The following is a 110128-nucleotide window of genomic DNA, read 5'->3' as shown; positions in this document are numbered from 1 at the left end:
AGGTCATTTGGTCATTTGTAGAGAAGATATAGTACATATTTTGGTCATAAAAGTTGTTGGATGTATTTTATTAATCCGATTCTTATCACTGAATAGAAAGTATATGTCTTTGTGTTGAACCCAGACAAGAAATAATAAAAACATCACTTGGGTTTCCGGCTGATAAAAAAAAAAAGTATGAATTATGTGATGTAGACAGGCAGTCTGTCGAGTAACCGGCTCATTACAGCTTCTTGAAACTGAGGGATGGAAAACCCTCACTGGTAATAGTGGTTTTTCCACCAGTGGCAACCCAGCAAGTGACACAATGGTCAGGTTTATACCTTAAACAGACTTTTTGTTTTCTTCTTTTCTTCCTAAAGGAAAAAAAAATTAATTGATCGGGATTAACGGGTTAGTGTGGGTTCAATAAAGAACTACAAAGCAATTTCCCAGTGCTTCACTATGCTTGTCAGAAAATATTAGGTTTTCTAATATTTATGATCTGCTGACCACTCCTTAATTTTATGGCGCTCCATTTTGCAGTTGAAACCCAAACATAATCCATTATATAATATATAAAAGGTTAAAAGAATCCTCACCAATTAATTTATCAGTAAACCGAGTACTTGTTTCAGCTCGCTAAGCGTGCTAGAAATTCCACAGGGACCTGAAATAAAGAAACTGTATTTAGTTCTTGACACATGGTTGAAAGGGTTTATTGTTTTATTTGGGTTCAAATCTTAAAAACAAAAATTAAAAAAAAAAACAAAAAAAACAAAGTACAACACTCAGGAACAACAGTGGCGGAGATTTCATCGGGAAATGAACAGCGGCGGGCGAAGGAGGAGCGTGGGTGCTGAGGTCTGATGTGAGTGGTTACTGAATCACGTCTGTCAACAGGAAACAGGGCTGACAAGAATAAAGTGACAAACAGAAGAAGATAAGGGTGTAAACTGTGAAACGGATAAGTCTGGTGACGCCCGGCGTGAATCATTCCACCTGAAGGCAGACAGAAAATATGTCACACAGATTCGTTATCGCCATGAATGCAGAAAAACCTCTTTTCCACACGAATGACTGAATAACCGTAAACATGATAACAGGAAAACGGGGAATGACTTTGACAGGACTAATTATTTTAAGGCTGCTGGTTATCTGTGAGACATTGCTGCTACGATGTGTTTGCATACGGTACTGCATGTATATTTTTACACATAGTGAGGGCAGACAGAAAACTGTCACTCTCCGTGGACAACACAGTATAAAAAGCTATTAGTTTAACATCACAGTGACTGGTTGAACTGCATCCACCACTTGTGTTTTACAGCTTCTTTCTCCTTGTTTGTGTCTGTGTCTCGCTCTCCGTGTCCCCTCCAGCTCTTCTTCTTTAAAAGGTGTACGGCCCGACGTAGATGGAGAGTCTGAGGGCGGAGCTTGTCTGATAGTTGTTCTGGTAGTTGACCAGGGGGTTAATGGACACCATCTCCAGGTCCAACGTGTACTCTCTGGGCCCTGACACGGCACGGGCCAGCACCAGCATGGCACTGATGTTATTGATTTGCTGGGGAAGACAAAAAATAATGGAGTGTTAAAGCAGAGTGGCATTTACACTGGTGCTCTTCTCACTGTCACATGTCAAAGTGTCTTCTTTTAAAACGTCTCATCACCTCTATATGAGGTGAGCTTCTTCTTCTTTCTTTTTTTTCAAGAATCTGCACATCCACACAGATGTTTTTCATTTATTCCAGCTGATTAAAATTCTCCTCAGGTTGACACTGGGCTGCGCTTACCAAAGTACATGTACCAATAAAAATGGTAATAGAGTCAGTTTTGCCCTAAACAGGAGCTAGAAAACTAGACGAGTGAGGTGAAAAGTAGAACACAGGCGGCACATTAAGAAGTCCAAGCGAAAAAATAAAGAAGAAATACGTGTAATGAACCACGTGTGCTTATGAAAGTCGAAACAACGTGAGATGAGGTTACTTATCGTACCTTTGTTTTGTGTGTCTGTGGAGGAGGTTTCAGTGATTTTAGTGGGTGTGTGGGCATTGCACCCAAAACACCCAACATTACATGTCTTATCAAGTTTTACTGGGGGTCAACTATGAAAAGGACAGTTTAAAAGATGGTTTGGAGATGGTGGCACTGACAAAAATACATGAGGAAGAGATGAAGATGTTGAGGTTTTCAATGGACAGGATTAGAAATGAGCTCATCAGAGGGAAAGCTCAGGTTGAGGCGAGGCTCAGATGATGGACATGTGCAGGGGAAAACAAATACTCAATGCCAAACACATAGTAGATTTAAAATAAGTGAGTCTTGCCTTTTAAAATTGTACTAATAGCATATAAAATCTACATGTCCAGGCTCCTGGGTATATAACTCAGTTATTGAGGTCAGCCTCTCCTATCATGTGATCAGGGTCTTAACTGTTTCACGCTCTTAGGTCAGCTGATTCAGTTTGATTTGTTTTAAACACTTATTTTTATAGGATAGGTTTTCTTTAACCATTATTTTTGGTCCTGGATGAAAGTGTGTATATGGGAATAAATATAAGACCATATGTTTCCTCTGTGTCTGTATGCTGGAACATGTATACTTATTTTTCAAGTGTGGTTTTATTCAAACTGTGAAGTGCAATGCAACTGTTATTGTTATTATTATTATTACCAGTCTAAAGTTAGTATTTAGACCTAAAGACATCTGGTGTTGTGATTACAGGATCCCACTCTCCTCACCCTGATGTAAAAGTCTCCGTTTTCGTCACCGGAGCGGATGCGGAAGGTGTTGTAAGCCCTCGCAGAGACGCTGGTAGCCTGGATCTGGAAGATGTCCGAGGGGACGGAGCGCTCGGAGGTGATGCTCATGTAGCGGTGCACGATGGAGAAAGGCAGCTCTCGACAGGCGGGGTTGTTGACGGGGCACACGCAGCGGCTGGATGTACAAATGCACACAGAGAGGAGCAAACAGTTACAGTTAAGAGAACAGTTGTGCGTTAGTAGTAGGAAAACATCATGAGCAGTTAGAAAATGAGCCAGCAGAGGGAGTAGTATGACTGAGAGCAAAGGGCTAAAACCTAAACAAATATTGAACAGTGGCCATTTTTTTCCTTCATGTTTTTCTAAAAATCATCTTATACTACTAAATCTTCAGGGATATGTTAATAGTGACCCACACCTGTTCCTGAGCCAGCACTTGTTCACAGATGTAATGGTTTTCTTATTGCATTGGAACACATTCAAACGAAAAGGTTGAAAAGCTGGACTCATACGTGGAAAAAGTAATTGGGGTAATCTTAGAGTTTGAGCCAAACTCAGCACAGGGGCTGATTATACTCGGAGCCGATGGCCAGCACATATTTGAGTAATTGAGAAAAGGTGTGTGGAGTTGCGTGTTCGCGTACGCACACAGAAGCTTTCACGAAGTGTCACTCACTTGTCAGACACTTGGATGTAAGGTTCCTGGCAGCTGTTCTTGTCCACACACTGGTATCGTCCGTGGATGTTCACGCAGTTCTGCGTCTCCGTGCACTCGTGTTCTCCCGTTTCACATTCGTTTATATCTAAAGCGAGCAAACAGCTTGTGATGTTTCGCTGAACAGCAGACAGGGGCTCGAGAACAAGGATGAATAGGCATTGACTCAGTGCACCATTTGTGACTCTGAGAGCACAGAGGGGAAGGTGTTAGTTTCAGGAGGAAATGGAGGCGGGCGCACTCACCCTGACACATTCTGGTGCCCAGCAGTCGGTATCCCTCTGGGCACACGCACGAGAACTTCCCTGGTTCGTTGACACACTGGTACTGGCACAGGTAACTGGAGTAGCTGCACTCATCGATGTCTAACAATTCACAAGGTTGGGTTTTATTAATTGTCGATCACTAAGTAGCAAAAAAATCTGAGAGGGATAAGCGTGCACTATCACTGTCGCTCCTTTTGTCCTTCATTACCTTTACATTCAAAGCCATCGGGCCCGAGCTCGTAGCCCTGATCACAGCGACAGAGGAAAGTGCCGTATGTGTTGTAGCATCTCTGCGAGCAGGGGGCACCCATCTCACATTCATTCACATCTGAAAAGAGGAAAAGCAGAGAATCTGAGGTCTGTTGTAGGCTCTGGATCAAAGGATTTTAATAAAGTTAAAAACCCCAAACTCTGTGTTCATGTCAGTGTGATGAACATGCAGTTTTCCAGTTTTATTTTTAACGTAAGACTGGATCTGGTGGAAAAAGGTGATGTCATGAACTTCTGGAAATCAAAGCACCGATTAAACTTGAACAACGTGATTTATTATGTAGTGACAGTTGTGGAGTTATAAGCTAATGATGTAATCCAAATCCCATCAAACTTAACTCACATGGATTTGATGAAGAAGAAGGAGATCAGCTGAGTTTTTCCGAGGTCAAAGCCTCAATAAACAATTATACTTTTGACAGTAGCTGTGACAACTGTACTCACATACAGTTTGGGGGCAATTCAGTATTGCCATTTGCTTCTATTTTGCATTTGGAAAGTTTTTTTTAGCCTTTGTTTTACAGAATAGGCAACTTATTGGACTATCTGGCAAAAACTATGCAACTAATGTAATTAACTGTTTTATTGAAGCGCTAATTATTTTTTTTAAAAATAGCTTAAACTACCAAACAAATATAAAGAAGTTTAAATTAACTACAGCATTAACAAGAAGTAATAGGGGAGTGATACTGAGAGAGGGAGGCAGCAGTATACATTTGCAAGCAAAACATCCAAAAAACTGGCATCATTACACATCAACTATTACAATTCTTGATGTTAACCTAACATACTTTTACTTTAAATTGTTATTATTTCAGAGTTTTTTTTAGTCAATATTAGAAATGCAGGACTGTTACTCACACTGCTGTACTCTTAAAACTCACCAATGCAAGATCGATTGTTTCCTGCCAGCTGGAAACCTGGTTCACACTGACAAGAGAAGGAGCCGGGCACGTTGACACAGCGATGCTGGCAGTACCTGTACCTGCACTCATCGATATCTGCGAGACAAACGAGAGTTATTAAGAACAAGATTTAAATTTCTAAAGATTTTTGGGCATATTGCCACAGAGGGGGGGGGGGCTATGATGCTCTTTTCTAGCTTCATATTTTTACTCTGTAGCTTTGAATGATTCACAGTTCAAACAAATTGTTATTTATTTCTGTCTGTTTCAAAGGGCCATGGGCTGTTAACAGAGTGCTTGTAAGCCTCGCCTTATTTCCATATAAGGAGGTCTTTGCTGAGCTGCCATTTGCTCCCACAAGAGGAGAAAAAACAGTTGGAAACTGGGCATTTAGAGCAGTCTGAAGTCTGACTTCTTGGCTCACACTTTTATGTATGCAGACTTCATTATGTGAGACTCAAATCCACCATTGTATATAGGAGAGAAAATAAAGAAACGCATAATAACCCAGTTAAGTTTAATTACACCAATTAAAGGTGAAATTCAAAATATCTCACCAACGCACTCTGTGCCGACTTTCCGGTATCCATCCGGACACTGGCAGGTGAAGGCGCCCACCGAGTTGATGCACTCCTGGCTGGGTTGGCAGTCGTGCTCGTGTCTCTCGCACTCATCGATGTCTGTGTTTGTGGGTGTGGTGATACAAACGTTTAAAACGCTGTTATTGTGAGCGAACACACCATCATGCAGCATGACTGACATATACAGTGTGAGTGTTACATGCCACTGGCCACTACGTTCCCCTCACTTGCACCCAGCGGCTGAGAACATCATGTTGAGTCATGTTTGCTGTGTCATGCAGGCCACTTTCTCGCTACAAGTCTTAAAACACAGCAGCTGTCCTCGTGTGAAATCTTCCAAATTCCTGCACTGTCTGCCCGCCTCCCGTGGACTCATGCTCACTCACGCCCTCACAGATTGCACCCACATGCTGCCTCCAGTCCTAACACCTGTTGCAGCCACCTGTCCCTCACAATCTGTGGCCGCCAACAATGAGCTTACACAACCACACACACACACACACACAAACATGCTTAACAATCGCTATTCCTGCGGCCACCTGTCCACCTCCAACCCCCAGACCAACAAACCAGACACCCACCCACACAGCTGTTTCCCTGAGGCTCGTAGCCTAGAGGGCATGGGTTTAAGGGCTCAGCGGGTGTAATAGAAGGCTCTGGAGCAGGGATGAGTGACGCAGAGCGGGGAAGGCACAGGTAGCCTCCATAGTGATTGAAGCACTTCATTTCCCCCTTGCAGGCATCAGGAATGGTCTCACACTCGTTTATGTCTGATGGGAGATTGAAATGTAAAACACAGGGCAAGATTATAGAAGCAAGAGGAGAATCAAGGTGTTACTTGATTCAACATAGCCTTACCTTTGCAGTGCTCAGTCTGAGGGTCCCAATGATACCCATCTGTGCATTCCTGCAAAACGCAGCAGACACAGTGTGTGTGTGAGAAAATGATGGAAAGAAAGATGTGAACAGCCCCCCTGTGCCAAGTAGTTGCATAATGTATTCATAATACATAATAAATTTCCCAGTAGTGAGACGTGTAAAAAAATTAAAACGAAAAGAAAAAGGGGAGGATAGAGAAACTTGTTTCCTCTGCTAAGCCAAAAAGACAAGAAGCCTGCTTCTGTTAGAGGATTTGTGACATGTAAACTACTTTCCTAAAGCAAAATGTCACCCTAAAAAACAAAAAAAAGTATTTAAGGCCACTGTTTGGAAAAAGGGTCATTATCATTCAAGGGAAAAATGCTGCTGTAACCTGCATGGAAAGAGAAACCAGAGGCCTGAAGAAACATGGTATTAAAACCAAATTTAACCCCAGCAATGAACACTGTAAAGTCCTGAGAAGGAAACATTTATGTGGAACTTTGAACAAGAAGATGATGAGGCAATGAGAAAGAGCACAAAGAAAGAACAGAGAGAGGATTGGAGGCCAGCATTTCAACACAAAACCTGTAATGTGAAGTGACAGGTGTGGAAAAGAGATGCTAATAAAAAAGAAAGGAGTAGGAGAGGGAGAGAGATTCATCCATCCTTACCGTGTAGGTGTCACTTTCTGAACGTGGCTGTGAAATCGCACTGCGGAGGAGCACAGTCACACATATGCACACACACAAGATTGGCACACAAATACCCTGCATACTAATGCACTATTTGATGGGAGATTGGGAGATCGGACTGGAGCATGCACACAAGCGCACACACACAACAATCAGGCAGGTAGCGGTGCCCTGAAGACGAGCCTTTGTGATGTGCAGAGCAGTGGTATCTGTGTTCACGGAGAGAGACAGAGGGAAATGAGGAGTGGGGGGGAAAGAAAAAAAAAAACATCAAAAGACAAGATTCGAAACTCAAAAATCACAAAAACGGTTTGATTCTGTCTCAAAACTCTCCTGTGCTGTTAGCTGTTCCCACAGCTGAGATGGATAAATCAACTGGAAGCAAAGGCACCAGAGCCAAGTTTTAAGAAGTCAGTCAGAATGCAAACAGTTCGTTTCTTGGACTCGGTTCACCGTTTGACAACCAAACAGTTCCCCCTTGATCGCAGCGAGAATAAATGGAGTGAATCACTGTGCCAGGTAAGAACATAAACGCTGTGACGTCCTCCAACTTTCTGCTGAAAATAACAAAGTCAACATCCCAGAAATACTTTCATATTAGCTTCTCACAGAAAGCTCTCTATGTCTGCACGCTGGCAGCCGGCAGGGTGACAGTCCTGCTGAGCGCTGCCTCCAGAGGTTCGGTTTACAGTGTATCAGCGCTGCATCGGTGGGCCCGCATCAATCCAGGTCAAAACATCAATTTTTTTTTTTTTTACAGAAGCCTCTCCTGCTCAGCTGTTTCAGTCTCACAGATTACATTAGTTTGCACCTACCAAACTCATTTTATGTAGAATCAGAGTCATGCTTGTTTAACGAACGGGGGAATCTGTCTTTGCCAAAATAACCAAACACATTAAATGCTCCACTTAAGTAGAATTTCTGGTTCTTTACTTGCGTAACTTCCAATTTTATGCCACTTTTAGCTAAACTGCATTTCACAGGGAACATTTGTACTCAGTAAATGAATCTTTATTTAACAAAAACATTGCTTATAAAACGTTATGGATTTTTATGGATTATAGGACATGTCGTGTCGTCATATGTCTAAGTGAGCTTGTTTCGGTTTATATGCAAAGCTGTGCAGAGAAAGCAACTGAACATCTTTTAAAAAGTATGTGCAATCACACTTTTATTATTTAAGAAATATTTAAAGCTCTGTGAAAGCTTTCACGGAACTTTATAAAACACCTTTACTGCTTCTATCAGAATTAAAAGTTTAAGTAGCAGCCAGGAGCTGATAATGAAATGGACTGAATTAGGTGATCATGAGCAGCTGTGACCACCTCTATAAAAGCAGATGTTTTGGCAGTTTGCTGGTCTGAAGCGTTTAGGTGTGTTAACCCGGTTTGACAAGCAAATTCGATCTGTGCAATGGTCACAGAAACTTAAAATTTTCAGGCTTCAGTTAAATGTTAAAGTTCATGGCAGTCCAGTAAGAAAAAGACTGAACAAGTATGGCTTGTTTGGAAGGGAAAGAAAAAAAAAGTTTGTAGCTTACGTTTGTAGCTTTGTAGCTTAAGTTTGTTGCTTTTGAACAAACCGCAAGATTTCTGGAATAATGTCCTTTGGACAGGTCAGCCCAAAGTGGCGATGTTTGGCAAAAGACAGAATATCAGCACAAATGCCTCATATAGTAACTGTCTCTCACTGTGGTGGAGGGGTAATTATTTGGACTTGGGCACCCTGCTGTCACTGAGTGGACCATGAATTCCCCTGTATACCAAGTTATTCCACAGTCAGATGTAAGGCAGTCTGCCCGCTAGAGCTGGGCTGAAACTGGATCATGGGAGAGGACAATGAAATCAAGCAAAGCAGCACATCTTCAACACAATGGCTGAAAAAGAAAATAATCGCTGGGCCTTTCATACATGACTGAAATCCTGCGGTGGGCCTTTAATAGTCTTTATGCATTACTGTGAAAAACTGTTTGACAATCAAACAGAGAGCCGTGCATGAATGAAAGAAGAGTTGGACAGATTACCTCCAGAATGATGCGAGAGACTGATAGATGATGACTACTTCAGAGTCGTGCAATTAAACAGGGTTACAGGGTTCAATCAAACCAATGGACCAGTGCAGGGTAAAAAGAGCTGCACAACATTTACTACATTTATTTTAAAGCTTCAGTTACTATGGCTATTTTCTGATATAGATTTAAAATCTAAAATATATTTGTCCTGCAGCAACTTGAGTACCTGTCTATGGTGTACCCTGCCTGGATGTATGTAAAACATAAATCTTGGTTACTTTTAGATTAAGTAATTCAACTGGCTTTTTTGTTGTTCAGTAAAATTAGACAATATACAAAACATAAATCAGTCCATTATAAACACTTTTATTTTATCTGCCTGGATTATTGTAGAACAAATTAACCAAAACACTATTAATCAACATGAGAATGTAAAGAACTAAAAGCATGACCATTTAACTACCATATTAGCCTCTTTAAATCAACTTCCAGTATGCTTTAGACTAAATGTTTATAATATATTATCAAAATATAAGGGTCTCTGTGGCCACTATTTAAGAGCCCTATCTTTGATGTCTTAGTACTGTATGCACAGGGGTCTTTTACCCACACCTCTTGCAAGACTTTTTCATGTATTTCTAAGGTAAATATATATTGCATGGTTCATTAGTGATGGATTGGGCCTCTCTGGCAGCAATGACACAACCATCCTTCAGTTAATGTTCCTGAAAGAAGCTATAAGTGTTTAAGCTGAGCCTAAACATAAACAAGTTGCCCGTTCCATCTCCGCCAGACCAAAAAGACACGCAGAAAAAAACAGACAAATTGAAATAATAAAAAAATCCTAAGCAAGTCTTGTTTGCAAAGTGAGTGAGCTCCAGTTAAAATACAGGGAGGAAGGTCATAATCACTGCCTGTCTACGTGCATACACTCACGCTCTGATATAAACTCCCGAGGCCACATTTGCAGGCATTGCTTATTGCTTTATTTCAGGCTGAGACAAACAGAAGGCTGCAGGGTGACTTGGACACCCCGAAATACTCGAGGAATGACATCACCGTGACCTTTGAGTGGTGAAAAGCAGAAAAATATGCTCTCACACTGTAAGCTCAGACGGTAGCGCATACCAACGCGCAATCAGACAGCCGCAGTGCGTGATCTCTCTGAATTGGCCCAACAGTGACTTACAACCAGCAAGAATTTGACCCGAAACCACCCAAAAACAAACTGACCATCAGACTGGGGTCCAGTCACTCACTGGCTACTGAGTGTGGGCAGCAAGGATGCATGGGTGTTTCCCTCCTGCTGCTGGAGATCAAGTGGCGGCAGATCTCTGGAATGCCCGTGGCAAGGATGTGGGCACCAGTTCTCAGCTGGGATGCCCTGCCACTGCAGTGGTTCCCAGAGTATCGGGTTCTGGGAAACCCCCCACAGTTCACATAAGAGGACAGCTGGTGCCAGACCTCCAGCCACTCTTCCCTAACCTCCCATCCCTTTGGAGGATGTGTAGGAGGATGTCAGAGAATGCGGCTCTGATACAGAACTTCATTGTCTGCATTCGACCACCACTGACAGGGAAAATACACGATTTGAATAACTGATGAGTCAATCCATAGAAAATGAATCAGGAAGAATTTTCATGACTCGTTTTCCAGCAAAACAGTGAAAGCAACTACACAAATATGCAGTTTCCCCTGCTTTTTCTGTCAATACGAAAGTAACCCAGATATGCAGCAGGGTTTGATTATTAGTGAGGCAAAATGAGACATCTGAAAATGACATCTTGGACTCTGGGAACTTGTGGTGGGCTTCTTTTTTATACAAGTCTACCATTTACTAGCCCACAAAAATAAAAAATACAAATCATCGATACTTAATGAAGTATTTGGAACTTGGCTCAGCTTCAGGACTGCCAGGTGACCCATTTTTAAATTCACACATTCAGAACAGCTTAACAAGCAAAATGTCAGGCGGCTTATATCAGTGACCACATGGAAACCAAAAAAAGACCAACAGCTGGAACACACACACACAGAGTTTAGACTCCAGGATGGTCACTTGTTGTAGTGTATACACAAAGTTTGCGTTGATGTGCTTGGCTGTGCGTGGAGCAGCCTGAGAACACGGTGACCCAGCGCGCTCCACCAGCTGTGCTCAGTTACATTTGTGGCAGTGAACCTGCATATCCACAATCAGGGAGTCTCCATCTCACACTCGGCCTGACTTCTGTTCCGGGAAGCTCCACAGGTAAAGACAGAAATAACGCCCTGTCGGAGAAACTCACTCACAAGGCAAAACATGTTCCTCCTGAACTCCAACATGTGATGCTTTTGTGTTAGAGTTCAGAAAACTTTGACATGCTTGCTTTTTCTAATCCCCACCTTAAAGTGGAAACATCTGCTTTTACCTGCAGGAAATTGATTACACAAAAAGTGAAACAGCAGTTGTGCACTGTGAGGTCATCCAGGTTTAGAGAACTCGTCTACATGTTGACACCTGTTTGTGTTTCAGATTTTGAACTTCCCCCACCTAGAGACTAAACTGATCTTGTGACACTGACGTTAAAAGTTGTACAAGAGGGATGAGGCGGAAGGATTTTGCAATATTACAGTACGATAACATGTGCCCTGTGACTCACTGCCTCTCTTCCTGTCTAACCCCATATTACAGTCAGAGCCAAGAAGTAAACTACTCAGACACAGTTAGCCACGTTATCTTGGCTCTCATAAGGAGCCAAGTGCAGCTGGGAGAGCAGAGCAGAGAGCAGGGCAGTGGTGCAAGTGTGACGTGTATGGCCTGTACTAGAAAAAGTGGGTAAGAGGTACATCTCACCTCCCTTACTTCTCCCTAAAATGCTCGCAAAACGTAGTAAGTCATCCAGCAAGTCTCTCTTTAACAAACAGCCATTCTTTGATATGTGTAAGAGGCTAAAGAAGCACAGGAAAACTCACAGAGGAATCTTCTGTCTCTCAGTCGCCGTCTGACCAGTGTGTCCCTCCTGCCGGCTGCGGTCGTCCCAGCCGAGTTGGCGTACAGAAGTGGTCCCTTAAACTCCTGCCTGTATGACCCTGAGAGAGAGAGTGAGTGGGGAGACCGACAGCTGGAGCAGCTGAGCACATGGAAAGGGAGGGAGAGAGAAAGAGAGAGGGAGAGAGAGGGAGCGAGCAAGACAGGCAGAGGCGAGAGAGAGAGAGAAAGGGAGGAGAGGAACAGCCCCCTTACCCCCCCTCTGGCCCCCTGCACTGCCATCCTCCACTCCCCAAACCCCCTCTCCCTGACCCCCCAGGATGCAAATTCCTGGTCTGCGGCCCAAATACCGAAATTCCAAACCCGTCCAAATCGCAGGCACAACTCGCAGATTCACACACGCACATGCCCCCACATCTTTTCACCCTCTCACTGGTCCCACAACACACCTGGTTTCATTTAAACCAAACCCCCGCAAAATCCCGAAGCTCTCCCACCCATTCTTCCCTCCCTTTTCCCATTTACCCCCCATCTATCTATACTTACCTCCCCCATCTCTCACTCCCCTTTTTTCTTTTCCATAAAGCCACTAAAGCCCTCGCTCTCGTCCAATCTGACATGCAGGGATATTTATAGCCAGAGAGAGAGGGAAGTTAATGGAATGTGGACAAAAATTAGAGAGTGGAAGAGAGCGACAGTCTGTGTGTGTGTGTGTGTGTGTGTGTGTGTGTGTGTGTGTGTGTGTGTGTGTGTGTATGTGTGTGTGTACGTGTTTGGAAAATTTTTATTTTACAGAATAAACCAGCGGTGCTTTCTGGGACAAAAGACAAAAAAATAAAGAAGTATCATGAGTCTTGACCCACGCACCAACTTTTGCTCTTCTCGTGTTTGTGCGTGACTAATGCGTTACTGCGCTTGGAATCATTTCCAGCAGCATGTTGTCTTGCAAAATTTGTAGTCTGTCATGATGCAAACGGGTTAAGATGTTGCTTAACTCACATTAATCCTCATTAGTTTCAGTCTCATTCAACTCTAATGGACACAAATTCAGACTATCCTCAAATTGGGATCAACAGCAGCGGCAGCGCTAGTCTTAATTTTCCTTAAAAATATCTCATCACTTGCAAAATAGCTCCCTGCATTTTATTTTTAGATGGGAGGCGGTTTCTCCAGCTACCCTCCAGTGTTTGGTTTAAAAACCTTCACTCGGCCTCAGCTTATTTGTCTGCCTTTTGTTTTTGTCGGGTGGCAGAGATGGCAGCTGTCACTACAGGGGATGTTGTTAAAAATCACAGTCCCAGCTGGACTAACTGTGCCCCCACCCCTCATCCAGTTGGTCCCTATTCCCATAAACACACAGAGACACCCCACACACTGACTGGAGTCACAGCCTGTCGTGCATGTGATCCGCTGGTCCTCTTAAAGTGAATTAGTGAATAAAACGCTAATTCAGTTGGAGTCAATATCAAATTCGCTGCTTTCACTTCTTAAGTATGGTTCACCCAACCCCCAACCCCCGGTGAAAGATCCTGGGGGGGGGGGTTAATCACAACATCTCTTCCTTCCAGAATAAACATGAAACATTACATAGGAAATAAAACAGAAGGGCATTTTTTATGTAAAATCTTAATTTTATTTACAAACCAAATTTACAGACAACGTTGGGGGACGCTAGGAGCAAAGCAGGCAGACAAACATACAGCGATGACGGAAGAAGCAGAGAAAGCACATCCGAAGGAGCGAAGTAACGCCATAGCAAACTGAAAGGAGACGTGAACCGCTAGGAGAACTCTTCAGTCGTGATACATTTTGAAGATGCAGCTTTTGACGACGCCCATGTATCTGTCCCACACAACTTGATGTCTGAGGGCAGAAAAGAGAAAGAAAACGAGAGCAAACGGTGAGTAAAAGGAGTGAAAAGAGGTGCTCCAAATTTCATGTCAGACTGTAATTGTGAAATCAGAGTGAAGAGAGTAAATGAGGCAATCTGTGTCCCCCCTGCGTATACTGGTGGGGGAGTGGGGGGTCTATGTTTCTTTTTATGAATATGTCTTTGTTAAGCTTGTAGTGGTTCAGGGCTGTGTAAACCCTTAACTACATTCCTGAGTGTTTGCACGAGAAACAAGGTAACTACAGTTTAAGAAGTCATGAGCAAGATAGGGAGACACCCACTGGCAGAACAAGGGCGTCAATTTTTGGGAGGGTTTTAACATACAGCTTCACGCTTCAGCAGCGTCTAACACCGCCATGCATATCCTTATTCGGTTATTTGAAGTTTTCCCCAAAAGCTCTCTATGAAAATCACAGCTCTATTTTTAGCACAGGATACCCCGGGGGAATTGATAACCTGGGTCGGTGCCAGGCTCTGACTGATAAGCTTCGGAGAATAAAAGCACATTAACTCACTTGAATGTGTCGAGTATGTGTGCAGAGTTGGTGTAATGAGTGAGGTAGAGTTTCATGTCCGCAGCTGACCACCGGTCTGAACGGCACGGCTCAATAAACTGTGGGATAAAAGGAGGTGAGAAGGTTACAGCATAAAGCCTCAAAGGCAGACTGATGCTGGGACAGACATTAAAGTATTCGGGCTGGGTGAGCCGTCTTTACTTATATATATATATTTATTTATTTATTTTTTAAAGAAAATCTCACCTTCTCTACAAGATCAATAAAGAAATCTCTGACATCTTTTGTGTTGGTCAGCTTTGCAGCTATGTTGATGAGGCCTCTGGAAAGATTCTGCAGAAACAAAATTACATTCGAAACTGTTATTTCCTTTTCACAGTTATTCTCACGGAATATCATAAAGATACTTATCATCTCTCACCTTGAAACTACCCTCCATCTCAATGAAAACTTTCGTCTTTCCTCTCAGGGCTGTGCAGACCAAACTGAGCAGAAATAAGAGAAGAAAGGAAAAGAAAACAGATTAAAAAAATTCAGAAGCTTTTTCAGGAGTCAGCAAAACATGGAAGTGTCTGGAAAGCGTGTTCCTGTTACCTTTTGTGTTGATCGAGCAGATCTTTGTCAGTGATTAAAATCTTCAGCTCTTTCAGTTCTTGTAAAAACTCTTTGTCGAGATCGACGTCCATGTCTTCCACCATGTTGTCTACAGGAAAATTCAGACACTGTCAAGTTAGTTTAATGGGAAATTTTTCTAGAAATTATATTTTAAATATTTGTGTTCTTATAACTGCTTGGTTATTAAGTATAATGACTCAGATGCTACCTAATATTATTCCCTCTTTCACTCTCCTAATTGTTAACCTGGGAATTTAAAATTCATCCTCTTACTGATGAAGTAAAGCCTGAAGGACCTCTGGTGGTCAGTAAACCTCACTGACAGAGCCACTGATCTAAACTTTATTTAGTAAACACAATCAACATATAGTTACCGGCTTTGTTAAGGTACACCTTGCTAATAGCAGGTTTGACCAGCTTTTTACCTTCAGAACTGCCTTAATCCTTCATAGGGTCAACAAAGTGCTAAAAACATTCCTCAGGTTTGACATGACAGCATCACACAGTTGCTGTAGATTTGTTACTAGTGAGAAGATGGGTACAATATCTTCATAAAGGGATGGACATGGTCAGCAATAGTACTCAGGAATGCTGTGGTATTTAAACGATGCTGAGCTGGCGCTAAGGGGCCCAAAAAGTACCAAGAAAATATTCCCACACCATCACACAACCACTACAAGCCAGAACCATTTATGCAAGGCAGGATGGATCTATGCTGGCTTTACCTCAGAACATCACAACAGGAGTCGAGACTCATCAGACCAGGCAACATTTTTCCAATATTCTATTGTTCAATTTTGTTGAGCCTGTGTGAATTTGAGCCTCAGTTTCTTAGCTAAAGGGAGAGGTACCCAGTGCGGTCTTCAGCTGCTGTAGCCTATCTCCTTCAAGGTTTGATACTATGTGTGTTTAGAGATACTTTGGTTCTAATCAAGTGGTTATTTGAGTCAAAACTAAGCACTCACCAACAGCCCCAACTGTCCAGTTGCTGATAAGCTGACCGGCACAGAAAGCAAAATCCTGGAAACTGAGGTATTGCAGCTTTCTTTTTCCCGTCTCAAACCGATTGTTGGCAAAGAAAACGATGGCAGCGTAATCCCTGTGATAAAGACAATAAACACACGGCATTTAAAAAAACACAAAATAAAACCAAGCAATCAGAGCACCCAATCTTTTCATGTGGTGTTTCGTTAGAATTTGTTGCAAAATAACATATTAATTCATCACAACACTACAACATAACAGATTTTAAGTTATACAACTGCTGTAAAACACAAGCCTGAGGCAGAAGGCTTGTGCTCTGTGCCTGTCGCTGATTACCTTGCAAGTTTGTCAGACAGAAGAAAATGCTGACGTATGTTCTCCACCAGGGGTCCCTTCAGCTCTTCGACAACTTTGAAAACACGTTTGAAGTTGTCGAACTGAAATTACACACACAATGCAAGAGGTTTACTAATACTGAAAGAATCTGCTCCACAATCAGAAATCCCACCACAACTAATAAAATGTACCCAGAGCTATAAAACCAAATTAATTGTTGAAACCGGCAGACAACAGGAGCTCTGGCATGGTTTGTTGTTTGTTTCAACACTCAGCTGTATCCTACCATTCAATAACACACTGCCGGAGCTTTAAAATATCAATCTTTACAATGCACAGTGAAGACTTACCTGTCGTCTGCAGCTTTTTAGTGTCACACTTGTCTTGGCACTGATGTCGTCCAAGTCTTTCTTTGTTCCCTTGGAGAGCTTCTTTCCCAGGACCTCACGAACAAATGTATCATCAAAGGCATAGTATCTAAACAAGGAAAGAGACACAAAAACTAAATTGCCATGAGAAGAAACGTAGCATAAAGGAGGAGGTTTGGCAAATAAATACAGGAATAGAGAGTTGTGACTCCTCTGAAATAAATGGGTTAATTAAATTAGAGCGTCATGGCCGCACCTCTCTATGAGCATGATTTGCCGATGAGGAGGGATCTGGAACAGCAGCTGGTTGGCTAGTTTGGCCGGACTGTGCAGCAGGCGCTCACACATCTGGAAAGTCCTGTACTGGTCCATGGTGTCACTCAGCAGGACATCTTTACTTGCCTCACACTCGTCCATCACTCCTCCCTCCATGCGTACCTTCACTGCATCGTTCACTGTTGGATAAATCACACAAGCGCAGTTCAAATGGTTGATGAACCGATGATGCCTGAAGTTACTTGTGATAACATGAATGAACAATCACTGCTGTGCTGTGAATAATCAGCAGCCTGAAACAGCTGCTGCACCATATTTGGCCATTAAACCCTGTATTTCCAATTTCTTTACCATATTTGATTCTTAAAGTTTACTTGTTCCTTAAATGAGTCTTATGATACTTAGAAGCCACACGTGCGTGTGTTTAAACACTTTACCTGACCTGAAATCACCACACCTAACATGTGATCCTGCTAGGCGCACCCAGTAAACCCCGTTCCAAAGAGAGAACACCTACTCCTATGTTTAATACTGATGAGAATGGAAACAGTGGATGGATTCATGAGGAGGGTTTGGTGCATATTTTTATTTATAATGGGATGTCTACATGACTGTATGTCACATGTATTTTTTAACACCTGTTCTCCACTTACTTGATGAAATTATTTAGAGATAACACACTTTTTCACCTTCACATGGGGTGGCAGTTACACCAAGAGAGAGTTATTCATTGTGTTACTTATCCTAAATTAATTTAACCAGTAATTAGCTTTAGTAAATCCTGCCTGGCAGCTTCATCTTCATTAATCTTTGTTCAATATATCCACCGTACCTCCTCTGCACATGTCCAGACTATCTCAGCCTCGCCTCTCTAACTTTGTCTTCAAGAATTTGAAGCAATCTAAACTTTTTTGTTCGTTTTCTTTACAGACAGAGCAGCGTGTGTTTGTTTGCTTTGTTCAGATTCATTACTGCAATTACTTTGAAGTTGAAAAATTAAGCCTTTAAGCATCATTTGTGCTTTCTGACTGGGTCCCAATGAGGATATCAAGCCTCATCTCTGTATCTCCTAATTAACACACCCCATATTATGACTAAAAATTAATAACAAAACTAATAAAAACTTTAACTGGAAGGAGTAAACACAGCCTGGAAATAAACTAAATTGAAACACTCAACAGCACTGTCAGAAACAGTGAGCAGATCACAGGAGACAGAAAACGATCTGCCTGACTGAAGTATTTCTGTGTTCTCAGAGAATGATCGACCTCTGTATGCAGAGCTCTGCCTTCAAGCTCAAACTATGGATTAGGTGGAATCATTACAAATGCTCAATAGCTCCTATTGCAATCAAACTATTACAGTCTGATTATGTTTTTATGTTTGTTTTTTATTTCTTATGTGTATTTGCTTTGGTGTAATGCTGCAGCCTAACTGCCAAGTCTGAGCTTAAATATTACACTAAATCGTCTTCACTGTAGTTTTTTTCCCTTGCCTTCTCAGATGCTTCATTTGAACATTTTTAGACGCCTAAGATGTGAAACCATTATGTATTTCACAAAAGTATCTTATTTTCTGTAAAAACAAGAACATTAATTAGTTTTAAATACTGAGGTCCTTCACTGATCCCCTCTCGACTGTTTGGTTTCAACACTTTAATTTATTTTATATAATTAAAGGAAGCCAGTCACTCTGTAATTATACGTTTTCAACAGGCTGTGTAGCAAAATCATGGCCCAGTCATTTACAAATGTGTTAAGAGGTGTGATCAGTATTTCCTCCAGTTAAATGTGGCTCAGACCAAAGAACGCTTATTGATTTTTGGAGGAGGCCAAGTCCCCCTGTTCCTGCACCATTTCTCAATAAAGGTGACCCATTGGGAGAAGTGCAGCCATAAAAATACCTGGAAGAGAAATTAAATGCTGTTTCAAATACAGATGCATTGTTCAGAAAGGGAAATCATGGCTGTTTTTTAAAGTATCTTGGAAATGCTTTATTCTCTTTTTTACTGAGTCTGTGCTTTTATTTTCTGTGACTTGCTTATTTGGCAAAGCCTTAATCTTTAAAACCGGTGAAAAGTAGAGAAAACGGTTAAGTTGTCCTGTAAGATTACCGGGCACCACCTTTAGTGAATTTCAGTATCTGTGTGAAATCAAGAGTCCTCTCAAAGGGACAGACTGTCGTTTTAGAATCTCAGCATCCTTTACATATTAACAACCACACGTTTCTATCAGAGAGAAGGTTAAGTCGCCCCACAGTTAGCACTAATAGACTCAGGCAGTCATTTGTTCCATCTCCTGCTGTATGTTTTAAACTTTTAACTTTTAACCATTTCCCTCAGTTCACTGTAGGATTTTGCATTCTATGTCTGTACTGAGTTGGATCACTGTCTGCAAAACAAAGTGTCACATGGTGATGTTGAAGCTTTATTACATGTTATTACTATTTTTGGACTGCTTTATTATTCTGAACCACCCCTTAAAATATACTTTGATACTTGAGGTGGATGACCTTCAGGCTGGGCACCTCTGCTTTGACTGTGTTAGCCGCCAACTCCAGGTAATCACACACTCTTTATATAAAAACGCATCTATTAATAGGATCGTTGTGACCCAGACTCTCACATGTGTTTAGCGTTACCCCTACCTGTGTATCCGTCCAACCACAGCTGGTAAACCTCCTCATCCATGATGGTGGTGTTACCCACGAACACATCCAGCTCTACAGACATCTGCTTAAAACAAACAAGAAAAACATGTTTATTGTTTAGCTCAGGTATCACCGACATATAGCTGATTAGCTCGGGTGATATTATACCTTGTTCTCAGTGTTCTCTCAGGTAGCTGGCGGCAATAAAATCGTGTCTGCAAAGTGAACTATTTAATTCTATTAGCTGGGCTTAAATTTGCTCTCCATGGCTTACTGATTAGCTAACTTCCTCCATAAAATGTTAGCCTCCGGAGCTAGCCGAGCTGCACAGTTATCGACGGCCAATAAACGGGCAGCACTGCGGCGAATTAAGACCACGTTAATGTGACGATATGACACGATTATTAAGCAGCTTTTGAATTTACAGCAACAACGTCTATGAAATATTACAGCCCGTGAGAGACACGAGTGCGTAATGTCAACAACAGCAGTCACGTAGCAGATACTTCCGGTTCTATGATGTCACAGGAAAAGCTCCCGAATTAAAAATATGTTTTTGTTTTTTGGTTAATTTAAGTTAATTTAAGTTTATTTTAATTTAATTGCAATTTTAATTTCTTTCCCATGTTTTTTTTCTATTAATCAGTATTTCGGTCGCATCTTTTTTTGTATCGTGTGAAATTCCTTTGATCGTTTATGTCCGCTATGTTCATTACCTTCCTTGCAATAAAGCTATTGTTTTAGATACCTATTATGTCATCGTCTTATCACAAAACTCAGGCACTGAAAACATTCAATGTACACGTGACTGCTTTTTATATTAAATAAATAAATAAATGTGTTTTTTTATAGTATATATATAGTATATATATATTCATATTAATACAGAAACATACTTCTTTGCAACTCATTCACACCTCTATCAACACACTCAAGGCAAATAATAATAATAATAATAATAATACCCCTGCTCCCCCGGAAGATCATACAGTGGCCACAAATGACTGAAAGAGAATACTTTTGCTGCACATATTGAAGGATATCTCCTTTCTCAGGAGCCCGGCACGCCTTTTTGTTTACAGCCTCTGTGTTGGTCTTCCAGTTCAGCCTGTTGTAGACGTGGACACCCAGGTACTGGTACTCCTCCACCACATAAACACCCCGTCCCAGGATAGAAACGGGTCGTATAATAGACGTCCTCTTCCTTGTGAAGTCCATCACCAACTCTCTAGATTATGGTGATTCTATTTTATTTATTTATTTTTGCAGGATTTTGCTATATCTACATATAGCACAGCCCTTCCCGTGTTTTTTTTTTTTCTTTTTCAATTATCTTTCATTGGCTTAAACATCAGTTTTCTCGGTGTGTGGGGGGGGGGGGGGGTCTTGCTCTTTTTCCCATTAACAGTTACTGCAGACGTCTCACATGACTGTGGCCAGCATGTGACACAACTATGAGACGCCCCTGAGGATTACCAATATGAATAACACACCATTCATCTGTAGTGTTTTAGGAGCTGATTATGTGCTTTTAAGGTGTGGCTCTGACAAGTGAATACGTAATAATAGGTAATGTTAGTGCAGACAAAACGGTAACTTCTGTGATATTAGAGTGTTTAGATACATAGAAAATCATTATCATTGAAAGCTTGACAAATGGCCTTCAGGATAAGCAGTTTTCTTTTATTTCTTCAATGTTTGGCCTCTCTTCTAAGCCAACGTCTACTTTGATTGACCATCCAAGGGTTGGATTAGAGGTGAATTACCCTACAGTAACTCAACAGGCAACATTCATATAAAGAAAGAAAGACTTCAGTGACCAGACAAGAAAATCCGAAAGATAATGAACGATTATGTGAAGACTCAAATTACAGCACTGCGCCTGGCAGCCACACAGTACCCTATTGTTGATCATTTGTTCCCTAAGTTATTATAAAATGTGTCAGATCACAGATAGGCTTCTTTGTGAGCACCGGGCCCCACAGTGCTGTGCGTTTTGCTTGCTGCCTGCGTTTACACAATCTGCTCTTTTCCTCCGACGATTAATCTAAATAAATCCCCGTAAATCCCTCTCCTCGCCCTCCCTTTCTGTGTTTCTGCATGTGTCCTTCAAAAAAGAAAAATCACAACACGGGAGGGTGAAAACGAATCAGCCAAACACGCCTTTTTTGTCGACTCTCCTGCTGCGCATCAACACTCTCATTTCTAACCTCACATGACACCCTGATTCCATCCCCAGATCCCCCTTGCGCGGTTAACACCCTACATTGTTGTGGCCTCAGTGAAACAATGGAGGTGGGACAGAGGGCGGAAGGATGTGGCTGAATGCCTCAGCATAAACCCATGGAAAAAAAGGGTCTGCAGTCACACTTTCCGCCAATGTTCTTTGAAAAGTAACAAGTACAACCAGGAGTCACTCATGCACTCCACTGTCATAGACATGTATCTGGTTTTTGAGGATGAGATCATTCTAATGAACAGGAAAAACCGAAGGAAGTGGGTTTACACAGGCTTTTCCTATCAATTTCCTTCATACATTTCCAACTTGTTTTGGTTTCATAGCATGAAAAGGATAAGAAAAAAGAAAAATACAATAAAATAAAGAAATAAAAAAAATGGGTTTGAATCCAAATGGGGGCGCACACGTTCCTCATTGAGGGAGCGCGTGGAGAGAGGATCTTCCATGTCAAATCTCGTTATTTAGAGTGGAATTAGATGAACCACAGAGCTTTAGATTATTAAATGTTGCCATTTACGGCTACAAAACAGGCTCAAATAACGCAATGTGGAATTGCCACACTGCGAACATCAGAGAAAACCACAAACAGTTCTGATTACTAGCTTATCTAAGGAAATTTGCCAAGTTACAAATCCTGATAAAGCAGTAAAGTTTCCTTTAAAACCTCTACAAAATAAAAGCATCTCTGCTGAGCATCGCGGCTTCACTGAAACGCGACCAAAACTAAAAGGCGTCACTCGTTACAAATATATAATCTAGTTCAGCGGTGCTCTCAAAGCAACATTTGTGACAGTTCTTTTCTTAAAAACAACAATCTGAAGCTTTTATTTTGAAGGCTGCTTGTACTGGTCTCCGTCAGAGCTCCAGCTTCACACGCAGCTCGCTGCTTAGCGGAGTCACAGCCGTGAAAGTGGCGGAGGCGGACATTGTTGTGGTAACAGTCCATCTCCGGAGGATGAGCACAGATGATGATGTACATATTTTGAGCGGTGAGCTTTGTTTGTTATTTATTTTTTTAATCTAAACAATGAATCTTTTTTAAAGAAAAGGGGGGTAAAGCTGCTGCGCCGTGCGGACTCCTGCAGCCACCGGAGTTCATTCAGCTGAGGCGAGACAAGCACAGCCCGATGAGACGATGCCAGCGGTGTAGAAATCACAACATCTGCAGGGTGTGCTTGGTCAAGCCTCCGTGGACTCACCGGGCCTTTGTCCAGAAAAGCCCACGGAGCGGCTGTTGCCTTCAAAAAAAAAACTGCGCGGGGAGGAGAAATAAGGGCTGCTGTGCTCCCGGAGGCCTTTGGAGAAAGCAGCCTGCTGCTGAGAGGATGACAGATTGACGTTAATAGGGGCTTGCGGTGCGTTTTTCACACACGACCTCATTAAGGCGTTATCCACGGAGAACAGCACAAAAAGGGACTGAAGTCACAGCCTTGGAGATAAAGACAATCTAAATAAAGACACCACATGTTTCTGCCTTGATTTTACCTCCGGTGATCAAATACATTACATCTGGATTACAGCGGATGCATGTGTTGAGCATTAAATATAGCCACATCTCAGCGCTTTTAATAGATTCTCAGGTACCCATAGGTGTCGTTTTTTACTGAAAGAAGAAAAAATGGGTAGCGAAGGTGAGATAATAAACAGAGAACTGTCAAAGATGTCTGACGAGGACTTGCTGGCGTGCTCCAAAGAGGAGCTGGTGAGCCGGTTGCGTAAAGAGGAGTCAGAGAAAATATCGGCTCTGATCCAGCGCGGTCGGCTTATCAAAGAGGTAAATAAACAGCTGCAGGGACACCTCCTCGAAATCAGGGAACTGAAAGTCATCAATCAGCGCCTGCAGGAGGAGAACACGGAGCTGCGGGACCTGTGCTGCTTCCTAGACGACGACCGGCTCAAAGTGAAGAAGCTGGCCCGGGAATGGCAGCTGTTCGGGCATCACGCAGCCAAAGTGATGCGGGAGGACCTGGGCGGGTACTTGAAAAAGCTCGCTGACCTGGAGCGCATGCAGGACGGGCTGGTGAAGGAGAATCTGGACCTGAAGGAGCTGTGCCTGGTCCTGGAAGAGGAGTGTGTGAGCAGGAGTGACTCCAGTCCAGGAGGTTCCACCGAGCTGAATCTGCCCTGCATGGTGGCCCGGGACCTGGGAGATGGGAGCTCAAGCACAGGCAGCGTGGGAAGCCCAGACCAGCTTCACCTGGTGTGCTCACCTGATGACTGATGGCAGGTGTGTGTCAGCAGCTGAGGACTGGAGGGAGACAAAGGTGCTCTGTCAGATAGTACAAATTAATCTGGAGGATTAAAAAAAAAAGCATTAGGGCTTTCTGAATGCTGCAAAGATTTGTGTGCCACTAGACTTGAGACTCTTTCCACATTTCAGGACTTTACAAAGACATTTATTAGATGTTTGCCAGATGATAACATGTCTAAATTTTACAGTGTTTTTTCTAAAGATTCTCCTGAAAATTCTCCTTTTTCAGTGGTCTGTTGTTGAGAAAAAAATGGGACCAAAAAAGTGGGTCACATATATAAATTTATCTCATGCACTGGATTAGCCTACACTGGTAGAAGCCTTTTTCTCAATTGCACTGGACAGCGTTATCTTGGATCTTGAAAACACAGATCTAAAGATTCATTTCAATCCAGTTTCGAGCCATATTTAGTCCTCTGAATTCCAATAGCACTGAAACAAAGGAAACTATTTGATAATTGCTTTTTTTGCTAATGATGTGTAATATTTTATGCACTCTCGCTTCCTCAGGACAGGATTGGAGTGCCATGTGTGCATGATGATTGTCACCATTTGTAACAAAGCCTGTGAAGCAGCCTGACGTGAAGGCCCTTTAGGTTTCCTGAGGGGTGGGGCTGCTGAGAATAATGTAACACGTGCAGACCTACACACTCACTTTGGATCAGGCATGGTAGATGTTGTTGGACCTCACGCAGAGCTGAACTGAAAAATAAGTTCTGTCACTATTTTTAAAATTCAACTGGAAAACTCTTTGTATCAAACTGGAAGGTCTACAAGTTTTGGTTGATTTTTATTCTGTTTAAGCCGAGCTGTTTAAATTCTTTTTTTTCTTCTTGTCTTTGTTTTTTTTAAATGAAGTTGTTGCTGAATTATCATAAGATTTGTTAGCTTCTTCTTCTGTAACTCATGCTTTGTATTTAATCTGTAACATTAGGAGCAAACTTAACTTCAGCCCTTCTTTAATCTTGATTTGTCTGTATTAACTAGCTTTACTAACCAGTTTCAGTTTAAACCATAGCACCTGGATTACAAGAGGTTTATTTTGTTGTTAGCTGTTTATTGGTGGGCTATGCTCGTAGTGCACTGAAAAGCTTTAAATACAGTGGCTATGACACTCGGGGCTGTTCTGACCTTTCTTTGTGTATTTGCCTTGCAGAAAACATGCATTTAACATGACACACACGACAAATTGATTTCTGCATTTGTTCTGACCTTCGTGTCTGAACCAACTGCGCTTGATTGATGCTGCCTTCATGCCACACTGACTGACGTTATGGATATTCATCAGTTTTATTTTTGGAGCCCTATTTGCACAGTCTGGAGAGCTGATGGGGGTGGAGGGGGGTGATGCTTTTACCCACTTAGTGATGCACAGACGTCCTTTGACAGCAGCGTACATACAGATTTTTTTCTCCCTCGTGCTCTCCAGCTCTCAATCTGACTCTTGTTCCATCTCCGCCTCTCTGCCTCGCTCATCCCATTTTAGCAATTCAATGCTCTCTGAGCCGTGTATGTATTAGCAAGAGATTCACTTCATTTTAGGTTAACAGAGGCCACAGTGTTGAGAGAGGAGGGTCAGAGAGTGGCCAGCAGAGTTTGTCAGCGCATGGTGCAGTAATCAAACTCTCTTACTCGCTGCCACTAATGATTAATTCAGTATTTATTACTGTGTCAGGTATTTTTTTCAATTAACTGATATGAAGTATGGCCTTAACACCCAGAGTCAAAGGGTAATGTCTTGAAAGTATTGGATTGTTTCTGATCAACAGTCTGAAGATGTTAAGATCAAAGACCACAGAAACCTGGAGAAGCTACAGTCCAGGGGCGGAGCCAGGCAGGGGTCTGGGGTGGCACTGCCCCCAGAACCAATAATGAAGCTTATTGGGGGGTTCATCATAGGAGTTAAGAAGTAATCAGACACAGCTGGGTATAATTTTAACAATCAATTAATGTTTATCAACAGTTAAAAAATAATTAAATTAACAACCGTTGCATATTTCTTTTAAAATGATTTAAAATGTGACTGTATACGAGTCTTCACAGTGTACATGTCTACATGTGTGAAAACCTATTTCTGCCACTTAAAAAAATAATAAATAAATGAACAATTTTTTCATCTATAAGTAAAAATGCTGTGTTATTACCAAAAATTTTGAGTTGATATTTTGAGATAAACCAAAATTTTGTCTTCGGATGGCAGAAAAATGTCGATGGTGGAAAGAAGCAACTCAAAAATTTTAGTTTTGACCTAAAGAGAACTTTCCATCAATTTGTGTTTCGTCCCAGTCTAAGTAAAAAAAAAAGTGTATAAAAACTGTCTGACTCCACCACTGCTGCGCCTGGAGAATATTCAGCATTACTGCTCAATTAAAAAAAAATTACTAGAACATTAAACTTCAATCAGGCAACTGATCAATGAATCGAATCCTCGTTTCAGTCGCGTTGTCACGTCTCATTTACATTTCTGAATCTCTTTCACACATTTCGAATGATCCAGACAATCGACTCTGAGTAATCTGCTGTTTTTCAGATGATTTTCAGTCACAGTCTCTTGCTTATTTTGCCAATAACTGTACACCGTTTCTTTTTGCACACACCTTTGTTCTTTATTATCTGGGGTTTTTTTAAACAAAGACAAATTTAAGGCACTGCCCTCCAAACAGTTCATTTTAACAGAAAACATAAACAGTACCAAAAATATATATTATATTCTCCATAATAAATATGTGATTATATCACTTATAATAACTCCTATGGCCCAGCCTTAGTGGTCAGTAATTTGTATAAAGATAATATTAGGGTTCTGAAAGGGTCCACGCATAAATATGGACCTGTTAGTTTAAGCACTCCGTTTCCCTTTTTGAGGACTTTCACAACACACTGTAACAATGTAGTAACTTATCAAAGGGAACATTATAATGTATTATATCTAATAATATATGATTAAATGGAGTTATCACAGTTATGTGTACAACGTTTGTATAATTAGAGAATATAGTCTGCATGCAGTGTTTTCGCAATAAACCTCAAACACACTCATTCTTATTTTATAACTCTGAAAATTAGAAATATAAAGACTTTATATTCTTATAAAAACTAAAAAAAGTGTAACATTCATCTTCTAATAATGCCACAGATTTGCATATTATCTAAGAAAAGCGTCAACTTTCTAAAGAAATCGAGCAGCTGCACGTTGCTCGTTTCGAAATGATAAGAGCCGTTGTTTTCACTTCCATCACATTTCCTTGACATCCTTTATCGCGTGCACTGTGACTGCGCTGAAATCAAACTTAGTGTATTGCCAGGAAGGCAGGGCCGTCGATTACAGTGAGAGGATGGTTGGTGAGTGCAGGGAGTGATCCGACTGGTCACCGCTGCTGCTGCTGCGGCGATGAGCTATCCCACAGGGCTGTGGGGCCTGAGACTGCTGGACACTTCCCTGGTGTGATGTAACGTGGGATGTGCTGGAGGCACTGGTGTCTAAAGAGGCAGAGGGGTAGGTGAAAACTGTGCCAGCTGTGAAGGACATGATAGAGGGCGTGGAGAGAACTGGGGTGTGGAGTGACTCTGATTCAGTAGCAACAGCAGAGGCGGTTGATGTTACAGGCTTTGTGGGGATAGTTATCCTTGGTCTGGGCTTCTCCAGCTTTATGGGTGGTTTGATTGAGGGTCCAGGACTGCAGGAGTCCGCTGGCTCTAGTTTGATGGCTGCCAAAGAGGAAATGGATGGACCTGAGTCAGAATCCGAATCAGAGTCCTCTATTTTGCAAATGGGTCGGTGAGCTTCCAAGACCAGTTCAAGCTTCTCTTTCTCCTTTTGTAGTTCAGCTATTTCCTTCTGCAAGCGGGACTTTTCATCCTCCAGCATGTCTGTCTCCTACAGCAGGAGAAAGACAGAGTTTGATTCATTCATGCCTGACTGAGACCAACACCTTACATATTAACATATTACATATTACATATAATATTATATTAAAGATCACTCACAGTTTGCAGGGAATCTGTCAGCTCCCGTCTCCGATTGCGACACTTTGCTGCTGCCAGTTTATTCCTCTCCCTTCTTACTCTGCGCCTTTCGACTTCTTCCTGAGATAACTGAAGAGGAGAAGAAAAATTACTACAAAACATGAAGGCGGCCTAAACTCCTGAACTGGATTAATCCGGCTTGTTTTAGGCAAACAGCTAATTTCAAAACATCACATGCACAGTGAAATTCCACCACAGGCAGCATGACACAGGTGAAATACTCCCACCATGTGTGCACACTGACTCATCACAGCCATGGCAGCTGCAGGGTTGAAAAGCGTCTGGGCTTTTGTGCCTTTGTAACACCCGAATTCTGACTTCATCCAACATTCTACTGAATAATTGCAGTTAATCCAACATTTCCCGCCCTTTCGGGGTGATGAGTCACGCTCAGACCCCTAAAGTGACTCAGGTGTGAGTCACAGAACATGACTTGCCCCTATGAGTCACATGACAGTCCACTTCCTGTTCAATGAATTTACAACTTTATGACGAGGATGTGTGCCAACGCGTGCCTGGGGAAACGTACAGAATTATACTGTGTGTTGGAAGTCAAATGTAAAGTTACTTTGAATGGAGTGATGTTTCTATAGTAAGAAAAAACTGATAATCACCTGTTAATTTTACTGTCAACAAAAACTCAGTAAAAAAACAAAGGAGAATACAACAGTGTGTGTTTAACTCCAGAGCTGGGAAAAAGATTTAAAAAACATATCTTTAGATTTTCTTCCTATTTCTCCATACATCTAGAGGAAGTGGCACTATTGTGTCACAGAGAATTACAGGACATTACGCACTGATTACACAAAAGTGATTGAGCCACACTCCACACCTCAGCATCCACACCACATTCCCTCGAGGGAGAATGCAACTTCCAAGAGGGCTCATTCACTTGTTTCTTAGTGGAAAAACAAAAAACCCACAATCATTTGTGAGCTATGTGCTTACATGTTCATCATTCCTGCGCCTTGTTGAAGATGGGCTGTTTGCAGAAGTTCTTATGACCCCTGTCCTGAGAAGGTGAGACTGGGAAGGTGGTGGAACCAGTGGCCTCGCCCCTGGGTGGACTGGGTAAGGAGGTACTGGTGATCGCGAAGGGCCTGGTGGATGCATGAGCGAGGGCTGGACCAGCCACTGGAGGTCCTGGTTGCTTGTGATGGCATTGAGGCTGGGGATAAACTGACTGGCCCCTGCCATTGTAAACTTCTAGGGAAAAAAGAAAAATAAACAGTTTGAAAGAAGAAGATTTTATATAATGAAATATTCACGATAAGTAACAAGTGCAGGATTAAAAGTGTAAACTAATATTATTGCGTAACTATTATATAACCATTATTATAAATATTATTATTTTTTATCTATTACTTGTACAACTAAACTAAATTACAGTGTGATGATTTAACAGCTTTAAATTTGTATTCCTTAATGTTAGCTAGAACATTTTTAGTTATTTCTCAAAACTTTAACCGTATTGTTCTTATTTGACCCCTAACCTTCTACCCAGTTCAGTCAGTGACAGCACACCTACCTGCTCCTGTTGTGTGGCTGAAGTGCTGGTGTTTCCAAGGGAAGCAGGGTTTGTCCCAGAGGTGCCTGTGTACGGTGGGTTGCCTCTTTCTTGACTCCCAAAGTTTCGATACATCCTCTCTTTCTCAGTGAAAAGAAAACTGAATCCAGCTGTGGCTATATAGTCTTCCGTTCTCACGAAACTAAGTGGTTGAGTCTTGTGTTTTAATTCAAATAGGGGGCAAGCCCACCGACTTGCGTATTCGGTAGAGTCCAAAGAAGTCTTCAAGGGGGAGCGAGGAAAGAAATATCTCCTTGTTTTTTCCCCAGTCGTCCAAAAACCTTCGAAAACAACTTTCAGCGCTCACGGTAGTCCTCAGTCGTACATCCAGGATCGGAAGTCTGGGAATGATCGTGAGGTTGTAAACTCTTTAAGCAGCAGTATATGCGCACCACGCCCCTCTGTACTTACGGGAAATAGTGTTGTCTGGAACCTCTCACGAAATTCTCCACGTGTCGTGACGTCATTTACCATATTTGGTGAGAGTTTCCTCCAGAGACTAGTACAGGGATTCCTCTCAAAGACGGCCCACACCTCGTGCTCTGAAACTGGCGCTGTAGTGATTTCTCTTATCTGGAGGAGGCTTAAAGCACTGGGTACACTTTATAACTGAAAGCCAAAGCACGGAGACTCTTTGTTTATACTGCAGTGAAATTTGTACATGTTATCAGTACAAGGGTAACCAGTTAAGGGTTGAAGTTTGAAAAAAAAAAAACACACACACGCAAACAGATTGCTCAGTGAGAAACCCTGAGCAATCTGTTTTTTCACACTTAAAAAAAACACTGATCTATTTTTATTGATGTGCACCTCTATTTCCAGGGATTATGGAAAGTTTAAGACATTTCTGTTTAGAAACAAACATGAAACAGTGACTAAAAGTATCAGTGTGACATAACTCCCCGCCTTATCTCCATTAGAGATAGGCTAAGGAGCAGGTGGTTCTTGTATACCTCTTGGTAATTTTCTTGGGCTAGGAAATCATGTCTTGTTCCATGTTCCCATGGGCTTGGGAACACCTCACTGTTCCCCCAGAAGAGCTAGAGGTGGCTGTGGAGAGGTCTAGGCATCTCTGCTTAGACTGCTGACCCAGTGACATGGACAACCAGGAGAACACTAATGGATAGGTGGATTAAATCAGTCCAGCCTGCTGCTACTGATACTGGTGCAATGATGTGGGTGATATTTTCTAACTGAACATCATATAAACACCACAGTATAGTAGTGAGTGTTGTTGCTGACCAAGTCCATCCCATCCCTGACCAGCGTACTCATCTTCTGATGGCTTCTTCAAGCAGAATAATGCACCTCGTCACAAAGCTCAAATCACCACAAACTATTCTTCTGAACATGAGTTCACTGTATTCAAATGGTTTCCCCAGTCAGCAGATCTGAATCCAATAGAGCACCTTTGGGATGTGGTGGAACAGGAGATTAATAAAACTGTTTTATCATTAAACTCAATGTAAATTAATACTTGCACTTTATTTTTTCTGTAATGATCTCTCAGATTCCTTTTGTTTAAGATAATTTAACTTGATTTTACACTTTTTTGGTTGATGTTTTTTTTTGTTTTTATATGTTATGTACTACTCTATTTCCACTTGTATAAACTGAGTTCTTACACCTCACAGGGGATTCAAACAGCACATTTTTCAACTGAAATTATCCTTGAAGATAGATTAGACAAGTTTCTAGAAGTTATTTGAACATAATTTAAGCATATTCAGTAACAGTTTAAGGATGCTACCTAAAAAATAACCCTAACAACAACAAAATAAAAACTCTACGACAGAAACCTTTACACAACAGGGGTAAACCCTACTGCTGTCATCTTAATAACACACAACTGTAAGCTATAAATTTTCTGATAAGTGAAACACATTTTTATATCTCATATATAAATATATTTGAAATGTGTCACGTATCCTATGGGGTTAGTTGGCGGCACTTTTTTGGCTGCCACTCTCACTTTTCTAACCACATCAGTGTGCATGCATGCTTGTGGATATGAGTCAGTCAAACGGCAAAAAACTGCTTGCTTACTTACTTCACCACACATTTGAACTTCTGTTTTTTTACTTAAAAGGATAATATAGTAGGAAACAGCTTAACAGACTGGCATAGAGGGTCTGGACAGTCTCCTAGATGCCTTAGAGGAGGTGGGTAAGAGGAGGACGTTAGCCAAGTTACCCTCCCCCTGCATCGCATGGCACTGTGGATGCCCTGAGCAGCTCCTTTAGCAGCAGACTGTTACAGCCCCCATTTTATGCACAAATTTGAAAAAAAAATAATTCACTTTCAATTAATTTACTTTTTCTTCCTTGCCCTTGTACTGCTGTCACAAATGAACTTCTCCAGTGTGCGATCAAATAAAGTCTATGTCTATCTCTAGCTAGTAAAGATTTTAAAAAGAAATACATGGTGTAGAGCTGGTAAACGTAGCATGTCCCAGCAGCTGCTGACCTTGCAGTCCCTGGGGACAGAGTTCCCGGCTGCTGACTGTTGCATCAGTTTCTCATATTACCAGTGCTTGCTCCAGGATCAGTATTTTTCGAGGTTAATTACAAAGACAGATAGCTGTCTACTTGAAAAGGTGTGTTTTGGGGAGAAAAAAGAAAAAGTATGCATGTGTTTCTGTGACCAAGAGAAAAGAGTGAGAGAAAGACACTGAACATTGAAGTTTGGATTCAAATTTCATTTTACCAACAGTCTGTGAACAAAAGCTGAAACAGCCCCGGGGCAAGACATTTTACAGATTCAATACCTGTTGCTCAATGACACATTTCAATGAGCGTAATGTTTCAGATTTTTGAAACTACACCCTGTAATAATAAAGACAGAAATCACTGTTTATGGTGTCATATGCGACAGTAGGATAAAGGTGAGCATCACATGACTAAAGCTTCAGGAATGCAGTGATGACACACCTGCAGTAACTCTGCTGGGACATGCCACAACTTGTCTGAACTTCTTTTTTTCTGGCTGATTACACCTTCATTCATCAGCTGGAAGTTGTTTGTTTTGTTTGTTTGTTTTTTGTTATTTGATCAAGACAAGTCTGGTTTATTTATGAAATAGATAAACAGTGTAAAGAATGGAAGTAGTGCTTTAATGTAACATTTTTTATTCTTAGTGTGAGTGAAGCCTGTTGGTTTCAGTTTTACTCAACTTTTCCCCTCTAAAAGTTAGGGGCAAGGGGGGGGGGGGGGGGGGAAGTGTAGATTCCATTTCAATTTACTCATCCTGAAAAAAAACAATATCCACACCCACCCACCCACACACACATCCCACACACGTGCTTCACAAAGTATAACGCTACTGTCATGCAACTTCAATTTATTTGATTCAAAAGGTGTTGCATTTCACACCCATTTAATTTATGATCACGCAGTATGAAGCAGATTATCTTACAGTAATCGTGCCATGCGTGCGCCAGGACAGTATTGACAGTGCCAGCCACTGTCTCAGGTCTCAAATAAAGATGTAAGTGGATATAAATATAACACCAAAGCAAATTTCTTGCTGTGAAAATAGTTAGGAATATTCTTTTTTTCTGTGTTGCAAGCCTGAAATTTTAAATAGAAAATCAAAAGATTAATATTTAAAGTACAAAGTAAGTGGTAAGAAAGCTGATAAGCGGTATGAAATTGATGGCTATGTAGCAAATATAATTAACTATTAAAAGATTAAGGACTACTGGCAAAAAAAAAAAAAATCTGTTAGTGAAAATAAAAGTATGTTGGTGCAGCTGATCCAAGTGGAAAAATATCTAACTCCTTAACCTGGTTATGCTGCCCTGGAACAGAAGGAGGGCTTTTGGACTTTTGTTTTTATGTCCTTAGGAATGGATTACATGACAGAAGAGTTCCTGTCATGTAACTGAGATGAGATGAAGACATTTCATTCTGTTCATTTTCCATTTTCTATGACTCAACAGTTTATTAGAAATTCATGATACACTTAAACCTTCCTGCACAAAAAGTAAGACAAACAATTTGGAGTTTGTTTGGGTTTTTTTTAAGCCAATTAGGAGATCAAACCCATTTAGGATCAAATTAGGCTATATGCTGCCCAGGAACTAAGTAGTTTGATGCGCCTAGTTTTGGGTGAAGGGTATCACACCTCTGGCCTGCCAAGGGATCTAAAGTAGGCCACTTAGTGTTTTCAGAAAATGAGAAAACTGCAGATGAGGAAGGCTTAAAATTTGGGACTTTACATTGTATTTTGTCCTTAAGCAAATGGTTCAAATAATTCATGTTCAAACCTCTCGATGATGAATGATTTGGAGTTATTTTTGAAAAAGAAAAGAGGTTATTAAGTGATAGTTTTAGTGATGCAGCCCACTTAGGATCAAAGTGGGTTGTAAAAAAGGAGCAAGGCTAACAGAAAAAGTAACGCACATATTTTGTTAGCAGCAGCTGTTAGACTAAAAGTTAAAAACAAATAACTTTGAAGAATCTAAAATACAATGAATCACAGTTTTCTTAATATCAGCCCAAGTGCAATTTGAAAAACCCCAACAAATGTTTGGCTTGCATTTAATGAGATCATCTTAATAAGTGAGTAACTAATAGCCATGAAGCAATGACTCAATTTATAGCAGTGATGCTATTGAAACTGCTCCAAAAATTCCCAACAACCAAACAACCACATCTGACACATCAGAAATGAAGTATAACAAATACCTGTACATACATTTTAGTCATAGTAGTCAGTGGCTTCTTCAGTGAATATACCAGGCTTGGTAACATTCTGAATTAAAATAATTGTTTATAACAAATATGTCTTGGAAAGGCGGCTCTGGGGTACATTAAACACATTATATAGGCTAGTGTTTATTTATTTATTTAAAAAATATTTCAGGCTATTTGCATTTAATATCTCCATGAATTGGGATTTGATAGTTTTACCTATTTTGCATATCTCTTACTGAAGCGTAGATGAAACAAATACAACCAACATTTTCTAAACACATAAAAATACCTGGCCTAATAAACCCTGATGAATTAGGTTAACCCTTTACTTGGTTTATTTATGCTGAATTGTGTTTATTACACTATTTCAACAGATAGCAGGACAAAAGTGAATACATCTTCAAATGAATAAAAATGTGTAGGTGGCTGGCAATCCATTAAGTCATTAGTATCACATATTTTGATGGAAAGATTTTATTTGGCTTTCAGAGGAAAAGTGATGAGATTAAATGCAAATAGAAAGTGGGTGATACAGTTTCTCCCTTAGTTACCCAGTCTCTTTCGTTCATCCTGTACCAGCATGTGTAGTTTTGAGTGTGGTTTTCTTTGCATTTCCATCATGCAAAGGTCTTAAGTCACCCCTTATTTTATCATATTTTGTTAGGAAAGTATAAAATAGGTGCAGCGATTTATTTTCAACACCAAAAACATAGATGGAATTACAGAATAAAAGGCAAAAATAGAGTTTGTACAAATCTAATGAGCTTGAAAGTCAATATTTTGTATGACAACCTGTATTCTTCAACGCAGCTTCTTGAAGGAAATTCAAAGCTCTACTTTAGATATCGGTTGACTTTTGTTCTTTTCTCTATCAAGATGATCCCAAACGGCTTCAATAATGCTGAGTTCTGATTTGGATCCAGAACTCCATAGGAAATGCTCGTACCAATTTTCAGTCCAGTTCTTGTATAATTAGGCATATTTCAGCTTTTTCTCTCTGTTTCATTTCCTCCTAACAGCCACCCTTTGACTGAGACCATTTGCTTTCGTGATGACTCAACTGAAAATGTATCTCTCAGGTCCTGTATCAGGTCTTCGCTGGATTTTATTTTCTATTTCTCAAAGACATTACTTTTGGATACTGTTCATCTACTCTAGATATTTATTTATTTATTTATTTTGCTTCTTCTTTTGTCCTCCACTCCAGTTTCCTCAGATTATTTTAAGGACGGCACTGCACACCATACAGAGATATGACACATTTTCAGCTAATAGTTTTTTGGGAATCACTTTGCTGCATCTATGATTGTATTTATTTATTTTGCTGTGTTTTGCTTGCATCTTTTTGAAAGAGCGAGTGTAAACACAAAACATGCAGAAAATAGGTTTAAATGTTAAAAAAAAATTTCAAGACAAAGACAGTTGCATATAATCTATTTTTTGCTTAATGTGTTCAAAATTAAAAGGTTAAAACTAATAAAACAAAAAGAGGCTTTCCATTTGATTCAATTTTATATGATGGATTATGCATAAAAAATAGAATTGGGCTGAAAGGTCTACTGCTTTATTACGTATTCAGGTTGTGTATCATGTTTTTAAAAAGTAACTAAGAAACTAATTACCTTTGAAAATTAGTAATCAGTAACGGGATTACTTTTTGGAGAAGCAATCGGTAATTAGTAACTATTTACTTTTTTCAAGTAACTTGAACAACACTGCTTACATATATGTGTCTGTGTCTCTCTGTGTGTGTGTGTGTGTGTAAAGGACGGATGGCTCAAGACTTTTGCACAGTATTGTACTTTTTACTCCACTGCACGTTCCGTTTGCTAGCTATTTTACATTATTCCGATTTTTAAGTTGTTGCTTCCTGAAAGTAACTCAACATAAGGAAAAGAAACACTCAACTACTCCTATTATGAACTGTGTGCTGTGTTGTGTACTCTGCCTTGTACTTACACCGTTTCTGCCACGCAGGCACACTGAGGTCCACCAACCGCAGTGGATGGGTGGGATCTACAGTCTCTGATAGCCACGTAGCTAGCTACCAACGTTAGCTGTGTAGGTAAGTGCTCTTATCCTCACAATTTTCTTTAAAAATTGAAACAATATATTTTTCCCCAGACCAGACAGACTATTTGGACATGTTTAACGCTACTGCTAGAGCTTCTTATATCGGTTCCCTTGTTCTGCCTAGTTTGAGCTAAAAAGAGGATGATGTTAACTTAGCTAGTTTGGCTAGGTAGCAGCTGGTTAACATTAACTGGAAGCAACAGTAAGTATGTGTTAGCAGCGTACCTAGCAGGTGTTAGAGAAACGCTAGTCCCTTGTAAGATTTAGGGTGTTAACCCAATGTCAGCATTAACGTTAGCGTAGTGCACAGAGATTTAATGCTAAGTAAGCAGAACTGTTGCTAACGTGTCATTGTCTTTATTTCAAGCTAACGTCAGCGAGTGTTACAATGGACTTGCCACATCATGGGTACCGAGAAAGTAAGTGAATCACCATGTATTGTTGTATTTGCAAAATTTTCTCAAATATCCTCACTTCCTGTTTTTTTTCTGGTCACACAGGGTTCACCAAACTCAGCTGGTTGCTGTCACGTAATCAAACATGCCAGTTTATTTGGTACACTTACGTGTCTTGATGTAGGTTATAACTGTTATATGATCGCATAGTGCTACATACGATTACCGTATACGCTCACCAGCCACTGTTTTTTTAGGTCTGCTTTGCTAGTGCAGTTTGCTGGCTGAACTGGCTCAATTCTGCGTGGCACAGATTAAACAAGGTGCTGGAAATGGTCCTCACAGAGTTTTCTCCATGTTGATATGATATCACCACACAGTTAGTGCAGATTTGTTGAGTGCACGTCCAGGACACTCTGTTTGTAAAAAGATGGCTATGGTCAGGAACAATGCTTACTTTAAACAATGTTGAGTTGGCACCAAGGAGCCCAAAGTGTACTCAGAAAATATAATCACCACCAGCATGAACCATTAATACAATATAGGATGGAGCCATGGTTCATTTTATTTACACTATATTCAGATACTACCATGAGAATAGCACATCTTATTGTGCACTTCTAGATGGAGGGTTGTTTATCTTGGTAAGTGGTGTTTTGAGTTACTGTTGCCTTCCTTTCAGCATGAAGCCATTCGGCCAGTCATGTCTGACATCAACAAAGCAATTTCACCCAGACAATTGCTGCTAACTGGATATTTACCCTTTTTTCAGACCATTCTTTGTCAACCCTAGACATAAGCAGCTTCTGAAATAGCCAGATGAGCCCAACTGACACAAACAGCCATGACATGGTCAAAGTCACTTAAATCCCCCTTCTTCCTCATTCTTCTGCTAATTTGAACTTTAACAGGTTTTCTTGACCATGTGTACCTGCCTAAATGTTCTTAGTTTCTGCTACTTGATAAACTGATTAAATATTTCAGTTAACGAGCAGTTGAACAGATGTACCTAACAAAATGGCTGGTATAATTGCTTTGACGTAAGAGTATCATGCAAGGCAAATTAAACCCAAAACAGGAAATTGCTGTAGGTGGGATTTTCTATTGAAAAATGATGAGGAACACTGGTGTGTCTTGAAGCAATCCTGCTGTATCTCAGGAGATTTGCATCAACAAATCATTATTACTGGAGCTGCAGAAAAAGTAATGAAGGACATTTATGTTTATTAGTGTACGTCAAAGGTCGGGTAAAGCAAAAAGGATCACTTTGTTGTGTGGGCATAACCACACAAAACCAACTCAAGACATTGAAAATTACTGAAAGACTTACCTGTCTCTACCTGTCAGGCTCCAGGCATGTCAATGGGCCTCAGCCCAAGTGCGTCATTTGTTGTGGGAAGTTAATTACTACTTAGAAAAAACACTTCCTTCTGAAAAAGAGCAGAGGATCTTAACAATATACAGAAAGGACATTTTTTGGATTGTGTGAAAATGTCTAATGAGGTTGTGGATCTAGGTTGGATACTAGTGGAGTTTAACACAAAGCAAAAAATAACTAAAGGTGTCATGCCCAGAAGTGCTTTTGGCTTGTTCTTTAATGTTGCTTAGGGAAAAGATGTTCCCAATTCCTCTTGTGTACTTTACTACTAACTAGGTGTAAATATTGGAGGACTTTGAGGGTCACTGGGAAATTAATATTAATATTTTAAACAGGCACTTGTATTTTTTTTTTTTTTATAGATTTTCGCTTATTAAGCTCCTTGTTATATTTAGATACTCTTTTACTGTATTTCATTTCCATTCTTTCTATTAAATTTGACTCTAATTTTTATCTTATTGGGCTGTTTTTTTTGCCACATATGACTTTTTATTTTATTAAGCCCTTCTTATTTTAAGCTATTTTCTTATAGGTTGTGTTTTAATGTTTTGGCTGCTGTAAAACAATCCTCTTTTTTTTAAATGAGGAAAGGATATCTTTTCTTATTATTTAATCACGTGTTATCTTGCCCTCCACTAAAACGCCTCTCTTGCTTTGAGAAGTACTAAATTGTGATCTCATTAACATATTATAGTGGATTTCACTGTCAGTGGTTAATAAGTGGCATGCCTGAATGTTTCAGTCAGTTAAATATTAATGTTGTCACACTCTCCGTTTACCCTCCTGTGTCCATTTTTCCACAGCTAAGCCGAGAGCTCGTGCAGCCCCCACCGCAGGTGACTCCGTCCTGTTTGAAGACACTAGCTCAGCAGCTCCTGCAATGAACAGTCAGGGGTATTACACTTCTGGGTACAATATGGGAGGACCCTCAAATGACATGCAAGGAGGTGGTGGGATGAACAACCTCTTTGCTGACCCTATGGCCAATGCTGCGATGATGTACGGCTCCTCCTTAGCCAACCAGGGGAAGGATATGGTAAACAAAGAGGTGAGTCTCCTATTTGGGGCCGTTTGAGACTTGATACGTAGCACCAAATGTGACTGAATGGAAGATAGGGTGCTAAGCAAGGGACTTGTAATTAAGATCAAGATCTGGACTGGTAAATGGTCCAGCTTTAAAGCTGCCACACATTTTTCTCTGTAGTTTTTATTTTTTTGCTATTTATTAATTTGATCTTCTGTCTTTTGTACCTCTGCTGAGTTATTTGTTTTGCCATATTTTATTTAATTTTATTCAATTACTGTACTTTATTTAAGCTCTTCTGGTATAGGTTGTGTTCAGTGTTTTGGCATCTATAACACAGTAACCTCCCAACGTCTGGGATTTTTTAGGATATTGGTTCTAAGTAGGACTAGAGTATCTTAAATACAGCACTTTCGTTTTCAGCAGGGACAGAACTAATGCACTCTCCCGTGTAGATGGTTATTTTTGTTCTGTTTTGTTTATTTGTTCCCTAAAGTGTTCCTGCTGTTGTTCATAAGTTCATAATGTATTTCCCACCAACCCACACGAGCACAGAGATGAGTTATTTTCGTTGACACAGGGGTAATGTTTCCTGCTTTCCAGCTACTCTCCTGTACTCTGAAACATTCTGGTGTTAGTCATATCCAAAGCCATTTCACGGTTGAAACTTTAATGTGTTGGGGTTGCCATTTTAAATGACACGTTTTCCATCAACTACACTATTTTCTGCTCTGCTTTTTAATATTAAATAAGAGTTGATGATTGTCTTAACAATTTGGGGGGAAAGAGCAATTTAAAAACATGCAGCATATCAATAATGAAGATGTTGTTTTACTGGTTTGGCAGCTTTGATGCACAACATGCCAGAATGATGCATAATGCTGAGAAAAGGAACAACCTGTTGTAAAAATGATTATGACTCAACTGTATTTATTAGTTTTGGCAGCCGTTCATGTCTGTTTTTGTTAATATTTGCATTTCCTCTGGCTTTCAGATCAGCAGATTCATGTCTGTGAACAAGCTGAAATACTTCTTTGCTGTCGACACCAGATATGTACTGAAGAAACTTATGATCCTCATGTTCCCTTATACACATCAGGTAAGCTCTGAGCCTTCTCAGAGTCAACATAAGGGAGACTACATGACATTTATCAAACTTAAGACTGCATGATAATTTTCTCTGATATGTTTTGAAACACACATCAGACACTTTATCACTTCTGCAGCTTCATTTTTGAACATTATTATGCTCTGACTACTTGTTTGGGTATAAAGACACACTGAGCTCATTCAGTTCCTGCACAGTGTAACTTACTCAGATTGTAAATGTGACACCACTCCAAACAATATGTGCCTTGATAATATGCAGCCTACGCAGGATGCAGATGTTCCTTAAAAGACCAGGATCACATTGTATTTACAGTTAACTGCTATGTAGTGATTATAAGCTGCTCAAAATCAACAATAGGGACAAAATGGGACACCACTGCTTTGAGTCTCACAAACATCCAACACCCGAGACACAAGAACTGTAGCTCATTTTCAGGTTATTCCATATAGAGTGCCCTCTAAAAACATATGTACACAGACTGGCAATTCCATTTGTTTGTGTTCACAGACACACATCTGTTTGTTTTTCACGATGGTCAACATGAATTGAAATTGCTATACTTTGGTAAGAAGCTTGTGTCTTCAATACGTATATCAGCTTTTATGTGTCACCCTGACAACCACAAAAAGTTTTAAAAGATATGGCAACCACTGTATTTGGACCCAGAGCTTTTTATGAACCTAACCAAGTTGTCCATGAACAAACATAATTGAATTGTTTATAATCCTAAACATAAAATCGTCATTTTGAATTAAGAATGTGCTAAAAATAATCCTAAGGAAACATAAAATGCCATCATGTCTATTGCTGGAAATGAACTTTTTGTTTAGAGAGGGCAAAATGATGCACTCCATCAGTCCATCCAATGCAAATATGGGCATGAGTCAGTACATGTGAAACTGGACAGATGAAAAAGGTATTTAAGAGCACAAATGCAAGGGTGGGAAAACGCTATTCATGTGCATGAATCGGTAGATTAGAAGTCTTTACTATGATAAAGAATAGAAGTCTCTTGCACAGTTAGAACCTTTTTGGGAGGTGTTTCACTGCAACAACACAAAGGTGTCTCAATTTGGCTGTTATAAACCAAAAGATTTGGCTTTTGAGGTTAAGGCATTCCCATAAAAATTTCCATTCAGGAGTCTTTGAGTGTGTTGTCTCTACTTTTTAATGTCTGTGGTTAACAGCGGATTAAAGTTCACTTTGGACATCATCCTGCTGCTGCAAATGCTGAGCTAAAACTGGCCTACTACTGCTCGATTGTCAATTTTAAAAAGCTGCAGTGCTCTGCTTTCCTTGTAATTAAAACAAGCTGACTTGGACCTAAATTTTTTTGTTCTCTGGGGGTGATTCATGTCATATTTGTGTTTTGTATTTGTGTTTCTTGGCAGGATTGGGAAGTTCGTTATCATCGCGACACTCCACTGACTCCAAGACAGGATGTGAATGCATCAGACCTTTACATACCAAGTCAGTTTCATGTACACACAAAATCATTCCAGGCATAATGTTTTGGGATGTTTGTGTAACATATTAAGTGGTGTTTTTTTTTTTTGTTTGTTTGTTTGTTATTCAAATCTTTTAGCGATGGCTTTTATCACCTACATTTTACTTGCTGGAATGGCTCTTGGCATTCAAAAAAGGTGACTAATCTTTCTTCCACTCATTTGTTTTATGACTCACAGAGAATCTGTGTATGTGAGATAAGCCAAATGTTGACTTTGTGTGCAGGTTCAGTCCAGAGGTCCTCGGCCTGTGTGCCAGCACTGCCCTCGTGTGGGTCATCATCGAGGTCTTGGTGATGTTGCTGAGTTTATATCTGCTGACAGTACACACCGACCTCTCCACCTTTGATCTCATCGCCTACAGTGGATACAAATATGTTGGGTAAATAAATCACAGATGCACATATATTTGCAAAATGATTCTTTATTATTTAGAAATTATTTGCGAAAGCTTCTTCCAGTCATGTATTGTTTTTAAATAAATCATGCTGAATTTACTGAGGGAATGTGTCTGTTTATGTCTTCGTCCAGGATGATCTTCACAGTGTTGTGTGGCTTGCTGTTTGGCAGTGATGGCTATTTTGTGGCGTTTGCCTGGTCCTCCTTTGCGCTCATGTTCTTCATTGTGAGTATTTTCAGTCTGTATTGACGGCATCCTTCAAATCTAAAGTTTATAAGTTTGATGGACTGGAGTATTTACATTTCGTCAGTCTAAATGAGTTGTGTTTAATTGATTTCCTGGCCCAGACTGTAAAGTGAGTCACACTGCTACACCTATTGTCTGCTAATCTTTTTTTTTTTTTTAAAGAAAAAAATGCCTTTATTTTATTTCTTGTTCCTTTTTCCTGTGTTATTTAATTGTCTCTTACTTCACCGATACTTAGGCACAAAAGACAGTACAAAGTTCAAATTTTGTGCGCTCCCCTGCCGTTTTCTCTTTTTGCAAAGCCGTGCAGTGGGCTGAATAAAATTCCAGGCGGACTGCCTAACAAGCAGAAGAGCCCCGGTTCAATCCCAGGAGGAGACAAAAATCCCATTGGGTTGCATCAGGAAGGGCATCCGGCATAAAAACTGCCAAATTAAACATGCAGTGCTTACCCGCTATTGTGACCGCTGTGAATAAGAAACCAGCTATGTAGAAGGAGTAGCTTCTTTTTCTCACACTTTTAAAAAGAGAATGATAAATGGTAACGAATCATACCCCTTTTAAAAAATATTTTCAAAGTTATGTTTTTATCATTTAACTCACTAAAACTACAATTAATGGAAAAAAGGAAACAATACCCAAAAAAGGCAAGAAAAAGCAGATTAGTAACCAACATTTACATTCATGCAGCATGCGTACACATCCATACATTTTTCAGATATTTGTTGTTTTTCCAGTTTATCATGTGATGGGGTGTTTACTTTAGTGGCACACTGATTGTAAAGCTCTGGGTCTGTATTGATGTTTGAATTAATAATAGCTGGTGCCAGTTTAGCCTTATTGAGTTGAGCAGGTGACTGCATGCTGCGAGGCTCAATACAGCAGGCCGCCTTCAAGTCTAATCCGGGACCTTTTGCTGCATGTCATTCCCTACTCATGTCAAAAGTTGAATGAGTAATAGTAGTAGCAAAGACTTAAAGTATGGGAACAGCTGATGCAGAGAATTAGTCAGCAGAAACTCATTAAAGATACTATCAGTTTGCATAAAGGTTAAAGCTGCTATCACACATTGGTAAGTATTGTCTTTGACGTGCTGTTAGACACAGACTGAATCTGCTTTCAATCTATGTACTTCTAAAGATTTTCCTTCTTCCACAGGTTCGCTCTCTGAAAATGAAGATCCTCCCCTCGCTGTCCTCGGACTCTATGGGAATGGGATCGAATGCCAAACCTCAGCTCCGTCTTTATATCACTGTCGCATCTGCGCTCTTTCAACCAATCATTATTTACTGGTTAACCTCTCACTTGGTCAGGTGACTGTGAGGTGTTCAATAGCCTATAGTCCAGGAGTAGTGGACCCCAAAAAAAATGTGGTTGTGAGTGTTTGTATACCTGCCTTTATACGCTCTTTTGTCATTAAACTCAAAGCATACATAGATGGTGTTGAGTGCAGCGTGCACTGAGCTTGTTGTTGATTTAACAAGAAAGTGTGAAACGGAAATTGTCTCATCCACCATAACTGTACAGAACTCTGACAGACGCTTATTTTTTGCCACCTAACCTTGAACAAAAGGGCTTTCACTGAGAGATTTGCTTGATCAGAACCGATATGGTTCAGATCTACTTTTGTATGAAGGCTCGCAACATGCTTTTCAGTATTGACGTTGCACACATGATTCCAGTAACATATTTTGTTTCAACGGTAATGCTGCTGCATTATCTCCCTTTCTTCTGAATCCTCTATTTTATTTATCTACATTTGACAAAGCACGACAATGTTTGGATTTTTCTAGAAAAAATAAATATATTTAGCTTTGTGTACTGAATTCAGACTGCTTCTTTTTGCTTTTTGCTTCAGGTCATAACAGCATAAATGGCAATGTAAGGTGTAATAGCCTACATTTAGAATTCATTAATTTTACTAGAGGTTAAATTAACCTTCATTAACTCAATTATGCACTTGACTATAATGGTGTTACTTGAATTGTACTCAAGTATTTTGTATCAGCTGCGGTGGCGTCCACTCAGTAAAGAAGTGAGCAGCTGAAGGAAATTGCCTTCTCTTTCCATTTAGTGCTAATTGAACCATGCAGCAGTTAGTTTTACCTTAAACCGGGTGTTTGGTTGACATTTGCAGATGCAAAACATCCAAACCTGCAATTGGGAAAATTGCTGCTAAGACATTAATGCATAAATTAATAATTACACATGATTTAGCATGTTCTATAACAGTAAACCTAACTAATGTTGTTTGAACCACAAATTCCTGAGATATCCTCAGTATATTAAAATTCCAGAGCACTGTTATTCTGCCCGTGCAGAACATGGAGACAAGTAGTGTAATATAATGTAATTGTTGGCATTAGATTCAGATTTATTTGTCCTTTTGGAAATTCCATTTGTGCCTTTTATCAAATGTAATCACAACAGTAGAGACCTCACAGTTACCAACAATAAAGACATAAATGGCAAGAAAGTTCTGGTGTAACATCACCAAAAAGCAAACGACGATGTGTAAGTGACACCCATATCACACTACATCATATACTCTCACCTGGATTTGTTTTACAGTTATACTACAAGTCCCCTGGCCACAAGATGTTGGCAGAGGTTGGGCCATGTACCTCCATGCTAATGGTAGTAAAGTGAATCCACCATGAACAGGCTGTGATGGATCTCTGAGGATGTCTCACCTGTTTTTCAGTACTCATGACTTCCAAAGTTGCTAACATCCAATCTTACAGCCCGTGTTTACAATCTTATTGAGTTTGTAATTATTAACTATGAAAAATGAAAAATACCAGTCAATAAAACATAAAGCTAGAATGATTTCTACAAATGAATAATAAAAAAGAACCAGTGTACCCCGCCTCTCACCCTAAGACAGCTGGGATGGGCTCCAGCGCCCCCTGGGACCCTGAAAAGGATAAGCGGAAGCGAATGGATGGATGGATTTCCTGTTTAATGTGTTATATATTGGTGTAGTATGGTAGGCTATAAGGGATGGTTTTGTCAGTAAGAGACCTGTAAAACAACCACTTTTCAGACTCTTGGCTCCTGATGTTCAGACTCTTATTATATGACTCATCTGTAGCCGCAAAATACAGTCAGGAGTTTAAAATGTATGTCCTTCTGCTCTGTAATTTTCACGTGTTTCAAAGCCATCCTGTGGGCCGGACTGAACACTTTGGCGAGCGGTTTCTGGCCCCAGGACCGTATGTTTAATATCCCTTGTCTGCCGCCTGTGGCTGGTGTCAGACCAAATGTTGTGGGAACGCGCCCGGATACGCGCACCCTGCACAGCGTCCTTATGGTGTCCATGGAAACCACGGACCGCCACAGAGAGCGGAGTGAAAGGTGTCCGAATGAAAGTCTACTTCTGAACATCAGGATTTCACCTTTAACTTTTTTTTTAACGACATCGACATTTAAGAGGAGGCAATTCCCACCATAGTCCCTGCTTTGGTGATTTGGTGAGTAACCAGTTTATATTATACGTTTGAAAGACTAGCTAACAGCGCCGAGCGGGTCACCTGTGAGGGGGGGAAAGGCGGCTTTCTACAATAGCTAAATGAAACTTTATATTGTTCCGCCATTTCCCCGCTGAACTGCTTTGTAGAACCATGTGGCTTCACACACAAACCTCCAGAGCCTTATAAGAGTAGATTAGACATGCTATACGTGTATTATTGGCCTTCGTTTTGTTTTTGTTTTTTTAAATGTTTAATAATCCTGGTCATGGTCAGTAGACTACGATGAGCAGTAACTTTCTCTGGGACCTGCACTTGTTCTCTGACTTCGTTTGCCTTTATTAAACTGGAGCAGTAGGAGTGGACTTTGGACGTTTAGTGGATGCTCATCAGAGGGGAACGGGTGGCAAACATTTACCTGCTATGGAGCTCTTATTTTCCAGCATTTTCAATATTTTTGTTTGTGTGTATGGTGATCTAGTATGTTTGGCTTTTTTTTTTTCCATCTATGAAGAGGTAGCAGTTAAAGTCAGGTATATTATACCTGAAAAGAATAAACAACAACTCACAAATACAGGTACAGTCCTTGCTGTTCCTGCCTGTCCTGGAAGCAATTTGTATCTTGATGACTTCATCTTTCCTCTCTCTGATTCATTTCAACCTCATCTTTCAGCTGCATGACCCTGGAAGCTTCGCCCTGAGAGTGAGATGGAAAACAGCTCTCATACACTGCCACTCTCGTGCCCCTCTCCCGCCACTATCAGAGGGCCTCTGCCGTTGTCCTCCTCACCCCAGCATACCTCCTCAAATGGTCGCATTTCACTGCCACTTTCGCCTATCTCTTTCCCGCCATCCCCAGCCTCATTTTCCCCAGCAACAGCAGAGTCTGTTCACTCCTGCTCCCCTCTTTCACACTTTACAGTGTCTCATTGCCTCGAAGGACAAAGCCTAGCTGACCAAGATGACCTCACCTGTCTCAACTGGCTGCATCAAAGAGGGGATCTGCTGCCACTGCAGCCCCTCACCAAAATGACACCGCTGCCTCAGCAGGAGCCCTCCGTGGCTTCCCAGCTTCTTCCCGCTGCTTCGTCCAAGCCGCCGTACTCCTTTAGCAGTCTGATTTTCATGGCAATAGAAGATTCGCCACAAAAGAGGCTTCCAGTGAAGGACATCTACGAATGGATTGTGAACAATTTCCCCTACTACAGGACGGCAACGGGTGGCTGGAGGAACTCTGTCAGACACAATCTGTCTCTGAGCAAGAGCTTCAGACGCATTCAGAGGGACAAGAGCCAGGTGGGTGCTTAAATAACAGAACAGCACCAAACTCATTGATCTAAGTGAACTCTTCATTGAATCCAGATGGTCTGAATTCAAAACATTGGTTACAACTCCCAAAAATGACTTGTGCAGGGTTTTTGAAGACTAACATCTGTTACATGGATTTGTTTCTTTGTTGCAGTCAGTGGGGAAGGGATCACTGTGGTGTGTGTGTCCAGAGTACCGGCCAGCGCTCCTAGAAGTGCTCAGGAAGACCCACAGTTATCACAGCAATAACAGCAACCTGTTACACAAGCCTGCACTGTGAGTATCTGCAATATGGATTTGTAAAAATTAGCTTTAGTGCCCCATACTGAGGAACGGCCAGAAAATCCAAAGTGTTCAACAAGAAATGAGTCACATTTCTTTTCTTTATATTTTACTCTGAAAATGGGGAAATACAGACAGAGATATATTGAAATATGTGCAGACATACATGGAAATATGGGTACTTTTTAAGGCTTGAATGATTCATAGGTCAACGTAAAAATTCTTCTGAAAATGGTCAGGTACAAAACCTGGAGTGTGAGTGACTGAAAAGGCAGCCAGTGTCCAAAGAAAAACTTTGAAAGACGTTCAGAGAGCTGCGAGAACTTTTGGACAAGACTAATTTTAAAAATTAAAGTAAATTCGGCTACATGGAAGCAAAATAACAATTTGAGGGTGGCTCAATATTTTTGCACGATACGGTAGTTGATGTGTAAAGGATCTTCGATTTTAAAAAGAAAAATATGCAAACATTTACAGGCATCGACCTCTCTTAAGGATTTGCTGCCTTTCTAATGAGCTTTTAACACGGTGCTGGTGAAACATTAAGGGGCTTCCACACAGGAAGTGACTCGCAGCAATGTGGTTTTCAGAGAAGTCATGACATTCAGTGACTTCGAGTGACAATGGTCCCAGGTTAAACCTTTCTCAACTCCTCTGGTCTCCATGTCATTGCTGATGCAGTCTTTTTGCACCTGTAAATGAATCATTGCACTGGAGTCTCCTCTGACTGGAACTGAAGGTGATGCAAAACGCTGACTTTATTAAACTAAATATTTGGGTATTCCTTCACTATCTTTTGCCTTTTTTTAAAAATTGGCAAATATATTCACTGATATATTGCAGAAGTAGGATGAAATATCATCTACAGCTGTCGGCGTACATGCTATTTTTCTTTTAACACAGTATATTTCTCTCCTTAACCACCACATCAGTAAAATCTAATATGCGTCTAGTGGAGGAGTGTTTCTAAATAATTTTACATTTTAATGGCTCTCTTGCTGTGATGTGTGTTGTGCGCAGGTTGGAGGGAGAAAGCTACAAGATGCCTGCTGCGTGTGATTCGATGGAAATATCAGGTCAGGACCTACATACTGGACCCGGTATGAAATTGTTTCAGTCGTTTTATCTGCAGAGTAACAGCCCTCTGTGACACTTTTATCACCTGCAGCTTGTCTGTAGCTTTGCAGCTTTCCCAGCATGCATCATTGTTCCTGTGTTTGTGTTCTGTTCTCATGGAAACTGCCTTCCATTACCTTGGCAACCCAGCAATAGCCTGGCTTTTTATGAGTGCCCCCACCCCACCCCTCCGTTTTATTTCCGAGCCTCTTTGCCATACGGGCCCACGTCCTTGCTAAAGAATCCCGCAAGTGGTTGTTCGGCCAAGCTGCTGGACGATGGGTTATTAATGTTAACGTTGTCTTTCTCATGCAGATCCTCTTTCTCACTCCCTCCTCCTGTCTACCGCCGATAGTCCGATTTTAGCCGAAAACCCGCTGTGCCTTCTGACCCCGGATCACGAGGAGCTCGTCACCATGGAGTCTGTGGAATACCAGCAGGAGGAGGTGTGCGAAGACATGGAGAAGGACCCCCTGTCTGACAGCGGCTACATCGAGCTGCACTATTACGAGTCTCAGCAGTACCAGTACCTTGTGCTGCCGGACGACACCGAGCTCGACCTGGAGACTGTGGAGATCCTGCAGCTTGATGCCGAGGCCCAGGAGGCCGCCGGGTCACTGCTGGACCTCGCAGGCGGTGGATATTAGTTCAGATCCTCAAAGAAACCGTCCTGGGATGACAACACTGCCCTATAGCCTGTTTACTGCCCTGTAGTGATATTACAGTATAGATCGAATTAACTGATGGAGTATCGTTCCACATAATTTCAGGCTTCCAGTACACAAGCTGAATATATCACCATAGCATCCCATCCAGCCTGAACAGAGCCTTCAGGGTGTAGAACTGAGACAAAAGTATTAAAACTGAAGTGATTCCACAGTGATTTTTTGACATGTTAACATCGTTCTCAGGGGTGGAAGGAGTGCTTCGAGCTCAATACAGAGTGCTGCTTCTCGACTGAGAGGTTTCCCAAGTTCAGGTGTGACTAACACGCTGTTGAAATCTTCACGTTTAATGTACAGCGAACAGCACATTGACTCACTTCCACATCGTTACCAGTAAAATATGAGTATGTGTTACCCTCTTTCAGTTGTTCTAAGCAGTGACCATCTTTTCTTTCTAAGAAAGTTTCTGTAGGACATTCAAAGTAAACTGTAGTTGACAGTCTTTGTTGTTTTCAGCAACACTGTTGCTTTGATAGTTGAAGACAATAGATAAAAAATAATTTATAATGTAGCTGTGATTTTAGATTGTACTTAAGAAGTACAGGGAAGCACTTCTATTCAATTCAATTCAATTTAATTCAATTTTATTTATATAGCCCCAAATCACAACAAAAGTCGCCTCAAGGCGCTTCATAGATACATTACCTTGGCAACCCGGCAATAGCCTGGCTTTTTATGAGTGCCCCCACCTCACCCCTCCGTTATAATAAGTACTTCGAATTTTATTTCTAATGGTTTTTAATGTCCATTATTTTCAAGATTATCTTTGCTTGAGTTTATTTTATTTGCACGATGTCTTCAATCAGGAAAGGTTTGATTGACTCACTGCCATTTTAACCACTTTACATGTCGGTTACACTGAAATTCTTTTCATAAATTGTATGTATTTACAACAGCTTTGGGTTTTATAATCTAATAAATAAAATCTGTGATGCCCTTCTTCTGAGCTGTGCATCGGTTGTTATAGTTTTGTTTTTATTTTGTTTTTAATGTTTGTTTTCCGCTTCAGTGAATTTGCTTGGTTTGGTTTAGTTGGACTTGGTTAAAATAAGTCTTTAGTATTAATGATAATGTCAAAGTTATGATTTAAGAAATTCAGAATAGATTTGTACAGGACAAATAAAACATTTTGTGCAGCCAGTGTATTCACAGTTTTAATATGTGCAACAGTGCCTCTGTGTACCGCACTGGACCCCTACATGTGAGTGGTGGGCATGTAGCTCTGTGGGCTAACGCCTAAACATCAGGCACTTGCCCCAAAACAGCTTAAGAGCTATTCTACAATTATGGGACATTTTCTTTTCCAGCCATGAATTTGAAAATAGTCCATGCACAAAATACTAAACATACATTTGTTGTGTGCACCTGAGACAAAATGCAGACCCAGTTGTTGAAAAAGTGGTTCCAAAATATTATTTCAACACCTCAAAAAAGGACATTTATCTTTTGGCCCAACTTCTTGATAACCAAATTACTTGTCGTATATAATTGTTTCAATATTTTGTTTACACTTATAATTATTTTGCTGATTTCTTTAAGATCAACATATTTTAAAGATCAGTAATTATGAACTGCAAGTTATGTCCCACAACATATGTGCCACCCTGTGACCGAAACTTATGTAGCCTGGAAGGGGAAGAGATAAAACAGTGAGCCAGCATGGCAAAGAGGAAGTGGCATAAACATCATGGGTAGACCAAAGGTCACTTCTCTTTGACATTTTTGCATTTTTCTTGACTTTTCTGATTAGATTGAATGTGTCACTGTAACTAATGCAACCATGTTACCCAATTTACCAGAAGAGGACAAATGAAAGGTTCCTTTATTTTTAAAAACTACGTTTATCCTTGACTTTCAGTCCATTACATCCCATCTGGGTTTTTTTTTCTGAGAAAACACTAATACTACCACTATTGCCTTTGTAATAGCTTGAATTATTATATAAAAGATTGTATTTGAGCAAAGATTTTAAAATAAATACAGAAATTACTGACGAAAACGTGCGACTCTTGAAAAGTTAGATTTCAAAATTTTCTTAAATTGATATAAATTACGTTTTATCGGAAACTGAATAAGTATTTAGTAATGAAGTATGCTATCATTTATTAAATTGTCTACTTCGGGTATTGGTGAGATGCACAAGCATCCACGACTGAAACACTTTTGATGCCTGAACTGTACAAATCGAATTTTTTTAAAGTTCAATATTTGTTTTTAACTGAAAATTATAACATAAAGGGTCCAGTAGTCCATATTTTAAAGCCCAAATGGGCTATGGGTTAATAGCTAGAAAAATCCATAAATAGAATAAACAGGAGAATTAAAATAAAAGAGCCCAGTGAATACAAATGTGATTATAAATCAGTAGGCAGCTTGGCAAGTAAAAAACAAAGTAACTACAGGTATGAGGAAGGAACGATTCCCTCTGTATGTCGTTGTGGTTGGTTTTTGTTTCTTTTCTAGTTAGTTTGACTGTTTGTTTAAAAATAATAATCTTGTTATCTCTAAATGTTAATTTTCTGAGTCTATCGGCTTCAGGTTTGCTTTAAAATGCTGCTGGATAAGTTTCGGTGTCTCTGTGTGATGAGCTTTATCTGGTGGCTTTAGAAACAGTGATCGGCTGCACCGTGAGAGGGCGCAAAAGCCACGGCTTACTTAACGCAGACACACATATATGACAATGAAAAACAACGCAAACAAAACAAACCCCTTTGGAAACCTGCTATGTATGTTCGGTTTCCTCTGCGCAAATCCTTAGGCTATAATTTGTATAAACGCAAAACACCCGGCACTGTTTTACATTACCTGTCTGGTAGTTCCGTATTCGTAACTTGACGGTAAAAACTACATTTCCCAGAGCTGTTGGATATTTGGCTGATTGGGACGTGTAGTTCACAGAGACACTGGAGCGCCGGCAGGGAAACCTGTTTTAAAACTACATTTCCCGTGTGGCGTTTCGCAGGCTGGAGGCAGGAAGTGTGTGGAAGTTTGTTGATGGAAAAAAGTTCTCATGGTTATTTTCATGCCAGTGTAAAAAGTTACGTTTCTCTGGTTTGGCGACTCTCAGAAGACTGTGCTGAAGCTGTTTGGAGACACCAAAGGTAACATTAAATCACTAAACAGGAGCTAAAGATCGCAGAAGCGTTTTTAAAAGCTAGTTTCAGATGTTTTAACACTTTTTTAGCTAACAACGGTAACGTATGTCATCGTTTTGCTGGTGTTTGAAAGCTTGTAGCCACACAAGAATTTAGCTGCATCCGTTAACTTGTATGTTAGCTCAGTGGTTGTGAGCTGTAGTTTGTTATTTAGCTTTTCGGTGAAGTTCACGTCGATGTCAGTACAGTTCGGCTTAGCTGTGCTCTTCGCAGTGCTGTCAGTTTAGCGCTAATATCATGTAGCGTCATCATAGATCAGTCTCGTAAACTTAGTTTATCTCGTGTTTAGATTGCAAAGTGCAAGCAGATTTTGTCTGAACTGCATATTTTTTTCTGCTTGTTAGCATCGAGGCGTATGAACAAAGTCACTGCTGAGAAATGGTTGGTATGCTGCTCCTCACCGCCACACCTTTGAGGTAGTGAGCTTTAACCGAAAGCAGCCTGCTTTCTGGGCATTATGAACTTGTATCCAGACACCTCCCTGTCTTACTCATCGCGGGAGAAGACATCCACCCCGCAAAATCAGCGACAGTGGAGTGTATTGAAAGCATGCTTCAGGCAAAGCAACGTGACACCCATAAGAGGAGCCCCCCGTCAGCTTCACACAGAGCCTGATATTGTCCCTGATGGAGGGACCAGTGCATGCCTGATTTCTGTCAGCAAGCCCGGGAAGCATAAGTAAAGTCTTAGTGAAGCTGGAGAAGTCTGTTGTCATCATAATTATATCTATTTCCTAATAGTTTTCTCGTGACCAACTTGAACACATTTTTGAATGATTTCTTTTCTGGTGATAGGCAGACATAGGAGATATTTTCTCGTTAGCTTCTCTAGCTTGTTAGCACAAATGTCATAGGATTGTATCAGCATTGCACAAATATGTTGGCTGATTTTGTAACTCGGTATATCAGGTTTTTGTGGGCAAAATCTACAAAACGAGTGCAACAAAGAACTGAAAGGCTTTAATACAGTTGAGTTATTATTTATTTGTAAAGACAATTGAACCACTTTCCTGTCAAAAAGGAGAAGATTAAAAAACAAAACAAAAAACATACAGAGGCCCAGAATTTAAAAATCAGTTTATTACTACCCTCACTGACCATTTTATTACTGAGTTGGACATACTTTTTGGTCTCAGAGCTGTCTTAAATCTTCGTGGCATATCAAGGTACTCGAAACATTCCTCAGAGATTTTGGTCCATGTTGACATGATGGCATCACACGGTTACTGCAGATTTGTTGGCTGCACATCCATAATGCGAATCTCCTGTTTCATCCTAAAGGTGCTCTGTTGGCTTCAATATGGTGTAGAGGCCAAATATGGACTCATTGTCATGTTCAGAAAACTTCTTTGAGATCATTTGAGCATTGTGACATGCTGCATTATCCTGCTGGAGGTGGCCATCAGACGATGCACTGCACTGTGGTCATAAAGGGAGGGACATAGTCAGCAACAACACTCAGGAAGGCTGTGGCATTTAAACAGTGCTCAGCTGGCCCTAAGGAGGGGAGACTATGCCAAGAAGATATCCCCCACAACATTACATCACTGCCACTAGCTGGAACTGTTAATGGATCTGTGCTTTATTGGTGTTTATGCCAAATTCTGATCCTTCCATCCAAATTTTGCTGCAGAAACCGAGACTCGTCATCAGCCCCGGCAAGATTCTTGAGCCTCTGTGAATTGTAGCCCCTGTTTCCTATTTATCTGCCGCAACCGGTTGGGGTGATGGCAGGATGACAAGATAAATTTATAGATGCTCCTCTGCATACCTTTGTCGTAACAAATGCCTATTACTAATGTCTTCCTGTCATCTCCAGACAGTCTTGTTTTTCTGCTCCAGCCTCACCAAGCACATTGCTGCTTACTGAATAGTTTCTCTTTTTCCTGAAGATCCTTCATATCATCTTCTGCAAACCCTACAGATGGTTATGTGGGAAAATCCCAGTAGATCAGCAGTTTCTGAAATACCAAGAACAATTTAATGTTCCAAGTAGTATGATTGTTGCTATATAATAATGTTCAGCTAAGATGCACCAATCTATTGCCCAATATGTTGGAGTATATCGTGTCATATTGCATGTGGCAGTGTCACAGGTGAATTTCATCTGTTGCTTCATGAGTTTTTCTCTGATTTACTGTTCAAGAATGGCATAGTATAAACTTGTTTTTTTCTTTTTTTCAAGAAAAAAAGAAAAACATTCAATTATAAAAAAAATTAATAATTAGTGTTGATTTTGTTTTGGTGTTTCTTTGTTTGTGATCTCGCACAGGGACCAGAACATCAAGAATAATGGGGAGCGAACCAGGCCCAGTTCAGATTGTCAATGTCTGTAAGGACAATCACTCTTTCACCTTGGAGATCAATGCTTTGAGTCAGATCCTGCTGAACCCCAAGGTCCGGGACAAACGTGTGGTGGTGGTGTCAGTGGCCGGAGCCTTCAGGAAGGGGAAGAGCTTTGTGCTCGACTTCATGCTTCGATACATGCACAGACAGGTGAGTTGTGCTGTAACCTGATCCTTCAGCGTGTCTCATCACCATATCTCTGTAAGATCAGCTGAAGTGCACTTCAGAGATCAGCTGAAGTGCACTTACAGTATCAGATGCTGGACTCTCACTGTGTGAAGCTAAGCTTCAGAGCAGGATGCTAGAGACCGATTTTTGTCCTCAAGGTGTGATAACCTGCAGAATTAGTCCTGGTGTGTGGATTGCATGAGGACTAACTAACATGTGAACTAACTAGTTTACTGACTAGGAGTAAATGAGAATTTTGCCATGACCACTAAGGAGTAGAGTCTGTGAATGCCCTCTCTTAACTTTATTACTTTTATTCATTACTTTTACCATAGTGCCACTGTCTGGCCTCACAACATGACTATTATGACATCTTTCAGTCACTGAACACTTTACACTCCACTGGGTACTTATTTGTTATGTAAATTATTCAAAACAATTGGGATCTCCATTCATAATTTAGGTTATGGCTGAGTGAATAGCACCGAAGCTTTACCTGAAGGCCTCGGCTTTGCTGTGATGGGGGTTTAAAAGCGAAGTTTGCATTTCTGTATCAGGACGAGGAGAAATGGATGGGTAACGATGACGAGCCTCTGACCGGGTTTTCTTGGAGAGGAGGGTCAGAACCGGAAACATCAGGCATCCAGCTGTGGAGCGAAGTTTTCCTTGTCCAAAAGAGCGATGGTGAAGAGGTACTCGAACATTTATGTGTGATTATTTGTTTTAAGAGAGTAAACATGTAAGCACTCACATTTACTAATGGAATTCATATTGAAATATTGAGTTGATGTTCATTCATTGTTTTAGATTTTCAGTGCCAGAGTAATTTCTGGTCTCAGCCTTTCCTCTAACCTTTAGTCTGTGCTTATGACTTTATTACTATAAAGCACATTTTGTAGGTTTGTATTTTATACAACAAAGGTTTATAAGTGCAGTGGACAGATCCCTGCATGCTGCAAATGTCACTGCTACAAAGAGATGAGCTGGTTTCTGTCAGCCTCCAGCAAAGTTTAAAAGCAATCTTCTAAATTTAGACCAAGCGGTTCATCTGCCTACAGACGTCTTTAGCTGCTTTTTCTGAAAGGTTGTCATCAATCACAACCTTGATGACCTTGACCTCAAGGTTAGAGGTCAGACATCTGTGAGCTCTATAATCATGTTGTTTTCCTTGCATTCCTCATTTCTGCATGCATGTTCTGCATATTTCAGTTTCTCTGCCACACCTCAGATCAGTATAAAAGTTGAATGAATGAAAGCAAGGTTGGGCAGTGGTTCAGATGCAGTGACTCATTAATACACATTACTGTTTGGAGTATTGTGCCTCCTTGTATTCAGTGTTTCGCTCGCATAGAGTTAACTTTGCCAAGCTGCCTAGATCCACTAAGGAATGTTAAAGTATATTTGGCAAACCTGTTTTAGAAATGCTTTTATGTCTAATTTCTCATCCATCGCCATATTTGGTCAGGTTACTGTGAAAGATCCCCTCAATATTATTTGTAAATTATTATTACTGCTAACTAGCTTGTCCAAAACCTTTTCATTCTGTGTTTCACTCCTGTCTGGCTCACTGCCCAGGTCCTCAATATCATGCAGAGTCTCTTATCTTGCAGTCAGGTGCCCTCTAACGCCACTGTCTTGAACTGCGATGGTAGTTCTGCTCTCTGAACCGCTGCAAGCTGTACCAGCAGCTGGTGGAGAACTGCTTCATATGCCACTGCACTGAGCTTGTTGAGGTTTCAGAGCGAAACTGGAGCCAGTCTAAAATCTGAAATCTGAGCACATGTCACAGCACGTGATTCCTACATTTACCCCATGTTGCGTATCTTCTCCCTCTCTGCTGCTGCAGGTGGCTGTGGTGTTGATGGACACTCAGGGAGCGTTTGACGACCAGTCCACTGTGAAGGACTGTGCCACCATCTTTGCCCTCAGCACTATGACCAGCTCCATACAGGTGACGATCTGCTCCGAGCATCACTAAATCAGTATTTTCTTGATACTGTTGTAAAGTGTGCCAACATGTTTTTGTCTTGTTTAGCTCTACAATCTCTCACAGAACATCCAGGAGGACGACCTGCAGCAGCTGCAGGTCAGTTTGGATTGGTGTTTGGAAAATCCCACCAAAGATTTTAAGCTCCAAACGATTAAATCTAGTTACTGTTTAGACTTAGACTCTCACACATAATACTTTCCTCGTGGTGCTGGCTCTGATATTGTATTCATTCATTCACAGCAGCTACTTTAAGGAATCGACTTTTAAACTGTTTTGTTTGGTGTACTCTGTTATGCTCATGCGTTTTATTTCATACTTGAAGTTTTTCTGCATCTAATGGAAGTAATTTCACTGCCTAACATAAGTCACGTGCCACATTTTTTAATTTCACTGTTAATTTTCCATTATGGGCATCGCCGCCTCCTCTTTCTCCTTGTAGCTGTTCACCGAGTATGGTCGTCTCGCCATGGATGAGATCTTTCAGAAGCCCTTTCAGGTATGAGAAACAACGACATTCAGTGATCTGTGGGGGTTTTTTTTGTTCTCTTGTTCTCTAACACGTTCTCTCTCCTCCTGCAGTCTTTGATGTTTCTGATCAGGGACTGGAGCTTTCCCTACGAGTACAGCTACGGGTTCAAAGGCGGGAATCAATTCCTGGATAAACGGTTACAGGTACCAGCCACGTGTTGATGATTTGGCAGAGTATCATGAATGCACTGTGGCTGTGAATTTTTATGTAACTGATCTGAAATGATGAGTTTCAGCAGTGCTTGTTTGTTTTATTTGTTTGTTTGCTTGGTTGGTTGTTTTTTTTAGGTTAAGGAGGCTCAACACGAGGAGCTGCAAACAGTCAGGGAGCACATTCGTTCATGCTTCACCAGCATATCCTGCTTCCTCTTACCTCACCCTGGTTTAAAAGTTGCCACCAGTCCTGCCTTTAAGGGACAGCTCTGCGGTAAGGTCCTCGGGTTTTTGTGATATTTTTAGTTGGATGGCCTTCAGCAGAGTGCACTCCTGAGTTTAGATTTTTGTTTTTAATTTATTGTTATTTATTGTCAGATGTTGGTCCTGAGTTCAGAGACCAGCTGAAGATTTTGATTCCCAAACTGCTGCATCCAGACCGTCTGGTGGAGAAAGAAATAAATGGAAACAAAGTCACATGCAGCGGCCTGCTCGAGTTTTTCAAGGTGAGATCACAATCAGATATTTACAGGCCCCTTTTTTTTAGTTCATTGGCTAGAAATGTTAAATATTTGCTTTACTTTACCTGCTCTGAAGTTTTCTCTTTCTCTGAGTATAAAGAAGCTCATTTTGAAGCTGTTCACCTGAGCTAGAGACAGGGTTTAAAAAAGAAACAATGGGGGGAATGGAAAACATGCCTTAGCCCACTTCCTTTAAAATTTGCCAGATGTTTTGAGTCTACTGCCATCCTGTGTCTATTACTGTTTATAGATCACAGTGAAAAGGCACAAAATCCTCATGTTTTTTGTAACTAAATATTAGTCTATGATTTTACGGTTCAAACAGCTCGTCTACTTCTAGAAACTTTCCTTCTGCTTTGCAGTTGTAGAAATAGAAACATGTCTTGCCAGTTAGCAGGAATCTCAACAATGGCTCTGGACAGGTTTCAAGCTACCAAGATCAAGTATGTAAGGAAGTAAGTAGTAAGGAAGTCCACCCACCCATCTTATTCCAGTTACCCAGTTCAGGGTTGCGAGGGTGCTGGAGCCTGTCCCCACTGGGGGGAGAAAACCATAATTGTGATTTCAAGAGCCACCAGGATATTTAAAAAAGCTCAAATTAAGTTTTATTAAACGTTTTCCTTGTATGTTACATTTACACCAACACGGTCAGCATCTGTGGCTCATCTCACAGGCACAAAAGAAGGTCTAATCTATTTCAAGTTATGGTTATATTATGTTAAGAAGAAGAAAAAGTGTACCTCCATCTTGCCGGTATCTGTGGAACAGATGTGTGTGTGAGTGGATTATATGGTTCCTGGGTAAGCTCTTACAAAGTAGATGATTGTCTCTCTAGACAGCTGCTGTCATGGATTTCTCTACTCAGGGTTCTCCATATCTGTGTCTGAACAGTCCTTTCTGTTTTGTGTCACCAGGTTTATATCAAGATTTATCAGGGAGAAGACCTACCGCAGCCAAAGACTATGCTCATGGTACGTATACTGTTTACGCCAGTTTGACCAGGCACTTAGTGTTGCTCTTGAGTAGGTCACTCTTTATCATCTTTACCATGTGTGTGTCTGTCTCACCAGGCCACAGCAGAGGCCAATAACTTGGCAGCTGTGGCGTCAGCCAAAGACCAGTATTACAGGAACATGGAGAAGGTGAGTTCATGTTAATCTCTGTGGTGATCCCTGATTATTATCATTCCCATTAGTCACTACTTTAAAGTGCTTGTTGCCTCAGTAATCTACAGAGTAAAGGGGGTTACATATATCATCTGTAATGTTGAATTTGAAACACCCTCCCTCTTTATGATTCTGTGCTTTTACTAAGGTGTGTGGAGGAGACCTGCCTTATGTTTCTCCAGATTCCCTGGAAGAGAAACATCAGTTTTTCTTCCGGGAGGCTCTTCACGTCTTTGCATCCACCAAGAAGATGGGCGGGCAGGAGTTTTGTAACCGTTACCAGGTGAAACTGGAAAAGGAGCTATTGGAAATGTGGGAGTCATACCTGAAGCACAACGAGGTAAAGAGTGGTTTGTTTTACCCTCTTTTATTATCTAAGTATAAAAATCAATTAATGAAGGTAAAACGTGGTCAAACATGATTTAATTTCAGTTTTGTTCCTGATCACTTGCTCTTTCTCTTTGTATTCAAAGTCCAAAAACCTCTTCAGCGCCTTCCGGACTCCTGCTGTGCTGTTTGTCCTGGTGTGCCTCCTCTACGTGCTCTCTGGTTTGCTTCTTTTTATCGGCCTGTCCACCTTCGCCATGTTTTGCGACTGCACTCTTGGTGCGGTCATGGTGGCCATGCTGACGTGGGCCTTTATCCGCTACTCGGGTCGGTACCGAAATGTGGGAGGAGCCATCGACCAGGCTGCCGGCGTCGTTCTGGAGCAGGTGAGAATAAAGGGAGAGAGGCATTTGTGTCTCAAAGCTTTCATTGCTGGATTCTGTTTTAGTGTAATGCACCAGTTACAGCCACTAGAGGGAGCGCTTGTTGTAGAGAGCAACAAAACCACCAGGATTAAAAATAAAAAGTCTGGTTCTCTAAATAAAAACGGCTTATACAACACATTTGAATAGTGTGAATTTCCACTTTAGTGCTAGTTTAGAGGTTTAAGTGTCTGAGCAGATAGCTTTGTCCTATGTTAAGCTTAAATGCTTCACTGACAGTAGGATAGGAATCTGGGGAAAGTTCACAAACTAGTTAAAGCGGTTGTGCCCGAGGAGTTTTCCTGAGCCTGAATAAAGTGCGTTCAAACCTTTTCAGAGTAAACTTGAAAAACTTTAGCAACGAGGACACTAAGTGGAGCTCCCTCACTAAGCTGATCTTGAAAAGTGTTGGTAACGTGAAGTCTGAAAGTTTGAAATGCCTGTAAAAGTAGAAGTTACTTTCAGCTGTTTGCTTATTAACAAGGGGGTCTGTACGGGTAGCGCTGCATGTTTGATTTGTCAGGTTTTTATGCTGGAGACCCTTCCTGACACAACCCCAAAGGGGATTTTCCTTGCCTGGCTTTTTACCACCGTAAAAATATTCGGCAGTAGAACAAAAACGGAAGAAAACCATGAATCAACACACAAACATTACCTGATGCTGCTGAAGTGAAGCAGAGCAAAGGTTTGCAGAGGTTTAATTAGAGACTCAGCTAAGCATTTTGCAATTTCGCATAACTTTAAAAAGTTTAACTTTCTTCAGTATTGAACAGCAGAAATTAGGCTTTCTTGTTGGAAATCATTTAAATTAAAACAAACAAACAAACAGCGACAGTGCTGTAAACAACAGTAGACTGGTGCGTAATAAGCAAGTGAATAATGCAGAAAACAGATTTTTAGATGGGAAACTGTTCCTGAAGAACACTGAGAGAGAGAAAGAGAGAGCTGTGCAGGAAGTGTGATTTTTATCATGGTGGAAGCAAAAGTAAGAGGGAATTCATGACTATGTTTATGTGAAGCGAAATGTGAAGCTTAGTTTAGGTCTTCTTTTGCTGCTGGTTTTGAGACAAAACCTGCAGCTTCAGAATCTAGCGCGAAAAAATGGTAAACACAAAGTGCGGACCCGCCAACGCATCAGAATCCGTGAGCAGTCGGCTTTCAGCCCCAGCGGCGTGTCCGTGCCGTCAGGTGAGAAAGCCACATCTCACTGATTCTGATGCATCGGTGGGTCCGCGCTTTGTGTTTACGTCTTTGTGCAGAATCCTTGTACCTGCTCTCATTTACTGTTTAAGTTGTTTGGTGGTTGTTAAGATTTTGTGAGGTTTAACCTGAGATTCTGGTGTTTCTGGCAAAATAAATTTATATTTAAAAGTTGGATTTTAATAAATCGATATCATGTTATTCAAGCGAGAATTGATTTTAATCAGAAAATCGATAAGGAGGTGGTGAAGAAAGGAAAAACATTCAATGCATTTAAAAAATGACAGAATCAGAAACATCAGGCATCATTTTTTGTACAAAAATTATAAATTCCTTCAAAAAGAATATGGGACCACACAGGTTAATTATGTGGGCTGCTAGAAAGCTGACCGCCTCAAGTTGTTAAACTGTGTTTAAACGACTCTGATTCATTACTTGATAATCACCAAAAAGCTGTGAATTTTTTTTCCTTGCCCTCTAAACTTCTCCTGTGGTCACATTTCTTAACTTAAGGCTGATAAATTAGAAAAAAATTACTATTTCTTATTTTTAACCACGTGAGAAAGCAAAATTGTTTGTAGTTGATACAAACTGCACACAAATGTGACTGACCTATGGAGATAGCTGCATGTGTTTTCTGGTTTCTCCACGAAGACATTAACATCGATGGCTTTGGTTGTTCACCAGGCAGGAATTGTGAGAGGAGAAGTTTAAACCCTTCCCATTTTCTTGCCTTCATTCACCTGGCTGGTGGCAGCATGAAGTGGATATCCAGCCCACTGGACTCTCGCCTGTGGCTCTTCTGAGGGACTTCGAGCCAATTTTTTTTATAGGTCATCCTAGGTCAGCTACATGGTCTCCTTTCAGAATACCTCACCTGGGGTGCATCCTAGTCAGATACCTGAAATTGCTGCTGCAGTAAATGAAAGTAATCTGTCAGTATGAATAAATAAAAATGTATATTTACAGATTACGTGTGTAACTATATGTACACATGTAATCTGTAAAATTACAAAAGTTCTAGTAGCTCTCTGCCCAGACATGGCAGTGGGGAAGGTCCCTTATCATTTGGAAAAGCTGCGAAATTTATGAAAATTAATGCTATCCTTTAGTTGTTTCAAAGCCATCAGTGGGCTAGACATGAGACTTTGCCTGCCCAGTTCTGGCCCCCAGGCCTTATGTTGATACCCCTGCTCCAGAGGAAGCTAATTTCCGCTGCTCATATCTGTGATCTCATTCTTTCCGTCCCTACCCTCATGGCCATAGGTGAGTTAGATCTACTAGTCTATGGACAGCGCTGCGTTCACGCCTTTACCACAGCAGACCAGCATGACGTGGACATGAATGTCAGAAAGTCTAACACTGGGGACACCAATGGGGGAGGGGAGTGGACGGGGTGCTACACCCCTGTTTCCTGCACCCTACCCGGTGTAGGGGTGGGATGTTGTTTCAGAGGGTCCATCTGTTCGCCTGCACTCTAGTGTGTGTGTGTGTGTGTGTGTGTGTGTGTGTGTGTGTGTATGATTGGCCTGCATGTTTGTTTATACAAGTGTACACGGTTAATTTGTCTGTGTGTTTGGGTATGGCTGGGCCTGAGCTGATAGTCTATAGAGCTCATCTTGGAGCAGTCCAACACTGAGCTGCTGTGTGGGGCGGACATGTCTGAAGCTGCTGAGCCATCTGACGAGCAGCTGAAGTTGAAGGAGTATATTTGTTGTCACATTGTGGTCCAACTACATGCCAGTTTTTACCAGTTATTTGCAGACTGTGTTGGAGCTTGATGGCCTACATACAGCAGACTTATCAGGGCTTGTTTTCTGAAAGTGGCTCGACTGTTACTTCTTGTAACGGAGCTGATAAGAGAGGTGAGACTGAACCATGACCATGCAGTAAATGTGTGACCCACGAAGCCTCAACAATGAGCTACTGAAGGCCAGTTTGATGGTGCTCTTTGTGGATTATTGTAATGCTTTCACAAATATTTTTTGTTGAACAATGGTGATTATTAAGAAGAGATAGAAATAAAAATGTATGATGTATGTATCCAACATGAAAAAGGACTGAAACAGAAAATGAAAGTGTTCCAGCCCTCAGAGGCTGTTTGAAGTCCATTCTTGAATCTTGAGTTCACTTTCCTTACAAGTTCCTCGACCGTGCCATCGCTGGCAGAGTTTAAAAACGGTGATGGATACAGCAACCAGAACTGAAGTCAGCGAACACTGCAAGCACTCACATCAGCTCTCTCTCTCCTGTTCTTTCTCCTTTCAGGCCACTGTGATGCTGAACAAGTCGAGAGGGACAAGCATGGTGGAGCACAAGAAAACCCGTTAAAAGACCTCCACACTCTCTTCATAATGCAAAGCAAACGGCGCCCACAGCAAACACACAGTCAGCACCCAAAGCCTTATCATGCCACCCAAACTCAACAACACTGACACGGGGTAGCGAGATGATGCCACTTCACCAGCATCTCTATTATGCACAATATTCTGCCTGTTAACGGTTCTGTTATTCTCTAAGGCAGGGACGTAAACTGTATTTTATGTCTTAAATTGACACTGCCATCACTTTACAAGTTTACAATTGGTCTTAATAGACAAGTCAAAGTTTACCTAAAACCTAAAAACACTTTTATTTTCTACTTCAAGCTTAATGCATTTTCGTTGGCCGTATGTTGCTCAGACAGGGTTTCTGCAGTGTATCTTGAAATAGTTTCCTAAAATGCTAGCTTTAAAGCGTATACATTTATTCAGGTTCCTGTGAGGTTTTCTTTGTTTTCACTCATTGACTTTAAAACATTCCAGCTTGTTTGTAGATTGGCTTCATATTTTAACATGAACTAGCATTTCTTGGGAGGCTTTGAGGGGAGAGTAAACAGTTTTTTGCTCTACACAGCACAGCATGGAGGCTGTATGTAATGGGAGATTCACTTGTTTGTTCTTTTATGGAAATATGCTATACTTTGTTGATCTGAGTACTAAATAATAGACCACATGGAATATATATATATATATATATATATATATATATATATATATATATATATATATATATACACACACACACACACACACTCCATAAAAAATTCCAAAGGAAAGACAGTATTAGAATGCTGATAAGTGTTGATTGACCAAATAAACTGCTTTCATTATGTTGTGAGCGCTAGTGTAAAATTTTAATCATGTCAAAAATCAGTGAGTTTTACCCCTGGAGGGTCCTAGAAAAATCCATACACTATTGGGCTTAGAGCCACAAATCGACCCTAAGACCCTCCAGGGGTTAAGCGATAAACAAGATAATTCTGTCTCTTTAAAGACATTTAAACATGCTAGTAATTTAATTGGAGACATACGTGAAACTAATGGCAAGCAAAATGTATGAATAGAACAAAAAAGCAGGAGAAATCAGCAGAAAATTGTAGCACAGCTGTCATCCTGAATTTTTGTACAAGTGTTTCATTTTTCCGAGGGCTGCAACACTAAGACGGATTATTATCATGTAACATATGATATTGTTAGTCATGCTTTCCCCTCAAATGATCTTGTGATGTTTTAAGTGACGGGTAATGGTCTATACTGTCAGCAGAGAAATAACATTGTGACACCCCACCCTATTCAAAAGCCCCACTGGTAAAATAGCTGTAAGTTAAATTAATGTTTAAACTGCTTCACATTAATTTGTTCTATAAAAAGACTGTTTAAATATTTGTTAAGCTGTGTGAGGTAAAACTTGGATTTATCTGGCTCCCAGTTCAGCTCAAAACTACCATTTCATATGACTGACTTTTACTGCGAAAGAAAAATAATCAATATGGGCTTGATTCTTACATTCTTGTTTGCATGCAGCAAGTTAACCATTTAATCTTTAGCAAATCAGCAAGTTGTACTGAGAAATAAAAAGCTGGACCACTCAGTGGATTTATTATATTTTAGTTTGTCTTTGTGGGGCCAAGCAGGGGCTGCTCCAGCCAGCTCAGAGTAAATCAGGTAGTGGATTAAAGGACGATGATTATTTGTAGCTATGCCCTACATCTCTAAATATGATAACGTGCATGATAACATGAAGATGGCTCCTGTAACTATGCAGCAGTATGCACTTTAATAACTATTCCAAAAAAAAAAAAAATCCCCAAAAAGCTGTACAGTGATGCTTTATTCTCACAGTGATACCATATTACTCTTAATGATACAAATCCACATAGTAAAGGGCCAAAAATTTCCAAATTGAATATGATATTGAATATTTGTGGTTTTTGACCATCATTTTGCACTTTCCATTTCTGTCTCTTTCCACAAGAGGAGGGAACTGTTTAAATTGTTTTAAAAAAGCAGTTATTATTGCACTTCCCCTCTTCTTTGGTGCTTTTTGTACACAGCTTGGTCCAAAGGCGAGCAAATGCATGCAAGTAGTCCCAGCTAATGCAGTCATCTCTTGCAGGTGCATGGTGGCTTTAACTTGAGAAGTGCTGTTTTATAAAGAATAAACAGGAGCCTCAAACTGTTGATCCAGCGTTTCTGGTCTGTTCATTTCTCTGCCGTTTCCACCAGCAGGCTTGCCTCTGTGAATAAGCAAATCAGCACAGTTACAAAAATACTACTTATGCAAAGCTCTTACATCGCCATTGCATTTGATGTAACTGCGCAGCCAAAGAATTGATTGCCACAGATTGCTTTTGAATGATATTGGATTAGATTAAATCACATTAAACTCTGTTGTCATCGTGCAGCGAGAGCCTAGCAAAATGCTGTTCATAAAACTACATAGTGCAAGCAGTACTCAAGTGAATGTAGGTCTTCTAAACACGGATTATTGCACAAATGAGCAAAACACTGATAAAGAGAAAGTGTAATAGTACAGGATACATGTGTGTTTACAGTACAAATAATCAAGCAGTTTACATTATGTAATATTCAGTCCAATGAACAAGTAATGCACATAAACAATGAGTCAATACAGTATGTCATGTAGCGTGTAAAGTATATGTACTAGTAATACAAAGTGGGTACTATGTGGTAGGTATGTAGCTACAATATGAACAATAATAAATTGTAGGCTACTGTATGAGTTATTGTAGCTGTCTCCATTAATATGTGTTGCATCTTTGTCCAACAAACTAACTGTATTTTTTATAGTTTCCCCTCTGTACCCCACCACAGTGGATTTTAAATCAATCAATATGGGATTGGATTTTAGACTTTAATTCAAGATATTTATCTGAAGTGTTGCATTAACTGGTTAGAAATTACAATACTTTTTTATACACAGTCCCCCGTTTTCCCAAATTTGAGGATAACAATTAATTCGACAGTTGACTGACAATTATTTTCATGGCCAGGTTAAACCTGGTCCCTCTTATTTCATCACAAATGAAGCAAACATTGTGTGAGCCTGATTCAGTGTGTGAAATTTATATTTTACAGCTTTGGCTTTAATTTTAAATATGGGGACCAAGGAGATGTCAGTACAGGTGAAGGAGGCTGGAAAGACCACACAAGAAAATTTAAGTGCATGATGACAGAATTGTTTCCATGCTTCAGAAAAACACCTTCATACCATCAAACCAAGTCAGGAACGCTCTCAAGCAGGTAAGTGTATCATTGTCAAGGTCTAAATTCAAGCCACACCTTCATGAATGGAAATGCAGAGGTTTTGGAACAATGTACCACATTAGACTTTGCCAGGAAACGCATGGGCAGATAAAACCAAGATTAACTTGTACTCGAATTTGTTTATTACAGGACAGTCTAGGCAATGAGGCAACAGTTTGTTTGTTTGTTTGTGTTTTTGTAATTTTACACATTTATTTCTTACAAATTAAGTCCAAAGAGTCCCACTGACAGATTTATTTCATTAATTTGAACTTACTACTAAAAACAGTACTCTAATGTGTAGTTAAAATTCTTTACACTGACAGAAAGGGGAGTTTAGATGGTCTGGCCCACTTGAAATATGGCCCATAATGTAAAAGTTTGACATCCCTGGTCTAGGCCCTTAGAAAGCAGGGATTTTATAGTAAGTTTTACTTGCAGATAAGATAAAAAAAGATAAAAATTCTTAATCCTTTCAAGAGTTTTACTCCCCACATAAAGGGAAATATATTCCACTAATGGCCACTCATTTCTGTAGCACTTTAACATCACATGAGAATAATTATGTTGTATTTAAAATATATCAAATTTTCCTCCTGGAGCCATTCCCAGCTGGCAGTAAAAGAGATGCCTAAAATTATAGGCAATATAATCCTTTTGAATAAGTGAAAGCCTTACTTCTCCTTTTATATGTTCATAGAAAGCATTAACCCACCAGTGAGGGAACTCGGGATGTATACAAGCCATAAGAAAGGACAGCTTTGTTGACACGTGTTTCATTTTAATGACTTAGATCCACAGCGATAAAGGAAACACTGTCCACCTCTTTGCTGCCCTCTCTTGTAGTCTTTAATGTATATATAGTGTTGTTCTTTTTTTTTAAAACAATGAATGAAAGGCCATGACACCATCTTTGTTTTTATTCCGCGTAATGAATGTAGGTCAGTTTGCAAGCAGCGTGTTTACATAGCATCGCCGTAACTCGACCCATATTTAGCATAAGTCTGCGTGCACGAACTGAAATTTTTGCCTCATTTCACACCCTGTATACATGCACGGACTCTGCTATCCGCCTCACGTGTCATTCTCGTCATTCATTTTCCACGCTGGCTTCGTTCTGCCTGAACATCTGCCCCTCGTCCTTTCCTCTCTCCCTGCCTGCGTGCCGACGCCGTCCGTACAAAAACTCCGCTACAGCGAATTTCGGGTCCCTTGTTTCCTTATATGGTGATGAGCGTCGCAGCCTGGCCCCTCCCTAAAACTGTGAGCGAGGCGCGTGCACTAACCGCCGCCGCCGCTCACCGTTCGCTTCCATATTTGGAAGTGAGTTCGACAAAAACCGCAAGGAGGGGAGGGCAGGGGAGAGGAGAGGAGAGAGGATGGATGATGAAGATTTTCCTCCCACTCTGGAAACCCGCTCCGCGTCCGGCTGGGAGATGAATGTCGGTCATTAAACAGTGACAGACTGGTCTCAACTATCAAACACCCCTCACGCGGTTTATGTAATAATTATTACGGCTTTTAAAGGGCAGTTAAAAATGGCAACTGGAATAAACGCTGCAGTCGTGCTAATTTTACTCATCATTAAGTGCCACTGAAGGTTAAATAGGTCTCACTTGCCGAGATTTGTAGGTTTTTTCACATTTTAAGAAAAACACATATTCCCATAATGCACTCTGTTATCGGTTTGGTATGTTTGATTTGTTCACGTACACTTGCCGCCACCACCCTAATGAAATATACATATATCAGATGGCAATGGGAAAATTGTGAAACGATACATATTATATATTTAAAAATATTATATATTTAAAAATGAGTTGACAATTAAACCAGGCGCCACTTAGTGCCTGGTTTCATTTTGCGTGGATTAGATTCGAGGCCCTCTCTGTGTTATCGTCATGTTTGTTAATGACCAGTAGGCACAACAGCCGGACTACCGCGGTTAACAGACATTCACTCCCGCTCGTGCACTTTGGTCTAACCGGGGCCGCGCTTAAGGGCGCGTTCACGCTTCGCATCCAGTGTTTGTGAGCAAGAGCGACGATTCAATCGCCCTTTCAATTTCTACCAGACGCAGACGAATCCAGAGCTACAGCCATGGTAGGTTTAACACAGCCTTTTCGTACTTTTGTGTTATTTATGCATTCTCGATGGCTTTTCTGCCTAATAATGACTCAGTTTAAGCCCGCGGGGAATTTTAACTGGGTTTAATTTGTAAGTGTTTTAGCGTCACTCGAGCCGGCTGTATGCCGCAGGAGCCTGTGCTAGCGCTTGGCTAGGCTGGGGAGCTGACTAGGAAACTGGATGGCTAATAATGCCGTAACGCAGTGTAGTCTTTCAGTGTTCGCATTCAGTGAACTTTCCGAGCGGCAATTTTCACACGATGGAGATAACAGACTAGGTTAATCACTAACGATTTTTTTTAAGTAAAAGCCACTGGCGCCATTTCGTTCATCTCCCAAGTGTTTCGCCGACAAAAAGCCGCTTTATCGAGGGGCCCCTGTCTGAGTTAACGTCCGCACCGTTGCCATGACACTGCTCCTGGTGTTTCCACTGCATCATGTTTCAGTTATTTCACCTGTGCTCGCCCGTGTTCCCGCATCACAGGGCTGCGGCGCTGGCAGGTGCAGCAGCACCCGTGCCTCCGGGGCTGCCCGGCTAGCTGTATTGTTAGCCGGAGTAGCTGCGTTACAGTGCAGCCAGAAATGACACCCATTATGGCGCTAGCTGAAATTTTCTTCTTTGTCTGTACACGGCTCCCATACTGACGCTGTTGTTTTAAGTGCAGGTGCATTCGTAAAGCATTATTATTATATTATCCCACAGTGAGGGCAAAAGCACAAACCGCATGATTGTGGTGGAGGAACGCCGTGAGAATAAATGTGCGATTTGACAGACGACCGGTCCCTTTTAGAGCAGTTTTGCCTTATATAGCAAGCTAGCGTTCACATGTGCGTGTGCTGCATTCATGGCCCCACCCTGAATTTGGTGCAAAGACCATTTTGTTTGGGGCTGTATTTTTTTTTTTTTTTTTTTATGTCTCAGCGATTAGATTGGACCTATCGCAACTGCCCCCCCGTAGCTTTACTCCGTTTCTTCAGGGAGGAACCGCATCTTTGACCGGATTATTACCGTTATGAAACACCAATTTGGCAGCGTTAGGGGCCGCTTACTAGAAGCTAGCGGGGCCGCTGTGTCTTCACGTTCGGCGCTGCGCATCTTTTATTTTGCGTTGCGCATCTAATTCATACAGCTGTTTACTCACGCGGGTCGGGGGAAAATAAATAGATGTCTATTCATTCATTCATTCATTCATTCATTCGTGAAACACTAGAGAAGCAGGGATAGTTTTCCCCCACCGCCCCCAAAGGGAAAAATAATGTTTATCTAAGTACTATCGCCATTTTCCTCGCTATCCTCACAGACGTGCACTAAATCACCCCGAGAGTCTAGACATAAGCCTGCCGTGGTCTTCCAGTGAAATTGTCCTGCAGCATAAAGGTGAGAGGCCTGTAATCCTGATAAGGAAGACTTGGACTGTGACTCCTTTGTACTGATTCAGTTGAACCTTGGCGTCAGTGATTATCATTAGATAAGATTAGAGCTGGGTCTGAGCGCAGTCATAACGGTTCCACACAAAAGAAAACTAGTACCATCTCTTTTTATTATTATTTAACAGTTGCAGGCCATGTTTGGTGGTTGTAGTCCTTATCCCTTCCTTCGAGGAAGAATGCAGTGAGATGACTGTGCTTTCTCATGTGCAAAATAGTGTGTGAACTTGACCAAACTGCAAAGGCACGGAGAAATGGTGCAGTACCAGTCTTACTTTATTAAGTAGGGCTGCTCACTGGTTAATTATTACTCTGGAATTCTCATTATCTTACAGGCCTTTAACGCCCTGAGCAAACATACAATGTCTGCCCCGGGCTGCTCCCCCAGTTTTCCGTGTTTCCTGCCCCATTATTTCCTTTTCATTGTCTTTTTTTTTTTTCTCTCCCATTGCTTGGGGGATCTGTTTTTTTTCCCTTTCCTATAAGGGGCCTTAAACAGAGTCAGAAGACATGATTGTGACAGTGAACTTGGGTAGCCTGTATTATACATTTCAACAGAAGCTTCATTGTTCATGACTAAGGGCGACGCTGAAATGCTCAAATCCTGACCACACCCTCACCCACGTGGTCATCTTTATAGCAGAGATGCCTGTTGCGTGGAGAAAGGCCGAAGCTGGGTAATGTTTTATAACTGCTCGTCCAGTCATAGTCACAGAAGTGTAGACACACCTGTTAGCTGAACTTACAGGGTTTTTTATGTTCAGTGTGGACTTTGGACAGTCTAGACTGGCCACAGTTTGCCGTTTTGTTTTCACTATTCCCTTGTTATATATTATTAAGGAAATTGTGTTTTTATGACAAAATCATCAGTGTTTATTTAATTGAAACTCGTGAAAATATTCAGTTTTGTTTTATCCAGCCCACATCTGGTAATCACCACATCTTTTGTGCGTTCAAGCCTTCTCATCAGTCACTGGGAGTGTTCCTGCTCTCTCTCTCTGTGTGATGGTCACATGCCACCCTCTCAGGCCATTCTTCAGCCTAACGATGTCTGTATTTACTGTAGTTGTCACGTGCGGCCTGTTGAAGACCACAGCCTCGCGTTGACGAAGCAGTGACTATAGAAAATGACAAAAACCCACCCTTTTGTTTGACTCCAGCTTAAAATACATTCAGTTCCTGTGCATCTCCTGCCAAGTTAAACAGTTACTATAAAAATATACCATCACCTTTTATAGTAAATGCAGAGGTGCTGAAAAATTACAGGGGTTTTTTTTTTGTTTTGTTTTGTTTTTTTGAAGAAAAGAAATTCCAGCAGACCTGAAGCCATTTCTGCTTGGTTTGTATCAGGGAGGACACAATTATAATAAAAATGAACGTGGGTGTTTTACATGCCAAAATGTTCATGGCATTGTTTTTTGAAGAAACTCGTGCAGAGTCAGACAAACAAATTAATAATGATTCCAGTGATGGGCGAGGAAACAGGTTTCGGAACCTTTTTTGAACTTTCTCTGTTGGATGTTTTTCCAGTCTGAATAACATATTTGTGTAAACTATCTAGTGTTTGGTTTATGTTCTGAATGATCAAAAAGTTTTTTAATTCATTGTAAACAATTGAAATAAAAAGTATACTTTAAAAAAACCATTAAAGCTACCTCAAGTGATGTATATGAACTTGGAACACTAAACAAAATGAAAAACAAATTTAGAGGAAATGGCTTTTTAGTTTTTAGTATTAGTTAGTTTGGTAAAACATTGTTATCACAACTTTCCTAATGAGGTAATATCCTGGATAACCTGTTTCTCTGTCAGATCCGCCTCTTGCTTTTCGCATCTGGTTTCAAAAGATGGTGATGGCAGAGACGCTTAGTTCAAGGCTTCATAACAAGCCTTCATAAACTAGTGGATGACATCAGTGGCTGCATCGATCTTTTATTATGTGGATAATACTCACATTTGAAAAGTTAAAGGCATTTTTTGCAGACTTGTTGATGAGTAGAGGCATTAGTCAGTTCACATTAATAACATTTTGTTCTTAATTTTGGAACTTAATAAACTAGTGGCTCCGTATTTTGTGAATTATGAGTTATATACTGTACTGAAGCTATTCAGGCATGTTAGGGAATTACTTGAATTTTCAAGAGTTGTTTTAGGGCAGCTGTCGTGATTTTGATATATGAGACTCTGTATTAACACATGGTTCGATCCTTAGGCCTCCGGTGTGAAAGTCACAGATGAAGTCATCACGGTCTTCAATGACATGAAGGTGCGTAAGGCTCAGCCAAATGAGGACGAGAAGAAGAAGAGGAAGAAGGCCATCCTGTTCTGCCTGAGCAAGGACCTGAAGAACATCGTTCTGGACGACGGCAAAGAGATCCTCGTGGGCGACTTGGGAACCACCGTGCAGGACCCATACCAGCACTTTGTGAAGATGCTGCCCCCAAACGATTGCCGCTATGCTCTGTATGACGCCACCTACGAGACCAAAGAAACAAAGAAGGAGGACCTCGTCTTTATCTTCTGGTGAAAGCAACCGTTATTACACATTTAAAAGTTTTTGAGCTTCATTAAATTGACATTAGAGTTAAATTGTTTTCCTTACGTCACAGGGCTCCAGATAGCGCTCCCTTGAAGAGTAAGATGATCTATGCCAGCTCAAAAGATGCCATCAAGAGGAAATTTGAAGGTGAGTGTCTGGTTGTGATCAGAGAATCATCAGAAACAAGTATTCACACTTGATCTTGAACCGCACTCATACCTGAATTATGTAAACGCTCTCGAGACAACACAGAGGGTATCACCTGACTCTGCTGTCGCCCTCAGCTCACAAAGGATGAATGCATCTTTGAGTTAATTGTTTTAATAATGTCAGTATTATAAGTGACGAGCCCCCCGTCCCCAGTATCACAATACTTTATTAATCCATAGGGAAATTATGTATTGGATGTTGTTGCTCATAGATGCGATGGGTGGATCCTTTAAATGTGGCCACATGTGAGCTTAAAGATGAAAATAAGATTTTTGGTGAGTAGAGACGCTGTTGCAATTGTGGTGTTTAGTGAGGGTGGATATAACTGTGAAACCCAGCACTGCACAAGACTTATGATTGTCATTTTATTAGCCAACAAGCTTTCTGATTCTAATAATGATCACAAGTTGCATGTTTTATTAATTAACATATGAAATTAGTGGTCAAGTCTGTAAAGTCATCTGGGATGTGTTTACTGAGGTCTCAGATTGAGGGAACAGAGGGTCATTTTCACAGTGCACTTCCATAAAGAGGTGCCCCCTGCCGGGCTGCAGTCAGCCAGAGACGATCATGGAGTGAAACATGACTTGAAGTGTTTCTTTTGGTCAATAAGTTTGCTGATGGTGTCGCACCCAGCTTTTATATGATTTTAAACTCATCATGGTCCCCGTATTTTATTAAGGTTAAAAACAAGATTTGTGACACAAGAAGGAGCTTTGTTTGGTTTTTTTTTTTGCAAGCCATAAAATGTTTAAGAACCACTGCCCTATGAGCAAATGCTTGGTGATGGTTGACATGAAGACGAAAGAAGAAAATGAAAAGAGGAGCAGAAAACACGAGAAACTAACAGGGCCAAGCTACAGGAGAGAGAAAAGACAAGAATTAATGGCATGCTGTAGTGGCATCTAATAGGGCTCAGTGCATCATGGGAAGTTCATCAGCAGTGAGAGTGGTTCAGGGTCCGCTGATACAGCTCTAACCATCAAAAGGAAAGTTTAATGCTTGATCTTATGAGCAGAGAGGAGTGTTTGTCCCCTGAACCCAACTGGGAGAGGAGTCTAATAGCTGAAGAATCTGGCTCCCATTTTACTTTTTAGAAACTCAGGAACCACAAGTAAGGCTGCAGTCTGAGAGGGGACTGCTGTATTGGGATAATATGATACCATGAGTTCTATAAGAGCTCATTTGGGACTTTGTGTGTCTGTCCACCTTAGGTTTTTGTTTGTTTGTTTGTTATTTAAGTAATTTTGTATTAAAATGAAGTGGATTTGAAACGCTTCCAAATGTCAGGCATTGTTTGTAGGATGAGTGAATATTTTCTCCTGTTAAACTTGTTTGTCAGTGTACATTCATCAAATGAGCTCACCTGCTGAGTTTTTTTCCCCCCTTGATGCATAACTCTGCCTGTCTATTTTGCAGGTATTAAGCACGAATGGCAGGTGAACGGTTTTGAAGACCTTAAAGACCGGCACACTCTGGCAGAAAAGCTCGGTGGCTCATCGGTAGTCAGTCTGGAAGGAGCTCCTTTATAAATATCCCTCCCCCTCTTCTCCGGCTTCGATTAAAGCCTTTCAGACACATCTGTCGGGTTTAGCTGTTCATTCCAGTGTGGTGTGGAGAAGGGCAAAAGCAGAACCAGCATCAATTCGTGGGACTCTCGGGGAGGGATATCATGGGTGGGTTTTTGGGGTCAAGTGACAGTTTTAAAAAAACGACAACAACAAAAATAAAACAACAACGAATCAGACTGTCATTCCAGTTCATGCAACGTAAAGATTATGAACAAAACACAAAGGAAAACATTAAGATACAACTGAAGAAGGAAAATGATGACGATGATTAAAACTTAAATACACACAGTTCGTGTTTAAGGACAGGGTTTCATTCTTTCCAGGTTCCATTTGACTGACTGCAGAGAAAGAGACGGTCAGCAAACCTTCTAGTTTCCCAACCACTGAATCCTGACAGATAATTGTTCCAACTACGTTTTTTTGTTTTGTTTTGTTTTGTTTTGTTTTTTTTTGCCAAACTTCTAGTTAAGTTTTGTAAGTGTGTATAGTTGAGTAGGTGTAGTAATGAACTAATTCATTTGATTACAGGAGCTGTATAAAAACACTCTGGGGGAACACGGTTAAATATATCTAATTTTTTTTCTTTGTTTTGTTATTCCATTGTTCTTTTTTTTGTTTTTGAAAGGTTCCAAAACTTGAGCAATTCCTTTATATTTCCAGTTCCGGGTGAGAAAAAACATGACATTTGATGTAGTGAACAGACATTCCTTGTACTCGTTAAAACCAGGATTTCCTCAACTTAAAAACTTTGGTGTTATGAAGGTCTGATGGGGAGCGATGTGTATATGAAAGACCAGTGGTCAGAGTTTAGACTGAATACTGAATGGTGGATGTTTTGTATCGTCTCCTTATCTCTAATAAAAAGCACTAAACTACTGACACGTGCTGCTCTTGAGTTTGTTTACTCTCAGCAGTGTTTTGGCTTTTTGATGATGTGTGACACAGAATTATTTTTAGTAGCTACATGGTCATGGGGGACCAGTATTTAAAGCACAACCTGCATGTCCAGTCCAAGAAAATCTATATCATTTTGCATGAAAGTGTCCTATGTTCAGTTAATGTACTGAACAATATTTCTTGATGAAATATTCATGTTGAAAATCTTTACTGACATATTGCCAGCAAAACGACAGTCGGTGAATACCAAAATAAACCCACTGAGGGCATGCTGTAAAATCAAAATGAAAAAACAAACACATAATGCAATGATTTGCAAATCCTAAACACAAAATTTATTCACAAAAGAACACAGGAAAGATTCCAGCTGATCATCAGCCTCTCATTTATTTTGTCTCATGGAGTCTCCAAATGTTTCCCGTTGGCGGTAGAATGACTGACTGGTTCTTGCATAGCACGTTTCTACTCAAAGCAGGTATCAAAATGGCAACCTGCCAATTAACAGATGACCTGCTCTACCTCCTGAGCTTCAGCCACTCCCAAGTCTGGGCTGCAGGTCAGTTCAGCACCCGGACTCTACAGCTGTGAAGCCATACTGTTGTAATAGAAGCAGTATGTGATTTAGCAATGTCTTGCTGAAATATGCAAGCTTTCAATGAAGCTCCATCATGCAAAGATGAAGCAATGTATGCTTACATTGCTTCATCTTTGCATGATGGAGCTTTAAGCTAAATTTGTGGACTAAACAGTGAACTTTTTTAACAAACAATGATTTCTGGAAGTGCTCCTGAGCCTGTGCAGTGATTTCCATGACAGAATCGTGGGTGTTTTTAAAGCAGCGCTGCCTCAGTCCCCGAACATCACAGGCATGCAATATTGATTTTCAGCCTTGTTCCTTGTGCACACAGATATCTTCAGATTCTCTTAATCTGTGGATGATAATATGTACTGTAGATAATGAAATATTCAAAAATCTTCACAATTTAGCCCAGCCTTTTTATTGTAAATAAAATATGGCTTTATGAGATTTGTTAACCGTTCTGTTTTTATTTGCATTTTACAGTGTCCTAACCTGGAATTTGGACTGCAGTTTCTGAGCCAGGTAGACAGCTCAGTTTACCTTAAAATGAGCCGGATCATAAAATAAATACAATAAAATCGTGTAATTTAACACTAATGTCTTTAGTTTGCATAGCCATCCAGGTCACATGTTGACACTCCTGTGTTGGATTCCTCAGCCTAAAACAAGGAGTGCCGATCTTTTTTTAGCTCCTGGGCCACGTATAGCCGAAATTGTCTTAATCAGGATCAGTCTGCGAAACTATCTCTTAATAACCCTTAAAAAAAAAACCAAATGAAAAAAATTGCTTGTCTTTATTTAAGCGTAACAAATTTTAAGTAGATTTTGAAAATGTTCACATCTGAACATCTAAATGTCAACTACTGACACCCACCTAGCCTGAGATATCTTAATAAGAGTAAGACGTCTCAGTTTTTGCACATTACAAAGAAATGCTGCCATAATAACTGGCAGCTCATTACCTAAACTCTGCCCCACAATTAAAAAAAAGAAAAACAGCAACTTTTATGGATTATTGACTTTAAAAACCACAAATTTCTGTCTTTAATAGTTCATTGTAGAGTGGAGTAGAGTCGGTCCCCTACCGATCACATGTTGAGTTTCTCGATCTCCAGCTTTGGGTAAGACACTGAACCCAGTGCAAAAGAATGATAGTTAGAAAAGGCTTAAAAGCATAGACTAAAACAAAAAAAATGTGTGAGTGAATGTGGTTTGTAGTATAGAGTGCTTTGGTATGAGAACCGTCCAAAATGCACACCGCCTTCATTTTGCAAAGCCCGTCAGACAGGTTTGAGCCTCCGCTTGAGGCACGGCCTCTTCTGTTCTGCAGTTCTGCAGACTCCTCTAACTGGATCATCACTCCTCCACAGCGGCAGCAGGTGTTATGACCACAGGAGGGCAGCACAGCACCACTCCTGAACCAGAGTCAAGACTATGGACACACACAGTTATAAATCTCTGTTTATTAAAATATACCAAGCATTTTTTTAAAAATAAAATAAAGTCAAAACTCTGTGTTTCCAGTCCGGACCAAGAACAGCAAACGGTCTCCGCTCTCAAGATACCAAAAACCAAGTCCCCAAAGCCAGAGCAGGAAAGATGCAAATACAGCCTTGGTGGATTACATTTGTCCACAGTAGGAAAATAATGTGCAGCTACTGACACACATGAGTTACAGTGTTTTTTCCCCCTCTTGTTAAAAGTGGCTTCTGTTAATGCTGTGGAAACACTGACTTATTAATCTGACTGCGAGTGAAAACATATTAAAAGATGCCGTTCTGATGATCTCACAGGCTGGTTTATTTAATAGGCCCAGAGGTTACAGGGAGCAAATTAAAGACAGGAGAGAAATAACTCAGTGTTGAAATGGATCAGATATTTGACCCTGTGTGTTTTTTTTTAAAGTCATTTTGAGCTTTATTGTGTTTTTCATGCTCTGCTTTAAACCTCCTGCCTTTGGTCTTTCTCAGTCCTGGACACAGTCTAGCCGGTTTCCATGAACCCAGTAACAGATCTGAGCGAACTTTAAAGGAGTGATGCGCACGGCCACATTGTAATCCCGGTTCTCGCCATCTATCTCCAGCCACTGGTGTCCAGAGAAGATGCCGATGACCTTCCTTTCCCAGCGCTCTAAGTTGTTGTCCCACACTCGGCCGTATACTCCAGAGCCACTGGCTCCAGGTCGGGCATCGCAGTGCTGATATATCAGGTCATTGGACTCTTCTTCCACGGGACAAAACCTGTACACGAGCTGCCCGGGCCTGTCGCTGTCGAAACCGGAGAAGTGGATGCGATGGCCTGCCAGATCGTCAGAGGACGGAGCCACAGAGAGGCGCATGAAGGGACGACGGTGAGGCCAACGCAGCTCCAGCAGGGCATAATCGAACTCCATGCTAACCTCCTGAGGACCCTGGATCCAGCCCTTTGGCACACGGGTGCGTCTCACCCGCACCCAGTGGACCAGAGGCTTCTTGGCAGAAGTGAAGTGTGTTTTTGTGCCGTTGATAGATGGAGGGATCAGGAAGCCCACCCTGAGCCTTCGCGCCCCATTGACATAATCCTTCCCATCATGCACACAGTGTGCAGCTGTAAGGACGTGCCGCTGAGACACGAGAACGCCGGTGCAGCCGGTGGAGATCCGCACAGCTGTGGAAAAGGGGTAATCCAACAGGAAGTTGTCACCTTGTATGTTAAAGCGGCCATCCGCTCCATAGATCTGCCGTCTCACACGCCTGGGCTTCACTCTCCAGGGCGAAGGGTCAGCTCCTCCTGACTCTGCGTCATCCTCCACATCTACTGTGGTGAGAGTGCGCGAGCCGTCGGCGTACAGGGTCTCGAATGCCAGTTTCTCCGTGAGCTGCTCTTCCTGCTCTCCTCTGTGGAAGCAACTTGCGTTGCAGTGAGTGGTGAAATCCAGCTGAGCGTAAGCACTGAAGCGGGAGCGGGCGAGAGGCGTCGGAGCGTGAGGGACCAGCGTGGGGACGTGGGCTGGAGGAGGGTGGAGGAGAGAGAAGGTGAGGGGGAGCTGAAGAAGCAGGTGAGTCAGGAGGGAGCTCCCGGACGGCGTCATCGTGGTGATGGAAAACACTGAAAGGACACAGAAAATGATCAGGCATCTCTGAGATCGCATGGATTCCTGCACGTTTGACAGGAACGACAAATGTGGAAAACATTCCCAAACAAGATGCCCCAGAAATACACAAACTCTAATCCCTTCATAAATCTGCACTTGTTTTCAGATAATTATTGATTGTAAATCACACCACAAGTGAGGTCAGCTTAGAAAGTTTTATGTTGCAACGCAGGCCTGAACTTCATGTGGTGTGGAGAGGCAACAATGAACCTCTTGTTCCTTCAATATAGATTACCAGGAAAATGGGATTTCAGCCCAGTGGAAGCAGAGACGTGGTTTAATGTATGACAAATTACAAAGAAAAGTCAGTGAAAGAGTCAGAAAAAAAGCTCTAAAAAACTCAAGTTTGTTAAACTTCTTTAACAAACTTGAGAGTTTTTAAAGGCACTCGGATGTAAGGAGGTATTTTTCATTAAACATTAACTATGTTACAGCGTACACAAGGCTTTCGGGCTTTCAGGGCAGATTAGCAGGGATAAGCAGACACTTGATCCCCTTTAAAGACTGTGGATCCCCAGGCACTCATGGCACGAAGAGAGCAGGTGTGTAAAAAAAGTGAAAAGGCTACAAGTCCAGGCAGGGCAGCAGAACAGAGCATTACTCCTAACTAAAGACAGGGTGGGGCCTGTCCACACACCTATGAGCTGCCCCATAAAGCACTGTAACGGAGGTAGAGCTGCAGCAAAGGGATCCTGTAAGCTGGGAAAGTACAAATATCCTTCCATGGCAGCTGTGAGGACATTCAAAGTGGTAACAGCCTGGGAAGACGTGTAATCCATGTTTTAGGATGTAAAATAAATGAAATAGTTGTCTTTTCACAGCCTTTTGTTTAATGTTGAATGTTTTAGAGAACTATTTTGATAGAAAATAAATAAAGATGAAAACACAGGAAAAGACACATTAATCTGGAGGAAAGATGGTGGGAAAGGTGTGGCTTTGTGGCCACTGCAGTAACCTGAGATCATGGTGTGTCTTTGAGCAGACCAAGTGCAAACAGTTTTTGTATCGCATATCAAAGTCTAGCCCTTACAAGAAGTGAGTCCTGATGTTTGGATTTGTTTTTACTTATTTTGGTAAGCAGTTAGGATAAGATAAAGAAATGGCTGTGTCCTACATCGCAAACAATCCATTTCCTTTTTTTTTTACACTTAAAATATATTTATAGAGCTGTTATATCATATTTGTTGCCCTTTCTGCTGACCCCAGGTCTTTCCAGAAAAGAAGATTTTTAATCTCAATGAGATTTTTTAAAGCATATATAAAAATCACCTTGCCAAAAACTGATTTCAGCTTTTACCTTGTTCCTGAAATGTCTGGTTATCATTCGTGAGAGACTTGTTTAGCTGATTATAGGTCAACAAGTCATTTAGAACAGTGTAAATATCTACAATCATCCAAGGCAAGTATCTAAAACCCTGCAGAAAACTTCCCGATCAGCATCTGATCTAGTCCATACAGATCATATGCTGCAGTGAGATGGACCGTAGCTCAAAGTTTGCTTAAAAAACTTCTTAGAAAATCTTTCAACCACCTCATTCAGGAAATTGTTCACGTACAAAAATAATTCGTAAATGTGAATGTAACTCGAGTTTAGCGCTTTATGTGTCCCAGTAGAGACACAGCAGCAGTTCTCAGCCAAGCCTCCCATTATTACCTCCTGATTAGAGATCGATAGTCCGTGTTTACATCCCAGTCAAGTTCTCCTCCCCATCAGACGACTCCTTCGGGATCATTTCCCCAGGTTGTCCTCCACCTCTGCGCTGACAGGTTAGCTACTTTCTCCCACCTCCGACAGGTAAATCTCATAGGCTCTTTTACAGCGCGTGCACATGCAGCTCCAGGTGTGGAGCGAGTCTCGGGGCGTGCCGTGAAACCTGCTCTGCTCAGCCTGAGCGCCACAAATAAAACCTCGAGCCTGAAAACAAGTGTTTTCTCTTCATGCACCGGCCGGCCTCGCGGTCCTAGTGCCCCTCAACTTCCCGCCTGCCAGGGTGCCGATGGGCAGCACGCGCTGTAGTTTTACAGGTTTAATCATAAGACAAAGTTAAACGGACTTTTTGACTGAATGGTGCTGAATGGTACTGGTTTTAAACGGTTTATAAAGTTTTCCTTCTTTTAAAAAATACATGAAAAGTTTTACATGATAAATGTCAAATCACAAATCATCTTTCTACTGAATGTTCCTCAGGCTGCCCACAAATTTCAATTTAAAGCAAGAAAGTTTCGGTTCAATTCAATTTCATTCAATTTTAGCTAAATAACACCAAATCACAACAACAGTTGCCTCAAGGTGCTTCATATTGTAATACAATAATAGAGCAAAAACCCCAAAAATCAAACAACTCCCTTTGAGCAAGCAGTATATTGGCGACAGTACATATTGTAAATCTCCTAAGGCTTTCAGTTCTGGTCAGACATTTGCATGCACTCATTGTGGGCGTGAATGTCATGGTAATTTGGGGCTTTTTACAGCATGCATCTTTAATGACTCTAAAAAACAATGTGTGCATAAGTTTACGTTTATTTTAGATTGTGTCTCATTCACACAGGGTCACATATATACATACAATAATTTAAATCTTTTAAGTGGTGCAGAAGGTTCTACAATATCTCTAAACTTGTCCTGTTAGAGTCTCATTGGTGATCATGATTGAAAACAACTGATAGCTTCTCTTTGCCAGCATGAAAAAGGATTTGTTTGACAGCACTCATTGTATCAACCAAAACTCAGAACAATGGGAAAGTCCAAGGACCTCAGTGAAGACATAAGAAGGAGAGCTGTGGATTTACACGTGCTTGGAAGGTCTCGCTGAGCCATTTCTAAACAACTGCAGATTTCAAGATCATCAGTTTAAAAAATAACATGTCAGTACTAGTTATTCTGATGTCACCACTTTTTTAAAGTCTGGTCTTCAAACTTCATGCCCATGGTGAGTGCACGTGAGCTGCCAAGCATAACTGTATATAAATCGCCAATAAAAGCAGCCTACTTTTTAAGTTTTTGTTATACATGTAATTATATGACTTAGTATTAAATATGTGAGCATTCTTTTTGTTGCATGGGGGGAAATTATATAAGTCTCACTGGACATATAGTTTATATATGTCGTTTTGGAGGGAATGGGAAATTCCCTTTATTAGAAAAACTCTTTCTGTTTCTTTCCATAACACTCTCCCCACTGTAATATCTTTAGCTCTGTTGTGACATGAAGACTTAACATTCACTTCCATGAATCACCAGTGTTCATTTTCATATCATAATAAGTGTCTGGTGTTGAGCTTTGTAGCCCACAGCTACACCATAGCAAGAAAAATCTTGTTCCTGGCATCACACTTTTCATGCGTGCCAAAAGATAGATAAATTTGAAGACCAACTTCAGCGCACTCAGACACTCTAGCTGGCAGGCAGACGACTGTTAGGGCATGTTAGCTGCAGAGTTCACCGCGTCCTCTGACCTTGATTTCCAGAGGTCTTTCGAATCTGTCAACCTGTGGAATTTGGGAAGCCCTGGAGTGACGCTATTCGACGACTTGTTGCAGAAAACAGAGCTCCCAGTCACAGAGACGGTGCTTTCAGGGAAGCCAAAGAATCTCCCACCAAAGACAGAAGTCTGTCTGTCGCTGCTGTCCTCAGAGCAAATGTCACCCGAGAAGAACACCTACCCAACCCGCTCCTCATCTCTGTAATTAGACATTCAGCTGGTGCTCAGGGAGAACTATGGTGCTGACAGATTGAGTGTAAGGTATATTCCCTCTGAGATATGAAGGATGGTAAGAAAGATAGCATGCAAAAAGCTAGAGAAGTGTTGATGCGATTTCTGTAAGCAAGTTGGTATCACTGCCTGTCTCTGTGCTACAGGCAGCGAGCACAAGAAGTTTTGTGTGTTCGCATGTGTGTGTTTGGCACCGAGCAGCTTGGCTTATGTTTCTCTCTGGAATTTCTCTCTTTCCGTCCTGTTCTTTTCAATGTTCCTCACAAAACATTCTGCTCAAATTAAACAGGGCAGAAGATGCACATGTTACCAGAAACATTATGTAAAATACTGTTTGCTTTCCTGCCAGCCCGGAGATGAGGAGATTAACACCCCTCTGCAAAGTGTTGATTTCCAGACACCAACCCGTTAGCTTAGCTTACTACAAAGACTGGAATAAAGGGGTAATTTCTGTTCAATCACATGACTGCTAACCACACAACAATAATTATGACTGCTGTTTTGGACGTGTGACACTATCAAGTGATCAGGCCCCAGTCAGACAGGCCTAGAGATCAGTCAGTAATCCCCTGGCAACCACAAATCTGTACTCCCAGTCTGGTTGGCAAGTGGTTGTCGGGAGTTTCAAGGTGAAATTGGTTGCAAAGATGGTTTAAAAACCTCACTGTGATTGCTTTGGGCACTAGCAAATGGAAGTTACCCACTTTTCTGCAAACATTCCCCAAGTACTCACCAAGTGGTTGTGAAACTGTGAAAAATGTGATGCAAACTGGAAAAGGAGACCATTTTCCTTTAAAGTAAGGCTGTAGCACTGCAGTACAGGTTTTAATGCTCTCAGTTTCCAGTTCGGATAGCATTTTTTACAGATCCACTATTTCCATTCAATTTCAGTTCAGTTTTATTCATATAGCACCAAATCATAACAACAGTTGCCTCAAGGCGCTTTATATTGTAAGGCAATGACCCTACAATAACACAACTACTGCTTGGTGAGTAGCTGGTGACTGTTTGCAGACAAGTTGGTGGCCTTCATGCAAATTACAGGCAAGTACTATAAAATACTATCAAAACTTGTAAATACCATCATAATATTGTTGTAAATCTATATTTTCAACCATCACTGCACATGTTGCATGCCAAATGTTTACATGCATGATTAGAAAGATAAACCACCAGTAATTATGCAGCCCAGCTGTACATAATTTTGTTATTAAGTGCAGTAATTAATTATATACACAATCATTTAACATTATCTGGCATTTTTTTTATGAAATGTTGAATGCACAATCAAATATAAACTGTTGGCTCTGCAGTTTCCTGCAATTCAATAAGAACGATTTTATTTCTCTCCTTGATGATTGCTGCAGCCGGTGGTAATTTGTGTGCAAACAATGTGTGAGTGCAGTGTCAAAGGTCGTGTCAGTAGGTTGTATCATCTCCACTATGGCCATCGTTTAACCACAAGTGATAAAATCTACCAACAGACCCTACAGCTACACAAAATCTCTGCAAAAGCTAAAGCATAATAATAACAATCATAGTTTGTATTTTTACACCACTTTAGAAGTTCCACAGATAACTTTTCACCTTCTACACTTAAAGCAAATTTAATAAATGTGATACAAGCAGTGAACTTTGGAGGTGCTGTGTGTGGACTAAGATAAAAGGTGTGATTTTACCTTTCAAAATATGAAAAAAAAAATCCTTCAATTGAAGAAAAAAGGTGTGCTACTAGGTGTGTTAGCAAAAGCTAAAGTAGAATTATAGTAGAGTAATATGCCCTTCAGAGGAAGCAGAAAACCTGATTTCCCCCAAAAGCTTTTATAGCCTGTATTTGTTCAGCTGTATTCAAATTTATTACACATGACTAAAACTCTCTGGTACAATTTACTCAGTTTGTTATCCTGCATAAATCAGTGTGTATAAAAAGCCTCCCAGTGCCCCACCTGTCTCCTGTTGGTAATGTGGTTGATTAGCAGATCGTTGTTAAGCACATGTTTCAAAGTTCGTCCATGGTTCAGTATTTAGGAAAAGAAACAGCCGCTATATTCAGTTAAAGGAAGAAGCTGTTAAAAAAAAAAAACAGATGGTGGTGATATATCTTTCCTTTCCGAAACCATTTGTTATGCTTGCCAGCATTAATTCAATTCTTTAAGCTGTACCTGCCGATTCTGGTCAAAGGTCACAAAGGGCTAAAGCCTGGAAACCAAGCTGCCAGCTTTGGGTGCTGGTGAGTGAAAATAAACACGTTTCTAGACTAGTTTGCATATTTTAGACTGTAAAAGTGCCCGAGTTTCATGTTTTTGCTATTTGGAGGAAACACGTCAGCTCCACATGAAAGAAAATTCCTGGACTGAGACTCAAATGATGCTGACACACTGCTGCCTTTGTTAGAAGACAGATTTTTTTTCCCACTGCATTGCAGACCTCAAACGCCACGTTACAGATTATGCTTGTCATATATGGACACCAGGTGGGACCCTCACTTCAGTGGAAATTCTTTGTCTAAGCACCAGGTCCTTCACAGACCAGATGTAAGAGCTATTTGACCAACACAGCATATATACTATACTATGTATATATACTATACCATCCAACCAACCATCCATCCATCCATCCATCCATTTTCTTAACCTCTTAACCAATTTAGGCTCACAGGGCGGTAGGTACCTTTCATGTCTCTCTGATATTAAAACCTCATCAGATACAAAGTCTTAAACAGCTCATAGTTTCATATTATCCCAGCAGGCTTACTTGAAGTTCCTACTGTTTCTAGAAGTACCCCCCTGCCTTCCATTGGAACCAACTCCCAAGTTGAATTCCTACTTTTAAGATCAAACTTTAAACTTTCCTTTTTGATAAAGATTATAGTTAGGGCTGGATCAAGCAACCCTGAAGCATCCCTTAGTTATGCTGGTATAGGCTCAGACTCCTTGGGAGGAGGTTTTACTACTACATATCATTAAGTTTTGTCCTCTCTCTTTTCAGCTCTTCTCTTTCCCCAGGAGTCACCCTCAACGGTTGTGTCAGATGACTGCTCCTTCAATGAAAATGGTTCAGCCAGAGGTTTCTTCCTGTTTAACAGGAATTTTTCCTTCAGACTCTCACCAAATGCAGTTCACAGGGAATGGTCAGATTGTTGGGGTTTTCCCTCTAATACTTTGGGGTCTACCTTACAATATAAAGCAGCTTGAAGTGAGTGTGGTTGTGAATTCGTACTATGTAAATAAAACTGAATTTAGTAGCCCAGCTGTCATAGAGTGTGTACAACCTGGACAGATTACCAGTCTAGTGGATGTGTTAACACAGAGAGACAGACATAGAATCACAAATTAACCTAAAATGTATGTCTGTGGACTGTGGGAAGAAGGTGGAGTACCCACACAGACACTGGGAGACTGCAAATGCCACATCCAAAAGCTGTTCAGATTAAACAGTCAGGCATGAAAGATTTACTCTAATTTACTTGTGATAACTGGTCTCAAGTAAACAAGGACTCATTACAAAAGATGTAACTGGTCAAAAAGTTCAAAAAGTCAGAAACCACTTCTTAGAAAAACTTGACTATTTTCTGATTGGTCCGTTGCATTGATGAGTCCGCCTTAAATGAGACCTATTTCACCTGTGTGGATGAAGTCCTTTTTAGATGAGTGAGCACTTTCTCCTCCATCCATTAAATGCTCATTTTAGAAAAAGTACCAAAAAATATTTTTTGTTGACTAGTTGTGGAAATTCACAAAACATTACATATGTCAGATGTTTAACATAGTTTCCTGGTGTATTTTTCCTCAACTTCACGTTTGTGTCTTTAACGCTTGGCTCCTGAAGGTCAGTGACCTCCCTGCTCAGGCTCCCAGCTGACCCCAGAGCTCTCAAAACTACCTCTCTCGCTGACCCACACTCACACTTTCCAAGATGATTCATTTAAGTAAACAAAGGCCCTGACTCTACACTCTTCTTTGCACCTGACCACTGTGAAGGGAATTCAGTGCTTAGTCTGTCACTGCCTGAAGTGACAGAAGTAATTCTGCCTGAAGTAATTCTGTGTTTGAATAGGGCTATCTAATAAATCTTGTCACTCCCACCAGTTCGAGCTGAGCTTATTCAGCCTGCAGAGTTCATGCTCAGTACAGCAGTGTGCATGCATACTTTAAATTTTCTTGAGAGTGGTGCTGTGGCACTGAACACATGTCAAAACCTGTAATAGCGCCATACTGTACAAACAGACTTCATTCCTAACATATGTCTCCTCACCTGCACTTCAGGCTGAAATAAATAAACCAGCATGCAGTCTCCTTTCCTATTATCGAGCCAGCACGGTGGGCCGAGAGATCAAGACTTGTGTGACCGTTCAGCTGACATGCTGTGGGGGCCCCACGACAGTCTGTCTAAGAGATTGAGGGATTTATTAGCAGGATCAGAGGGTTTTCTCTGCACTCCTTAATCTGATAATTGGCTTCAAATTCAAACAAACTACCCGAGCTTTAAAACATTAGAATGAACTGTTCATAACAGTCCTGATGCTCTTGACACGATCTCGGCTGGGCCCTCCTGTCACTTTGAAAACACACAAACTGGAGCCTTTATTAGAGAGCAGCTCGTTTACAGAGCAGGGCTGTGAAAGGAAAGAGTGCTCCACTTCTCCCCTCCAGCCTGTGCCTCAGTGTTTTATCCCCCCCGCCCCCTTTTTCCATCCAGATATATTTATTGCGTCTTGACTCCTTCCCTTTTCATCCCATCTGTCTCTCCTCATCATCTGTTCAAAACAGAGCAGATATTTTCCATATTTCAGTCCTTGCGCTTCCATCTTCACTAAAAGCTTCATCTGTGCCACCAATGACCTTTTCAGAAGTAAGATTTTCCTCTTTGATAACTACCTCATCCTCCTGTTGAGCAGATACCCTTCCTGCCATTAGTCCCTGGTTCTCCTGCAGGGCCTTGTGGGTACGCATTCAGCCTGACTTCCCCTCGGCATGATGTCATTTCATTTTTGGCTGCACGAGCTGTAAGAGGAAAGGAGAAAAAAAAGGGGGAAAAACACAGTTAGCAGAAACAGAAGTAAGGAATGCAAACTGACTGCGATGAAATCCGTCAGGAGAGACGAGGAAAGTGTGCCTCCTCATATCTCTAACCACTCTGGGCAGAGAGTGTGGAAGGGAGTGTGGAAGTCATCCCAAACAGCCGGCTCTCGATTTCAGGCCTCCTTTAACAGCCTTTGAACTGGATATATGGAAAGGAGAAGGGCATCTGTTTGTTTAATCAAGTTACAAGTGATGGTGGGAGCAAAAATGATGAAAATAAATCCACTAATCATTATAAAATCGCCTCCCAGATTGTTGCTGCATTAGTTGTTGCTGCGTCACGAGAAAACACATTTTTTTTGTTTTATCTTAACCCTGAACAAACCCTGACCCTAAAAACAAGTAAATAAGTTGTGCTTTCAGCTTAGCTATCTCCAAGCAAAATTAAAAGATCGCTCCTAGAATATTTGATAAAACTCAAGAGTGACAGGCACCAAAGAGCTGAATATCTGGGTAATTTATACCAGAAGGACAAAGGAATGCTGGCAATCTTTGGAGGTATTTGGTGAGACCAGACTTAATGCAGAATTGTCAATTGTCAACAACAGTGAAAGTATCTGGAGGAAAAGACAGGCGTGGATATGCTGTGCAAAATGCAAACACGTGTCTCAAGTAGGGCGACTGAGTGCGGAGCTTTCATCGCACCAATAAAGTCTGGATATCCAGAGATCATCAAAAGCGTCTGTGACAGGAACACAGTGCAGGCGACTGCAGACCATCTGACCACAAAAGATGGATCGCACTAAAGCTAAAGCTGTTTCTGCGGAGGTGATGGAGACAAAAAGCATTCAAGCTATTCGAGCGCAGGAACAAGTCTGGTGTGAAGGACTCTGTAAACACACTCAAATATTTACAGGCTCGGGGTGAACATTCCCACTGACACTCTGGCTGTGTGGATCTCTCGTGCAGGCACAGGCGCAGCAGAGTTTCGCTGATGAGTTTGCTGCTAAAAATACCCTCTGATCCACCTGCATGTCCTCACTCGACCCTCTGAGTAGCGTGATATTCCTTCAGATCTCTGCCTACCTGCCCTGAAAACCGGCTTAAGTTTCCATGAAACTAAACTTGTAACCAGGAGCACCAAATGAGCTCCTTTGAGTTTAATTTATTATATTTGATATTCTTTAACAAGTATCACCAATTTGTGTATAATCAGTCTTGGTAAAAAGCTTCAGGCCTATGGATAATAGATAAATAATCTTTTTTATGCACTGTTTATGAGTAAGTTTACAAAGAGAAAAGCATGCATGGGCTCCTTTGATTCACTAACATAATTAATTATGTTAATTAAGGCTGCATAGATTGATAAAGGACATAGAAACAAGCTAAAAACAACAACTTTTAAGCTTTGCAGTGGGAAAGTGTTAGAACTAACTAATTTGCGTATCCGGTAGTAGATGGACATCGCTACTTCTTTAGCTTCTTAGTTGCTAACAGTGCTAATTGGTGGACTGTTTTGAAAACACAAGCATGTGTTGTTAATATAGAAAATGTCAAATACAGTTAGGCCATTAATTTGTTGGAAAAAGACAGTTTTTAGTTGCTGTTGGTGCTTCTTTCTGCATTCACTGAAAAGCTGCTCTGTTGAGCTGAGATCAGGTGACTGACCACTGAAGAATATCTCATTTGTTTTCTTGCTTTTGCAGCTTCCTTTGGGTCGTTATCCACTTGCACCGTGAATCGGTGTCAGTACATCCCTCTGCTTCTGTCTGCAGTCATACATGTCCATGGCATGACACTCTATCCACCATGTTTGACAGAAGATGTCGCACACTTTGTGATATGTCTTGAATCATTCCCATAATTCTGGTGCAAGTATACTTTGGTTTCATCTGACTAAAAATTGGATTTTGGTGTGCAGGCCCTTCTAGATGTTTTCTGGTGAAGTCTAATCCGCCCTTTTCTTGTTCTTCAGTGTAACCGGTGGTTTGCACCTTGTATTTGTAAACGCAACTCTTGATTGTAGACCTTGACAGTGATACCTAACTTCCTCTAGACTGTTTTTACCTTTGATGTTGTGAAGCTGTTTTTCTTAACCATGGAAATAATTCTGCCATCATGCACTTTAGTTGTCTTCTGTGGTCCTTTGGGCCTTTTGTTGTAGCTGAGGTGGCCAGAGCATTCGTTCTTCTTAAGAATGCACCAGACTGATGACTTGCTAAAACTTTTGCTGTCTCTTTGACCTCCTCCACTTGTACTCACTTTTGTCCTCATATTTAAAATTACAAAAGCTACAAAACAGAAATTAAACACTATTAATAAACTTTGTATATTATGTCTGCTTCATTTGTCATGAAACAACAAGGTAGCTGAGTGTGGTCCTGTATAAAAATGGCTGTAATTCATAAACAATTTTGGTGTTTTTTCATAGTGCCTGTTGATTGTGATTCAATTTTAATTCAGTTTTATTTTACTGAAGCTTTTATTGGAGACTAGAGAAAAGGTTTACATGTCTCACACAGTAACATGTCTTAAGAAAACAGAAACAATAACGTGATGTTTTCCAGTCTTGCATCATGTAGTGGACAATTACATCCACTGAGTCAAGCCTGAGGCTGGGTGGTGGTGGTGGTGGTGGTGGTGGTGGAGGGGTACCTGAGTCCTGAATGGAATGTTCTGCGACATTCTGGAATGTTATCGCCACAGTTCTCCACTCTGAAGAACTCACAAAGAGCCCACCCACGAGAACTGTGCGGTTGCTGGGAAACTAAGAAGCCCTGATAACGACCACTGTGTGGAGTTTTGACTGAGGAGAGGAATCCAGGGAGTGTGTGTGTGTGTGTGAGAGTGTGTGAGTGTGTTTACTCAAGCTCACCAAACACAACACACAACAGCACCTTTTAGAAATAAAGCAGTTCATGCTTGTAAAACAGTCAGGACTGAAGGTCACCAGCTAAACTAGTTTCAGAGTTTGCTTCACTAAATCACATACCAGAAAATCTTAAAGTAACTTCAGGAAAGCATAAATAATTTTAGAAAGAATGTATATCCCTCATCAAGAGCAATCATCTACTTAAAACTGAGTTACAAGTCAGTTTTAAACACAGATAACTGCTGCATTTATATCCACACAGAGGAGTTACTCTCAGATAACACTGATTGTTATCGTAATGCAGATAATAATGAATAACACATTCATCTTACACCTGAAAGAGCCCTGGCTCTATTCCAGGAGAAGACACAGACCTGACCTCAGCGATTCTCCTACTGTTGCTTCCAAGCTCAGATAAATGGGAGGGATGGATGAGGCGGGGGGCATTTGGCGTAAAATCAAATATGCAGATCCATCTGATAATAAGGGAACAGCTGAAAGTACCTGCTGCATGTAGACATTTCTTTCACTTAAATAAACTAACGTCCCAGAAAGCTAGTGGTAAACGGTTCTTACATAGTGCTTTTCTATTGTCCCTGAGCACTCAAAGCACTTTATACAACATGCATTATTCACACAAGCATTTTTATAAAAAATCTTTTATTTTTATTCCATCACACTGGTGCAAGTTGCCCTCTGGCCTTTTAATACACTTGGCATTTCCCCCTCTTCACTGAAAAAGCTGCTGTTCTTTTATTGTACGTTTCTTCTATAATTCTGTTATTTCGCTTTGTTTAAACAACTCCAAATTCATGATGGTAACGGCTGTCAGGATCACTTCCTTGACAAAATACTGAACAACTTCTCTGTGAATGAAAAAAAAAACACTGGGCTGGATTCAAGAGCCAGACAAACCCCAATCATTGTCTCCACTGAGCAAATTAAAGTTCCTAACAAGAACTTAATTACCAGTGCATGTGTTGGGCTTGCTCTCACTGAAATTAAAGCATTTTTTTTCACCGCTCACCTCTCTCCTCCCACCGCCAAAGGATTTTTATGGTCATGACTATGCCAGAGCCGTGCAAGTGAATGAGCAGAGCTGTGCAAGCCAAAAGCGAGAACGCTGAAAAACAGTCTAAGAAGGACAAGAACGTGGCTTCTTCTGCCGCATTCTTTCCTTCATCAGGAATTCACTGAGGTTTGGCTGTGCATTTCATTTTTTTTTTTTTTTTTACTGGAGCCCTTTCCTGCTCGCCTGGGAATAACAAGGCCGTCCATTACTTGTCCCAGTGAGCTTTGAATGGGGAAGCCGCAGACTGGGCTTCAGAGCTGTCCAAGTGCTCAGGGCAACTACACACCCACAGTTTCATCCTTAAACACTGCATAAAACACATGAACAAAGTGTCTGTAACAGACCTCTGAACACAGCGGAGCTCATTTTCCTGAGAATAATACTCTCTGCGCAGACCAGCCAAAAGCTTTGACTCAGTGTTTTGTCCCCCAGACCTGTACTCCTTTCAGCTGCAGACAGATTCATGAAGAAAATGCAGCTGATAATTAGATTCCAGCATGGGCACATCTCTCCTTTGTGCACAGCTGGAGCTTTTTTTTGGTTTTGACCAACTTTTAATCCAAAGCTGACTCTGGTCTATAAATCCAGCAGACAGGAGGTGCAACAGATTTACAGCTCCAAAGAGACATCAGTGCAATTGCAAAACATTCCAGCGACAACTGTTTAATTGTAAACTTATCTAAAGATTATACGAAGCCAGAAGAACAAACAGCTCAGAGCCCTTTGATTTGTGGCGATCACAAAAGCTTTTCCTAAACCGTGTCTGTTTATAATAATGTGACGGGATCCAAAACACTCCGAGCCAAAGAAAAGTTGGAGAAAACACCGGAGATCCAGTTGGCGGGGATGTCCTGTATCACCAAAACCAGTGTGTGCAGTTAATCGGCGCTGCAGTCATGTCTACCTGTTCCTCTATTTTATTCTCCCCGTCTGAACCCATGAAACATTTTAGTTTCCACTGTTCACAATTATCTCACTCTCTAATTGTTATGTAAGTGACTATTGTGCAATCCTGTGAAAAATTACAACCCATGATAATCACTTTGATACCTCCCACCACCCCACTCCCACTGATGAAACTCCTCTGACATCTCACACTAATTGTTCCTGTTTTTCCCAAAAGCATGCAAGGCGGCCTGAATGTCTGAAGGCACGGAGCAGGCAGTGGGAAGGGTGACAACAGTCTGAAATCGCACTGAAAAAGAGACACACACACGCACGAGGCAGCCGAGGTGGCCAAGGCCTGATCTCAGCTAAGAGAAGGCTGGGCTGCAGCTGTGTGTCCTCATGTTCAACTCCCCTTTAGATCCAGATTAGTAACACTGTTACTCAGCCAAGACCTGCTCCCACTGACACTTGGACCTAAATGCACTGTGGTATACATTTACACAAAGCTGGGGTCTTTATTTTTCTATTGATGTGTCTGCAGCATGTGTCTGTTCACAATTTGTAAATGGCTTCATTATTGCATTAACTACACGGACAAGGATGCAGATGTAAACTGTTAGCATGATAAATAGACCTGTCTAATGCACTAGACTGAGACATTACTCAGCTGGATTTTTACCTGGCACAGGCCCTGGGCTCAAGGAGGCACAGGGCCTGATATTATAACAGAAAGTAATGCAAAACAACACAAATGAGACCAGAAACAATGCACACAACAACAAAAAGAATAAATGACAGTAAAAGGAAGCAAAAATAACCACAGAGACACAAAAAGCTCCAAAAAAGACCAGTAGGATCAACTACAGGATGCACACATCCTGTTTGTTCCTCTGTAGGCTGAGTCTGACTGTGCCCAGGGGACCATTGTCTCATAATCCATACTGAACTCTAACGCATACTGACAGCTGACGATGCTGTAATGAACTATACCACATATTAAAGCAATTATAAAAGAGGAAAAAAGAGAGACACCAAACAACAGCTGTCCCATAACTGAATATTATCATTTAAAGACCTTTATATTGTATGGTCTTGTTTTAAGTCTGTAATGTTTTATAAAATGTAGTACATTTTTATAAACTTTTACAGGCCATAGAGTCTCACAAACGCTAACAGGATTTCAGATTTTCAAATCCGTTTGTCTGTTACAGCCAAATGAAGAAGAAAGCTAGGTCATATCTCAGCATGTAGTGACACCAAAGCTTGGTGTATGACTTGGAAAGCCTCTTCTGAGGTCGTCCAAAACCAGCTGCATCACTTTTCTGCGGAGGATGTTTCAGGACATCCAGTTAGCAGGCAAAAAAAAATAAGGTTTGTAGATGTCCAATGCTAGAACAAATTTGTGACCTAAATATTCAGATTTTTTTTTTAATTACATAAATTAGAAACAAAACCCTGATCTCAGGTTGATCCAAGGAATCAAACTTGGTATAGTTTTACTTCAAAACGCTTGTGCTAGAGGTGCAGACATGAAACTCGGTGAAAAGAGTCAGGGAGTATCCACAGTCAGTGGGCCAAGCTTTCAATGGTTACATCAGGATTTATTAGCTGTTATAGACTCCAATGGCAGGAAGAAGAAACGATAGAAGAAGGGCTTCACTGCTTGGCCACAAAATTAGTAATAAAAAGTAATAAAAAAATATTTGTTGTTTTGTTTTCTTCATCTTTGTGTGTTCAGTGTGGTCAACACCGATGTGAATTGGGTGCACAGCCCGTCTATAAAACACGGGCCTAATCACCCACTGGCGGGTGAAAGTGTTGCTGTGAACAGTGCACTGGATGCAGGAATGATGAGTGTTTCTGACTGAGGGCCCTTTCTCATAGAAAATGGCATGCCCTCTGTAACCAATTTTTTTCTATGGTTTGTGCCGCACAATAATGGTTTCCTGATGCGTTGAGTAAGCGCACTGGCTGGGGAGCACTTGTGCAATGTGATGTACATTCATAAGACCAATGGAAATGCAGGATGACAGCTCGCTGATGCACGCAATGAGGACAAAATTATTAGCCACCACCATGCACATTTTTGTCAGATTTTTCCCCATGTGTTTTCTTTCAAAGCATTTAGATAGAAAACATAAACTATTTCTAATTACACACAACAGCAGAATTATTTCAGAAAAAAACTAAAATTGAGTTTTTTATTGAGCAAATGCACAAACTACTGCTGTGCAATGATGTGCTTTGACTTGTAATGCTCAAAGCTTGTAGAAATCAAGTTAGAATTTAGGGTTATCTTCCAGGGTCTTCAAGGGTTTGAGCTGTCACTCCAAAAAAAATAAGCATGCCAAAACCAAAATAAATCAGTTTAGACTTGAGAAACAGAACTGTTGATGCTACAAAGCAGGAGATGGATATCCAAAGTTATCACAGCATTTCCACGTATTAAGAACTGGAGTGAGAAGTATCATTAAAAAATTCAAAGAGAGACAAACAGTAAAGAACAAGCCTGGCAGAGGTACGAAGATTCTGGGAAGACAACTACTGAGAGATGGTACTAAAGACCCCGGAACAACTGCCAAGACACTTGTGAATGACTTAGCCAAGTCTGGGACTGTGGTCTGAAAGAAGAAAATCTTTGGAAGCGTGCACAGTAATGGACTGCGAGGTTAGAGACCAAGAAAAACTCCAGTTCTGCAGAAGAAACACCTTTAAGCCAGACTGGAGTATCCTAAGGACAACCTCAAGAAATGTGAAGCATATTTGAAGTGTGTTCAGCTTGAGAGATTCACCGAAGAACTACGGTGGCCCCTAGGGACAAAACACATACAAACTATGAAGCACGTGCAAACTCCAAGACACAACCGAAGTGCTCCAGGACACTAGGGGCAGTGTTGAGCTTCTCTCTGAGCAAAGCACACTGACTGTTAGCTGACGTCAGATTTCACTCCACCATAAAGCAAGCGTTCATAGTAATTAAAAAACATTAAACGAACAACAGTTTGCACATTATCCTTTCTTATAAAGCGTGGTTGTTCTATCTTTGCAGGTGTTTTATCCAACTCCATGTGTTTGCAACAAACTTGCCGTTTATTTTGCACATCAAGCTCAACACTGCCCCTAGTGTCCTGAAGGACTTCAGTGGTGTTTTGGAGTTTGTACGTGCTTCAGGGTTTGTACATGTTTTGGAGTTTATATGTGCTTTGTCTCTAGGGGCCACTGTAAAGAACAGACTGGAATTGCTCAGGAGGCACTGGGAGACTTACTGAAAACTACAACAAACAACTTCCGGGTGTTATCAAGAAATAAGATACACAGTTGACTATTAGCATCAGGTGGGCTAATAATTTTGACCCGAAAGCAGCCAACTCAAGATAGACTGTGGAGGTTTTTCGCCCAGCCGAGTTGCCAATCACAAGACAGCTACGCCATAAGGATACCCTCCTCTTTGACTAAAATACATGCCATGTTACATCCATTAGGATTTGAAAGTAATAACTGAGATCACAAACTTATTGGTAACATGGCTACTGAGGTTACGTTACTCATGTGGATCAGTTGCCCCCTACTGTTCATTAGAAAAATTGCAGGTTTCATGCTTTTCCTTGGTGGCTTTACTTTTCAGACCTAGGAGCTATGACCATCTTTTATATACAGTCTGTGTTATGTAGCCTATAACAGGTATACATTTGCATTAAAAAAAACCACTCTGATACTGATTTACTGTGCAACAGGGCTAAAGCCTATAAAAGCAGGTTTGAACCTTAACATTGACCATAAACAGAAATTTGAGAAGAGATTAAAGCTTTTTGGCTTTCTCTAGCTTCCCATTATTATCCTGTATTGTGTAAATGTGCCTCAGGGTTTGTGGGTAAACTAACCTAATCTTCAGAAAAAGTCATGACACAGAGTCCACATAAATAAACAACCTATGGTTTCAATAAAGTTCCTCTGGGTTCCTCCTTTAATTTAATCAGTGTATATATTTTGTTTCTTGTTACTCATTATGTAAAGGCTGCATTACGTCTCTCTGAAGCTCCCCTCTGCGCTGGGTACAGGGTTTGTGTTGTCGTCACCCTCTCTTCTAATGCAGGGCCTCTGGAGCCAGAAGGTGTTTCTGAATCATGAGTCTGTGACTTGGCAGCGTGTTGAATGACTGTCAACTTAAAGAGCAGCAGTTCACCAACTCTGCTGTAAAACCGAAGCAACTCCATTCAGCCGCCAAGTCACCCACAGCAACCCCGTCACTCCCCCCGGGGACACATACAAAGCACAAAGGATGTAACCTGAACCGTGTCGTCATTAGGTCCCCAACATTAGGTGAAAAAAAGCACACAAAAAAACCCTTTACGAGTATTATTATATTTAAAACAGCTCATAAAAACTTTATTTAGACTTTTTGGTATTCTTAGCACCCTGTTTCACAGCTGATTGTTGCATTTGTAGTTTAAGGTTGACTCTAGCGAACAATGTGTCACTCCCTGTCCTACTGCTACGAATCAGCAACACTGAAACCACAAACCAGTCTTTCTACCTTGTAAATACAACATAGCGATAATTGGATCATTCACAGATGCGACTCGAAGATTGTTTTTTTTAAAGTTGTTCAGCAGAATAAAGTGTACATTTCTTCCTTCAACTTCCCAATTATTTTTCAGGTTTGAATTGGATAATATAAGAAGTAACTTGCAGATGGAATGGTAAATATAGTTATAAATGGGCATTATATGCTTCATTTTATTTCTCTCTCTCTCTCGCTCTTTTTGTTTTACATTGTGTCACTTCCATACAAAAGAGAAATGAAACAGAAGAGAGCTGTAAAAACAAAAACAGCTCAGGGACAAGAGCATATAATACTGTAATCAACAGTGATTTCAACACAAAGAAGATGTTCTTGTGCTTTTATCTGAAACATCTTCATTCATTAGGCACGCCTGTTCCACTGCTCGTTAACACAAATCTTTAATAATTACATGGCAGCACGGACAATTAAAGCAGCTCTGAAGACAACTAGATACTAACAAGCTGTAACTAACAAAGTGGCCGGTTTATATGTAAATACACTTTCTTTCAAAAAAGATGTTTATAAAAGCAGCGTATTAAGCTCTTAACCCCTCTTTTGAATAATATTCATAAGCAGCATAAACATTTATTAGATGCTACTTAAACTTCACTAATCCACAGCCAACCTGTGGATCAAGTATTCTGTCATGCACCATTTCCATGCTTTGCATGTTTACACTTTAACAGCAATTCAAATACAGCCTCAGCAGATTGACTGATAGTAAATAGTAGTTCCAGCTCTGCTCTAAAGCTGCTATGATTAAAGTTCAAAAGTGAGACTGTGCAGCGATCGCTCTGCAGGGTCTGCACGCTGTTTCCCGTCTGTATCTTATCTGTCTCTTCCTGTATATGAAACAAAAATATGGAAATAGTGGGTGAGTCAGGGCACCGCAAACAGTGTGAACCTGCTGCTCTGTAACAATGGACTCCACCTGACCTTTCTTTGTTGTTGCTCTCAGCACCAGAGCGCCTCTGCTGCTGCTGCTGCTGCAGGGTGGTGTGAGTCTGATGATCTGTGCAGCCCAGCAGGGTTACGGGCATGAGCGCGCTGTTTCAACACAAAATAAGGAGTGTGTGAAAGCACCGCGAGCTACGTGCTACAGTATGCTTTATTATAACTGGCTGCTGTCATTGACACACAACCTTCTCATCAACCATTTGATGAACAACATGGAAACAAACACGCTGAAGGAGGAGGTGGAGAATTACTGAGCTGTGTTGTTGCTTTTAAAGAGTCGCCCAGACGCCATGTGAACCACAGATGGGGCGTTAAGTCGTGACTCACACAGACTGTAGCGACTGAGCGTGATGAAGGTTTAAGATACACAAAAGCGGACAGAGACAAGCTGAGAGGAACAATTCCTGCTCTGTTGCAATATCTCGATAAAAGGGATGATTTTCTCAGCCGGTCTCCTCCTTCACAGCTTTTTTCGCCTCAACACTTTATTTGTCCTCCAAGTTAAGTTTTTCTCACTCTGTCCTCTTTCTTCCTCCCTGCCTGGATTGCTGGGAAACCCCAGAACACATACAACAATGTCACTCAAGTCAAACAGAGTAGAAAATTAACATTCAGATGGTGTCCCAGCGCTCCATCATCTGATACTCTCTCAGCGACTTGCACAAGGAGTCAGAGGTGTGGAAAGGCAGAAATGCTGCAAATGTGCAAGGAGAGGCTGCATGTAAGATAGATCCCTAACAATCTGGGTGTGAGCACGTAACTCCCCTTCCACTTTTGTGTATCCAGAAGATGTTTAGGTTAGAGCAGCAGCAGGAGAAGAAGTCTGAGCATGTGCAACATATTTGCTGTGCCCCACATGGCCAGGTATCTTAATCCCCACCACCCTTGGGATTCCCCACCAAGAGATCCCATTAGTGAGGATAAAAGCTGTAATGTAGTCCAGAGAGGTCTGATGGACGTGTGGTGCACTGCAAACCCCCCAACAGGCCAGCGGTGACCTCCATCTGATCCCTAACTAACTGGAATTACAGCTCCGGCTCCAGCGGGCAGTGTAAAAGAGCAATGAACTGTAAAGCATTTTGATGTCTTAATGAACAACATGCACACACAGCAACAAGTCCAATAAGGCGCACTTATAAATTTGAAACGAGCAGCAGAGTTTGCAGACAGCAAAGAAACCGCTTCAAACAAGCGACGGCTCACAGCGAAGACAGAAAATGTTAAACAGTAAGAAACACTTTGAGAGCTGACGTTGGGACAGATGCAGCTTGGCGGTTTTTAAAACTGGTGGAGATTATAGTTCAGTGCATCTTCATGAGTCTTAATACAAGTCTTCATCTTTAAAGTGAAATTAAAGAATCTGCGGAGTGGGGGGGCGGGGGGCTGTCTACATTCTTCTCAGACCTACAGAAGGGTAACATAGCTCTGGGTCAGCATCTGGTGTCACTGAGCAATAATCACACACGATATGAACACGAGAAATAATTCAAGGACTAGATCCGGAGATCAGGAAATTTATTCACTTTAATGATGTCTGGAGAGTGATCAGAGCGGGTGTTGGAGCATGAAGGTGAAGAAATCGGAGACACCTGAACACAAATCGCAACCCTGATCCTCAACGTAAAAAGGGAGGGAAAGGGAAAAAAGGCCGATCACGTGCTGAGGAGAGCTGAGCAAGGCTCGCGTATAAATTCAGTGATCATTAGAAGACCTATAATTCAGGTATCCAAGTCGCAGGTACACAAACAAAGCAGTAATCAGCAGGAGATTATGGGTAATGAGCAAGCCTGAATTACTCTGGGCTCCATTTTCCACATTTTGGCCTCGGCTCTGAGTGTAATCACTTTAGTATGTTTCCCCTCAAAGTTTGTGCTTTTCAGTCGAAGGGAAATAAAGGCAGAAAGTTCTGGTGAGAGGCCAATACCCTCCAGTGACCACTTGTCCTAACAAAACAATGAGGACACCATTTCTGGAGCCAAGAAGAACAGAAAAGCGTTCCTGTGGGGGAAAGATTTCTAGTGTTTGGAATCATCTGAGCCATTACAATTCTGGTTTTACTATCGGGTTCTGATGTGTAATATTGCAGCTTATAAAATAAAGTTTCAATGAGCCGACTGGTTTCTAAAACCTTATTACTGCCACTGACACCTTTAGCCTCCAGCTAAACTTTGAATTTTTTGGCAAACGTTCACTATAGAGCATGAAAACTGCACTGTGAAGACCTGAAGTTTACTTACACTCATCAAAGGCATGAAGGTTTTGGTAATTTGGGGCTTTTAATAATTTCTTTAAACTGTCTGTTTTGACAGGGTGGAATGATTGTACAGCACACATCTTTAATGACTTTAAAAAAAACAAAAATTGGGTGATAAAGTTTTAATTTATCTTGGATTTTTGGTTGGTTATTTGATTTTTCCCTAATCCACACAGATATATACAGACTCAAATATACATAAATATATGTACATATTAGGGGTGCAACGATACACAAAATTCACGGTTCGGTTCGGTTCGATACTTTGGTGTCACGGTTCGATATTTTTTCGATACAAAAACAATGTTCATGCCTTTTTAATTTGTCATTTATTAAAATTATAAATATATATTTTAACTCAAAAGTACAGTTTTTAAATTTAATGTTGCTGAAACAAAAGTAATTAAAAAAATAAATATATCTCAGGGCTCTCAAAATTTCAAAATCCCTGGTAGCCCTTCGGGCAGGGACTCTTCAGTTTTTGGTAGCCCAAAATAAATGTAAGTAGCCCGAATAAAAAAGAGAGCAATTTTTTGATTGATGTTTTGTTTCCTTTACAATATTATACTTTAGGAAACAAAACATTAATCAAAAAATTGTTGAAACACAAATTACAACATTGTATAAAAATTACAATCATCAACTCAAATACTTGGTTCTAATTGAACAGAAATTTCTATGAACTTGTAAGAACTGTGTAGGACATGAATCAGTCTGTGTCAGATCCTGAATTTGAAATTTGCACTGAAGTCACGGGTAAGAGGCAAGTGGAACCAAGATCTAGGACATTTGCTTTTTGAAGTTTGCAAAGACTGCTACATTGTGCCAGTGGTAGTTCACTCTTTGCAACATAGTACGCTGTTCTAAACGGATTTTTCAGGTTTATTTTTAGTATGTTATTTGCAATTGGTGTTTGTTCTGGGAAAGATATTGCAGACTGAGCAATAATGTGTTTCTTGCATTTCTCATGGGTTCTAATGGGGGCCTTTCTTAAAATGACTGGTCCCAGTAACAAAGGCGCTTGTCGACTCAGAAATCGAGAGAAAACCAACAACACACCCGGCAGAACATTATGTTATTTACACGGGTGCACATAAGTGGTCCGCATGTGCGCATTCGCTGTCAAAATAAAAGACGCGCACTAGATAAGAAGTTGCAACGCGCGTTTGCGTCCATATAAAAGGCAGTGTTTTTGTCCACTAGAGTGGGATTTTCACGGCACATTCCGCACCACATCTCTGTGCGTTCATCATTTGCAATCACTTTTCCGAGAATACGCGCTTCTTTTGTGGTTCGGACTCCTTCTGACATTTGTTTGGAGGTGGAGGAACACCAAGTAATTGCTTAAAGGAGCTTCTTCGACATCTTTAAGAGTTCTAAACAAATGTCTGTCCTCCTCCAGAAAATCTTATGTATGCAAACACGCGTTGCAACTTCATATCTTGTGCGCGTTTTGTTTTTTTTTTGTTTTGTTTTTTTGACAGCGAATGCGCACCTGCGGACCACTTATGTGCAGCCCCGGTTATATAGCTCATCATATTGCAGCCACAGAAATTCTTTTGTCCATGAAACCATAAAGCTGCACTTTCTTTTTGCCTTATAGTCTGATTTGTCATAACTTTTCCGTTTTGTGGTAAGCTTTTCTTTGGGTGTCACTTCTTCACCCTGACCTGTCTTATTTGGCTCAGCAGAACTAAAATATATATCCTGCTACTTTTACACACACACACACATAACGGTCAGCGATTCTCTGCGCGATCAACCCCTCACATGTTTAAGCTTGCTGCGGGAGATTTCACAGGTCATGTTTGCATAGTAAGCTAACGATTGATAAGACGATGTCAGAGGATTTGGTGCGCAAATTATCATCACTCACCAATCAGTGCTGTCGCTCTCTATACACAGTTCGCCGATTGCAAAGTGAAAGCAAAAAACAGCGCAAATTCAAACGCGATTTCAATATGTCACATATTGACAGTGGCTCACCGATGCCAATGACATAATTACCCAGCTACATTTCCGAAAGAATGCAAAAGAATTGACATATTGTAGCGGGTCAGGGCTGTTCGGGGTTCTGTTTGTACAGTTATGTTTTGTGTATGTTGCCATGGTGACGGGTGACGCCCTCTCGCTGCGACAGTGTGTCCTTCCGGGGTCAGAGGGCGCCCTGTGTGTTGTTGTTGTTGCTGTGCTGTTGCCGCGCTGAGCAGTTAGCTAGCGGCAGTGTTCTTCTGCAGATGTCAATAAACGGCTGTGCTCCCTGGCTAGCTCACGGGAAGCAAGACCAAACGATACCTCCGTCTCCTCCTTGTCTGAGCTCGCCACATTGGTGTCAGAAGTGGGATGATGGTGGCACCCATGTTCTGTAGCCCAATGACAAAATCCGCCGCCCGCGGACCGGTCGGGCTAGCGTTTGCAAGGCCCTGACTGTGATTGCAGGATCTCACTTTGGAAAAGAGGTTTATTACGGGGCTCGTTCCAAAACAATAACCGCCTATATACGTTTTCTGGGCTATATTCTAGATTGTAGCGGGTCAGGGCTGTTCGGGGTTCTGCTGTTAACAGTTAATGTTGTTTTGTGCCATGTGGAAGGGCTTGACACCCTCTCGCGTTCTGACAGGGGGTGTCCTTCCGGGGTCAGAGGGCGCCCTGTTGGTTGTTGTTGCTGTTGCGGTGCCGCGATGAGGCAGTTAGTCTAGCGGCAGTGCTCGTTCTACAGATGTCAATAAACGGCCTTGTGTGCTCCTGGCTAGCTCACGGGAAGCAAGACCAAACGATACCTCCGTCTCCTCCTTGTCTGAGCTTGCCACAATATTAAACATATTAGGTCCCCATAAGGAGAATCCTGTGCTAACGGCTGTCTAAATGACTCGGGTAAAGTTTGTACCATGCATGTTTGTTGGTTTTGTCTGCTTCCACTTGTCTTTGCACTAGGATGATGTCGGTGTAAATGTGCAGTCATATTCGTTGTGTTCCCACTAGTGCTGTCAGCGTTAATCTCGTTGAAATGACGTTAACGCCACAACAAGGCAAATCTCCGTTAACGAGCTACCCCTGATCGCCCAGTGCATGGGGCTAGACGGCCAACACGTTAACGAGCTAACTGCGCTAACACACTAGTTCCCACCCATGTAATTGAGCATTTCGTGGCACATCCAACATACTGTTTTACTTTAGTCCATGACGCGCTTACCTTCAGGGTCATATGTCACATGAAAACCAAAATAATTCCAAACACCAGATCTGAATGAGGGTGGGGAGGTTCAATTTGCCATGTTGCAAGGAGAGCTTAACTTCTGTCTCGCTAGCTTGCCCTGCGCTCTTCCTTCTGATGATGCTGTCTGTGTTGAGCGCTCAGTGGATCTGCGCTCGACAGTGCAGCCTAGGCGGAGTAGTCGAACGCAGATTCACTGAGCGCTCAACACAGACAGCATCGTCAGAAGGAAAGTTGATAAAATAAATTACAAATTTTGTATTGTTCGATACATATGCGTACCGAACCGAAAGCACTGTATCGAACGGTTCAATATCGATATGAGTATCGTTGCACCCCTAGTACATATACTGTACACTTAAATCTTTTGATAACTGGTGCTGAAGGTTTTAAACTTTTTAAACGTTATTATTATAATCTGATGTTTTCCCACTTTGTTAAAAATACAAAAACCAGGAAACATGTTTGAAAATTAGGCTAGTTTTAAAGACTAGACTGTGCAGCTTCTGGAGAAAATTGCAGTAGGATTGTTGCCGTTGCCAGTTATTGTCTTCTTGCATTGTCTGGTGAGGCTTAGGATGTAAGATTTTGCATTTTTCAAAGCATATTTATCTTCCATTAATAAACTGAAAGACTTTGCACAGACTGGAAGAAATTCAGAGGTCTTTTTTCTGTTGTCTGCCAGACTTTGTTGTTTGCTACTCAACAGGTGTGGCTAAAAAAAGCTGAAGAGGCAAAATATTTGACAATAAAAAGTTTAAAAAAGCTAAACAGAATGCTCTTATTTTGAAATTCTGATTCTTTAAAGCATGCCAGTAAATATTTTCGTGATTATTTGGATTATTGCCGGATTATTTGTCACATGAGCCACATATAATACGTACATTAATATGTAATGTGGATCTAACCGCATTAAAATTAAAGGAGTGCAAACTTGCAACCTGTGGACAATGTGAAAGAGGTCAAAGTTCACCCCAGTTTTGGACTGAAGGAACTTTTACCCAAGCACACAAATCAGAAAAGACTATTTGTAGAATAATGATAGAATTATTTTTCAGACTATAAATTATATACAAGCATATCAGCCATGAAGTTTGGCCATTTTTTTCCTGAAGGAGTCAGCAAAAGTCTTGTTTTTTTTTTCTTTTTTATTGCACCTTTAGAGGTTTCTGTACCAAAGTACTGCAGAGAAGTGTTTAGATTTCCATCTTGTATATGATCCCTGGAGGTTTCCTTCTCTCTCTCCCATGCACAGAGTTGACCTTCCTGCTAAAGCCATGGCTCCCTCACAGCAGCACATTACAAGAAACTGGGGACCATCTGGGAAAATAAACGGTTAATAAACCGACCTATCCTTCAGTCACGCTTCTGCTGCAGCTCGGTTATGGAAACATCAAAGGTAAAACACACACCTGGTTCAGAGTACCGGTTACATTCCCTTCATTCAGAAACCAGGAACCAGTGTCGTTTTCCCAATTAGGAGAAGAAAGGAGGGCTGGAGATGAAGAGAGACAGCAGCAGCTTCTGGAAGCAGCATGAAAGCTGCTCATTTGCTAACACCCTGCTGGGTTAATTCAACCCCTGCATGAGTGTGTATGTTTTCACACTGGCCTACTGAACTCTTTCATTTCATGCCATCAGAGGACCTCTGGTGTGGACAAATAGACTCAAAGCAGGGAAAAGTTGATAATGGACACGTAGAGCTGCCAGCGTCTCACATGTGACAAAAATATGACGAATAAGAAAACAAAGTGCTTGACTTTGATTTACGTGGCTTTCAATTTGGCGTGGCTGTTGGTGGCAGACCGGCCTGTCTGACTATTTCAGCAGCCGCTGATCTACTGGGATTTTCCATCATAACTGTCTCTAGGATTTACAGAGAAGGTGCGAAAAAGAGCAAAAATTCTCTGGGTGTCTCGTTAATATCAGAGGTCAGAAGAAAATGGCCAGACTGCTTTGAGCTGATAAGAAGGCAACATTAACTCAAATAACCCCTCGTTGGAACCAAAGTAAGCTATGCAGAAGAGCATCTCTGACTCCAGAATGGCTACAGCAGCAGAAGACCACACAAACAGAAGAGCGGGGGCTACAACTCGCGTAGATTCACTAACATTGGACAATAGATCATTTGAAAAATGTTGCCTGGTGTGATGAGTCTCGATTTCTGCTAAGACATCTGGATGGTAAGGTGATAATTTATCGTAAAAAACTGAAAACATGGATCCATCCTGCCTTCTATTAGTGGTTCAGGCTGTTGGTGATTTAACACTGTGGGGAATATTTTCCAGGCACTCTTTGTGGCTCTTTGTACAAAGTGAGCATTGCTGCAACGCCACAGCCTGCCTGAGTATCGTTGCTGACCATGTCGACCCTTCTATGACCACAGTCTGATTCCACACAATGTCACAGAGCTCAAATAATCTCAAACTGGTTTCTTGAACATGACTGCGAGTTCACTGTACTCCAATGTTCTCCACATAATCAGGTCTCAATCCAATAGGGCACCTTTGGGATGAGGTGGAACAGAAGATTCACGCCATCAGTCAAACACAGAACAAGCAACATGCGTACCTAATAAAGTAGCTTGTTAATATATATAAGCGCGTGTTTGTTGTAAAAGGTGAAATTTTGGTTAAAAAAATGGCAAAATTAAATATAAACGGAAACAAAGCATAGAGAGGAAATTAAGTCTCTATAACCCTGAAACATTTTGACCATAAACAATAAAACATTTGTCAAATTTTAGGCATGTTTCTAATTTTTTAAATAATGTTTTTGTAGCTGAATTTGCACTCTAAAAATGATACTATGCAGTATGAAAGGTGTCAAAACATAAACTCAGCCTCCAAACGGTTAACTTTAGTGTATCAGTCGCTTGCGGTATGTGCTTGCTTTTGTGTGTGTGTGTTAACAGCTGGTCACAGCTGGTTTTAATACAGAAGGAACTGGCAGATTAGAAAATGAGTTACAATGAAGGGAAAGGGGGATTTGGAGCTCAAAATACCATCAAAGAAAATAACACATATATCAGAGTCGCCTGTGGATTCAGGCATTCAGCTCTTTTCTCTCCATCCAGTCCAGCTACTATGTGCATTTTCACAGAAAGCAGAAGTTCTGAACAGTTATGAGTCTAACAAACTAAAGTGAGCTTTTATTTTTCAGTCTTCATGTGAAGCTGCATTTCCTCTTCTTCAGTTGTCCTGCATTACACTCAGAGATGAGAGGGACATTAATGAGCAAATATGATCATTTCTTAAAACTACCAAAGTTTTCTTTTCTTTTCAACCTTAAAAATTTACTCTGGAGCTTGGCAACAGCTTCTAATTGTAAAAGAACAATTTCACCTCAAGGTCAGTACAGTAAGGACCTTTTTGCCTCCATCTCACCCTGTCCCTGGCATCGTCATCTGTCACACTGACCCTCTGCATGGGACGAAAAGAAACTCTCCTCCTTTGCTACATCCACGAACCTCCTCTGTGCCACCGCCTCTAAATTTGTTAAATAAAAAGAAACGACAAAGATGCAAAGATGAATGAATGGATTTGAGGTTACACGCCCACAAAAGTCTGCAAAATTACCCTGAAGTTTGGCAAAGTGTTTAATATTATCAAACATCAGCAGAGAATATGGTCCAGCAGCTGTTTCATAGCTTCTTATCACATCTCATGGCCTTCTTCAGCAGAGAGACAGAAAAAATGAGAATCTGGTGCATTCTTAAGCAACACCAAAAAGACCACAGAAGAAGTGCATGATGGCAGAATTATTTCCATGGTGAAACTTCTAAACAAGTCAAGAACACACTCAAGGAGGTAAACATGTCATTGTCGGGGTCTACAAGCACGAGACTCCTTCATGAATGGAAACAGAGGGTTGGACACAACAAGGTGCAAACAAGACAAGAAAACAAAAAAGGAAGGACAGGTTGGACTTTGCCAGGAAATATCTAAAAGAGCGTGCACAGTTCTGGAAAAAAATAGATCTTCGGACAGATGAAACCACATTTAACTGGAGCCAGAATGATGGGAAGAGAAAAGTATGGACGTGGAGAGAAACAGCACTTCGTAGTGCATGTGGATAATGAGCCACAGCAAACCGCAAAAGCAACCCAAGAGCTTCTCAAGGCAAATAAAATGTTTATTTTTCAATGGCCAAGTCAGTCACCTGATCCCAGCCTAGTAGAGCAGCTTTTCAGTTATTAAATACAAACCTGAATGCAGACAGACACAGAAACCAGCAGCAACTGAAGGCGGCTGCAGTAAAGGCCTAGCAGAGCAGAGAGTCTCCAGAAAGGAGACGCAGCGTCTGGTGACGTCCACGTGTTCTAGAGTTCAGGCAGTCATCGACTGCAAAGGATTTTCATCCATCCTACTATTAAAAACAATTCCAGTATTTAAAAATCTGTTCGTTTGTCCAGTTGATATTGATCCTTTGAAAGTGGGAGACTGAATAAATATGGCTGCATTTAGGAAACCCCTTGACTTATAGCTGAAAGTCTGCATTCAATCATAGATTGATGCTTGATTTAAAATCCTCTGTGATAGTCCACATAAGGTAAGCCACAAACTTACGGGCCTAGTTTGTTTTCTTCCCACTAACAAAAAAAGCTAAAATAATAATAATACAGTTTAACTACAGCAGTCTTTCGACTTAACATGACATTCCTGGAGCAGAAAGCAGCAAGAACCTCTGCTGTCAGAGTGGGAGTTAAGCCCTACATATCAGGAGTGCAGTCCGCCCTCAGATGGACAACATGCCACGAGCGAACGGTGGTTTGAGTGCAGCACACCGCAGCACACTCAAGAAACTGTCTGCATGCGTGCTTTGAGTCATGTTGACCACAGAAAGCAATTCATCCTGCAGAAGCAGCTGTGAATGTGGTGGTCTTAAGTAGCCGAGATTTCAGCAGATTGCCTCCCTGGACTCCTCTGCGGTCAGCTCCTGTTCAGGCTCTTCTCTCCACTGAATTCTGTCAAAACTCCCAAAACTACTGAGGTCACAGGGAAAAGGTGAGGGGACACAGAAAGAAAAAAGGCTTCTGCACAGCAGCAGGTTTAAAAGTGCAGTATGTTCAGGGGGATGTGGGTGGACTGCACTTTTCCTACGTTACGCTGCCAGTGTCAACTGGAAACCTGGATGTCTTGCAGCGACACGTCAGGAGCGGATTCCTGAGGCAGACAAGGAGAAATCAGCTCAACACAAAGTCATGACCCCGATGTAACAACACAGCAGTGACTGGAGCTGATGGAGATGACAGCATGTGGGTCGCAAGCTGTTTCCTTTCACTTGGTTCTGTCAGACTTAACCCTCAAACGACTTCATTTAAACTTCAAGCGGTCTCAAAAACCATCCGTGGAAACACTCCTCACCGCTTTGTACTTTTAAACCCTTCACCAGCAGCCTCTAACAGCCTTCACTCATTAGGCAAAAAGAGGAACAATGCCACCTACAGGTCAAAACGTTAAACTGCAACAATACTACCAAGTAGATCTTTAGAAGTTTGTCCATCGGCCTTCTTCTCGTTAAAGCCCCAAACAGAAACCTTTGTGCAACTATAACCTTTAGAAATATCCGTGTAGACCATTCTTTCAAGGTTAATTTAACCCCAATAATAGAAAAACATCCCTTACTTCAATTTTGTGCAGTTAAATAAACAAAAAACACAAAAAGATTACAGCACAGATCAGGGGGAAAAAATCTAGATGCCAACTTTTATGTGAAGAAAAAAGGTTCTTTTTTGTGATTAAATAAATTATCTAATCAATCACTGATCATTCTAACCAAGGGATAACCCTGCCTCCTTAAAATTCTTCATTCAGAGTATGACAGTTGATCATATTACATTGAAAACTATGGTTAATATTTTAAGGCAACTCTATTATCTTTTTCCTTATTTTTAGTCATAAACATTTGCTCTTACAATGGTGCCATGTTCTTATTTGATATGACCGGAATTTAAAGTAATAAGGTCAGAGTACAAACAAGTCAAATCTTTAACTTTTACAACTTGAAAACAGACTAGGACTAATCCGTGAAGCTCCGAGTGGTTTCTGTCATAGCTCAGGCCTGCTT

At 41.0% G+C, this 110128-nt stretch overlaps 9 protein-coding genes across 14 annotated transcripts; 5 read left to right on the top strand and 4 right to left on the bottom strand.

The window, feature by feature from the left end:
- Window positions 1-676: 676 nt before the first annotated feature.
- On the bottom strand, window positions 677-12190 carry efemp2a (EGF containing fibulin extracellular matrix protein 2a). The gene is made up of 11 exons (XM_040016086.1): window positions 11995-12190; window positions 7011-7240; window positions 6337-6385; window positions 6060-6248; window positions 5455-5577; window positions 4877-4993; window positions 3931-4050; window positions 3702-3821; window positions 3418-3544; window positions 2721-2916; window positions 677-1543 (listed from the first exon to the last, which is right to left on the bottom strand). The coding sequence occupies exons 2-11, from the start codon at window positions 7110-7112 to the stop codon at window positions 1370-1372; spliced, it is 1317 nt and encodes a 438-aa protein (XP_039872020.1). The 5' UTR covers window positions 7113-7240; window positions 11995-12190; the 3' UTR covers window positions 677-1369.
- A 1432-nt stretch (window positions 12191-13622) lies between these two features.
- fibpa (fibroblast growth factor (acidic) intracellular binding protein a) lies at window positions 13623-20155 on the bottom strand. The gene is made up of 11 exons (XM_040016319.1): window positions 19813-20155; window positions 19642-19726; window positions 16976-17174; window positions 16702-16828; window positions 16352-16452; window positions 15997-16130; window positions 15011-15119; window positions 14838-14901; window positions 14663-14749; window positions 14417-14514; window positions 13623-13873 (listed from the first exon to the last, which is right to left on the bottom strand). The coding sequence occupies exons 2-11, from the start codon at window positions 19724-19726 to the stop codon at window positions 13804-13806; spliced, it is 1074 nt and encodes a 357-aa protein (XP_039872253.1). The 5' UTR covers window positions 19813-20155; the 3' UTR covers window positions 13623-13803.
- A 2603-nt stretch (window positions 20156-22758) lies between these two features.
- ccdc85b (coiled-coil domain containing 85B) lies at window positions 22759-25254 on the top strand. The gene has a single exon (XM_040016062.1). It carries the CDS (start codon window positions 23502-23504, stop codon window positions 24102-24104), a length of 603 nt encoding a protein of 200 aa, XP_039871996.1. The 5' UTR covers window positions 22759-23501; the 3' UTR covers window positions 24105-25254.
- Window positions 25255-26714: 1460 nt separating this feature from the next.
- fosl1a (FOS like 1, AP-1 transcription factor subunit a) lies at window positions 26715-30087 on the bottom strand. 2 transcript variants are annotated; one of them, XM_040016061.1, is made up of 4 exons: window positions 29689-30087; window positions 29109-29363; window positions 28122-28229; window positions 26715-28011 (listed from the first exon to the last, which is right to left on the bottom strand). In XM_040016061.1, exons 1-4 carry the CDS (start codon window positions 29800-29802, stop codon window positions 27457-27459), a joined length of 1032 nt encoding a protein of 343 aa, XP_039871995.1. In that variant the 5' UTR covers window positions 29803-30087; the 3' UTR covers window positions 26715-27456. The 2 variants fall into 2 exon arrangements, with proteins under 2 accessions (XP_039871995.1, XP_039871994.1); XM_040016060.1 differs by having other exon boundaries at window positions 29109-29366; window positions 29689-30086.
- A 6243-nt stretch (window positions 30088-36330) lies between these two features.
- On the top strand, window positions 36331-44373 carry yif1a (Yip1 interacting factor homolog A (S. cerevisiae)). Of its 3 annotated transcripts, none has more exons than XM_040015292.1 (9): window positions 36331-36485; window positions 36865-36916; window positions 39074-39318; window positions 40289-40393; window positions 41797-41875; window positions 41991-42048; window positions 42137-42292; window positions 42442-42535; window positions 43715-44373. In XM_040015292.1, the coding sequence occupies exons 2-9, from the start codon at window positions 36886-36888 to the stop codon at window positions 43871-43873; spliced, it is 927 nt and encodes a 308-aa protein (XP_039871226.1). In that variant the 5' UTR covers window positions 36331-36485; window positions 36865-36885; the 3' UTR covers window positions 43874-44373. The 3 variants fall into 3 exon arrangements, with proteins under 3 accessions (XP_039871226.1, XP_039871225.1, XP_039871227.1); XM_040015291.1 differs by having other exon boundaries at window positions 36334-36489; XM_040015293.1 differs by lacking the exon at window positions 36331-36485 and adding an exon at window positions 36561-36699.
- A 103-nt stretch (window positions 44374-44476) lies between these two features.
- si:ch211-145o7.3 (forkhead box protein N2) lies at window positions 44477-51471 on the top strand. Of its 3 annotated transcripts, none has more exons than XM_040015289.1 (5): window positions 44477-46021; window positions 46700-47322; window positions 47489-47610; window positions 48637-48716; window positions 49048-51471. In XM_040015289.1, the coding sequence occupies exons 2-5, from the start codon at window positions 46735-46737 to the stop codon at window positions 49377-49379; spliced, it is 1122 nt and encodes a 373-aa protein (XP_039871223.1). In that variant the 5' UTR covers window positions 44477-46021; window positions 46700-46734; the 3' UTR covers window positions 49380-51471. The 3 variants fall into 3 exon arrangements, with proteins under 3 accessions (XP_039871223.1, XP_039871221.1, XP_039871224.1); XM_040015287.1 differs by having other exon boundaries at window positions 44477-46029; window positions 49048-51470; XM_040015290.1 differs by having other exon boundaries at window positions 44477-46029; window positions 48637-48692; window positions 49048-51469.
- Window positions 51472-52426: 955 nt separating this feature from the next.
- atl3 (atlastin 3) lies at window positions 52427-64431 on the top strand. The gene is made up of 14 exons (XM_040015286.1): window positions 52427-52558; window positions 54884-55107; window positions 55683-55817; window positions 56972-57076; window positions 57161-57211; window positions 57555-57611; window positions 57695-57787; window positions 57932-58070; window positions 58175-58302; window positions 59232-59288; window positions 59388-59459; window positions 59632-59823; window positions 59957-60196; window positions 63701-64431. The coding sequence occupies exons 2-14, from the start codon at window positions 54904-54906 to the stop codon at window positions 63761-63763; spliced, it is 1536 nt and encodes a 511-aa protein (XP_039871220.1). The 5' UTR covers window positions 52427-52558; window positions 54884-54903; the 3' UTR covers window positions 63764-64431.
- A 4544-nt stretch (window positions 64432-68975) lies between these two features.
- On the top strand, window positions 68976-75773 carry cfl1 (cofilin 1). The gene is made up of 4 exons (XM_040015285.1): window positions 68976-69123; window positions 72787-73097; window positions 73184-73260; window positions 74743-75773. Exons 1-4 carry the CDS (start codon window positions 69121-69123, stop codon window positions 74853-74855), a joined length of 504 nt encoding a protein of 167 aa, XP_039871219.1. The 5' UTR covers window positions 68976-69120; the 3' UTR covers window positions 74856-75773.
- A 2046-nt stretch (window positions 75774-77819) lies between these two features.
- LOC120723672 (serine protease 23) lies at window positions 77820-81414 on the bottom strand. Its single transcript, XM_040015284.1, has 2 exons — window positions 81159-81414; window positions 77820-79458 (listed from the first exon to the last, which is right to left on the bottom strand). Exon 2 carries the CDS (start codon window positions 79439-79441, stop codon window positions 78338-78340), a length of 1104 nt encoding a protein of 367 aa, XP_039871218.1. The 5' UTR covers window positions 79442-79458; window positions 81159-81414; the 3' UTR covers window positions 77820-78337.
- Window positions 81415-110128: the final 28714 nt, after the last annotated feature.

The sequence above is a fragment of the Simochromis diagramma genome, unplaced genomic scaffold (assembly GCF_900408965.1).
Source record: "Simochromis diagramma unplaced genomic scaffold, fSimDia1.1 OVJJ01000685.1, whole genome shotgun sequence".
Classification (NCBI taxonomy): Eukaryota; Metazoa; Chordata; class Actinopteri; order Cichliformes; family Cichlidae; genus Simochromis; species Simochromis diagramma.
Note: the sequence above shows the minus strand (reverse complement) of the source record. Positions and strands in the feature narration are given on the sequence as shown.

Excerpts from the sequence above, each read along its gene's own strand:
- si:ch211-145o7.3 (XM_040015289.1), top strand. The coding sequence starts at position 46,735 with ATGGAAAACAGCTCTCATACACTGCCACTCTCGTGCCCCTCTCCCGCC. Across the intron at positions 47,323-47,488 it reads TTCAGAGGGACAAGAGCCAG|TCAGTGGGGAAGGGATCACT; the intron begins GTGGGTGCTTAA and ends TCTTTGTTGCAG. Across the intron at positions 47,611-48,636 it reads CTGTTACACAAGCCTGCACT|GTTGGAGGGAGAAAGCTACA; the intron begins GTGAGTATCTGC and ends TGTTGTGCGCAG.
- LOC120723672 (XM_040015284.1), bottom strand. The coding sequence starts at position 79,441 with ATGACGCCGTCCGGGAGCTCCCTCCTGACTCACCTGCTTCTTCAGCTC.
- atl3 (XM_040015286.1), top strand. The coding sequence starts at position 54,904 with ATGGGGAGCGAACCAGGCCCAGTTCAGATTGTCAATGTCTGTAAGGAC. Across the intron at positions 57,612-57,694 it reads TCTTTCAGAAGCCCTTTCAG|TCTTTGATGTTTCTGATCAG; the intron begins GTATGAGAAACA and ends CTCCTCCTGCAG. Across the intron at positions 57,788-57,931 it reads TCCTGGATAAACGGTTACAG|GTTAAGGAGGCTCAACACGA; the intron begins GTACCAGCCACG and ends TGTTTTTTTTAG.
- cfl1 (XM_040015285.1), top strand. Across the intron at positions 73,098-73,183 it reads GACCTCGTCTTTATCTTCTG|GGCTCCAGATAGCGCTCCCT; the intron begins GTGAAAGCAACC and ends CTTACGTCACAG. Across the intron at positions 73,261-74,742 it reads CATCAAGAGGAAATTTGAAG|GTATTAAGCACGAATGGCAG; the intron begins GTGAGTGTCTGG and ends TCTATTTTGCAG.
- fosl1a (XM_040016060.1), bottom strand. The coding sequence starts at position 29,802 with ATGTATCGAAACTTTGGGAGTCAAGAAAGAGGCAACCCACCGTACACA. Across the intron at positions 28,230-29,108 it reads GGCGCAGGAATGATGAACAT|TTATCTCAGGAAGAAGTCGA; the intron begins GTAAGCACATAG and ends TCTCCTCTTCAG. Across the intron at positions 28,012-28,121 it reads TGACAGATTCCCTGCAAACT|GAGACAGACATGCTGGAGGA; the intron begins GTGAGTGATCTT and ends CTCCTGCTGTAG.
- yif1a (XM_040015292.1), top strand. The coding sequence starts at position 36,886 with ATGGACTTGCCACATCATGGGTACCGAGAAA. Across the intron at positions 42,049-42,136 it reads GCTCTTGGCATTCAAAAAAG|GTTCAGTCCAGAGGTCCTCG; the intron begins GTGACTAATCTT and ends CTTTGTGTGCAG. Across the intron at positions 42,536-43,714 it reads TTGCGCTCATGTTCTTCATT|GTTCGCTCTCTGAAAATGAA; the intron begins GTGAGTATTTTC and ends CTTCTTCCACAG.
- fibpa (XM_040016319.1), bottom strand. The coding sequence starts at position 19,726 with ATGTCTGTAGAGCTGGATGTGTTCGTGGGTAACACCACCATCATGGAT. Across the intron at positions 17,175-19,641 it reads GTGGTTGGACGGATACACAG|TGAACGATGCAGTGAAGGTA; the intron begins GTAGGGGTAACG and ends TTTATCCAACAG. Across the intron at positions 16,131-16,351 it reads CTGTCTGACAAACTTGCAAG|GGATTACGCTGCCATCGTTT; the intron begins GTAATCAGCGAC and ends TCTTTATCACAG.
- efemp2a (XM_040016086.1), bottom strand. The coding sequence starts at position 7,112 with ATGCAGGGTATTTGTGTGCCAATCTTGTGTGTGTGCATATGTGTGACT. Across the intron at positions 6,249-6,336 it reads TCAGACTGAGCACTGCAAAG|ACATAAACGAGTGTGAGACC; the intron begins GTAAGGCTATGT and ends ATCTCCCATCAG. Across the intron at positions 3,822-3,930 it reads CGATGGCTTTGAATGTAAAG|ACATCGATGAGTGCAGCTAC; the intron begins GTAATGAAGGAC and ends GTGAATTGTTAG.
- ccdc85b (XM_040016062.1), top strand. The coding sequence starts at position 23,502 with ATGGGTAGCGAAGGTGAGATAATAAACAGAGAACTGTCAAAGATGTCT.